Source organism: Lynx rufus, unplaced genomic scaffold (assembly GCF_022079265.1).
Source record: "Lynx rufus isolate CCGP_SWC_20201006 ecotype Redwood Valley unplaced genomic scaffold, mLynRuf1.p SCAF_4, whole genome shotgun sequence".
Lineage (NCBI taxonomy): Eukaryota > Metazoa > Chordata > Mammalia > Carnivora > Felidae > Lynx > Lynx rufus.
The window spans coordinates 76931509-77075687 of NW_025814856.1; the positions used below are offsets into that span (position 1 = coordinate 76931509).

General features: G+C 42.1%; 1 protein-coding gene across 1 annotated transcript; it reads left to right on the forward strand.

Moving 5' to 3' along the window:
* Window positions 1-5393: 5393 nt before the first annotated feature.
* On the forward strand, window positions 5394-51980 carry PNPLA8 (patatin like phospholipase domain containing 8). The gene is made up of 10 exons (XM_047095338.1): window positions 5394-5539; window positions 12674-13816; window positions 13967-14116; window positions 20892-21043; window positions 25473-25567; window positions 28484-28655; window positions 31459-31516; window positions 34323-34517; window positions 43636-43831; window positions 50937-51980. Exons 2-10 carry the CDS (start codon window positions 12764-12766, stop codon window positions 51209-51211), a joined length of 2346 nt encoding a protein of 781 aa, XP_046951294.1. The 5' UTR covers window positions 5394-5539; window positions 12674-12763; the 3' UTR covers window positions 51212-51980.
* Window positions 51981-144179: the final 92199 nt, after the last annotated feature.

The window sequence follows — 144179 nt, forward strand, 5'->3', positions numbered from 1 at the left end:
GATTTAGCTTTTTATAACATTTACAGCTTTACCTCCCATCCGTCACCTAAACCTTTGGCATACAACCCATTTTCTAAAATACAACATTCCTAGTTAAATTCACATTTCAGATAGATGACAAATATATATATATATATATATATATATATATATATATATATAGGCATAAGTATGTCCCAAGCAATATTTATTTTGCTAAACCTGGCAATCCTATTCCTAACTGGATTGGAATCCATTGCTCCCTCTGAATTCTCACATCACTTTGTTGGTTCTTTTGTTATAAAACATACTTCATCCTTCCTTGTTTTACAGTAAACTTAGAGATCTGCCTCTTCTATAACTCTAAAAACATTTTGAGGGCAAGAATTGCACCTAGCTCCCTTTTTTGCAAATAGTCAGTGCTCATAAATGTCATTTTTATTGAATAGAATTAGGCATTCTACTACATTGGTCCAGGCTAGCCTCAAACTTTAGATAATATCTCTAGAATCCTATGCACTTCTTTTCAGCCCTAAAATTTGGTATCGATATGCTAATAATAGCAACAAAATTTACTCAGGATATTCTCTGTGTGCATACTGCTGAAATGTTCAGTTCACAAGGACTGGGGCCACACTCTTTTATTGGCCAACATATATTCAAAGACTACCACAACGACCAGGTCATAAAAAGTGTACAATAAATATTTGTAGGTATGCATTTCACATGCATTATGCCTCTGTAAAACCCTACAAGGTCGGTATTATTGTACTCACTTTTGGCAGAGGATGAGAAAAGTAAGATTTAAAGAGGTCATCAGGGTTGCCTGGGTGACTCAGTTGGTTCAGGATCTGGCTTTTGATCTTGGCTCAAGTCACGATCTCATGGTTCATGAGTTCGAGCCCCGCATCAGGCTCTGTGCTGACGGCATGGAGTCTGCTTAAGATTCTCCCTCTCCCTCTCTGTTCCTCAAAATAAATAAATGAAATTTTAAAAAATTTTAGAAATCTAAAAATAAAGAGGTCACGAGACACAAAATAATAACTCTGGCTGCTATATCTCTGAAATCCATACTTTTAAGGATTTTATGATATGATACACGCAAGTATTGCTGCCTTTTAAAGATTGACATTCTATCTCAAACCGGACTCAAGCACCGTTGAAAAGGTCCTTGTGAACAGGAGACTGTGCTTTTCAAATGTTGGAACTGAGTCTTAGAAGTCAGGCAATTTGCTCAGGTAAGTGGCGAGGCTAGACCTGGAGTGATCTAAGTCTGCTTGACTTCAGAGTCCCTGCTTGCCACAAGCACAGAACTTCCCAGTGTTGGTCCCTGACAAACCCCTAAACTCTCAGAGACTATCTATACGAAACTACTGAAAGGAAAGAGCTACTTGCTGTCTTATGTCTGGGTGCCGATTCATCCATCCTTCCAACCGGTGTTCCTGTGCCTGCTGTATTGCCCGTAGCCTTTTCACTTTTCTTCCCCATGTTCCCCAGCTTCTGGAAAAATCTTTTCTCCAAGACAAATTCTGTGGTTCTGTGGGAGCTGCTGTCCTCTTGAAAGATGCAACAACCGAGGGGTCAGAGGGAGCCTGATCATGCTGTCTGGTCAAACTACCTCAGCCCCTGGCCACAGATCATAATGCCCTTAGGTGATTGAACTGAGATTCTGAGAACTTATACTGATGGGAAAAGGGAGGCTTGCACAGGTTAAATTTGCCCAAGGTCTCACAACCAGTGACTGATAAGGCTAGGACTCCGATCCTGTAGTAACTCTGAAGTTAAGCGACCCAAATACTGACATTTGACTACAAAAAATTGACAGTAAAACTCAATATCCTACAAATAAGTATTAAGGCAAGGAATAAGCTACAAAAGTATTAGGTAAAATGTAACTTATATTCAAAATCAAGTTAAAAAATGTAATTACGTGTGTCCTTAAGATTTTAATTTTGTGTTGTTACTCTTGTGCTAAAACCTGGGGTACAACTTGTGTGTTAATAATATGATGGGTGCCTGGGTGGCTCAGTCGGTTAAGCAGCCAACTTCAGCTCAGGTCACTATCTCATGGTTCGTGAGTTCAAGCCCCGCATCGGGCTCTGTGTTAGCTCAGGGCCTGGAACCTGCTTGGGATTCTGTGTCTCCTTCTCTCTCTGCACCTCCTCCACTGGGAATTTATGCTAGATCCTGAAGACACAAATATAGATGTTATACTCCCTGCTTACAGGAAATTCATAGGCATATAAATGAATAAATTACAAGACTGTGCTGTCAGGGCACTAGGAGAAGCAAGTACAACTAGAAGGAATGGCTTACTCTATGAAGTAATAAGAGCAGACTTTTCTGGTGTTTCTTTTTAAATTTTTAAAGAGTTAAATTTTTTAGAGAAGCTTTGGGTTCACAGAAAAATTGAGAGGAGGGTACGGAGATTTCCCATATGCCTTCCGACCCGACATATGCATCGCCTGCCCCCTTATCAACATCTACCAAAGTGGTACATTTGTTACATCAATGAACCTACATTGACACATCATAATAACCCCAAGTCCGTAGTTTGGGGTTCGCTCTTGGTGGTGTACATCCTATGGGTTTGGAAAAATGTATAATAACATGTAGCATCATCATAGTATCATACAGAGCATTTTCATTGCTTTAAAAATCCTCTGGGCTCTGCCTACTCATCCCTGCCTGCTCATCCCAACCCCTAGCAACCTCTGGTCTTTTTATAGTCTCCATACTTTTGCCTTTTCCAAAATGTTGTATGGTTGGACTCATATAGTATGTAGCCTTTCTAGATTGGCTTCTTTCACTTCGTCAGAAGCATTTAAGGTATCCTCCACACTTTTCTATGGCTTGAAGCTCACTTCTTTTTATCGCTGATTAATATTCCATTCTTGGGATGTATCACAGTTAATTTGTTCATTCATCTACTGAAGGACATCTTGGTTGTTTCCAGGTTTTGATAATTATTGATACAACTGCTATAAACCTCTGTGTGTAGGTTTATGTGTGGACATAAGCTTTCAACTCCTTTGGGTACATACCAAGGAGCACAATTGTTGGGTCATATGGTAATAGTATGTTTACGTTGTTTAGGTTTTGTAGGTTTTTCTGGTTTTGAAGGAGGTGTAAACAAAGGCACTGAAGTACAGAAAGGCACAGGTATTTGGAGAACTATCGGTATGGCTGGAAGGTAAACAGCAAGGGTCCTGTGGTGAAATTAAGGCTAGAAATTAAGGCTAGAAGGTTGGCAAGGGCCAGAGTCTATCATGCTATGTGTTTTTTCTATGGAGATGAAGTGCCAACAAAAACTTTGTACTCAAGGAAAACACCATTGGACTGCACTTTAGAAAGATTACTTTGGCTGCACAGAAGAGAATGGGTCTGGTTTAGAGGCCAGCTATAGGATGGAAAAGCAGTTTAGATTATATTGTGTCCCAATGATGAAAGCCTAAACCAATGCCATGGAAATGACAATGCAGAGCAGTGGCAAGAGTAGAGAGATTTGGCAGTAGGAATCATCATTCATTCATGGCTGTTAAAGCTATGGGGGTAGACAATGGAGGGACGGGAAGGGCAAAGAAGGACTTGAGAGTTATTTGAAAATTTCTGACGTGGGAGGAAAATCTGAAATCATGAAGTCTGACTAAATTGGGGAATAAAGTAAAACAAGGGGAGAATAGATGGTGACCAAGACTCTGTTTGGCCAAACTTTAATTAGGTGTCTGTGAGCCCTCCTCTCATCTAGGCTTCCTACCTGGGCCCCATCTTTGGCCTGCCAAGTCCAATTTTAGTCAGAATCCTAAGGCAGTTTGGAGAGAATCTCCCAGCCTTTATATCTTATCACCCTTGATATCTGATCAAATTCCTCATCCCTCACCTTTGCTCTATGACCTCACTGGTCTGTCTTCAGCAAGAATCCTGTGAAATCAGTTTAGCAAGAATCACCTCTAACCTTGATGTCCTTAGTAATTTTCTATCCACTGACCCCTCTCTCTGCTCCTTGGCTATACATCTTCAGCTGTCTTTGTTGTATTCATAGTTGAGCCCAATCTTTCTCCGCTATTGCAATAGTCTTGACACCTACAGCAATAGCCCTGAATAAAGTCCTCCTTACAGAGGAAGTGTAAGAATCATTGTTTTTTTAACAATGGGGAGAAACATCGCTCCAGAACTAAAGTTACTTCCAAACACCTCTAAAGTTTGATGTGTCACGTACATCTTTTAACTATTGTATAGCTAAATAACGTGGATTATGTGCTTCAGGGGTTTTACCACGCGTTGTGATGTAGGCAACCCAGCTAACTGTGCCCCAAGAGCCTAGCAAGATGGCTTCCTTGCCTCAACTAAAAAAAAAATTATTTTCGTGTGTGTGTGTGTGTGTGTATGTATATATATATATATATATATATATATATACATACACACACACCCACTATGTCTGACAGCTCATACAATTCTTTCCTTAAAGATTTTACAATAGCTTTACAGCAAGCTAAAACATGGTGAGCCAGAAGGGAAAAGTCTAAGTCTTTGTATCATTTTAAGGTTGGAGTCCAATACAGCCTACTTTCTGTGTTTCCTAACCTCAATTTAATTGCAAAATCAGTTCAAGAGAATAAAGGAAGCTGTTGTGACTACCCACACTCACTGCTGTAGCATGAAAGCTGCTTGACATACAAAGGAACGAGCACGACTGTGTTCTCCTAAAACTTTTTTTAAATGTACACTTCAATTTGAATTTCATGTTGTGGCCATGTGTTCCAAAATGTTTTTAATTTTTTAACCATCAAATGTAAAAGGCATTTCAGCTCACGGATGTACAAAAACAGCCAGGGGTCCGTATTTGCCCTAAGGGCTGCAGATTGCTCGCTCCCGTGGCAGGCATACAATGTCAGAATTCGAAAAACAGAAGCGTGAAGCGTGGGACCTTTTGTGGGATGCATATGCTAACGTCCCAGGCTAACTTCCAAAATGATAGTATTAGGTGGAAGCGTTTTCCAGTACTTCACGCGGTGGCCAAGCCCAGGAACGGCGAGTAGGAGGGGAAAGAATCGCGGCCCACGCCGCTCACCACCCTCCCGGCAGCTGGTAACGTAGCCCCCAGCTCCGCGGATTGGACAGGGCGCGGAAAGGACCCTCAGGGACTTGGAGATGGAAGCTTAGACCTGCACAGTAGCACACCGAGCACAGTGACAAACCCCAAGCCCACCACCCAGCTCCGCCTCCCCCAGCACACGCAGGCGCGTGCACGCACGCACGTCTCCCGCCCCACGCCCACTCTTGCTCCGTTGCGCATGCCTCGGAGAGGGGACCCGCGACTGACAGCGAGGCCGAGGCCCGAGCCCTGCGAAGGGGCTCCTCCCGGACCGGCGGGTAGACGCTGCCCGCGCGTGCGTCACTTCCTCAGGGGCGGGACGGAGCTATGGGGGTGGCGCCGCGGCCGCTGCTTTTCTGTTTGTGTTGGAAGCTCAGCTGATGCTGGCCGGCCGGAGTGGACGTCCTCGCCGGGAAGAGGCGCGTCGCCACTGCCGCCCAAATAGTTGCGGCCTGCATCCCGGTAAGTGGCGGCTGGGGGACGGAGGCGGGACGACCGGATAGGGAAGAGGGCAGTTTGGTAGCCCGGGGCACTTGTCCGGCCCTTCTCGGTCCTCAGAGGGTACTTGCAGAGTAAGACGGCGGGGAGACGCCCAGCTTCCCGGGAGTGAGGTTCCAAAAGGCGGCCGGGCTCCGGAAGGAGCCGCGGACGCCGGGCTGATTGGTGCGCGGTGCCTGCCCCTGCGGCCCCCGCGGTTTTTGCTGGCACGGACCCGCGAACTGTTTTGGTTTCCCTGGTCCCGCCCCTCGCTTCCTGTCCCACCCCCACCGCTCCCAGCCTGGTGACCCCGAGTGTGTTTCGGCTGCCCTGGACTGTAGGGTTGTCCATCAGTTCGGTGGGGACTGTCAAAACGGTTTCCCTATTCTGCACCGTTCTCGACTGTCGGTGCACCGGCTCATTCTCCTGCGTGATATTTTTATTTACCAGCGATTTCTTTTTAACCCCATCCGCATTTAACTCCCTCCCTCCACTGCCGTTGCTTCGGCACTTTCGGGTGTGTGCCCTTTAAAAGATGAAACTGTATGAATCATTGTGTTGCAGCGCTCCTCGTCATTGTCATTTCTGTCATTATGCTGGGAGAAACCTGGTTTCTACGCCTAGTACAGTGATAACTTTAAAGAAAAGTGGGGCCTTCTAGGAGAAACATAGAAGAAATGCCCGGAAGGGACTGTCTTATTGAAGGTGGTGTTTTTTTGGTTCTCTAGTCCTAGTTGCTGGGATTTCAGACTGACAAAAGTATGCTTCATTGTATCGGGGAAACTGGAAAGTTAAGAATTTTTAAATCCGACCGTTAAAAAAAAGTATTTTAAACTGTGAGAGTTTATGCTTCTTACGAGGCCGTTGTTTCAAGCCCATTGACGTTGTTTTGTTCAATTGTGTAATTTATGTGTGCTTTCAACATAAGAACATGTTCTTATTTCATAATTTTTATTGGTCAGACTTTTTATCAGTGTTGTCTTGCTTTTTTTTTTTTTTTTTGCATTTCTGCCGTCAATCTATATTAAAATCTTGGGAGAGTATCTTTTTATAGGGATGTTGAGGGAAAAGATCAGTTGACTATGTATTTATCGGGTTCACGTGCAAAGTTGGTAAAAGTACAGCTTGTCCTGAGTTGTTTTGCTCGGTAATGAGAAAGGAATTGTGCTGTAGGGTACATATTGCCTCCCTTGTGGGACACATAGTTGTAAAAAGGTCAGAGTTAGAACTCTTAGGCCTGGACACCTTCCTGCCATGTCTTAGTTATAATCTCTTACTCCTATGTTTTATATTTTACTTTGTGCATCATCCAGTTCTTTTTATGCCTTGATGTTGTATTGGTTTCCATTACCCTGGTTTTTTCAGGGTATCTTTTCTCCTGCGGTTTTTTTGTTTCCTGCAAGATTTCCTCACAGTCAAGGCTCTACCCTTGTTCTTCTCTCTAAAGAAACTACTAAAACCAGAGTTTTAAACTTTCAGGGTTTTTTTAGATGTTTATTTTTGAGAGAGAGAGAGAGAGAGAGAGAGCAAGCGCGAGCAGGGGAGGGACACAGAGAGAGAGGGAGACACAGAATCCGAAGCAGGCTCCGGGCTCCGAGCTGTCAGCACAGAGCCTGATGCGGGACTTGAACTCACTGCCACTTAACTGACTGAGCCACCCAGGTGCCCCGAGTTATAAAATTTCAAATCCAGGGAATTCTTTAGTAGGTTCATAAATATCCTGAATCATTATGGAGAATGTAGTATATATATATATATATATGTATATGTATATATTTATATATACATATATATGTATATATGTATATACATATATATGTATATATGTATATACATATATGTACATATATATGTATATATGTATATACATATATATGTACATATATATATATCTTTCCTTGAAAACTGGTTATTTGCATATATATATATATGCAAACTGGTTATTTGCATATATATATCTTTCCTTGCATGTATATGTATATATATGCAAATAACCAGTTTTCAAGGAAGAGGAAATTTAATCAGGCTCTGTGAATCCCAAATTCTCAAGTATTATTACTATAAACCTTTTTTTGGTAAATCCAGTCTTATGTTTTCAGCTTATGTTTTGTGCTGGTAACTCCAGCCTGTGTTCCTGTAGTACATTTCTGTTTGAATGTTCCACTGTTACTTCACCCTGTAAATCCCAGAGATTTTCCTCTCATATTAAATTGGCTCCCTTCCCAGTTATCTCGTATTCACTAATGGTATTCTGTCTGTGTTTCTGAATAAAAACACTTGAGTTGTCTTGACATCTTCTCTTTACCCCATTCTTCCCTGTTACCGAGTCCTTTCTCCAGGAACCCTTTGTCCAGTGCAGTGCCATTACCTTAATTCAATCCTTGTCCCTTTATGACTGCATTATTGCAATAACTAAGGGAAATCCTGTGTAGATTCATTCTTTCCATCCTCAGTCGAGCCTCCACCTAGCAATTCCCTTATTTCCTCTAGTTAAAATGCGGTTCCATATCCTAGAGGTTGGTCTAAACCTTTCTATTCTATTTATTCCTCCACTGAATTTATTCTACCCTATATATAGGTACTCAAGTCTTTCCCTCTCTTTTCTCAGTAAATGATGGCACTGCCCACTTGACATTCTTCTCTTTACCTTTTTCCAGTCTAACTTTTGTTCTGGCCAAATTTACTCTCAAAACTTTGATCTGCATTTACTAGTGTTGTGGTTTGGGAGCAGTTAAATGAAGCTTGTTGATTTTGTTGACAATTCTGTATGTTTATTAATTTTTGCTTGATATTTGTGGTATCTAGAGAGGTGTATTAAAATGTTATGATCATGAAATTGTCTTCCTGTAATTGTTCCTCTTTTTTTTTTTTTTTTAAGCTTCATATACTGTATTTTGGTGCCTTACTGTTAGGTGTATTCATAATTCATGAGAGTTAGAGCATTGGAAAGAAACAATGCAGACCCCTTACTGTGCTCTAGGCTTGTAGCTCTGCCTTCTGTTTGACTCTTGGGCCCATTTTTCCACCATTTTCCCTGTTTGTTTTGTTTTGTTTTTTGTTTTTGTTTTTTTGCTTCAGCCACCTGGTTCTTCTTGCTATTCTTTTTTTTTTTTTTTAATGTTTGTTTATTTTTGAGAGAAAGAGAGCATGCATGAGCAGGGGAGGGACAGAGAGAGAGGGAGTCACAGAACTCGAAGCAGGCTCCAGGCTCTGAGCTGTCAGTACAGAGCCTGACGTGGGGCTTGAAATCATGAATCATGAGATCATGACCTGAGCCCAAGTCGGATGCGTAACCAACTGAGCTACCCAGGTGCCCCTTCTTGCTTATTCTTGAGTAGACAGAACTTATTACTGTCTCCAAAATCTTGGTTACCTTTTCATTTGCCTCGAATGCTTTTTTCGCAGATACTCTTACTGATTTGCTTTTTTCCTTAATTCAGGTCTCCAGTAAAATGCCAGCTCAGTTCTCCTGATCACGTCAAGTAAAATAGCCCGTTTGCCCTGATTGTGGAAGTGTCCTTTCATGGTAGTTTTAGTTGACTCTGCTGAGGCCCCTTGGGGTTCACCTGCTCTGACTAGTTTTCATTTGCTTGGGGTCTGTGTACCTTTCAAGGCAATGTGACTGAAGAAGATCCAGGCTTGTGATTTCTCAATTATGGATTTACCACTATTGGGGTTGTTTTATGTTATCATAAAAACACATATTATAAAATCTGCCATCATAACCATTTTTAAGTGTATGGTCCAGTGGCATTAAGTACATTCATACTGTTGCAAAACAGATCTCCAGTACTTTTTTGTTTTGCAGAACTGAAACTCTGTACCCATTGAACATCCCCTTTTACCACATTCCCCCAAACCCTAGGGACCACCATTCTGCTTTTCATAGCTATGAATTTGAATAACTCTAGATACTTTGTATAAGTGGAATCATACAGTATTTGTCCTTTTGTGATGGCTTATTTTACTTTGAATGTCCTCAGGGTTCATGCCTATTACAGCATGTGATAGGATGTCCTTCTTTTTAAAGGCCGAATAATATTCCATTGTATGTAAAAACCACATTTTGTCTATCTCTTTATCTGTCCATAAACGTTTGAGTTGTTTCCACTTCTGCTGTTGTGTGCTGCTATGAACAGAGGTGTGCAAATACCTCTTTGAGACCCTGCTTGCAATTCTTTTGGGTATATACCAAGAAGTAGGTTTGCTGGATCAGAGGATACTTCTATTTTTAATATTTTGGGGAACCAGAGTACTGTTTTTCACAGCAGCTGCTCCGTTGTACGGTCCCACCAACAGTGCTCAAGGATTCTGAATTCTCCACGTCTCTGTCAACACTTGTTATTTTCTGTTTGTTTGTTTTTAATCCTAGCCATCCAAATGCGTCTGAAGTGATATCTCATTTGATTTACATTTCTCTGATGATCAGTGATGTTGAGCATCTTTTCCTATGCTTGTTGGCCATTTGTATATGGTCTTTAGAGAACTGTCTATTCGAGTTCTTTGCCCATTTTTTAATTGGGTTATTTGATTTTGTGTTGTTGAGTAGGAGGAGTCCATTATCGGTTTTGAGCATGGCGTTTTATTCACAACGACTTTAATTGCATTTTATCAAGTATTTTTCTGTGTTGGGGATTGTGGGGATTTTGTGTTAATTCAGCTTTCATTGACTGCAAGTCCTGAGGACTTCAGGAAAACCTGGGAGGCAGACAGGTTGGTTTCTTTTCTCTTTTCCTCTCTGTAAAATTGGGTATTTTAAAATAATATGTTCAGATGGGATTTAGAAAGTTCGCAGTTCAGACTGTAATCTGAACAGTCAACAGTAGGTTCTGGGTTTCTATCTTTCTCAGTCTTGTCTATTCCATTCTTTCAGAGATCTGCTGGAATCACCCTTCTAGTGTCCTTCCTTTGCTTAAAATACTTTATTGACAGTTTGATCTTTAATCTCTTTGGCAAGATTTGTAAGACTTTGCATAATCTGGCCCAAACTATCTTTGCAATGTCATGTTCTACCTCTCCCTCATTGTTCTCTGTAGGTCCTGAAGTGAAACTAGACTGCTTGCCATTTTTGCTTATACTGTGTTTTCTTCCTTTCTTCCTCTTTTCCTTCCTTCCTTCCTTCCTTCCTTCCTTCCTTCCTTCCTTCCTTCCTTCCTTCTTTTATTTTAGAGAGAGAGAGAGAGGGAGTGTGTGAACAGAAGAGAGGGGTAGAGAGAGAGAGAAAAAAAATCTTAAGCAGGCTCCAAGCTCAGCGGGGAGCCCAGCGTGGCTCAATCCCATACCCTGGGATCATGACCTGAGCCAAAATCTAGAGTCAGACGCCGAACCAACTAAACCACAAAGGAGCCCCTGTATATGCTTTCTTAAATGCTTTTTTTGTGTTTGTGTTTATTTTTTCACATTATCTAAAATTCTCTCTTTCTCAGCTTTCCACTTCATGTATTCCTTTTTACCTTTGTCCAGTTTTCAGTGTGTTTTTTTTTGTCGTCCCCCCCCCCCCCGCCCCTTACCTGGATATCTCTTCTCACCACTGACATGGTTACAAAAGTAACAATACATGCTTATTGTAAGAAAAATTCAGACAACACAAAAGGAAAAAGTAAAAGCGCTTCTCCTTGTTCTCTTTGGATCTCACAAATAAACTGGTGCCCAGGGCGCTTGGGTGGCTCAGTCGGTTAAGCCTGACTTTGGCTCAGGTCATGATCTTATGGTTTGTGGGTTCGAGCCCCACGTCGGGCTCTGTGCTGACAGCTCAAAGCCTGGATGGAGCCTGCTTCAGATTCTATGTTTTCCTCTCTCTCTGCTCCTCCCCCACTCATGCTCTGTCTCTCTCTCTCTCTCAAAATAAATAAATGTCAAAAAAAAAAATTAAACTGGTACCTATCCTTTCAGAATCTCTGTGCGTGTGTGTGTAGCCACAGATTTAAATGGCACATATAGGTTTTGTTTTCTTTCATTATGTAGTAGCTACGTACCTGCCTCCTTGTATCTCCACATATGCATAGCACGTGTATAGCAGCTTGCCTTTTTCACTGTAGTGCTTATGGAAGATATGCAGGTCACCTGGTTTCCTTTAACTGCTGCATCACGTTATATGGTACCCACTCTGTTGTATGTATGTGACTTAATTTATTTAACCATCCCTTGTTAGAAGACCTTTAGAGTTGTTTTTCATTGTTTTATTATTTCAAGCGATGCATTAGGGAAAGGGTTTACATACTTTGGCACTCTTAGGCAAGTATTTCTGTAGGATTCTAAATAGATTTTTAATATTGGAATTGCTGGTCAAGAAATTTGTGCCTTTAAAATTTCTATAGATAGTATTTAAAATTTCATTAGATACTCTCAAATAGCCCTATGTGTCCCATTTCTCCAGGCCACTATTGATGCTGGATATTATCAACCATTTACATTTTTACCAATTAAAAGAACAAAATAATCTGTTTAAAATTGGTATTTTTATTTGAGGTGGTGAGGATGTTTTTGTAATTTCACTGTTTGTATTTATTCTTCGGTGACCCCTGGTCTGTTAGATGTGGCACATAGCTTCTTCTAGTCAAACTTCTTTGATTTAATAAACATAACTAGAGAGTGAAGTGTTTTCTACATGGCTATCTGTATCTCTAGACCGAGAGTTCCGTCTTATCCTGTTTGTCTTTGTGGTCTCAGCATCTAGCACCATGTCTGGTGTAGATCAAATATTCTATAAATGTTTGCAATGAACGAGGTAGTAGAAGACTTGACTCTTTAAAAGAACTCAATGTCTAGTGTCACGTAAACCAGTCAAGACTTTAACAATAAGGAAGAAAAACAGCATAGTATCTAAACTGCATATTCAGTTATGTATTATAGGAAAACTTATCTATTGGGTAGCTTCCCTAAATTAGTTCTTATCAAACATCCTACTATTGACTTTCTTCTTTCTTTGATTGCTGCACTGACAAATGAATTGTTTTCGGTTAGCTTAAAAGTCAAATCTGCGCTATCTGTAATGGAAATGCATTACTCTGTCTTCTTTTGAGACAAGCTGCCGAGTTTAGTTCGAGCAGAAATGTATTTTATCTTACACCTGGTTTCCATTTTACCTTGAATCCTAATTTTTTTTTCTTGCCATTTCAGGTAAGACCATGAATTATGGCATTTCTTAAATGAAGCATTCAGGAATGAAGTGAAAATCATAACATATAGAAAATAAATGATTTGTAAATTATGTCTATTAATTTGACTACAGATATATATTATATTTACCTCCTTAGTAATGCAAGAAGTCTTTGTGGGAAGCAGAGAAGCAAGCAACTGCATTTCTTGTGCTCACCTAAACATTACTGGAGGATAAGCCACGTCAGTCTACAAAGAGGTTTTCATACAAGCAAAATAAGATGTAAATGGACCAAAAGTGAAATACATTCTTGCAGCAAGCACTGTTCCTCTCCAAGCCACCATGGTTTACACATTGGGATTTTGAAACTTAGCACTTCTGCCCCCAAGGGACTAACAAAAGTGAGCATTCGTATGTCCCGTATTAAAAGTACTTTGAACTCTGTTTCAAAGGCTGTTTTTGGCACTCAGAATGAAATGATCTCACGTTTAGCTCAATTTAAGCCAAGTTCTCGAATATTAAGAAAAGTATCGGATGGTGGCTGGTTAAAACAGAAAAACATTAAACAAGCCATCAAATCTCTGAAAAAGTATAGCAACAAATCAGAAGATACTTCTTTTTCAGAAAAGGAAAGTCGTGTTCTAGATGAAGATCTAGGTAAACAAAGCCTGTTTCGTTACACGCGTAGTATAACCACAAAATTTGGAGAGTCGTTCTACTTTTTATCAAGTCATATTAATTCATACTTCAAACGTGAGGAAAGAATGCCTCAAAAAAAAGAAAGTAAACATTTCCAGGACAAATCGGAACTTGAAGATACAAAGGTTGAAGAAGGGAAATCTAGCTCTCCAGATCCTGGCTCCCTGAGGGATAAGCTAGATTCAGAATCTTCCTTATGTTCTGAGGACAAGCCTGCAAGTCCCTGTGGAACACCCGAGGCACTTCCAGTTTCTACTAAACAAAGTATTGCTAACTTTCTTTCTCGTCCCACTGAAGGTGTACAAGCTTTAGTAGGTGGTTATATTGGTGGACTTGTCCCCAAATTGAAGTATGATTCGAAGAGTCAGCCGGAAGAACAGGAGGAGGCTGTTAAAGCCGAGCAACCTGTCAGCAAAGACAAAAATGCAGAGGAGAAAAAGCGGTTATCTCTTCAGCGAGAAAAGGCAAGTTGTTACCAGTGTCGCTTGAAGTTCTCATGTTTGTCCAATTCCTAAGTTTCGTTTCCCTATGGACCTAAGGAACTTCAGTCATTTGTTGATATTACTAGAGCAGTTTCATATTCTACTCATCTATATTTTAACATGTTTTTATAGATTATTGCAAGAGTGAGTATTGATAACAGAACCCGGGCATTAGTCCAAGCATTGAGAAGAACAGCTGACCCAAAGCTCTGCATTAACAGGGTTGAAGAACTGACTTTTCATCTCCTAGAATTTCCTGAGGGAAAAGGAGTGGCTGTCAAGGTAATTCTAATTTATTGAATCTGGTTTTGTCTCAGAATAAGAATACTAATACACTTTCTAAGATGGAGAAAGCAAAGCCTTTCATTTTTTTTTATTTAAATATTTTTGTGGTTTAAGGGGCGCCTGGGTGGCTCAGTCGGTTGAGCGTCCGACTTTGGCTCAGGTCATGATCTCGCGGTTTGTGGGTTCGAGCCCCGTGTCGGCCTCTGTTCTGACAGCTCGGAGCCCGGAGCCTGCTTTGGATTCTGTGTCTCCCTCTCTCTCTGCTCCTCCCCTGCTCATGCTCTCTCTGTCTCCATCAAAAATAAGTAATAAAAAAAAAAAAACATTAAAAAGTAAATATTTTTGTGGTTTTTATCATGCACATGTTGTGTTATAGATTAATTGTCCCAATTATTCAGTGATAAATATTACGCTAAATACTCTCTTACTCTGTGACGATGAATTATGCTATTGGTACTGCTATCTGTACTTTGAGATTAAACATTTTAAAATAGAAGCTATAACTCAGTGCATTCATTGAATTGCCTAATAGTTGCCAAATTTTTCTAAAATGCAATGTAGGTGTTTATACCAGATGTCTACTCTTTTAAGACAGGAGATGTAATTCATAAGTAACACCATTGCTAATTTTTATTTCATGATCTTTTTGTATTTGCAGATCTAAAAAATTTAATGATCAATGATAATTGAATTGGTAATTATTTTAATAAAAAGTTAGCTTTTCTCGGCCTCGGTTTTTTCAAATATAAAATAGTGAAGCTAAATTAGACCCATTTAAATAGACTGTTTCCAGAGAAATACTATAAAATATGAGTGATGTGGTTGAGTCTCTTTACATCTGTACTGCTAAGGTTATTTGTATTATCTAATGAACAATTTACAAATACATAATCAATAGATAATGTTAACATTTGATTAGAGATCTGACTTGCCATTCAGAAAATTTTAAGTTAACTAGTTCATATTTATTCCATTTTTTGACAGTTAACTTGTTGAAGAATGATCTAAGTCTTTAAATAAGTTGGCCTTCTGTAGTTGTATAATTCATACTTATGATGTATGTAAGCTAAACTTTAGAATTTCACGGTAATAAAATTGGGGATTGTCTTTCATAGATATTTAATCTCTTACCTAAAAGACAAATCTCCCAAATATAGGTATGCTTTTAAGTCCAATTAACATTTCAGTGATATACTGAAAGCTGAGATCTGAAGTAGAATTGCATACTTTAAAGAACTTTTAAAAAATGTTTTATTGAAGTATAGTACACATGCAGTTATTGGTATAAAGTTCAGTGACTTTTTCACAAACTAAATGCATCTGTGTAAGTGATGCCCAAGATGAAGAACAGAATTAACCAGCACTTCAGAAACCTGCCTTGTGCCCCTCTTCAGTCACAGTCTCCCCAAATTAGTTTAGATTAGATTAGTTTTGCTTGCTTTTGTACATTATATAAACCACTGTGATTGGTTTTTTTCACTCAGCATGTTGTTAATAGTCATTCACATTGTTAGGGGTAGTTGTAGAACAAGCTTTTTTGTTCCATGGTGTGAATGTATCACAATTTATTTACTTACATACCCCTGATGGATGTTTTCCAGTTTTGGTCTATTATGAATATTCATGCTAATAGAAATTTTGAGGGCTCTTTTATTTTGCATTACTGATCCCAAATCTGAGGACCTTTCAATACCAAGGGGTAGTGTGATGTAGGAGTGTATATTCAGATCAATTATGAATGAAAAGCTGGATGGTCTGAAAAAAGTTCTTATCGTGTATCATTTGGTATACATAATAAGTATCTCAAAAAGAATGACCTTGATAAATTAAGACATGTTCATACCTACACTTTCATGTGAACTTTCCCAATGAGATAAATAAAAAAGTAACCTTTTATTATTATTATTTTTTAACATGAAATTTATTGTCAAGTTAGGCCTTTTATTATTAAAAAAAAAAGACAGTGTAAACGTTGTAAAAAATAAGGAAAAAAGCACTAACAGTGGCAACAGTGTGAAGCCTGCTTAGGAATCTCTCTCACTCTTTCCTTATTTCTCCCCCACTCTCTTTCTCTTTCTCTTTCTCTTTCTCTTTCTCTTTCTCTTTCTCTTTCTCTCTCTCTCTCTCTCTCTCTCTCTCTCTCTCTCTCTCAAAATAAGTAAATTTCAGTCGGTTAAGTGGCCGACTTTGGCTCAGGTCATGATTTCGCGGTCCGTGAGTTCAAGCCCCGCGTCAGGCTCTGTGCTGACAGCTCGGAGCCCGGGACCTGTTTCAGATTCTGTGTCTCCCTCTCTCTCACCCTCCCCCATTCATGCTCTGTCTCTCTCTGTCTCAAAAATAAACAAACGTTAAAAAAAAAAAAAACCTGCAAAAAAAAAAGTAAATAAACTTAAAAAAAAAAAAGGCATTCCTTAACATTAAAAAAAAAAAAATGACATATTTCTGCTACCCAGAGATTACTGCTGTAAGTGTATTGATGTCACTTTGTATTAATCAGAGGAAGCTGAGTTAAACTTAATAACAAACAATACCAAAACCTAAGTGGTTTAACACAACAGAAACTTATTTGTCCCTTGTGCAACATCGCCTGGGGGTTTAGGTGACTCTCCAGGGCAGTGAACGTGCGGGTGGTGGCTACTTTGATCTTGTTCTCTGTCTCCATATGAGGCCTCCTCCATGATGACTCTAGTAGGTAAGAGAGTATTTCAGCAGAAAGTGCCACAGGCTTCTTCTACTCAGAACTTACTTATCCTGCTTTAGAAGTACTGCCTTTGTATGCCAGGAAGGAGGAGCAAACTGGATACTGGGGAGTGTTAGTAAGGCCTACCACAATATTTTTCTAGAAATTGTTCTGTGTATATTTAATATACCAAAATAAAGTCATTGTATATGTACTGTTGTATAGCCTTTTTTAAAATTAAATTTTTTTGGGGCGCCTGGGTGGCACAGTCGGTTAAGCGTCCGACTTCAGCCAGGTCACGATCTCGCGGTCCGTGAGTTCGAGCCCCGCGTCAGGCTCCGGGCTGATGGCTCAGAGCTTGGAGCCTGTTTCCGATTCTGTGTCTCCCTCTCTCTCTGCCCCTCCCCCGTTCATGCTCTGTCTCTCTCTGTCCCAAAAATTAAATTTTTTTTTCTGTTCATAGTGTACACCTTTCTGTATCAGTAAATTTTCATCTCATCCTATACCCAGGTTGAAAAGGTTCTTTATATAACTGATAGTGTCCAAACGAGGGTCCAGTCTAGACCATACATGCCATTTGGTTATTTCCCCCAGGTCACTTATAGCGCTATTCTTCCTTCCCTCATTTTCAAAACTAATTGAAGAGACCAGGCTGGTTATCTTGTAGAATGGCTCGCTTTCTGGATTTGCCTGGCTTCCTGCTCATTGGTGTTATTTGACGTATTCCTCCTTCCCTTTTATTTCCTGAACGCTGGAATTTAAATATAAAGAATTGATTGAGTTAAACAATTTTTTGTTATAGAACATTGTATGTGATGTCATGTGCCTCATCTTGTATCATATCAGAACATAATTCGTTGAAAAACCATTAGTAATGCTAATGTTGACCCCCGGATCAGAGAGATGACAGTCTGATCTTCTCATTGGACATTTAGGCTGGAACCATGATCCCATTACCCATTAACCTGCTTGTTCCCAGAACTAGTCAATTCATTAGGGTTGCAGAATGATAAATGTCTAATTCTGTCACTCTTTCTGCATTGTAATTGACATTCTTTTGTAAAAGTAGAGCTTTCCTTTACCAGTTAAAGCTATTTGGTCTCAAAGACCAATTTTACAGGATAAGCAAGAGAAATGCTTAATTTCTTTCTACTTAGTCACCAATTTTCAAAGTAAAGAGATGCTTTCAAAGCTGCCTCATTGGTGACATGAATGTTTTTTGGCATTTTTAAAAAGCTATCCTTATGAACTAGTTTTTCATAAATTGTGTTACTATAAATTTTTTTCTCCCCCTCCATTTTTTTGAATGCTGAATTCATCTCTGCTTTGACTGGTAGGGGCCCTAAGCTCATTCATGTGACCTTTTTTAACTTTTTATAAAAATAGCACGGACAGAAAACTGTATGTAAGCATACAGCTCCATAAATTTTCAAAAATTGAGAACATCCATATAACCCTCACCCAATATAAGAAACAGAATGGTAGCAGCACTCCCAAAAGCCCCTCTGTGCCCCCTTCCAGTCACCGTCTCCAAAAGGATTGACGAGTTTTCCTGAGTTTGAGCACTATCGATTAGTTGTGCCTTTTTTCTGCATGTTGTACAAATGGAAGGATACGGCATGTGCTTTTTAGGTATTTTTCACTTGACGTTATTTGTGAGAACCTTCTATGGTATGGTTGTGAAACACACTGTGCTGTGTTCTGTGGTATGAATATAGTGCAATGTATTTATCCATATTACTGATGATGGACATTTTTGGATAGTTTTCAGTCTGGGAATGTTTAGGAATAGTGCTTCTGGGACATATCTTTTGGAAAATATAGGTCTTTATTCTTTGGGAGTGTATACCCAAGAGGAGTTTCCTGGTCACGAAGTATGCCTCTTTTCATCTTTAGCAGGTACTGCCAAATGGTTTTGCAAAGTGCTTATAGCACTTTATACTTTTGCCAAAATTATATCAGCTTTCTGGTTGTTCTTTTAGCCATTTTGTTAGATGTTTAGCGATATTAAATTGTGGCTTTGGATTGTGTTTCTCCAGTAACTATGAAGTTTAGCACCATTTCCACTGTTTATTGGCCATTTGTATACCTCCTTTGTGAAGTGCCTCTTCCAGCTCTTTCTCGTTTTCCATTGGGTTGACTAGCTTTTTCTTATGATTTGGAGAATTTCTTTATATATTATGGATAGAAGTTTTTATATGTATAGTATATATTAAATATAATATAACATAGCATGTAATGTATATAATAGTAATATAGCTACATATATCTTTTTTGTAAGTGTATTTTCCCACTCTGAGTTACCTTTTAACTCAGCTAGTTTCTCTGTCTTCCATTTGTGGCCCTCTATCTGAACCAATCCCAGTTTTTCAGTCTTCTGTTTCTTTCCCCAATGATCAAATGCCTCTAGAGAAGAAAAGCTATAGTTTGTCAGCTCACGTTTTAAAATTTTATTTATTTAAATTCAAGTTAGTTAACATACAACATAGTATTCAGGATAGAACCCAGTGATTCATCACTTACATATAACACCCAGTGTTCAACCCAACAAATGCCCTCCTTAAAGCCCATCACCCATTTAGCCCATCCCCCTACTCAACTTCCCTCCAGCAACCCCCAGTTTGTTCTCTGCATTTAAGTCTCTTCTGGTTTGCCTCCTGCTCTGTTTTTATCTTATTTTTCCTTCCCTTCCCCTATGCTCATCTGTTGTGTTTCTTAAATTCCACATATGAGTGAAATCATATGATATTTGTCTTTTTCTGCCTGACTTGTTTCACTTACCATAATACATTGTAGTTTCATCGATGTTGTTGCAAATGGCAAGTTTTAATTCTTTTTTCCTCTCCAAAAATACAAGTAGTATTCCATTGTGTGTGTGTGTGTGTGTGTGTGTGTGTGTGTGTACCACATCTTATTCATCCATTAGTCAGTGGACATTTGGACACTTGCCATAATTTGGCTATTGTCGATAGCGCTGCTATAAACATTGGGGTGCATGTGCCCCTTTGAATCATGATCTCTTCTCCAGATTCTTAGCCTCCCTTGCCCTCATTGCTTCTGCAGCTTTTAAACATTTTTTTTTTTTGTATTTTATTAAACTTTTCTAGTTCTTGGAAAGAAACTGTCCTACCCTAACCAGAAATGGAAATTTACATTCCCATGCTCTACCATTGTTCAGGTTCTTCTAGTGGGGCCTTGAAGCCTGACATTAGCCAGGGCAGAAACACAACCGAAAAGAATTTAGAACAATAGTAGTTCAGATTTGACATATCATACAAAAGAAATAAAATGAGTGAAACATTGGGATTCCTTTTTTTTTTTAATTTACTGAAGGTTACGTAGCACTAGTGTAGCTGCTACTCAACTTTGCCCCAGTATCTGGGGTACTGACGAGGTGAGATCTTTCTCTGTACAGAACCTAGTGAATCTTTGCTAAACTCAATGTAGAACCCTACGATCTAGGCTCTTGGCCTCTGGTCAACACTATGAACATGTGGAATCTTGAAGTCCTAGTTTTGTTTAAATGGATTATTTACATATTATAATGAACTTAAATTTGAACTTATTGTAATGGGATAGAAGTTTCTGCCTTCTACCTTAGTTTGATTTATTAACTGACATTTATTTATATTTCACTATGACTTACCCTTATATCCCATGTACACAAGATGGTTTATGTTTTTCTTTTGATAACAAGTTTAATTTCCAGTAATTACTATGAAGCAGTTTCATCTTCTTTAGGATTTGGAGAAAATATTTTATGTAATTAGAATGTTATTAACCTTTGCGGTAACAATACTACATAAATTTGTGTTAAGCAAATTATATTTTTTTCTAATTATTAAGCATTGTATTTTTTAAAGAAAACATTTGGCTCGAGGTTAATTTTTAACCTAGATATTAGAAAAAATATGTCTTGAATATTAATTGACATTAATAATATGTTAAAAAGTCATTTAAGATTACTGAGAAATTAATAAACACCGGCACTGTGATTATATGTGCTGATCTATGTGTGTTGGTTAAAAATAAATCATACATTTTCACTCTTCATTTGACAAAAGCAATAAAGTATCTTTTCTCTCAATACAGGAAAAAATTATTCCATATTTATTACGATTGAGACAAATTAAGGATGAAACTCTTCAGGCTGCAGTTAGAGAAATTTTGGCCTTAATTGGCTACGTGGATCCAGTGAAAGGAAGAGGAATCCGAATTCTTACAATTGATGGTGGAGGGACAAGGTGAGGCTAGAAAAATGATTTTTCTTTTAAGTTTAATTTTGAGAGAGAGGGAGAGAGAGAATCCCAGGCCGGCTCTGTGCTGACAGCGCGGAGCCCAACACGGGACTTGAACCCACGAACTGTGAGATCATGACCTGAGCTGAAATCAAGAGTCGGATGTTTAACTGACTGAGTTACCCAGGCACCACAGAAAAATGATGTTTTAAATCTGCTGATCCAGTTCAGCCTTAGGAATTTTTTTAACCAATTCTGTGTAATTATAGTAACTACTTCGTTATAAAACCAAATTTTTGAAATAAAACAGTAAATAGTTTTTCTTAACTTATTACTTACCGTCTAAGAGAATATATACCTGGATTTTCTTTTAGTTTAATTTGATCCAGTATTTATTTCAGTTTGGTCTTTTCAGACCTTTTTGGTAATTTAGCACAATTTACCAACCATGATTCTCTTAAAATCTTGGCAATGTTTTATAATGTCGGCTTTCCTTCATTATATTTATCTTACCCATGTTTACCAGTCAGCTAGTCACTTAATTAAGTGATGGTTAGAAAAGGAGTCTGTATCAGTAACTTCCTGACTCCCTACATCTTCACTTGTAGATGCCAGTTCTGGTGCTACAGGGGCCATCTAAGCATTCTCAGCTCAGGAGGTCATTTCACCATCAAAGTCCATTCTTTCTGCTGGCAGTTCATCCATACTTCTTGTTCTTAGTTCCTACTACTTGTTGGTTAGATTCTTTGATGTTAGCCTTTCGCCCCAAATTTTCTAGCTTGGGTGCTAGTTTCCTGCCATCTCTGCTCTTACCTCTTAAATTCAAAGTACATGCCCTGCGCGTTGTTCTTAGCTTACTTTGCCTCTCTGATTTTGTTCTCTGATAGTCCTGCCTTGCCAGTTACTGTTTTGTATGTCCAAGTACTACCCTGACCTTTTTGTTAAATTCTAAAGTCCTGTGTGCAAGCCAGATTCTTTTAATTTTGACACAGTGTGAATGAAGGAGTGGATGATGAGAGAAGAGACTAATAATCTAGGCAGAGGACAATAAAATAATAACTTCAGATGATGGCAGTGGGAAGCAGGAGGAAGGAAAAATATGTAAGAAAACTTTGAAGAAAAAGGGGTTTGGATGTAGTTGAAAGAGGTCAAGGTCACTCTTAAGTGTAGACCCTATGGATGATTGGGACAGAATTGCAGGGAAATGGGAGGAGGTGGTTGCTATTGAGAAAGACAGTTCTGTTTTGCACATGTTGACTATAAGGCTTCACGCAGCAATATAGAAGTGCTAATTTGGCAAGTGAAGGTGGAATTGATTGAGGAGAGAAAAGTCTTAGAAGATCTTTTGGATGTTTCTTACACAAGTGAAATTCAAGAAAGTGAACGTTAGTCATATGATAAAGTGGTAATGAGTTAGAGAGAATCATTCTAGTGCATAGAATTGGTTCCAAGTAATGAGAAGTAAGGAGAATGGCAGTTGAATGAATAAGGAATTTCACCGAGGAGCAGGAAGAAGCCAGTCCTCTTCTGCCATTAAGTTCAGAGTATTTGGGAAGGATGGTATCATTTATCGAGTCAGCTAACATATTGAGTGCCTGCCATGCTCTACACGGTGATTTGGATCCTGAGGTCACTCAGTAAGCAAAATCCAAGTCTTCATGGTACTTGCATTCCAGGGGAGGAAAGAGAACAAATAGGGGGAAAAAAATGTACTTTTGAGTAGGAATGGGTGTTATGAAGAAAAACAAAGCAAAGTGATAAAGAGTAGCAGTGCTATTTTGTGCTGTCAACAGAAGCCAAATTATGGAAAGAGCCCAAATGTCCATCAACTGATGAATGGAAAAGAAGATGTGCTATAGGGGTGCCTGGGTGGCTGAGTTGGTGGCGAGTCCAACTCTTGGTGTGCTCAGGTCATGATCCCAGGATTGTGGGTTTGAGCCCAGTGCCAGGCTCCACACTGAACATGGAGTCTCCTTAGGATTCTCTTTCTCCCACTGCCCCTATCTGCTGCTCAATGCCCTTTGTCTCTAAAGAAAATTAAAAAAAAAAAAGATACATGTGTATGTGTGGGTATATGTGTGTATGTATATATATACATATATATATATACATGTCTATATATATGTATATGTCAGTGATGTGGATGGAACTAGAATGTATTATGCTAAGCGAATTAAGTCAAAGACAAATACCATGTGATTTCACTCGTGGAATTTAAGAAACAAAACAGATGAACATAGGGGAAGAAAAGGAAAAATGGGGAGGCAAACCAGAAGAGACTCTTAAGTACAAAGAACAAACAGGGTTGCTATAGGGGAGGTGGGTGGGGGGCATTGAGGAGGACACTTGTTGGGATGAGCACTGGGTGTTGTATGTAAGTGATGAATCACTGGATTCTACTCCTGAAACCAATACTACACTGTATGTTAACTAACTTGAATTTAAATAGAATCTTGGAACGAAAAAAAAAAGAGTAACAGTACTATTTTATTTTATTTTTTTTAATTTTTTTTTTTTCAACGTTTATTTATTTTTGGGACAGAGAGAGACAGAGCATGAACGGGGGAGGGGCAGAGAGAGAGGGAGACACAGAATCGGAAACAGGCTCCAGGCTCTGAGCCATCAGCCCAGAGCCCGATGCGGGGCTCGAACTCACGGACCGCGAGATCGTGACCTGGCTGAAGTCGGACGCTTAACCGACTGCGCCACCCAGGCGCCCCGTAACAGTACTATTTTAAAGAGTGATCATGACTATGACTTCTTTTTTTCCGGTTGAAAAAATTTATCGAGATATTAACTTACATTAGTTTCAGGTGTACAACACAATGATTTGCGGCACACAGGACAGCCCCCACAGCACAGTTGTCCGGCCCCAGGTGTCACTCGTGCTGCCGATGGGACACCTGGGTGTAGGGGAGCGTGAGAAAGCAGCCAGAATGGGAAGTGTATGTTGGAAGGAGGAAGGTGTGAGGGCTTGTGAGGAAAAGAACCCAGATCTTTTATTTCTTTTGTATATGAGAGCCCGGTAGGCTGTTAGGCTGATAGAATCAACCTGGCAGGTATACTTATTTTTAAATTTGTCCTGAAGTAGTTTATAAATAACAGCATTTTAAAATAGTTTTCTTCCTGATTATACAAGTAAACCTGGGAGGGAAAAAAAAGTAAAGAAAAGCAAACCAAAATTGTAGCTCACAATTCCTAGATTATTTTTAATATTTTGATTTTTTCAAATCTTTTTTTCTTGCACAAGTATATATATGTGCATGTTTATTTCTTTTTATATGATAGTGGTGGTCATATTGTTAAATATATTTATCCAGCATTATCTCTAATTCTTCATGTCCCCTCACTTTGATTTCATAATGTATCTCTTTAATAAGCCATCTTATCTTCTCTTACCTCTCTTTAAATCCACATTATTTCTTAAAATTAAAAAAAAAATCAGCATCTTTCATTTTCTATTTTATTTTTTAAAATGTTTTTTAAATTTTATTTATTTTTATTTTATTTATTTTTTATTTCTTTAATTTACATCCAAGTTAGTTAGCATATAGTGCAACAGTTATTTCAGGAGTAGATTCCTTAATGCCCCTTACCCATTTAGCCCACCTCCCCTCCCACTACCCCTCCAGTAACCCTCTGTTTGTTTGGTTTTCTATTTTAATCTTAGAATATTTTCTAGTGATTTCCTGTTAGTTTGACACTCTAAATTTTATTTGGTGGTCCCTGACTAACCACCACGATTCTCTGCCCCACATCTTGTATTGGGTTTAGACCATTTCACTGTGTCTGTATATTTTCCTAGTGTTAAGAATTGTCCACGTGTTACACACATCCTGAATTGGCCTACACCTTCTAGCCTGTTTCATTTTTCACATTTATCATCACGCATTTTGCTGCCTTGGCAAAGATCGAGAGATGAGCAAAGTCAGCAGCATAAATTATCTTAAATGTAGGGCATTACCTTAAAGTTGTTGAAAGTTTAAAAAAAATAATGAATAAAAGAAAACTTAAAAGTATGACTAGCAAAGTAGAGACAACGAAAATATACATAGAAGCATAGATAACCAACTTGTAGTGGAGGGAGAAGAAACCACCAGTATACGGCGTTCCAAAACTGGTGAATGGAGGTTTTAAGTATTTTCCACAGTTGGCGTGTTAAAAAAGTATATTTTACATTGGCATATCTTTGTAGTCTTACTCAAAGAGATACTAGCGTAAATTTTAAAATGCGTTGCTATGACACAGGTTTTATACCATTATTTAGTACTGGAGTTTTGAAAGTAATCTTAAAAACAGGCAGTTTTTACTGATGCTAATTTATGTTACTAATTTTTGTGTTTGCATCTAAGCTAGAAAAGCAACTTGTAGGCTTGTTTTATTCAATACTTAATTTCCTTGAAACAGGAATTTTTATCTTCCTTTTTGTCTGTAGGGGTGTGGTTGCTCTTCAGACACTGCGAAAATTGGTTGAACTTACTCAGAAGCCAGTTCATCAGCTCTTTGATTACATTTGTGGTGTGAGCACAGGTAATTATTGGCATATGGAAGCCGTGCCTCCCAGCAGTATGCATTTAAAATTCTGGTTATTCTCTGAAGTGGTGGGTATTAGTTTTATGTTTTAATGATGGATAATCCTTTGATTGGCTTAATGAACTTTATAAAATGCTTATTGGGAGTAAGGTAACATTCAGAAGTGGTTTTTAATGTGCTTTCCTAATACGTTTTAAATAAGCCACAGTGACGAATACAAATTACGAATTATTGCTTTATGGTGTAGTCACCTCAAGGAAAGTGATAAAGTGGAAGGAAGGTAGGGACCAAAATTGTACTTGAACCAATGGAGTGTTAAAGATGGATACAATTTCATTTTTTGGTGAGACGTGTCCCTCTGTGAGGAAATTGCTTTTTATAACATTTTTTTGTCTGGTTGTTTAAAACCTGAATTTAAGTTGATAAACGTGAGAATGCGTGTTTTTTAAAGCCTGCTTCTTAATATTGCTAGGTACATTTAAAGTTGTAGTTTCATATGTGTATAGAATAAGTTGGCAACTTAGGATATGATTGTTACTGAATAATTTCGTAGTTTTCCTTGAGTCACCATCAGATAAATTTTTGTTTTTTCTGTTGGTTTTTCTGTTTCCTTCCATGAGCTCTGTCACCCATACATCCACCCGTGCCCACCTCATGTATACATTAAGCCCCTCGGGATACACATAGCTATTGTTTACCCCTGAGGTAACACTCAAGAACTATTAGGATTGTGGATCCTTGCTGTGTATTTTACTGTTTGACCTGATAATTTCTCACTTCCTGTTAGTTGATCTTCATAGGCTTTTATTTCTATTTCTTTTTTCTCATTCTCTTGAATTAAGATAGTACTAAAGACTACTAGTAACAAAAGCAAATGACTTCTCCACATTACATGTGTCCAGTATGCTGACACATATATTTGAGCCCACATATTTGAGCTCACATATTTGAGCCCAATATGCTCAAAGGGCATGTTAATTAATGTTCAGTTTTGAAAGCTTAATGAGCAGTTAAAGGAATGATTCAAACACATAAGGAATCGGTGATTCTTATGATGTTCCATGAAATGAACACTAATTCCCCAAGATATTAGGTTACAGAAAGTTGTTGGGTTATAGGAAGTTATTACAGGTTTCTTTACAGAGGACTTCACGGATACTTTAGTATATTAAAAATGCATTGGGGACACCTGCGTGGCTCAGTCGGTTGAGTGTCCAACTCTTGGTTTTGGCTCAGGTCATGATCCCAGGGTTGTGGGATCGAGCTCCTCTGCAGGCTCTGCGTTGAGTGCAGTAAAAGTGCGTTGGGACTCTCAGAATAGGAAAATAATATTTATTTCCCAATTTGATTTAACTGTGGCAACTTTTCCTAAAGAGACATTTCCTAGGGCTAATGTTCTTTGACACTTGTTTTGCAGCTTTACCCTGACCATTTCTGTTAAATTTTGTAGTAGTTCTTAGCAATTCACACATTTAAACAAGCAAACTTCCTGCTTTGGCACCACTGTTAGTAGGTGGATGCTCAATAAAGAGAATTTTAAATCACAGAGATTCATCATCCATGAAGCAGGGTATCTGTTTATGTGATATACATACATTTCTGTATTTGTCATGATCTGTCTTTTCCATTCTCTTCTGGCTTACGTTAACCTTAACTTCGAATACAGTGCTTATAGTTTTCCTTTCTTCTTTCCATTTTGTGTATTCTAACGTAGAAATTTTCTTTGCACTTAGAATTTTTATAAACTTAATAAATATATTTAATTTAAAGGTAATATCCTTACTGGTTCAGTAAAATTTAGTTTTAAAATAATCTCATGTTTATAGTAGCTGTACTTGAAAGGAACTTAATTTTTGGCAGGTTATTTCTTGTGTTAGAGATTTTCTGCAAATTGAAAAAAATAGTTTCTATTATATAGTGATGCCATACAATTTAATTTAAAACATAAGCTGTTTTATCTTTTACTAGAATAACACTGAATATAATAAAATATTTAAAACTCATTATGATAATGAGTTGCTGTTTTTATTCTGTTTATAATGTCAAAATAAACTGTCATTCTGTATAGGTCTTTACCCCCAACCCCCCAAAGCTTTCTCGCCTATTTTTCTCCTGAATTCAGGTTTAGGCCAGTTAGATACACTAGGTGGCAGTGTGTCCTGCCACGTGCAGCTAGGATATGAAATCGGCTATTTAAAAGGATATCCCAGAGACCTAATCACTTTTTTTTTAATTTTTTAATGTTTATTTTTGAGAGAGAGAGAAAGAGAGAGCTAGCGGGGGAAGGGAAGAGAGAGAGGGAGACAGAGAATCCAGAGCAGGCTCCGTGCTATCAGTGCAAAGCCCGATGTGGGGCTCGAACTCATGAACCGTGAAATCGTCACCTGAGCTGAAGTGGGATGCCCAACCGACTGAGCAACCCAGGTGCCCCGAGACTTAATTTCTTTCCCCTGGACCAACTTGAAGGAGTAATTATTTTAATGAATTGTTAAGTTTTAAGGAATCTATGAAGGTTAGAAAGAACATCATCAACCACAACTTAATTGTGTGTTATTTGATTTAATGCAAAACAACCATTTTTTATATTTTAAAATTGATCCTCCTTATCATTGGTTGACATTTAGTCCTTACTGAGGCCGGGTAAAGACCTTTACCTGTGTTAATCCTGATATAAAAACATGTATACATTTTTAATTTTTTAATTTATTTTTTACTTATCATCTTTAGTTATTATACATTTTTTAGTTACCTTTATTTTGTAGATGAAGAAATCAGGGCTCTGGCAGGTTAAGTAGTTTGTCCCAGGTGACACAGGGAGTGTTGGAGCTAGAATTTTAACCAAATCTGTGAGTTGGGAAGTCTTATAAGTACTGTAACGTCAATGTCGGAAAAACCAAGCATTCTTTCTTCCAGGTGCTATATTAGCATTCATGTTGGGATTGTTTCATATGCCGTTGGATGAATGTGAAGAACTGTACCGAAAATTAGGATCCGATGTGTTTTCACAAAATGTCATTGTTGGAACAGTCAAAATGAGTTGGAGCCATGCATTTTATGACAGTCAAACCTGGGAAAATATTCTTAAGTAAGTTACAATTATTTTTTAATGTTTGATTATATAAATAACATGTGCACATAATTAAAAAAGAATATTAAATTATTGGTACCAGTTAATTAGAGATGACCACTGTTACTATTTTGGTGTGTAATTCCAGTCACCGTTTTTTTTGAGTTCATGTGTGAGATTTGCATGTAGAAGTTTCAATTCTTTCTAAGAATTGAGACCATCTTATAGATTGACATGTTTGCACCTTGTTTTTACTTAACATATTAATCTTTCTCAAGTCATTAACAAATATTCTTCTAAAGCATTAATAATTTTTAAACATTTTTTCCAGGGTACTACAAAGGCTTTCTACTCACTTTTCCAAAAATATAAGCATAAAATTGAAACCTTTAAAATCACCCACAATACCATTCAGAGCTGTGGACCTTATATTTTCCTCTAGTCTTTTTTTCTACACTGTATACATTCTCATACGTATTTTATATAGCAGAGATTATATTGTAGTTTCAATTTTATATCCTTTCCCTATTTCCAACTTTGTGAAAATCTCTTGACAAATTTTTAAAGACTATGCTCCACAGTGTGATGGTACCATATTTTCTGAACCATTTACGTTTAGGATATTTATATTCTTAATTTATTGTGATTATGAACAGTGCTTCAGTATGCATATCTATATAATAATACTATAAAATAGACTGTAAGCCAGTTTCTCTGTTATGAAGTGTTTTTTCCTTTTGTTACTCGTTAGGGTATCTTCATATATTTGCTTATTGCTATTTCAGTGAAGGTTCTTCAAAGCCTTCCTTATTTTTAATCACAGCATTAATGACCTTTCTAAGTGTGATTAGTTGCTTTTTTCTTTCCCTACTTTTTCACTTGGCTTGTGCTGCAAAGCATACCACTCCAAAACTTAATGACTTATTTAAAAAAAATTTTTTTTAATGTTTAGTTTTGAGAGAGAGAGAGAGAAACAGAGTGCAAGCAGTGGAGGGGCAGAGAGAGAGAGGGAGACACAGAATCCGAAGCAGGCTCCAGGCTCTGAGTGGTCAGCACAGAGCCTGACGCAGAGCTCGAGCTAACAAGCCAAGAGATCATGACCTGAGCCAAAGTAGGATGTCTAACTGACCGAGCCACCCAGGTGCCCCAAAACATGGTGGTTTAAAACAACCTGATTCTGTGGTGTGGTCATTTCTTCTGTTCTTGCCTGACTGAACTCACTCCCACTCACACCACAGCTGAGATGGCTCCCGTGCCGGTCTCTCTCTACGCGGTCACTCTCATTCTGGACTTCATCCCATTAGAGTGGTCTGAGTTTCAAAAGGGTAAGCCCCAGTGCATAAATACTTATCAAGCCTCACTTTAATGGCATGTTTGCTGATGTCCCCTTGACCACAGCCACTGAAACCTAAGGTCTCTGGGAAGGGACTGTATATGAGGATATGGACATCAAGAAGTACCATTCACTGGGGGGCCATTATTGTTACCTATCACATCTGCTCTCTGGCTTTTTTTTTTTTTTTTTGTCTTTTGTTTCTCTTATTTATTGAAAGCATATTTCTGCTTTTTTTTTTTTCTGAGATCATTTTGTGTTATTTTAGGGACACTTCAATTATACCATCAGTAGAATCTACGAATGGTGACTTTTTTTTTTTTGTATTTTCACATCCATCTGAAATAAGCAATTAGTGTTCCTGACTTTCTTTTTGAATTTATGTTCATGACTTCACTAAAGCATATTACCTCTGTTTATAAAATCAAGGTTCAAAAAAAAAAAAAAACAAATGTGAACTTTGCTTAAACTGTAAAAGCAGCATGTTCCCAGGAACTCTGTCCCAATTTTACAGCAAGATTTCTATGAAAAGATTATTAGAAGAATACAATTGAATTGGTCTTCATGCAGATGAAACCTATAGATCAGGTTCGGAAAGACAAAGATCTTGTCCGCTTTAGAAAGTATTTTACATCAATATTTATAAAAGATTATACAGGGTAGATCACCACCTAATTTGTGCATACTACCTACATGTGAAATTCACTAATACTGTATTTGAAAATTATGAATATTGTTTGAAAAAAAATGTCATCAGAAACATGTTTTTTCTTTTTGAGGCAAGTTGGCAGAGAACATAGTCCTTATATTCAATAGAGGGGAAAATTACCTATTTTTAAGCCAGGGAAAAAAATGTGCTCTGAAATAAAACTCCCTTATAATGGAATTGTGGGAATTGTTGCCCAAGGACAATATCTGTAATGTTGCAGTAATTCAGGTGCCAACTCAGATGATTTTCCAAAGCATTTTTTAGGAGTGACTTTGGCTCTGTATTGCTAAAACAGGTTTAAAGTCTAAATGCTCTGCTCTGGTTTTTAGATCACTCTGTAACTACGCTATATACTTAGGCAGCTTTATCTCAGCACAGTTCCTCTATATTGTCAGGAGGACCCTGAAGACAACAGGTTTATTCTGCCTCCGTGCCTTTACCCCTTCCACATCCTGGCATTGATGTGTTTCCTTGCCATCCCCTGCTGCCCTTCTCAAGCCACCCCTCCTTGCAGCCTGGGATGATTCCTCCCCATACTATAGATACCAGCAGTTGAAATCAGAGCTTAACAAATAACTATATATTGTTTTGTGTGCACTAATTGTACTATAAGGCACCTAGAGGTGCCTAATTTATTATATTTCTTATTTTTATATTTCTTGTTTGTCGCTCATAGTACTTTGACAAAGCCCTGAGCAAACAGTGTTTTCATATTGTATGTTCCTTGATGTTAGGAGATAAAATCATTTTGATATAATTTAATTTTCTCCTTTATAAAGGGATAGAATGGGATCCTCACTAATGATTGAAACAGCAAGAAACCCTACATGTCCTAAGGTAAGTTTAGAGTCTTAAATATAATACCAATTTGGAATTCAAGGTCAGGTTGAAAGCACTTATTCTGGAGGCTCTTTCTCTATTAAGGGAAACATTTCTTAGGAACCTCTTTTAATAGATTATATTAATTTCTTACATCTTGGGCCATTCTGTGAAGATACAGGATGTGTTCATTAGACCTCTTCTAAACAAAATTTTTTTTTAATGTTTACTTATTTTTGAGAGGGAGACAGAGTGTGAGCAGGGGAGGAACAGAGAGAGGGGAAGACGCAATATCCGAAGCAGGTTCCAGGCTCTGGGCTGTTAGCACAGGGCCCAACATGAGGCTCGAACCCCACAGACCATGAGATCATGACCTGACCCAAAGTCAGACGCTTAACCAACTGAGCCACCCAGGCGCCCCAATAGACCTCTTCTATATCCAGTAAGAGTACAACAGAAGAACATGAAAGACTAGGACTAAAAATAAGGAAGAATTATTTTATAAGGTTAATCAAATCTAGTGATTTAAGAAAGTCTGGCATTTCCTCCTCTAAGATTTTTAAAAGAAATTTTATATGCCTGTAGATATAGGTTAACATCCGAATGGAACCTAAATTTTAAAAGTGTTAATGCCACTAGGATATGTCTCAGTGTGGCTGCTCTTTTTATTTGTTTTGTTTGAAACCCAGTGGTCTGAGTATTGCTTGAGTTCTGTGTTCTTTAATAATACTTGTTATTTGAAGAAGGAATAGGATTTATGTATTTCAGAATCCCTTGCAGCTTGTATTTATTCTTTGGATAATAATCTGTAACCATGAAAAATCAAATACAGCTCCCTTTATTTCTCTTATTTATTTAAAAAAAAATTTTTTTTTTAACGTTTATTCATTTTTGACACAGAGAGAGACAGAGCATGAACGGGGGAGGGTCAGAGAGAGGGAGACATAGAATTGAAACAGGCTCCAGGCTCTGAGCTGTCAGCACAGAGCCCGACGCGGGGCTTGAACTCACAGACCGCGAGATCATGACCTAAGCCGAAGTCGGCCGCTTAACCGACTGAGCCACCCAGGCGCCCCTCTCTTGCTTATTTAAATTTTGTTCATACCTTTTTCTTTTTTGAAATTTATTTCTGAGAGAGAGAGAGGGCACGCCAGAGAGAGAGAGGGAGAGAGAGAATCCCAAGCAGCACAGCCCAGAGGCTGTCACGGGGCTTGATCTCATGAAACTTGAGATCATGACCTGAGCCAAAATCGAGAGTCGGATGCTTAACAACTGAGCCACCAGGTCCCCCTCATTCATTCTTTAGATATTAACTATAAGCCCAATGTGTCAACACTGTGCTAGGCACTTTGGAGACCTTAATCAGTAAATGCAGACATGGAGTTTATGGTCCAGTAGGGCAAGTAGGCATTAATCAGGTAATCACACAAATGACATATAGTTTCCCTGAAATAAATGCTATGGACAACAAAAACAGTTCTCTGAACGCATGTATTTACAGGGACACGAGGGAAGGCTATTCTAAGGACATGAGGTTTGAGATCTTAGTGTGGAGGCTGATGAGTAGGAGCATTGCTGGCAAGGGAAGGACCTGTGCGGGAGGAGGCATGGAGAAGTGCAGGAACTGAGAGTTCCAGAAGGCTGGAGCCTGAGGATTCAAGGGCATCGTGCAAGTTGAGACTGAAGTGGCAGGTGAATCAGACCAGCCGGGCCTTGGAGGCCATGTCATAACGAGACGAACACGGCTCTTTTGGAGGAGACCCCCGGGTGTGCCCTACACCTCTCGTTGGTTCCCCTGTATGTCTTCAGAGCTTTCTGCTTGTTTGTTTTTAAGTCTTAGGACTTGCCAACTTTAAATAAAAGAGTAGGTGTAAGGGACTTAAGCCACCTCGAAAAGTAATTCACTTGTGATAAAAGGGTTTATCGTGTTTCCCACATGATTCTTAATTCAGCCTGTCTATCGACCAATCCATAGACCCCCCTGGATTTTGGTGTATGATGACTCTTACCCATGGTGGCCTAGAGACACACTCAGATCACTCGTGGGATCTAGGAATATCCCGTTTGGTTTATAAAATAACAAAGCACACAGGCCCCTGACAGGGCTTGGCACAGAATCCTAATAACTTTGGCCTCCTCAATACCTTTCACCTTCTTCAGTTTATATTATAAGTCATTAACAAGTACAACACATTTTACATAAATTCAACTGATATCAATGAAATCCGAGACCCAAGATGGTCATTGTTAGTTATTTCAATAAAAATTTACCCAGCTACCAGTTATTAACTATAAGAAAGCCCTGAGAGTTTGTATAGTGTTAGTTTCAGTTACTAAAGTCATAGTGCCTTCAAAGAGAACAGAAACAAAGACTAATCCGTAAATACTGTGAAAATAATGTGTTTATTCTTCTTCAAGTAGTTTGTGTTCATTGCTACTACTGCTGTGTTGATTATTATCCAAAGATTTGCAAGTTTATGTCTTCTTAATGTCTTTTTACATAGCTAATCAAATCATGTAGTCAAAAATATCTTATTCTTGCCTTACAAGACCTGGGCTCTAACCCCTGAGCTACAGGACCTCACTATTATTGTCTTATAATACATTTCTCAAAATTATCTCAGTCCTTGTATCTATTTTCCCGTAAAGAACTACCTAGTTAGAAACATCTGGTTCCCTTTGCTGAACATCATATTTATGTTATACATTTATCTTGATGGGTAGAATTGTAGGTGGTTCATACACTACTAAATAATACTTAATTTTTCACAGATCCCCAATACGACTGTTTACAGTGGGTATTGTTCACTTTTTAATTTACTAGGTAGCTGCAGTAAGTACCATAGTGAACAGAGGGATAACGCCGAAGGCTTTTGTGTTCAGAAACTATGGTCACTTCCCTGGCATCAACTCTCACTACCTGGGAGGCTGTCAGTACAAAATGTGGCAGGCCATCAGAGCCTCGTCTGCTGCGCCCGGCTACTTTGCTGAGTACGCACTGGGAAACGATCTTCACCAAGTAAGTTGACCGTGGCTTACCTTTGAAACATTCATGTAATTATAGAATCGGCACTTATCAAATGTCACATTTGTTTCCGTGTGGTAAAAGATGTGCCACACGGAATGTTTTTATTTATTGTTTGTTTTCCTAAATCAACAGGCCTTCTGGCTTGAGAACACATTTTAGGAAAGATTTGTGTGTGTGTGTGAATTTTACATAATGTGATTCATAACTAATTATCACTTATTGATGGAAAAATGTGTGGCTTTTCAAATGTAATAAAAATTAAAAAGAAAACATTCAAATGTAATAAAATGAAATAAAAATTCAAAGTGAAACATGGTCCCTGGGCACGCGGAGCCCAATCTGTTTGACAGTTTTGGTGGACATATTTTGAAGGAGATGATATAAAATAATAAGTTAGCTATGTGCTGGACACTTACATAGTCCTTGGCATGCATTGTGTCACTTAATTATCACTGCCTATGAGGTGGACAGAGTTATTCCCCTTTTACAGATGAGATATTGGAGTCTTGAGAAATGTTCACTAACAAGTAGGATCACAGCTAGCAAGCGGCAGGATCAGGAAGCTGTCTATAGTTACACTATTTCGAAGTTTATGGCTAAATGATGTATAACATTGACTATTATTTCTGGTAATTTATTCTTTTTCTGTAATGTAGACTTATTTATCATGAATCTTTCCTCTGTCAAGTTTTTCCCATTATTCATGGAAATCTTAACTCCTAACTACACTAAATGATAAAAAAGTGACGAAAACTCTTCAGCTGATACTACCAAAATATGTTTTATATATCCTTAATTTTTTAGATGATATCCCACTTAAAGTCAATCTCATTCCATAGAGCTACTAACCTTAACTTTACTCTCTAGCAGTGAAGTATTTGTTGTGCTCTATGTATTTGGTATTTGGATAAATGTTGAGAGGAAAACTATTTTGATAAAGATTTTCAGATGTCATTCAGAAGCTCCTACATACATCGTTTGTCTATATGAACTACACATCAACTATATAATTTCAGTTTACATGTGTCAATGTTATAATAACAAATACTTTTATCAGTTTTATTTTCTCTTATGTTTTTATAGTACCTTACACATATTTTAAAATATTATGGTCAACTATCCCATTTTCCTCTGTCTTTCTAGAAGTAGTGTCACAATCTTTGTAGTCATGAATTTAACATAGGATTCCTTTTGTCTTTGGAGCCACTTCAGACTGTTTCTTACTTTGTCAAATCAGTCATTGTTGAATTATGTAAGGCACTTCCCCTGCTCGCCTTTCTTCTTTCTTCCACCCACTCAGGGCAGAAAGTGCTAGCTGGAGAGTCCTTCTGACATTGGTTTCAAGACTTATTGGTCAAAATAAAATTCTTACTTTAATATGTACCTTGCTGTTCTAACAATGATTTCTGCATATTCTTCTCACCATGTCACAAACGGAGATAAATTTAGACCGTGTATTCAAAACGTAGTAATTAAGGTTTATAACATAACTTTAAGATGATTGTCATGCTACAAAGTCACAGTTATGCCAAATATTAGTAGAAGTCTCAAATGATAAGTTACTGCATTTCAGGACCATGTGTTCCCGACTTCCAAAGAAGTTATCTCATTTTCTCTTTATTTTTTTCATCTGAGAGGAGGTAGCTCTAAAGTTTAATTCAGTCCTGGAGAATACATAATAACAAACCAAAGTAATCCAAGTGGTTCTCTTTCCATTTCATTTAGACTGGTGATATTTCTTTTCATGCTTAGCCATTTTTATATTGATGACCATAATCTTTGAATTTAGGTTGAGCTACAGATTAAAATAACTTATTGTACAAAATTTATGTAAAGCATGTAATCACGTGTACAGAGAATATACTTGGATGTAAATCAGTGACTTGACTCGGGAAGATTTGCACATCTAATTAATCATATTTTAATGAAATCTGGATTCTAAGCAAGCCCTATTGTTAAGAATATTTTTCTTATTCTCTTCCAAACATGAGGAAGAAATGGGATATTTTTCTACTGAAAGGACACCGTGAAAGATTGATTAGAACATTCTAAGATGTGAATGATCTTGATTGTTTAAACAAAGAAAACATTCAAGTGAAGTTCCTTTCCAACCCTTCAGAACTTGTTACGAAGTTTAAAACTAAAATATGGTGCTTACTTATTACAGTCCTCTTATCCCAAGCTCTTTGAATAATTGAGTTATTTCCAGACTCATCTTTAAAATCTCTTTTAACTGTCATGTCTGACATATGTTTTAATGTAAGTTACTTCATATCCTTTTGGAACCACGTAGAGTATAAATTATAGACTAACATTCTGTTTGAGCAGTTATTGAAAGCAGTGCTATAATTAAGAGGTGCGAGTAGGTAGATGTATGGATTACATTTGCCTTTGCCTATAAAGAAAAGAATATGGTAATATTTACAAGGTTTATTACATGTCTTGGAAAATTATAAAGTGAGAGGAATTCTTTTTGAGTAGTTTTCTAATCTATTATTTCTCTCCCCCCTGCCCAAGTAGCATCATATCTATCTTGAAATAGTGCGTTTTACATAAAATTATCCCTTCTCTCTCTTTTTAACTTTCATTGGTGTACAATTGATATACCCCAAAGTGAACATATTTGATGTATACAGTTTGATGAGTTTGGACATATGCATGTCCCTTCTCTCTTACCTTTTCCCATCTCCACCTCCAGAATTGAATCATTAATTCTCTCCCTTTGGAGAAAGACCCTGATAAATTCATTTGCTCTAAAGGTTTTCATGACAGATTTTCATATATTATTTGTCTTAGGCCTAATTTACATTGTGAAAGGTTATGTCCAGAACTCAGAATACATTAACCTAAAGGGGATTGTGATATTTCATGTAAATGTTCCAGGTAAATAGTATCTTCAGCAGAAAGAACCGGCCGGCACCTGGCAGATTGTGCCTGCGCCAGGCCACAACTATTAATTTTCAGTATAACTGGTCAAAAATGTAGTGACTGCTTGCTCAGTGCCAGAAACTGTGTTAACCTTGAAGACCCTAAAGGTTTTAATAAGTGCCAGTTTATTGCTTGCGTTTCCTGGGTTCTACCCTCGAATAGCTCAAGCTAGGGGAATGTAAGCACAGGAAAATAATAACAGGATAAATTCAATAATGAAAATATGTACAGGGGTAAGAAGTAGCATAGAAGATGTGGTTTATTCTATCAGGACTGGCTTTACAAAGATGTTTCCACTGCAGTTGAGAGGTAAAGAATGAGTAGTTGGGCAGGATAGAAATGGGATTGGGAGGGAAATAAGAAGAGCTTAATGCTTTTAGAGTTTCTCTTGAGGGTGATAAAAACATTTTGGAAATAGACGGTGGTGATGGTTGTAAAACATTCTGAATGTAATTAATGCCACTGAATTGTTACCTTAAAAATGCTTAAAAGGACCAATTTTATGTTTGGTGAATTTTACCATAATAAGAAACAAAGTTTTTTTTAACTCAGAATAAGCTGAGATGAGATGATTAGGAGACATTCACATTGTGCAATGGTTATTTCCTGGATGGGATTCCGTATGATTTGAAATGATTAAATGTACATTAAAATCAATCAAAAGTATTTAAATTTTAGGCTGTTAAGTGCATGTATGATGTACTGCTATTAAAACACAATCCTGTGTGTATCTCTGAGAGATAAGTAGCAAATTATTCAACCAGTTCATTTTTTTTAATTTTTTATTTTAGAGAGAGAGAGAGAAAGCGCGCGCGTGCGCGCACGTGCATGAGTGGGGGAGGGGGCAGAGAGAGAGGGAGTCACGGAATCTAAAGCAGGCTCCAGGCTCTGAGCTGAGATCATGACTTGAGCCGAAGTCGGAGGCTTAACCAACTGAGCCACCCAGGCGCCCTGCAATCAGTTCATTTTTTAAGTCTTTTTTACGTGAGCATCTAGCAGTGGGCCTGGCAAATACACAATAAATAAATAACTGTAAATATGAATACTTAAATGAATGGAAAGGTTAAAGGAAATACCACAGTCGTAACATTAGCCTGATGACTTCCTGATAGAAGAGGCATTTGACAGGAGTGGGCTAAGTATAACAGGGCTCAAGGGACGGTGTGCCTCTCCATGGACTAGAGTGAACACAAAAATCTTAACTTCTGCATGTATTTGATGGAAAATAGGTAAAGGTAAAGGAATGGGAATTTAAAGCATGACTATTAAAACCGTTAGAAACCTGGCAGCTCTTTATTTGGGGAGTGGTTTTGTTATTATCAATTTTTGCTACACCTTGCTTGCCCCTTCTTATCTTTTCTCCCTTTTTTGTCTTTTATGACCCTTCTTTATGGGCTTTTATAATAGTGAAGTATTCCATCTAAAATACTGAGATGATTAGAAGTTACAGACAGTATAACCAGAATTTAAAATAAAATTTTTAAAAGAGGTAACTTACTTGCTGAATTAGAAGTGAAATGTTCTGTTCTGAAATGTCTCTGTTATGTGATAGGTATTGTTCTAATGTCCTATTAATTGAAAACAAAGGAAAAAGTTGAAAGTCTTAAAATTTATATTTGAGAAGCCTTTACGAAATAATTAATGCTACCTACATTCAAGGAATCCTAGTAGGCTTTCACAAAGTTAAACAGTACAAATTGCCGATGTAAAACTGTCAACAGATGTATAAAAATAGCTAATTTTTAAAAATTCTTTTAGAGAGGGAGAGAGCGTGAGCAGTGGAGAGGGACAGAGGGAGAAAGAGAATCTTAAGCAGGCTCTGCACTCAGCACAGAGCCTCATATGGGGTTTGATCCCACGACCCTGGGATCATGACCTGAGCCAAAATCAAGAGTCAGATGCTCAACCAACCGAGCCACCCAGGCACCCTAAAGATAGCTAAATTTAAAAATAGTTCCTTTCAACTGGTGAATGATAAACTATGATACATCCAAATAATTAAATACAACTCAGCAATAAAAAGGAATGCATTATGGACATGTGCAGTGACATAGATGAATCTCAGAAGCATTATTCTAGGTGAAAGAAGCCAGACTCAAAACACTGAATACCATATGATTCCATCTATCTTGATAACAAGAGCTAATGTGTGACCTTGGAGAGTAGATGGAAGAATGGATTTTGAAGATAAGAGGATTGAGCATCTGAGAGTCTAGGGTGTTAGAAAGTTGTGAAGTCACGTGGGGTGTGATAAAGAATTTCTACCCCTTCCTACATGGGATAGTAAGGAAGCCTGTGAACCAGGTGCTCACCAGTTTGTTGAATGGGGAGGTGACAGGTGACAACAGTGGTGGTGGCTGGGGGGAATAGCAGAACCGTCAAAGCACATGAATTTTCCAAGTCGATTGAGACTAATAATGGTCTAGAAGGAACACTAAAGAATAAATAGGACACCATCCTCCTAACCACTAAAGTATAGGAGATATGAAAGAATCAACAGCTACCTGGGAAACAGTATTGGGGAAGAGCCACATTTCTGTTAAAGAGAGCACTTTCAGAAGAAGGTGAGATGACCTTGGCGGTTTCAACTGTGGAGCAGTTCCGTACAGCACAGTGGGAGACGTCCGGGAGGAGTGAAAGACTGTGTCCCTGGCAAGCAAGCTCAGGGACTTGAGTGGCAATGTTGAATGGTGCAAAGACGCTGGAGTTTAGAATAACATGTGAATTTAGCCCCTATCGGGTCTGAGGAAAGTGAGCCTAGTAGCTCTAAAAACCGTAAAAGCCATCCCACCCTCCGCGGTGATCATTTCCAGGAGACACAGTGTCGGTTCACCTGCTTCAGGCTCGGCACACTCGAGGCTGGCACGCCTTTCGGCCTGGCATGGCGTAGACGGACATCCGAGTTTCTGCTGGATGAACCAAGGCGGCCTACTCGGTGGCACAGAAGGTTTACTTCTCCCGGTCTTACTGGCACTTTGATCCGTTTAAGATTCTCATCGTTTGTGTGTATTCTCTGCCATGCTGTTTTGGGTTTCGGAATGACTTAACTGTTTTCCTAACACGCATGCTGAAAATTAGGCCTGTGGGATCTGTAATAAAGGTAAGCACGATGCTCGCGAGTGTGCTTCAGTCACACATGTCCCTCTTCCTTAGTCTAGATGAGGGAGGGAAGCTTCCCCCTCCTTAGGACACCTCCTGCCAGTCGGGTGACAAATGACAGAACCCAGTCTCCCCCTTTTTTGTGTCCCAGACCTGAGGCCGTCCACAGGCCAGCTTTCTACAGTCTGTAGGTTTCAGCGACAGTCCAAACTCGAGCCTTTATCAGCCACAAAGGGACTTTCTGAAAACAGCCAAAGAGCTGAAATGTGGTGGGCCTGCGAATAAACGGGCCCCTGTTGACTGAAGATGTCTTTTGAAAGAATAGCCTTTTCTCGTGAAAGTCAACACGTGTGGATACCTAAAACACATTCTTTTGAAGAGATGACGCTAGAGAGTGATGGAGATGAGCGCCTCGGGGGAAGGTAGAGATCAGATCCGAAGTGGTAGCAAACAACCCATCCTGAAATGGAGACCAAAACGAGCAGTGAAAACACGTGACCCAACGGTTTTTCTGCGAATCCACACAGCCCCGCGTATGCCTGTTACCCCAGGGGAATCCTGAGGCTACACCCTGGGGATGAATGACGTGGGCCGTAATAAAGGACCGTTAGGCTCGCATCGGCTGTTCCATAACTAAAGAGCCAGTTACCTCTGGGACATTTCTGTGCTGCTGCCTTCTAGTGTAATCTCACCGACGCAGGGTGTTACTTGAGATACGTGTTTTTGAAAAGTTGTTTTGGCAACGCTTAAAATAATGAAGAGTTGTCATTATCTGTGATCTATGAAATAAATCCTCCCCCTCCCCCTAAGATAATGGAACATAAATTCACAAAAAGGTAAGGTGCGTTTCTCTTTTGTTGTGGTCCGTGAGAAATTTTAGTGACACTGGTTACTTCATTACCAAGGCAAAATGCTGCATGTTTTTAATGGGGCCTTGAAGCTAGAGAACACTAGTGTTGGCAGTGGGGGAGGAGGGGGAGGTGATTTTCCACAAGGAAAGGAAGCCACTTGGCAGAAGTCTCTGATCCTTTGAGTCCCCAGTTTTGTAAAAAGACAGTCAAATCACTACCTCACTGGAGCTTGGATCGCCGCATGTACTGCTTTTTACCTTTGTCAGAAACTTGCAGATTACTGGGGGAAAGGCTGTTGGCAAACACTTCTTGAAGTTCTAGGGCCGGTACTAAAATAAGTTGCCATTGAGCCTATACACTCAGTGTAGTACCTAATCCTAAAATTTTAGAAATTATCAAGTCACATCTTATTTTTAAAAGTCGTGATGCCTCTGCCAAAGAGCTAGGAAGTAGAAGCTAAGCTGAGATTGGAATTAGAAGCAGCAATATTTCTGATCTGTGTTTTCCCCCACAATTCTGAATCATCAAGAGAAAATTGAAGCACCATCATTATATTCTTTTTTGAAAAGCATATGGCTTATTGCAGAAAGGGTTTTTATTAAATGCACACCCCTGTTCACACACTCTGTCCTAAGGAGAACTTAGCCATGCAAAGTGGCTCATTTGCCTAAGATCCTAGTTTGCCATAATTTTGCTGTAGTACACTAAAAAAGAATTTTGAGGGGCTCCGACTTTGGCTCAGGTCATGGTCTCACGGTCCTTCGGTTTGAGCGCTGCGTTGGGCTCTGTGCTGACAGCTCAGAGCCTAGAGCCTGCTTTGAAAGCTGCGTCTCCCTCTCTGTCTGCCCCTCCCTTGCTCTCTCTCTCGTGCTCTCTCTCTCAAAAATAAATAAAACGTCAAAAAAATAAAAAATAAAAACGAAAAAGAATTCTGAAAATACAGGTCTTAAGGAAAAATATTACTTCTTTATACATCTTTATCCCGTAATATTTGTGTCACTGTAATCTCAGTGCCTGTATTTCACGTGTGTACTGCCTTAGGACATGCCAATTTAAGCTTGTATCTCCTCTTCCTATTCTTGAGGAAAACCTGTTTTTTCAAAATTCTTTTTCAGTGTACTAGTACAGAATTAGGCAGTCTCTTATCTTCCAGTAGAGACGGACTGTTTTCAGCTCAACATGTTAGGATTATTTCACTTAGGTTCTTGCTGGATCGATTACTCTTGGCCCATGTTTTGAAGAGTAAATGGGAGTTAGTTGAGCTAAGAAGGGGGCTGGAGAAAGTGTTCTGAGTGAGATAGCATGTCCAAAGGCACAAAGGCAAGGGGATGTGGGTTATCAAAAACCTGCAAATAATTAATGAATGACTGGACTGTAGGCTTAGAAGCTGACCAAATCTGTGTGGCACTATCTGGAATTAATGGGAGACAGTTACAGAGAGGGCGATATGGGTGTATTCGAAGGAGTAACTTTTCCAACAGTTTATAGTTTTTCAGGATTGAAGGGATACACTAATACCAAGAGAGGTTTATCCCAGTAATGCAAGGCTGGCTATATACTTTTATTCTACAGTTTTACAGTATTTTTTGGCATGTTTAATCCTCCTTCTGAATTCTTCAAAATAATAGTTATGATTGATAAATGCTTACCATTACAAGGTTTGCCTACTTTGTTTAGATGATATGTGTGTTTTAATGAATGTGATACTTTGAAATTGTATTGTTCACAGAGTTGCAGTGAAATTAGTTGAATTAATTTGTTTCTATTTGACTTATGAACAAAAAGCTAGTTTTAATCGATTGGTAGAACCGCAATTTTTTTGTTTGTTTTTATGTAGACTCTATAGTGACCACTGAACAAGGATAATATCTTTAAAGGTTAATTCTGTTTAAATTACCTTTTAAATTACCTTTAAAAGGTAATTCTATTAGTTTTAGTAGTTTTGAGAAAAATATGCAAAGCGATCAAGGAAGAAGTTAAAAGAACTTTCATAATAGGAAGGGAAAGTGTGATAAGGCCAGTGAATTTTCCCAATGTCTTTTTTGAAGCTGTGGTAGACAAAATAAATACTCTAAGGGAACTTCTTGTCTTTAAGTAATTTGTTCCATTCACTACTCTCCTTGTGAGTAAATTTCAAACTGTTTAAAATACAGCTTTTGTTTTCATGTTTGTAAAATGGAATTTCACTTTTCAGAGTTCTGCACTATATTTTCTTGACTCCTGTTTTGCAGGATGGAGGCTTGCTTCTGAATAACCCCTCAGCGCTCGCCATGCACGAGTGTAAATGTCTTTGGCCGGACGTGCCCTTGGAGTGCATCGTGTCTCTGGGCACCGGGCGGTACGAGAGTGATGTGAGAAACTCTGTGACGTACACGAGCTTGAAAACCAAGCTGTCGAATGTTATCAACAGTGCTACGGATACAGAAGGTTAGTCTGTTTGCCACCTTAAAGCACCGTAACGTCTCAAGTTCACTTTTGGGTAGCATATGCCGCTGCCGACTATGAAAGAGTGTGTTGTGTCTACACGGGAGGCTCACGAATGTAGGGGAGCAAATCTTATGTTTCCATTTCTCCTCACTCATTTCTTCTCAGTGACCCCAGAAGAGAGACTGTTCTTCACCTGGGCCCTGGTGTGTTACCTTTGCCTGGGTACAGTTGGAGAAGTATCTGAAGCAGGATTAGCACAAAGGTTTGGTTGGAGACTCTTAAAATGTGAATTAAATCCTGTCTTTAGCCTGCTCCGAACCCTCTAGGCTTCCCATCACACTTAGACCAAAATCCCAAAGCCTCAATCACTGAGATATACCAGGTCCTTTAAGAACTGCGTCCCTCCCCCTCTCCTTGCATGGCCCCCCTCTGTCAAGTCGTCCAGCCACACTTTAGTTCTTGCTGTCCTCAGACTCGCTAGGAAGTCTCTTGCCTCGGGACCTCTATAGTTGCTGTGCTCTCTCTGTGAGGTCTTCTCCCACATTTATTCTTGATTAACTTCCCTGTTTCATTCAGGTCTCTGCTCAGATGTCACTTCCTCGGAGAGACTGTTCCTGATTCCTTTCCACCCCCTCACCATGTCATTCTAACCTCTTTACCCTGCTTCTTTCTCTCTCTCTTTTTTTCCAACTTAGAGCGTTCTCTCATTGTGTGGATGTGGATTACATATTTGCTTGTGTGGTTGCTTATAGTCTCTCTATCCTGCAAGAATACAAGGTGGAAACTTCTCCAGTTGACTATGTTGACTGCAATGCCCACCACATAGTAGGCAGTCAGTGAGTATATGTTGAGTGTCCAGTTTTGGCCTAGAGGTGTAGATCTTCTTATTTTACTATTTTATTTTAAGTCTTTTATAAATCCGTTATTCAGTTCTTAAAAAGAATTGTCACCATTTAACAGCACCTTGCTTCTGAATCTCATTCTTTCCATATCATCAAGTCATTAGCCTACATGAGGATCTTAAACTCCCCACTAAGGACTTTTATCTATTAATGACAGCCCAAGAGAAGCTTATATACTGGATTTTTCACTATCTGAAATTTTGTCATCAAATCAATAAAATACTCTTTTCTCTCTTTTTTTTTTTCCCCATTACATTTTTACTGTATTCGATCACAGCACAAATGCATTTGACTTACACCCGGAATACTAAACTTCCGAATGTTTACATTGAAATAAGTGCCTGTGGTGGCATAAAACAACTTTCTTAAGGATGGCATGACACTGCTTCTGTGATACGATACGTGTGGCATATTTTTATGGACATGCAAGTGAGAAGTTAAAACAGAATGGTGCTTGATCTGTGATTTAAAAATAGTAAAAGAAAATTTCTTACTATTTTTCATCAGACTCTGAAATTACCACCATTCTTATCAAGAAGCATATATCTAGGTCTATACAATATTGTGATTGTATAATCTGCTGAGAAAAAGAAGCCCTAATCAGCCAGTCTCAAAATATTTCTGTGTATCTGTTGCAAACCATGTGATGGACTAATTGGAATTTTCAAGAAACAAGTAATGCTGCTTCCACTCTAGTGTGCTTACACTCTAGTTAATGAAAAAATTGAGTGAAACGTATGTAATTGCTGGTACTAGATGGTTCTTGAACTATAAAAACTGCAGTTTCTGGGAATGCAAACTGGTGCAGCCACTCTGGAAACAGTATGGAGGTTCCTCAGAAAATTAAAAATAGAACTACCCTACGACCCAGCAATTCACTACTAGGCATTTATTCAAGGGATACAGGTGTGCTGTTTCAAAGGGACACATGCGCCCCAATGCTTATAGCAGCACTATCAACAAGAGCCAAAGTATGGAAAGAGCCCAAATGCCCATCGATGGATGAATGGATAAAGAAGATGTGGTATATGTATACAATGAAGTATTACTCAGCAATCAAAAAGAATGAAATCTTGCCATTTGCAACTACGTGGATGGAACTAGAGGGTATTATGCTAAGCGAAATTAGAGAAAGACAAATATCATATGACTTCTCTCATAGGAGGACTTAAGATACAAAACAGATGAACATAAGGGAAGGGAAGCAAAAATAGTATAAAAACAGGGAGGGGGACAAAACATTAGAGACTCTTAAATATGGAGAACAAACAGGGTTGCTGGAGGGGTTGTGGGAGGGGGGATGGGCTAAATGGGTAAGGGGCACTAAGGAATCTACTCCTGAAATCCTTGTTGCACCAAATGCTAACTAACTTGGATGTAAATTAAAATAAACAAAATGGTAAAAAGGAAAGAAAAACAAGGTATTATAGAAGTATGTGAAACATTTATTAATAAAAATATTTCCAGGTTTAAAAGAAATGCAATTCCATTTAGCTCATTCTAATATATTATCAATTAATAAATGGTGAATAGTTGTAAATGATTAAAACTATGAATTAAGAAGGGGAGGGGCGCCTGGGTGGCGCATTCGGTTAAGCGTCCGACTTCAGCCAGGTCACGATCTCGCGGTCCGGGAGTTCGAGCCCCGCGTCAGGCTCTGGGCTGATGGCTCGGAGCCTGGAGCCTGTTTCCAATTCTGTGTCTCCCTCTCTCTCTGCCCCTCCCCCGTTCATGCTCTGTCTCTCTCTGTCCCAAAAATAAATAAACGTTGGAAAAAAAAAAATTAAAAAAAAAAAAAAGAAGGGGAATAAGAAAACTAAAATAGGTTATTGTGGAGATTTTACAATAAGTAAATTAGACTAGGGTCGCCTGGGTGGCTCAGTCAGTTAAGTGTCGGACTTCGGCTCAGGTCATGATCTCAGGGTTTACGAGTTTGGGCCCTGTATTGGGCTCAGTGCTGACAGCTCAGAGCCTGGAACCTGCTTCAGATTCTGTGTCGGCCCCTGCCCCACTCGCCCTCTCTCAAAAATAAATCATTTAAACAAAATTTTTTAAAAAGAAGTGAATTAGACTTGATACAGGTCTTAATAAGGTTAAGACTTCCACTGCTGGCCATGATAAAATAATAGAAACCATACATTTCCTCTCACCTTAAACCATTAGCAAACTGAACCAAACCGACATTAGATGTCTGAAATGAATGATACAAAAGGGACCCAAATCAAACTTCTAGAGGTGTCATGGGTCAGTCATCCCTGAGAGAAGGAAAATAAATGAAGTAATTTTTGCAGTTGTGCAGCTTGCTACCTAAAAAGCATTTCTAGATTACAGCACAGTGAGGGGTGAACCTGAAAAAGCAGAATAAGATACAGAACTATAGCTCATGGAGGCCAAGGAAACTAGAATTTTTGGGCTAAATATAACAGGAGGAAGCTTCATAGAGAGAGTGCTCCAGACATACAGGGGAGTCCCCTTGAGTACTGATCGGTGCATACCTGTGAGGAAACTACCGAAGGCAGGGGAAGAACCACCAGGAAGGTTAGACAGAACAGTTCTTGGAGCTCACATAGGACCCAGAGTAGCTCAGATTTTTATCAATAGAATAGAAGGAACTTGTGTTACAGGAGATCATGCAGTGGGGTTCTCAGAAGAGCGTTGTTTCTGTAGTGGCATCAGATTAGTTCTAGACTGAGGGCTGCTCTGGATCCACTCTAACACTGCTTAAAAGCAATCCTCAAAAAGATCAAATTGAATCCAGTTAACAGCATCCGTTGTTAGAATAAAATCAAACACTGTTAAAGGAATACAATAAATTCCAGTACAGAAAAAAACCAAAAATTCACAGTGTTTGGTATCCAATAAAAAATTACCAGGCATACAATGAACCAAGAAAAGACACCCTTCACCAAGAAGAGCAAATCCAATCAATGAGAACAGACCTAGATATGAATCAGATGATAGATAGGCAATTAGCAGACAAGGACATTACAGTAGCTATTAAAAGCAGGCTTTACATGTATAGTGGGCTGGAGGAAGACTTGAACAGGATAAGGAGAGTAATGAATGATACAAAATGGACCCAAATCAAACTTCTAGAGATGAAAAATACACTATCTGAAGTGAGAAAGATGCAGCTGACGAGATGAATAGCAATTCTACATAAATACTTGCAAGAAATAGAAGAAGGGTAAATACTTCCCAACTCATTCTATAAGGCCAGCATTACCCTGACTCCAAAACCAGGCAAAAAAAAAAAAAATTGTAAAGTACATAAAAATACCAATTCCTGATTAGTTTCCTCATGCTGAAATTCTTAAAATATTCTAACAAATTGAATTCCGAAATACGTAAAAAGGAGAATACAGCATAACCAAGTAGGATTCAACCAAGAATACAGAGTTGGTTTAACATTTAAAAACATCAATATAATTCACCATATTAATAGACTAAAACATGAAAAATTTGTGGTAGTTTCAATAGATGTGGAAGACTCTGACAAAATTTGACATCCATTCATGATAAAAACTCATAGTAAATTAGGAACGGAAGGAAACTTCCTCAGCCTGACAAAGGACATTTATAAAGAATGAAAAAAAAAAAAACCAAGAAACCTAGAGCTAGCATTATATTTAATGGTGAAAGACTGAATACTTTCTTTTTAAGATCAGGAGCAGAGTAAGATGTCTCTCATCACTTCCAGTTGGCATTGTCCTGGAGGTCCTTTCCAGTACTACAAGGCAATAAAAGGATATAAAAAGCAGATAGATTAGATGTGAAGTAAATATTTATAGATAACACCATGGTCTATGTTGACAATCCCAAGGAATCTATTAAAAATCTCCTAGAATCAACAAGTTGGAGAACACAAGGTCAGTAAAAATCAATTATGTTTCTGCATACTCACAACTGGAAGTTGAAATTAAATATATACAAAGATAGATGTCATTTATAATAGCATGAGAATATTAAACACTGAAGGAATTATTTAACAAATAATGTGCAAGACCTGAACACTAAAAACTATATTACTGGAAGAAATTAAAGAAATACTGAGTAAATCAGTAGATATACCGTATTCATGAATTGGAAAATCTCAGTGTTGTTTCAGTGGCACACCACAAATAGATCTATAGACACCATGCCATTGCTATGAGAACGCAGACAGCCTTTTTCTGGGGTGGAGATTTAACAAGATGACTGTAAAATTTACATGGGTGTGCAAAGGACTTAGAAGAGCCAAAACAATTTTGAAAAAGAACAAAGTTGGAGGACTTCTGCCCTCTGATCTCAAGACCATAAAACTCCAGTAAGCAAAGGACTGTGTATTTGCATAAGGTTAGACCTTTAGATAAATGAATGGTACATAATAGTACAGAAATTGATCCATACATGTAAGCTCAAAAGATTTTTAATAAGGAAACTAAATGGGGAAAGGATGGTCTTTTTAACCAATAGTATAGGGACAGTTAGGTAGCTGTAGTCAAAAAAGTGAATCTTGACCCTTCACAGTATATACAAAAATTAATCTGAAATGGATCATAGATTTCAATATAAGAGTTAAAACTATAAAACTTCTAGAAGAATACCCTGGAGAAAATCTAAATGACTTTAGTTTAGGTAAAGATTGTTTAGATAGGACACAAAAAACATGAACCAAAAAAAAAATAAAGTAGACTTTATCAAATTACAGATTTTGCTCTTCAGAAGACAGTCTTAGTAAAATGAAAAGATAGTCTGTAGACTGAAATAAAATACTAGCAAAACATGTATCTGATCCATTATCAGAACCAAATACATAAACAGATCTAAACTGTATAGAGAATTATATATATACATACATACATATATAAATATAACGTATAAAAGAAAACATTCAGAAAATATTTGAACACTTTATTGAAGAACATACGCAGATGACTAAAAAGTACATAAAAGACTTTACATCATTAGTCATTAGAGAAATGAAAAGTAAAACCACAAAATACCACCACACATTCTCTAGAATGGCTAAAATTAAGGCTGACAATACCAAGTTTTGGCAGATGTGAACAGTGGGAACTCTGATATATTAATGGTTGGAATGCAAAATGCTGTGGCCATTTGGAAAACGGTGTTGCAGTTCTTAAAAAGGTAAACATGTAACATTGTCTACTGTGCTTCATATAAAAAAAAAAGATAAACACACTTTTCCCATATGATCGAGCAGTTTCATCCCAGAGTATTCCCTCAAGAGAGATGGAATCATATATCCACAAGAAGACTTATATGTAAATTCTTACTGTAGGATTGTTCCAACTAGCTAAAAACCGGAGAGAACCAGAACTGGAAAGAACAAACTGTGGTGTATATCTGTGCAATGGAATTCTACTCACCAGTGAAAAGGAAGGAACTATCGATACATACATACTATGACAGGGATGAATTTCCAAAGCGTGTTGCTATGTAAAAGAAGCTAGACACAGAACTATGTATTTCTGATTCTATTTGTATGAAATTCTAGAAGAGCCAAAGAGTAAGGAGAGGAGGAACTATAAAAAAGGCATTAAGGACTTTGGGGGGTGATAGAAATGTTTTATGTCTTGATTGTTGTGATTACACAAAAGTATACATTTGTCAAAACTTCTCAAATTATATACTTAAAACTGGTGAATTTTATCGTAGATAGATTATACCTCCATAAAGATGATACCCAAAATTAAAAACAAAAAGAGGGGCACCTGGGTGGCTCAGTCAGTTAAGCATCTGACTCTTCATATCGGCCCGGGTTATGATCTCAAGGTTTGTGAAATGGAGCCTCGCTTTTGACTCTGTGCTGAGAGTGTGGAGCCTGCTTGGGATTCTCTCTCTCCTCTCTCTCTGCCCCTCCCTCCCTCCCTCTCTCTCTCAACACAAAATAAATAAACATTAAAAACAAAACAAGTTGGAAAGGCATTTCAGCGGTGGCTAACAGTATGACCAAAAACAGCGACAAGAGCGTAAAGGAGCAAGTAGCAGAATTACAGGAGGAAGTATCTTGGGAGATGAATTTCCTTAGATTCATTATTATGGATTCCTTAAACCTACTTTTAATGGGCTGGAGTGATGAAATAAGTAAGGCTTTGTAATTTGCCTTAAAAGAAGATAATTTTAAATAAGGATAAAATTAGATCATTGCAGAGTAAGTCAATTTTCTCATCTACCCTGTTCTCTCTTTGTTTTAACAGAGGTCCATGTGATGCTTGATGGTCTGTTACCTCCTGACACCTATTTTAGATTTAATCCTGTAATGTGTGAAAACATACCTCTAGACGAAAGCCGAAATGAAAAGCTCAATCAGCTGCAGCTGGAAGGGTTGAAGTACATCGAAAGAAACGAAGAAAAAATGAAAAAACTTGCAAAAATACTAAGTCAAGAAAAAACAACTCTGCAGAAAATTAACGATTGGATAAAACTAAAAACTGACATGTATGAAGGCCTTCCATTTTTTTCAAAATTGTGAGAAGTGTGTGTGTGTCCATCTCCCTAAGTGAGGGCCTGTTCAGAAGATGCAGTGAATTCAGTAAGGAATTGGGGGCTTCGGCCCGAGTTTGCTTTGAGATGCCAGAGAATTCCTGAAGAAAGACGTGCTCGGACCAGCTTGTGCAGCACAGAGGGTGTGCTTGGTTACAGAATTCATATGGGATTCAGTTTTTATGATGTTCATAATTAACAGTGCTTTAGGAATCTTTCTGTGCTAGTTGGTTTTAGTAGATCTTGGTGTTATATTGTTTGATATTTGAAAATTTATTAATATATGTGCCAAGCAAGAGCTGTGACACCACTACACGTGATGTTTTTGCTTTAGTCACCATAATCATGTTGAATTTGTTTGATGACTGGTTTTCTGTTAGTGGAAAAGCCAATTTCTTAAATTTCCATCACTGATGTTTTGACCAGCTGCATTCTAGGATTCAAATGTTGCCTTTGACTGTAATGACATCAAAACAGGTGCAGAAACGTGGAATTTTCTCTATCAGAGGACTTTCACATTTGAAATATGAAAGAACCAGATACACAGTTCTATTCAAAATTTGTTTCTTTCAACACTGTTTGGCTCATAAAGAGAGGAGAAGTTCCAATCAACCACTTTTCCACCTGAAATTTAAAGATAGTGCTGGGTGTTAACTTTTCTAGCTCTAGCTTATCCATTCACTGTTATAAAATTAACTATTTGAATTTACTGAGAAAATATCCCTATCTTAACAAAAATAAACTATTGAAATAATGTATTGTTGAAAGGCTAATGTCATTTGTAAAGTTTTTATTGTTCGTAACGTAGCTTCTTCCCACCTTTTGTAAGCATTTGAATATACCTGTCCACAGTGTGCTTAAAAAATTATGTTTTGGGGCGCCTGGGTGGCGCAGTCGGTTAAGCGTCCGACTTCAGCCAGGTCACGATCTCGCGGTCCGGGAGTTCGAGCCCCGCGTCGGGCTCTGGGCTGATGGCTCAGAGCCTGGAGCCTGTTTCCGATTCTGTGTCTCCCTCTCTCTCTGCCCCTCCCCCGTTCATGCTCTGTCTCTCTCTGTCCCAAAAATAAGTAAAACGTTGAAAAAAAAAATTTTTAATTAAAAAAAAAATTATGTTTTGTTTTACCTGATTAACTCCTTTAACCATCGGATTTCACGGAGGTTGTAGGTGTATCGATCCGAATCATTGTTTATGCCAACCAAATTCATCTTTGCTTTGTTGTCTCTCCATCTGCCATGTAAAGCCTTCCATCATGTTTAGATGGAAACATGTTTAGATTGTCCAGAAAAATGAAAAAAGGTAAATGCCTTTTGCTTTGTGTACACATCAACTAAAGCTAAACCCCATTGCCTGGACATGGCTCTTGCTTCTTTGTAACGTGAATTCACAGAGGCAGTGAGGCATGGTTCAGAGTGCTGGGGGGAGCTGAGAGTCTGGATGTTAATCCCACCTCTGATGCAAAGTCCTGTTTGTGACCTGGAGGAGGGGGGACAGGCGCTCTGGGCTTCGGATATTTTACTGATCGAATGAGAAGAGCTGGCTCTAAGATGTTACGTCCTCTTTCACGGCAATCCAAATTCTGCAAATATACAAGCAAACCATGGGAAGAGATGTGAAAATGAGCTTTCAGTCTTAATGCTTGGTAGAATTACCTGCTCTTTTCAAAGCAGCAAAGAGGAAAAATCGTCGATTTTAGAAATGTAGTTAATTCTCCAGCACATCATATAAAAAACACAGAGAATAGAAGTGGTTTTGACGCCCGGGTCTCTCTGAGTGTCTCAACATTCTTATTTCTGTAATAAAAGGTATGCTGGCCATGTTTCAGTTCTGTTCTTGCTACAGATACTAATCTTTATTAAAAATAGTAGCTCAGGTAGAGCTGTCTCTAGAGGCAAATGGGCTGCGTGGGATTTCCCCTAGAGGCAGGAGAGAGCCCGGCCTGGGTTAACTTGACACTGTGAGCCTTCGCTCCTCCCACATCCCATTTTATCCAGGAGAAAGTAGATTCCCAAGGAATCTTCCTAGAGGGAAGGAAGTCACAAACAGTATACAGTCTGGGGGGACAGAGGGGAGGCTTATGACTTTGTTCTGGTGATAGAACAGATGGGCTTCCTCTGAGCTTCCCCGCCCCTGCCAGCAGCTGACCGCTCACCCTGTATGGAGCTGCTACTTACTGAAGCAGCAAGGATCCCGAAAGTTCGAAGCTCAAAACTTTACTTAATCTGCTATGTTCTAGCAATAATTCTTGTCACAGTTTTGAATATATCACAAGTGTCAGTGCTAGTAATGTGACTAAAATGATAGGTTTGTGAGATGCAGATTACACAGTTTTTAGACCCAGTGTAAGTAAGTATGAAAATACCAATGGTTTCTTTTCTTTCTTTTTTTTAAGTGAGCAGCAGGCAAAAGTTTATCAGCGTATGAGATCGGGAAGTTAAAATAGCATGAAAGCTCGCTTTACAGAGAGGGAGCATTCGAAAGGGCGCAAGGACTATAGGCAAGGGACTTGGCTTTCCAGGGTTTTGGTCTGCCCAAATACCAATGATCTCTAAAATGTAAAGTCGTCCTTTCAGACCACAAATAATTGCGTATTGCTATGCAACTGAAGCAACTCATAAGAAAAATGCAAACAATTGGGAGTCAGAAGGAGTCCCCAGAAATACTTTGTTTCTAATAAAACATTTCAAGCCCAGTAAAGTAATACTTAATGCAGTTGACCTATTCACACCTTCTCCTAAGGTCACTATTAATCAATGTGAAGACAGAGCATGTTAATGCAGCCCACCTCTTTTCCAGCTGAAGTTAACTCTCTGTCCTTGTTTTTGCTTCGCTGATTATTTCCCTCTTGAACACTACAAAATAGACAAGTGTCCTCTGGCCATAGCTTCTCTCTTACGCTACGTGGCACGGCACCTAAGTATGTCCCCATGTCCCTGTCCCTGTTTCTTGAGCTCTTTTCGCTCTCCAACAGGAGGCACACCCAGGTGTGCGGTGTACCAATTCTCAGTCATTCTTGTCCCCATTTGTCCTTGAAACTGGTTATCTGAGCAACTGTGTAATTCACCTGAGATAACCCTCATCTTATAATGAAGCCAGTGCTTTGCATTCTCCAAAAGCAAAGTGGATTTCTTTTCAGGAAAGAACAGAAGTAAAGAACACTCTTCGGAAAGATAAGCGCTTGCTACCAAGTAGGTTATGGATTCTTCACTATTTTTAAAGTAGGATAGGTTCTTTATGAGAGAAAATTCTTACAAAGAGATCATTGGCCTAGTTGGATTCCTTAAATCCTGTAATTCTGTGATAACTTATAAACAATAGGTAAGTTGCAAAAAAACAAGAAGTTAGGATATTACATTTTTTTTCCTATTTACTGCGTAAGATTTAACTGATGTCTTTAGCAAACCATTATGCTTCTTTTTTTTATATATGAAATTTATTGTCAAATTGGTTTCCATAAAACCATTATGCTTCTTGATAAACATGTATTTAAATCAGCTACTTTTTGTGCATGCCAATGGATATGTCTCATTTTGTGTTTTTAAAATATGTCACTGTTGTCCTTGCAAATGGATTTATCTTTTAAAATCTGATTGAAAAACCAAAATTTCTCCAGTGTCAATAATTTTACTACAACTGAGGTTGACAAAGTTCATTGTGGTTCTGTTTTTACTTTTAGGGAAATTCCATAGCCGTGGAAGTAGAGCAATATCAATGTGTTTTGTTAAGTATCTTAACATCTAGAGAGGCAATCTGAATATTTTTATGATTGCTGAGAGTTAATATTTAATTTTTTTAACATTTATTTATTATTGAGAGACAGAGACAGAGCATGAGCAGGGGAGGGGCTGAGACACGGGGAGATGGGGAGACACAGAATCCAAAGCAGGCTCCAGGCTCTGAGCTTGTCAGCACAGAGCCCGACGTGGGGCTTGAACTCACAAACCGCAAGATCATGACCTGAGCCCAAGTCGGACACTTAACCGACTGAGCCACCCAGGAACCCCGACTAATATTTAATATTTAGCACTTACATGCCAGGCATTATACTGAAAACGCTGTGTCCATCATCTCATTAGGCCTCATTCTATCCCTGTGAAGGAGGTACTATTATTATTCTTATTTTCCAGCAAAGGAAACCAAGGCGGTTAGAAAGTTAAATAATAGTGAAATGAAGAAAATCATGAATATTGTAAAGTTTTTTTTATCTCTCCCAGTTAGCCAAGTTCAGAAGCTCATTATTCATGGTACAAATGTTTTTCGACTGTCATCTTTATGCCAGAATGGACTTCACCCTTTCCATCACCCATATTTGAAGATCAATGCCTCTTTCTCTTTTCCCCCCTAAAGTTTTATTTATTTAAGTAATCTCCACACCCTATATGGGGCTTGAAGTCGTGACCCCAAGATGAAGAATCGCACGCTCCTCCGACGGAACTAACCAGGTGCCCCAACTCCCACTTCAACGTGAAGTGTCTTTTTTTCCCATTATTTTTTTACAGTGTATTGAAGTAGAATTTTCATACCAAAAAGCCACCCTTTGTAACTATACAATTCAGTCACTTTTAGCACATTTATATAGTTACATAACCATCACCATAATCCAATCTTAGAGCAATTCCGTTAGCCCTCAAAAGTTCCCTCATGCGCGTTTGTAGTCATTCCCGGCTCCTGTCCCCAGCCCCAGACAACCACTGATCTTTCTGTCAGCACAGATTTACCATTTCTGGATATTTCATGTACATATCATCATACGGTATGTAATCTCTTGCATCTGGCTTCTTTCCTTAGCATGCTTTTGAGATTCATCCACGTTGTGGCATGTGTCCGTGGTTGACTTCTTTTTATTGTTGTGTGGTATTCTATTGTATGGATATACCACATTCGTTTATCCATTCAAAGTTGATGACCATTTGAGTTGTCTTCAGTGTTTACCTATGAGGAGTGATGCTGCTGTGAAATTCGCGTACAAGCCTCCTTGAGGACCTATGTTGTCATTTTTCTTGAATAGATATCTGGAAGTTAATTGTTGCAGTTGTGTGGTAAGTGTATGTGTAACTTTTCAGGAAACAGCTGTGCAGTTTTCCAAAGTGTCTATACCATTTTACGTCCCTGTCAGCAGTGTGTGTGTTCCAGTCTGCACATCTTTATCAGACATGGGTAATGTTTGTCATTTTGATGATAGCCATGCAAGGGCACATGTAATGGCATTTTATTGTGGTTTTAATTTGTGGCCTTCCAATGACTATTGATGTTGAGCATCTTTTCAGGTGCCTATTAGCTATTTGTGTATCTTCTTTGGTTAAAATGTTCAAATGTTTTGCCCATTTCCCAGTTGATTTATCTGACTTCCTTTTGAGTTGTAAGAGTTCTTTATATTCTGGATACAAGTCTCCTGCCAGATACATGATCTGCAGCTCTATTCTCCTAGTCTGTGGCTTGTCTTTTCACTTTCTCAATGGTGTCTTTGAAAGCAAGCATACGAGTTTTTAATTTTGATGAGCGTCAATTTATCATTTTGCCAATTTGAGTTAATTTTGTTTATGATATGAATAATGGTCAAAGTGTGTGTGTGTGTGTGTGTGTGTGTGTGTGTGTGTATAGGGATATCCAGTTGCCCCGACATCATTTGTTGAAAAAAATATCCTCTCGCCATTGAATTGCATCTGTACTTCTGTCAAAAATCTGTTGTCTTTAAATTTGTGAGTCTCTTTCTGGACCCTACTCTGTCCCATTGGCCTGTATGGTATTCCTGTATCAGTAACTCACTGTCCTTGTTACTATAGCTATATAAGAAGTTTTGAAAGCAATGTATAATTCTTCCAACTTGTTCTTTTTAAAAATTATTATAGCGCTTGTTGTTCCTTTGTTTCCATATATATTTTAGATACATGCACACACGCACACACACATACACACACACAACTGCTAGAATGTGATAGGGATTGCATTGAATGTATAGGTAATGTTGAGAGAACTGACATTTTAACAACATTGCATCTCAGTAGTATCTGTCTTTCAAAGCATGCAATGAATATGGACTATCTCTCCATTTATTTGGATATTTAAAAAATTTGAGCTCAGCCATGTTTTGTAGTTTGCAGCGTACAACTCTTGCCCTCCTTTTGGAAAATTTATTTCTAAGTATTTTATTCATTTTGATATCATTGTGAACAGAATGTCTTTTTAATTGCATTTTGTAATTGATGCTGGCCTGTAGAAATACATACATATGGTGATCGCACCTCTGGTGATGGCGTGATTTTCCAGTTTGTGAATTACCAACCTAGTAATGTCACAGTAGCCTGGCCCATGAAGTCCGGGCAGGGTGTTACAGATCGTGAAAAATCATCCCAGTATTCTCATAGTGGTCTTACTGGTAACGCATGACTGTGATAGTTCTGGGTTATTTTTATCTTTGGGCAGTGAACACATATTTTAAAGTGTTTGGTATTCATTGTGCAACAGCATGTGTATGTATTAAATATCACATTTACATTACTGCATTACTTTGGCATAAAGGGATTTAAATCTCTTGGAATTTTATTCATTTAGAAAAAGTCAGATCCTGGATTCTGGGTCACATGATATTTTATTGTTGCAGGCACTGAGTAATTCACCAGCTACGGAGTCACATTTTAGCATTCTATGTTATTCTTATCTAAGATGTTTTGAATTTATATCTGATTAAATGTGTTAATTGGATTAGAGTTCAGTCTCAATCAGTAAAAATATGAATTACAGGCTAATTTAGAGAACAGCATGTTAGGTGCTCCATCCATTTATTTGTTAGGTTACGAATTTAGGAATTAGAGTGCCTGTTCTCTTTGTTTTCATGTGTTCATTGTGGATTCCTACACCAAATTCATAATGAACGAATGAAACAAAACATTTTGACATAGGCTGAGCAATTGTGAGCCATTGAGTGTAGAGTTCCTGAATTCTACAAATTTGAACAGGAGTCCATGATGAATTTAAAATATGGCACAAAATAATAAACACAAAAGCTCATCTCATGCCTTGTGAATTTATGAAAATACACACTTTCTTATTTTTTCTTTACCAGTTAACAGGGCAACAGATAAGACATGCTTCTAACAGTAGAAAATTGCCATTTGCCTTATTTTTTTAGTTTTATTTTTAATGTCTTTAATGTTTATCTTTAAGAGAGAGAGAGAGTGTGAGTGGGAGAGGGAGACACAAGATCCGAACTGTCAGCACAGAACCTGATGCGGGGCTTGAACTCACGGACCATGAGATCATGGCTTGAGCCGAAGTCGGATGCTTCACCGACTGAGCCACCCAGGTGCCACTTTTTAGGTTTTTCTGTGAGGCTGTCGTAATTGACCTTTGTTCCTTCGGGTGTATGTTATTCTGACAAATTCTTGCTCCTTTAAATGCATGAACTCCCAGTTTGTTACCTTTATGCCTCACAGCTGTAACATTTGAGTGCTTGCCGTGTACCCGGAATGGAGCTAAGCAAGCTACACGTGTTAGCACCTTTAATCCTCACAGAAAGCCTGTGAGGTGCGTATTATCATCATCCCTTCCTTGGTAAGAAAAAGTTGCACAACATACCACAGGCAGGACATGGGAAAGCTAAGAGGAATCCATTTTCTAAAATTTTTTTAATGTTTATTTATTTTTGAGCGAGAGGAAGAGAGTGCGAGCAAGGGAGGTGCAGAGAGAGAGGGAGACACAGAATCCGAAGCGGGCTCCAGACTCCAAGCTGTCAGCACAGAGCCCGACGTGGGGCTCAAACTCACCACGAGATCGTGACCTGAGCTGAAGTCAGATGCTTTTTCTTTTTTAATATGAAAGTTATTGTCAAATTGGTCTCCATACAACACCCCCGTGGTCATCCCAACAGGTGCCTTCCTCAATGCCCATCAGATGCTTAACCAACTGAGCCACCCAGGTGCCCCAGGAATCCATTTTCTTAACCACAACTTTTTCTAACCCTCTTTCCTAGAATGTCCTTTCCTGAAAAGTTGCAAAGTGACTTCATACCTCTGTTTGCTAAACTGAATCTCCCCTCTTGGGTTTAGTCAGTGAGGGAGTGTAATTCCAACATCAGATCGGGTCAATAGTGCTTACACCCTTGTCTACCACACTGGGTCTCTACTAGGCGTGGTGTTACCCACATCCCCGAAAATCTAGGGGAGTAGGGAGTGATTGTCTGGGGGAACTAGCAGCATTTAGTACTCGGGGAGTCGGATATGGTTACTGTTCTACTACAGACCGGGCGGAGGAGAGCCCTTCGTTGTGAAGAATTCCCCCACCCCAAAAACCGACACTGCTCCCTTTCAGAAAGTATGAGCTGCTTATCCACAAAACGCAAGTAACGAATTTCTTCCACAAGAAATTGAGGGTATACTTAGACCCAGAGTTAGGGTGCACCCACCGTGTGCAAAATTCCATTCCCGTTTCATCCCAATAGGAATTCTTGCTGCATTCATTGCTTCTTGTTCTTTTTTTTTTTTTTTTTTTAATGCCAAGTTGAAAAACAACTGAGCTGTTCACTTCATCTCACTTTTTTTTTTGGACCACATCTATGGCAATTGCTCTTTTCATGACTAGGAAATAGGAAGGAGGGAGATCACATTAAAAAACAGTTTGTTCTGTTCCTGGCAGGAGCTATCTACCCTCCAAAAAAGATTCACAGAGTACAGATGTCCCTGGACTGAACTGTTTGCATGCGCTGGTCCAAGGGTTTGATAAATGTGTCTGTCTCAGAAGTCACACTGATTGCCTTGTTCATTATAACCTTTATTCAGACCGATGCATGTGGTTTGAAATTCATCACATTCCACAGGTAGGAACTATTAGTTTCTGTAATTGGTTAAAATATTGACCGAAACGTTGACTTACCTTCATGATAAGACTCTTTTAACTTGATGCAGATTCATTCCTCGCCTCTAGACCATATATAGTTGAGATATAATTTAAAGATTTCAGTCTGATTAATATGAACAGGTTACATGTTCCAAAATGATTGGAGGTTCTGGTAATAGCTGTGGCTAACATTTATCGCCATTTAACCTTGTGAGGTAGGTGCTAGCATTATCTCTGCTTTATACTAGCATGAGATGATGATGACGGTGAGTAAGGGCTTCTCTTTCCTGAGCGCTGCTGAGGCTCTATGTCCTTCGCCAAAGAAAAACAAATAACCTTCTCATTATCAATGGGAAATTAAAGATCACAGTGTGAACACGAATGACACCACTCTGTTAAAAATTATACACCTAAAATAAATACTGTAATATCCTTTCACATACTTTAATCTAAGGTTTATCACATGTAAATGCCAGATTGGTATTGTTTAGACAATTTTCAAGGATCAACCCAAGATAAATGTACTCTTTTAATTTTTTTTTAACGTTTTATTTTTTTTTTTTTTAATTTTTGAGACAGAGAGAGACAGAGTATGAACAGGGGAGGGGCAGAGAGAGAGGGAGACACAGAATCTGAAATGGGCTCCAGGCTCTGAGCTGTCAGCACAGAGCCCGATGCGGGGCTCGAACTCACGGACCATGAGATCATGACCTGAGCCGAAGTCAGATGCTTAACCGACTGAGCCACCCAGGCGCCCCTAAATGTACTCTTTTATAGAACAAAATAGTCTAACAATTACTAGTTGGAAACACTCTCTTATAGCATATCCCTCTACTGGCGGTGTTTGTAAACAAACAAAGTGATTAACAGCAATCCAAAAGTCCATCCAGTTATCTGAGAAAGGAAAGCTATGTCATCTTATATTAATCACATTACGTTGTATTCCAAGCATACCTTGCTCCAACATAGTATTTAATGTACATTTGAATTAAATTACCTCTGCAAATAATGTAGAAAGAAGTGTGACAGCAATTGAAAATAACCCATACCTGCACCAAACAGAACAGAATATTAAAAAGAAAAAAACCAAAAAGTCACCAAATACGCTATGTTCTATATTCAACACAGTCCTTGGGATTCACTCTATAGGAATCTTGCAAAAGAAAGTGCCTTATCATTCTTGTTATGTTTCGTACAATTGGACCACACTGTTAAAAACAAATGTTCTGGGGTAACAAACATTAGGCATTGTGCTTTTGTGTTTGTGGTAACATACATCAACCATCTAAGAGATTTTTTAAAGACTCAGATTGAAAAGGCTCTTGTAACTCAACCTCTCTCTCTGCCTTTCAAATTTGTTCTTAAAACACTCAAATTTTCAAAATAATACTAGAACTAAGAACCATTTCAAAATCACATGGGGTGTGTGTGTGTGTGTGTGTGTGTCTCAATCCTTAAAGCCACATTCTTTGTAAATCACAGGTGCTGTTATTTTGCTAATTTTGAATGCACCCTTGGTATCAGGATACAAATAATCCATACATATCTAAACATGCCCTTAGGCATCCACTTCCCATGTTGAATTACGTGAAACGTATCCAGTCTGATCCTCAGAAACTGTAGAGGCATTGGATTTTAGGCCATGTTTGCTGAGTGTATATAGTGAAAATATCTGTTTATATATGCATACAGAAGAAGGAAACATGCACTTCAAAGGTTTTGATGAAGTTTAGAGAGCAGAGAATTTTGTGATACGGGCTTATACCATTTTTACGTGGTGAACCTGATCTTCAGACGCAGTGTCCTGAATGTGGGCAATAGTGTGTGGAAAAATACTGCCACGCCCAACTCAACAAGCGTGATCTACCCACTCAACTCCACATCTCTTTAGGGTGATTTTCACAACCAGAGTCACTCTTTTAAAAACAAGCGTCTTGTAGGCACTGCAGTCATCTGCAAATATCTGTGAGCCACAATTGCGATTTTAAAACCCGTAAATGAAACTATCATACGTGCTTCTGTTTGAAGCACGAAAGAGAAAGGAAGGAACATTCTCACGGGGTCCCATAATTGAAGTAACGTAACTTTCTTTCTTTTTAACTAATTACATTATGTATTCCCAACTCAGCTTATCATACGCTTCTCTTGCGAATACCTCATGGTTTCCGGCCCCCTGCTCGATACATTAGAGGTCCTTAATATTTTTCTTAAATGAGGCTAACCTGACTGATCTCCCTGAAACCATTATGGGGAGGTGGGGGAAAGGCAACTGCTTTCAAAAGTACTGTCTGAAACCCTTGACCTTTGAAATCTGAACACGGGGCCGTTCCCTGTCTGGTAGGTAGGCTCTTGGCGGGTACCATTTTCCTCAGGGTGAGTGGGACCCTTTACAGATCATAGAAATGATCTGTCATACAGATGACAAAGCCTGGCATTTCCTGTCGCCTGGTGCCTGGGGTAAACGCTGCTGCATCGCTCTGTGTGCCTCTCATCTTGACAGGGGCTCAAATACAGCCCTTCTGGGCACAGAAGACAGGTTTCTTTTGTTTGAAACGTGAGCTTTTATCTACCTCTATCTCACCAGTATCTGCTCATTCTAAAACCATGTTCCTGTTCATCCTAGCTGCTCCCCTCGCTTGGGGTCTCAGTCTTTTTTTTTTTTTTTTTTTTTTTTTTTTGCAGATGGAGTCTTTTTATTGGGCCGTCTACATCCTTGAAGATGCACCTTGTTTTAGTAAATTTATGGGTGGAGAGCTCTGTGTCTTCAATGGACAGTAACTATAGTCACACATCCGTATACATTTATTCGTGGTTGCAGACAGCATTTCTAGCCTTTCCCAAACACTTGCAAATATACTTCTTCTTTTTATTCTAACGACCATCTTGTGGGTTTGGCCGGGCCAGCACGTGTACCCCACAAGGAATATATGAAAAGCACATCACCAGCAAATCCAAAGGCTTGCGTGACCTCACCCTGTTCAATATGATGGCTTGAGCCAGTGGCCTCCCAGTCCAGGACTCTTTCCACCGCTTCGCCAATAATAGCTGGGGGGGTGGAGTGAGGGGGGGGGGATGGGATGCAATTAATAGGTTTTGGTCGTGGTAGTGACTTGTATTCTTGCCCGGTATCGCGCAAGAGCTGTGTTTCTGTGACATTTGCTTTTATTTTTCTAAAAGGGGAAGGCTTCATCGTCTAAATGACATTTATTAAGGGCCCTTTTGTATCATTGCCTTTAACTCTTAATGCCGTTTCGGTACATTGAGAAACTTGTCCTAAAAGATCTGGATGTGAAAGATCTGGATGTCAGAAAAATAAGACAGGGGGTGATAGCCTACGTGCTTTGGAAGTACACAAACGGTGTTGTGTTGTCCAGTTGTCTGTCTAGTCTCCCCACAGTCCCCTGTCATAGCCCGCGGGAGGTGATAGGTTTTGTGTTAAGATGAAGGTCTTTGTTGTGGTTCCAAGTGAGACTTGAGCCAAGTTCCTTCACCTCCCCGACAGTTTCCTCACCCGAAAAGTGCCGTGTTGTGAGCAGGAAGAATAATAGAAGTCAAAGTGCCTGGAATATAGTCGGCACTCAATCGGTAATTGCTATTATTTTTGTGTTCTGGGAAATTAAGGTACTGAGGGAAAGCACATTCAGTTAATATTATTTTTCCCGGAAATACATTAGTTCCAACATCTAAGTGTGTGTTTCTCAAACACAATATCTTAGCCCGAAGTTGCGCAACAGTCTTCCCCTCCAAACCTTGTAAGGATCATAGAATCATTTGACAGGGCAGGGCGTCTTTTTAGTTTTCTGCATTATCTTTTATTATTGTTAAATCGTACTACTGTTGCATTGCTAAACACATTAATGCTATTATACTTAGTATTGTACTTTGGGATAAAAATCGAGGATACAAATGCTCTTGTTGCACGTGAATTATTACATCTCTGTTATTTGCTTCCAAATGGTTTTAAAACAATTTCCTGAAATTGGTTTTAAAATAACACAACCACAACAACAAAAAAATAAAATAAAACAGAATAACAAGCATGAGAACTGTAGACCCTACATGTCTTATATATGCCTAAAAAGATGCTTTAAGATATTTAGCAAATTACATTTCCAGCAGGTTGCAATAGTTACTAACTGTGCAAATGAAACCAGGTAGCTGTGAAGAAATCCATCGTGGAGCCCACCAGGTACCACAGTCTGGTCTATGGCATGATGTAGAGAAGGGATGGGGGGGAAAAATGAGAAAAGAGACTTTTCGTTGACTTACATTTTTAAAAAATTTTATTTCCAGCAGAGCTATCATACGGTGTTATGTTAGTTCAGTTGTACAACATAGTGATTCAACACTTTCATCTATTACTTGGTGCTCATCAAGATAATTTTATTTAGTTTAATTAATTATAAGTTTAATTAATCCCCCTCACCAATTGGACCCATCACCCCACCCAACTCCCCTCTGGTAACTACGTGTTTGTTCTCTATAGTTAAGAGTCTGTTTTTTGGTTTGTCATTCTCTTTTTCTTCGCTTTGTTCATTTTGTTTGCTTCTTTTTAAAAATGTTTTTATTTATTTATTTTGAGAGAGAGAGCGAGCAGGGGAGGGGCAGAGAGAGGGGGAGAGAGAGCACCAAGGAGGCTCCACGCCATTGGCGCAGAGCCCGATGGGGGGGCTTGATCCCACGAAGTGTGAGATCATGACTTAAGCCGAAATCAAGAGTAGGATGCCTAACCAACTGTGCCACCCGGGGACCCCTTTTTTTGTTTCTCGAATACCACATATGAATGAAATCATATGGCGTTTTTCTCTCTCTGTCTGACCTATTTCAGTTAGCGTTACACCCTCTAAATCCATCCATATTGTTGCAAATGGCAAGATTCCATTCTTTTTTGTGGCTGAATAATATTCCACTGTGTTTATACACACGCGCACACGTGCACACACACACACATCATCATCATCATCCTCCTCCTCATCATCATCTTCTTTATTCATCTATCAATGGACACTTAGGCTCTTTCCACAGTTCGGCTATTGTAAATAATGCTACAATCAGTATAGGTGTGCTTGTATCCCTTTGAATTAGTGTTTTCATATTCTTTGGGTAAATACGGAGTGATGCAATTCCTGGATTATAGGTCGTTCTATTTTTAACTTTTTGAGGAAGCTCCATACTGTTTTCCAGAGTGGCTGCACCAGTTTGCATTCCCACCAGCAGTGCACTGGGTTTCCTTTCTCTCCACATCCTTGCTAACACTTGTTGTTTCTTGTGTTTTTGTTTTTAGCCATTCAGACAGGTGTGAGGTGATACCTCATTGCAGTTTTGATATTCATTTCCCTGATGGTAAGTGGTGATGATGAACATCTTTTCATTTGTCTGTTGGCCACCTGTATGTCTTCTCTGGAGAAATGTCTGTTCATATCTTTTGCCCATTTTTTAAATTGGATTATTTAGGTGTTCAGTGTTGAGTTGTATAAGTTCTTTACATATTTTGAACACTAACCCTTTATCAGAGATGTCATTTGCAAATATCTTCTCCCATTTTGTAGTTTGCCTTATAATTTCATTGATTGTTTCCTTCACTGTGCAGAAGCTTTTTATTTTGATGTAATCCCGATAGTTTATTTTTGCTTTGTTTCCCTCGCCTCAGGAGACATATGTAGAAAGATGTTGCTATGACCAATGTCAGAGAAATTACTGCCTGTGCTCTCTTCTCAGATTTTTATGGTTTCAGGTCTCACATCGAGATCCTTAATCCATTTTGAGGATAAATCCATTTATTTTTGTGTATGGTGTAAGAAAGTGGTTCCATTTCTTTCTTCTTTTTTTTTTTTTAACGTTTATTTATTTTTGAAAGACAGAGAATGACTGGGGAAGGGACAGAGAGAGAGAGAGAGAGACAGAATTTGAAGCAGGCTCCAGGCTCCGAGTTGTCAAGACAGAGGTTGACACGAGGTTCAAACCCATGAACCATGAGATCATGACCTGAGCCGAAGTCAGATGCTTAACCGACTGAACCACCCAGGCACTCCTCCATTTCTTTTTTCTACATGTTGCTTGTCCAGTTTTTCCAACACCATTTGTTGAAGAGACTGTCTTTTTCCCATTGTGTATTCTTTCCTGCTTTGTTGAAGACTAATGGACCATATAGCTGTGGGTTTATTTCTGGGTTTTCTATTCTGTTCCATTGATCTATGTGTCTGTTTTTGGGCCAGTACCATACTGTTTTGATGACTATAGCTTTGTAATACAACTTGAAGTCTGGAATTGTGGTATCTGCAGTTTTATTTTTCTTTTTCGAGATTGCTTTGGCTATTTGAGGTCTTTTGTGGTTCCATACCAATTTTAGGATCGTTTGTATGGAATGTCTTTTCATTTCTTTGTGTCGTATTCAATTTCTTTCATCAGTGTTTTCTAGTTTTCAGAGCACAGATCTTTCGCCTCTTTGGTCAAATGTATTCCTAGATATTTTGTTATCTTTGGTGCAATTCGATGGGATTTTTTTTTTAATTTCTCTTTATGCTGCTTCATTGTTAGTGTATAGAAATGCAATGGCTTTCTGTATATTCATTTTGTGTCCTGTGACCTTACTGAATTCATTTATCAGTTCTAATAGCTTTTTGGTGGAATCTTTAGGGTTTTATATATATATATATATATATATATATATATATATGTACATATACATATATATATACATATGTATATGTATATATGTATTCATATATATACGTGTATACACACACACACACACACACACACACATATATATATAGTATCATGTCATCTGCTGATAGTGAAAGTTTTACTCTATCCTTACCAATTCCGATGAAGAGTCCGAGATTTTAAATAAAAATATTTTTTTGGAAAGATATGTCTGGTCAAACTTTACATGCACAATTTAAAAATCTCCCATAATTCTGTCACCTTAATAGAACTTTTTATTTGCATATGATCTTTCTCTTTTATGCCTTTTAGAGTTGCAATAATAGCACACATATCATTTTCTGTTCCACTCTTCCATATTGCATATAAATATTTTCCTCATTTCTCAGTCTTCTCCTTATTTTAACCTATAGCATGATATTTTCATGTTGTGTTATACCATAAGTCGTTAAATTATTAATATAAACATCCTCTAATTTTAGCAGGTGGAATCAAGCAGGAAGTGATGTGATTTGATTTTTGCCACCCCTTCCATTATCAAAGAAATTCTTGGTAAATGAAAACAGCTCAAATAAAACAACAAATGGCAACAACGAGAAGAAACCAACAATGCTGAACAATGAACGAACTGAATAATCAAAACACTGAAGGACAAAAACACATTTATCTCCAAATGTAGGTTTTGAATGAAAATCCAGTAAGTTTTTCAAACTAGGGGAGAACGGTAGGAAAGCACTTTCTGTACCAATATCAAATTAGACAATTCAAGACAATTTTATTACACTAATAACCCTGCTTCTCTTCTCCCCTCCCCTACCAAAAAAAAAAAAAAAATTAAGATGAGATCCATTTATGTACGAACTATTACAAACCAAAATCACTTAAATCCAGACGTAACCTTATTATTCTAACAGTATGTTTTAATACATCAGTATATTCATCATAGTAAGAAACGGATTCTTTTAGGATCTTCCATAATAAATGGGGGAGAGGGGAAGCTTGGGGAAAGAATACAATTGGATGTCCACACCACATGTGTAAATATTTAAAAGTTTTAAGATATGTTCTGCCTTCCTATTTTGACAAAGATACCTTCATAAAGATCTTGACGTCCACGTTTGAACTTTAGAGTTCTTGTAGTTGCGTGTCAGAATATGGTGATGAAAACAGCCCCACACCCCAGCCCATGGCCCATCCCTGGTGTAGTCATAAAGCTTCAAGGGCCTCGAGCCAACTTGGGTGAACACCCCAATCCATGTGTCCATATCCTGTCCACACTGCTGCATCAGCCACTTACCAGACTTCCAGGGTTATTTGTTGGTTTGTTTCTTTGTTTTTGTTCCTGTTTTCCAGGTTTCCTAAGATATATTTGGCCCATAATATTGTGTCTGCTTCAGGTGTACAAGGAGATGATTTTCTATATGTATCTGTGGTGACACGATTACCACCTGCTTGTCACACGATCACATGATGGTTCACCCGTCCATCGCTTCACTTAGTTACTTTTTTTTTTTATATATATGAAATTTATTGACAAATTGGTTTCCATACAACACCCAGTGCTCATCCCAAAAGGTGCCCTCCTCAATACCCATCACCCACCCTCCCCTCCCTCCCACCCCCATCAACCCTCAGTTTGTTCTCAGTTTTTAACAGTCTCTTATGCTTTGGCTCTCTCCCACTCTAACCTCTTTTTTTTTTTTCCTTCCCCTCCCCCATGGGTTCCTGTTAAGTTTCTCAGGATCCACATAAGAGTGAAACCATATGGTATCTGTCTTTCTCTGTATGGCTTATTTCACTTAGCATCACACTCTCCAGTTCCATCCACGTTGCTACAAAAGGCCATATTTCATTTTTTCTCATTGCCACGTAGTATTCCATTGTGTATATAAACCACAATTTCTTTATCCATTCATCAGTTGATGGACATTTAGGCTCTTTCCATAATTTGGCTATTGTTGAGAGTGCTGCTATGAACATTGGGGTACAAGTGCCCCTATGCATCAGTACTCCTGGATCCCTTGGGTAGATTCCTAGCAGTGCTATTGCTGGGTCATAGGGTAGGTCTATTTTTAATTTTCTGAGGAACCTCCACACTGCTTTCCAGAGCGGCTGCACCAATTTGCTTTCCCACCAACAGTGCAAGAGGGTTCCCGTTTCTCCACATCCTCTCCAGCATCTATAGTCTCCTGATTTGTTCATTTTGGCCACTCTGACTGGCGTGAGGTGATACCTGAGTCTGGTTTTGATTTGTATTTCCCTGATAAGGAGCGACGCTGAACATCTTTTCATGTGCCTGTTGGCCATCTGGATGTCTTCTTTTTTTTTTTTTTTTTTTTTTTTAAGATTTTTTTTTTTTTTTGGGGATAGAGAGAGACAGAGCATGAACGGGGGAGGGGCAGAGAGAGAGGGAGACACAGAATCGGAAACAGGCTCCAGGCTCCAGGCTCTGAGCCATCAGCCCAGAGCCTGACGCGGGGCTCGAACTCACGGACCGCGAGATCGTGACCTGGCTAAAGTCGGGCGCTTAACCGACTGCGCCACCCAGGCGCCCCTGGATGTCTTCTTTAGAGAAGTGTCTATTCATGTTTTCTGCCCATTTCTTCACTGGGTTATTTGTTTTTCGGGTGTGGAGTTTGGTGAGCTCTTTATAGATTTTAGATACTAGCCCTTTGTCCGATATGTCATTTGCAAATATCGTTTCCCATTCCGTTGGTTGCCTTTTAGTTTTGTTGGTTGTTTCCTTTGCTGTGCAGAAGCTTTTTATCTTCATAAGGTCCCAGTAATTCACTTTTGCTTTTAATTCCCTTGCCTTTGGGGATGTGTCGAGTAAGAGATTGCTACGGCTGAGGTCAGAGAGGTCTTTTCCTGCTTTCTCCTCTAAGGTTTTGATGGTTTCCTGTCTCACATTCAGGTCCTTTATCCATTTTGAGTTTATTTTTGTAAATGGTGTGAGAAAGTGGTCTAGTTTCAACCTTCTGCATGTTGCTGTTCTCCCAGCACCATTTGTTAAAGAGGCTGTCTTTTTTCCATTGGATGTTCTTTCCTGCTTTGTCAAAGATGAGTTGGCCATACGTTTGTGGGTCTAGTTCTGGGGTTTCTGTTCTATTCCATTGGTCTGTGTGTCTGTTTTTGTGCCAATACCATGCTGTCTTGATGATTACAGCTTTGTAGTAGAGGCTAAAGTCTGGGATTGTGATGCCTCCTGCTTTGGTCTTCTTCTTCAAAATTCCTTTGGCTATTCGGGGCCTTTTGTGGTTCCATATGAATTTTAGGATTGCTTGTTCTAGTTTCGAGAAGAATGCTGGTACAATTTTGATTGGGATTGCATTGAATGTGTAGATAGCTTTGGGTAGTATTGACATTTTGACAATATTTATTTTTCCAATCCATGAGCAGGGAATGTCTTTCCATTTCTTTAAATCTTCTTCAATTACCTTCATAAGTTTTCTATAGTTTTCAGCATACAGATCCTTTACATCTTTGGTTAGATTTATTCCTAGGTATTTTATGCTTCTTGGTGCAATTGTGAATGGGATCAGTTTCTTTATTTGTCTTTCTGTTGCTTCATTGTTAGTGTATAAGAATGCAACTGATTTCTGTACATTGATTTTGTATCCTGCAACTTTGCTGAATTCATGTATCAGTTCTAGCAGACTTTTGGTGGAGTCTATCGGATTTTCCATGTATATCATGTCATCTGCAAAAAGCGAAAGCTTGACTTCATCTTTGCCAATTTTGATGCCTTTGATTTCCTTTTGTTGTCTGATTGCTGATGCTAGAACTTCCAGCACTATGTTAAACAACAGCGGCGAGAGTGGGCATCCCTGTCGTGTTCCTGATCTCAGGGAAAAAGCTCTCAGTTTTTCCCCGTTGAGGATGATGTTAGCTGTGGGCCTTTCATAAATGGCTTTTATGATCTTTAAGTATGTTCCTTCTATCCCGACTTTCTCAAGGGTTTTTATTAAGAAAGGGTGCTGGATTTTGTCAAAGGCCTTTTCTGCATCGATTGACAGGATCATATGGTTCTTCTCTTTTTTTTTGTTAATGTGATGTATCACGTTGATTGATTTACAAATGTTGAACCAGCCCTGCATCCCAGGAATGAATCCCACTTGATCATGGTGAATAATTCTTTTTATATGCCATTGAATTCGATTTGCTAGTATCTTATTGAGAATTTTTGCATCCATATTCATCAGGGATATTGGCCTGTAGTTCTCCTTTTTTACTGGGTCTCTGTCTGGTTTAGGAATCAAAGTAATACTGGCTTCATAGAATGAGTCTGGAAGTTTTCCTTCCCTTTCTATTTCTTGGAATAGCTTGAGAAGGATAGGTATTATCTCTGCTTTAAACGTCTGGTAGAACTCCCCTGGGAAGCCATCTGGTCCTGGACTCTTATTTGTTGGGAGATTTTTGATAACCGATTCAATTTCTTCGCTGGTTATGGGTCTGTTCAAGCTTTCTCTTTCCTCCTGATTGAGTTTTGGAAGAGTGTGGGTGTTCAGGAATTTGTCCATTTCTTCCAGGTTGTCCAATTTGTTGGCATATAATTTTTCATAGTATTCCCTGATAATTGTTTGTATCTCTGAGGGATTGGTTGTAATAATTCCATTTTCATTCATGATTTTATCTATTTGGGTCATCTCCCTTTTCTTTTTGAGAAGCCTGGCTAGAGGTTTGTCAATTTTGTTTATTTTTTCAAGAAACCAACTCTTGGTTTCATTGATCTGCTCTACAGTTTTTTTAGATTCTCTGTTGTTTATTTCTGCTCTGATCTTTATTATTTCTCTTCTTCTGCTGGGTTTAGGCTGCCTTTGCTGTTCTGCTTCTGTTTCCTTTAGGTGTGCTGTTAGATTTTGTATTTGGGATTTTTCTTGTTTCTTGAGATAGGCCTGGATTGCAATGTATTTTCCTCTCAGGACTGCCTTTGCTGCGTCCCAAAGCGTTTGGATTGTTGTATTTTCATTTTCGTTTGTTTCCATATATTTTTTAATTTCTTCTCTAATTGCCTGGTTGACCCACTCATTCGTTAGTAGGGTGTTCTTTAACCTCCATGCTTTTGGAGGTTTTCCAGACTTTTTCCTGTGGTTGATTTCAAGCTTCATAGAATTGTGGTCTGAAAGTATGCATGGTATAATTTCAATTCTTGTAAACTTATGAAGGGCTGTTTTGTGACCCAGTATATGATCTATCTTGGAGAATGTTCCATGTGCACTCGAGAAGAAAGTATATTCTGTTGCTTTGGGATGCAGAGTTCTAAATATATCTGTCAAGTCCATCTGATCCAATGTCTCATTCAGGGCCCTTGTTTCTTTATTGACCGTGTGTCTAGATGATCTATTCATTTCTGTAAGTGGGGTGTTAAAGTCCCCTGCAATTACCACATTCTTATCGATAAGGTTGTTTATGTTTATGAGTAATTGTTTTATATATTTGGGGGCTCCGGTATTCGGCGCATAGACATTTATAATTGTTAGCTCTTCCTGATGGATAGACCCTGTAACTATTATATAATGTCCTTCTTCATCTCTTGTTACAGCCTTTAATTTAAAGTCTAGTTTGTCTGATATAAGTATGGCTACTCCAGCTTTCTTTTGGCTTCCAGTAGCATGATAAATAGTTCTCCATCCCCTCACTCTCAATCTAAAGGTGTCTTCAGGTCTAAAATGAGTCTCTTGTAGACAGCAAATAGATGGGTCTTGTTTTTTTATCCATTCTGATACCCTATGTCTTTTGGTTGGCGCATTTAATCCATTTACATTCAGTGTTATTATAGAAAGATACGGGTTTAGAGTCATTGTGATGTCTGTCTGTTTTATGCTTGTAGTGATGTCTCTGGTACTTTGTCTCACAGGGTCCCCCTTAGGATCTCTTGTAGGGCTGGTTTAGTGGTGACAAATTCCTTCAGTTTCTGTTTGTTTGGGAAGACCTTTATCTCTCCTTCTATTCTAAATGACAGACTTGCTGGATAAAGGATTCTCGGCTGCATATTTTTTCTGTCTAGCACACTGAAAATCTCGTGCCAATTCTTTCTGGCCTGCCAAGTTTCAAAAGAGAGATCAGTCACGAGTCTTATAGGTCTCCCTTTATATGTGAGGGCACGTTTACCCCTTGCTGCTTTCAGAATTTTCTCTTTATCCTTGTATTTTGCCAGTTTCACTATGATATGTCGTGCAGAAGATCGATTCAAGTTACGTCTGAAGGGAGTTCTCTGTGCCTCTTGGATTTCAATGCCTTCTTCCTTCCCCAGTTCAGGGAAGTTCTCAGCTATTATTTCTTCAAGTACCCCTTCAGCACCTTTCCCTCTCTCTTCCTCCTCTGGGATACCAATTATGCGTATATTATTTCTTTTTAGTGTATCACTTAGTTCTCTAATTTTCCCCTCATACTCCTGGATTTTTTTATCTCTCTTTTTCTCAGCTTCCTCTTTTTCCATAACTTTATCTTCTAGTTCACCTATTCTCTCCTCTGCCTCTTCCATCTGAGCCATGGTGGTTTCCATTTTGTTTTGCATTTCATTTAAAGCGTTTTTCAGCTCCTCGTGACTGTTCCTTAGTCCCTTGATCTCTGTAGCAAGAGATTCTCTGCTGTCCTGTATACTGTTTTCAAGCCCAGCGATTAATTTTATGACTATTATTCTAAATTCACTTTCTGTTATATTATTTAAATCCTTTTTGATCAGCTCATTAGCTGTTGTTATTTCCTGGAGATTCTTCTGAGGGGAATTCTTCCGCTTGGTCATTTTGGATAGTCCCTTGAGTGGTGAGGACCTGCAGGGCACTTCCCCTGTGCTGTGGTGTATAACTGGAGTTGGTGGGCGGAGCCGCAGTCAGTCCTGATGTCTGCCCCCAGCCCACCGCTGGGGCCACAGTCAGACTGGTGTGTGCCTTCTCTTCCCCTCTCCTAGGGGCGGGATTCACTGTGGGGTGGCGTGGCCCGTCTGGGCTACTTGCACACTGCCAGGCTTGTGATGCTGGGGATCTGGCGTATTAGCTGGGGTGGGTAGGCAAGGTGCACGGCGGCAGGGGGGGCAGGCTTAGCTCGCTTCTCCTTAGGTGATCCACTTCAGGAGGGGCCCTGTGGCAGCCGGAGGGAGTCAGATCCGCTGCCGGAGGTTTGGCTCCGCAGAAGCACAGAGTTGGGTGTTTGCGCGGAGCGAGCAATTTCCTTGGCCGGAACCGGTTCCCTTTGGGATTTTGGCTGGGGGATGGGCGGGGGAGATGGCGCTGGCGAGCGCCTTTGTTCCCCGCCAAACTGAGCTCTGTCGTCCGGGGGCTCCGCAGCTCACCCTCCCTTTGTCCTCCAGCCTTCCCGCTTTCCGAGCAGAGCTGTTAACTTATGACCTCCCAGACGCTAAGTCGCGCTTGCTGTCGGAACACAGAACACAGTCTGTCTGGCCCCTCCGCTTTTGCCAGCCAGACTCGGGGGCTCTGCTTGGCCGGCGAGCCGCCCCTCCGCCCCGGCTCCCTCCTGCCAGTCCGTGGAGCGCGCACCGCCTCGCCGCCCTTCCTACCCTCTTCCGTGGGCCTCTCGTCTGCGCTTGGGTCTGGTGACTCCGTTCTGCTAATCCTCTGGCGGTTTTCTGGGTTATTTAGGCAGGTGTAGGTGGAATCTAAGTGATCAGCAGGACGCGAGGTGAGCCCAGCGTCCTCCTACGCCGCCATCTTCCCTCCAATCCCACTTAGTTACTTTTTTCCACTGAGACATAATTGACACCTATTAGTTTCAGGTGGATGGCACAATGACTCAACATCTGTATATCTTGTGAAATGGTCACCACAATACAGCTGCTTATCATCCACCACCATGCGCAGTTACAGCTTTGTTTCGCTTCGTTTCTTCTTGTGATGAGAACTTTTAAGATCTCTATGCGTCAGGCCTGCAGTTTTGCCCACCCCCAGAAAGTCCTCTGTTAGGAGCATGAGGAGCAGACGCTTTGCAAGTCCTGATGAGATTCAGGGATCCTCTGTACCCAGATGTGGTCCAGGAGGAGGAAGGGGTGACAGGGGGCTCTGTGGACCAGAGCAGGGCCTTCAAAAGCACAAGGCCCAGGGCACGGCGGTACTGAACTTGCTTGTCTCCTGTCGCTATCTGGCATTTAAAAATATTGGAAGGTTTTAAAGTAAAATTTTTAAAAAAAATTTTTTTTTTCAACGTTTATTTATTTTTGGGACAGAGAGAGACAGAGCATGAACGGGGAGGGGCAGAGAGAGAGGGAGACACAGAGTCGGAAACAGGCTCCAGGCTCTGAGCCATCAGCCCAGAGCCTGACGCGGGACTCGAACTCACGGACCGCGAGATCGTGACCTGGCTGAAGTCGGACGCTTAACCTACTGCGCCACCCAGGCGCCCTTAAAGTAAAATTTAAATCGAGGCTTAAAAGAAAAATATAAAAGGAAATACAACATGCCCATCAACCTAACACCATTTTTTCTTCTTAAATAAATTCAACGAAACACCAAGAGGGCATCTGTTCCCTCTTAAGCCAGCAATGAAGGGCACATATCAAGAGTGTTTCTCAGCATCTCTATTTTCCAGAGCAACAGTTCGCTGTCGCTAATGACCCCATCTACAGTGGCTGATTGCACGCTGACCTTGGCTAGTCTGAAATCCAATCCGCAGAACCTATGTACGTTCCTATGGATAGAAACTGTAGGAACAGATGGAGAAGTTGGCTATAAGGAACATACTTATTACCACTGAAAATGTTCTCCTCTTTCCAAGCCGGTTTCCCAACCATGGGGGTGGGTTGAGCCAAGCAGAAGGTCCTAGTGACTCACAAGCTTCCGGAGAAGAAATCCACAGATGGCAACCACTAAGGTCACATTTTCCTCCAATTGCTTAAGCAGTACACTCTTTAGATAGGTGCAGGGATACTGTGTTGCTAAGCACCAGGCAATGACTGGGTTGCACATTTCTGGTTTCTGTTGTGGTGCCACACGGCACCAGGCAGGGACAGTGAATTCTGTGGTCGTGCGGCAGATGGCATGAGAGCTATTGGTGTTTTGCATCTGTGGAGACTTTCTACTGCTTACTGGTTAGGTGATGCATGAAACTACACAGCCTGTGATTATTTATATTTCATCCATAACTGCACATCTTATTATTATCCATGGTGGGTAATAAGCACCCACTGTGAGGCTGCAAGGGGTGTGGTCCAGCTGAGGCTGTGGCTAACATCCAAGAGGAGAGAGTAGCACAGCCTGGGGGGGTGGGGGGCACGGTTCATGTCCAAGCCCGGGCTCGGCTATAGGAGCGAAGTGTGGCTCTGGGGTGTGGCACTGGTGGGTTGACCTTTGGACAAGGCACACTGTTGTCTAACGCGTTTTCCACACTTGCTTCTTTGCCCAGATGGTATCTGCATCTTATCCCAACCACCAGCTGACCCAGTTTCCCCTCTCCCATCCAGAAAACAGATATGATATGCATGGTCAGATGTGAATTCAGAGTTCTGAAATGCGCTGAAACAATCGTCTTAGTGATGAAATTATAGCTATAACTAGAAACACCTATTGTCTCCCAGTTCCTGTGGGTTGAGAAACCAGGGGCAGATGACTTGGGTCCTCTGACTCAACATCTCTCCCAACACCTGGGCTGGAGTCACCCTGAAGCTCCCTAGGGGCGACCTGCCTCCAAGCACGCTCAGATGGCTGAGGCAAGACTCCGCTCTTCACAAGCTATTGGCCAGAAGCCTCCCTCAGGTCCCTGCTGTGTGGAGGGCTCACGACATGGCAGCTGGCTTCCCTCCCAGCAAGCAAGGGAAAAAGCAAAATGGCAAGAGAGAAGGAGCCTCAGTCTTTTTGTGACATCCCACTACTTTTGCCATATTACGTTCATTAGAAGTGAGTCTCAGCGCGCCTGGGTGGCACAGTCGATTAAGCATCCAACTCTCGATTCCTGCTCAGGTCACGATCTCATGGTTTGTGAGCTCGGGCCCTGCTCCAGGCTCGGCATTGACAGCGTGGGCCTGCTTGGCATCCTCTGTCTCCCTCTCACGCATGCGTGCACACTCACTCTCTCTTTCTCTCTCAAAATAAATTAATAAACATTAAAAAAAAAAAGAAGTGAGTCTCTAGTTCAGTTTATGCTCAAGGGGAGGGGACTACACAGGACATATAGACGAGGAAGAGAGGATCACTGGATGCCATCTAAGAAGCTGCCCACAATAACGACTCTGCTGTTTGACCATATTGGATTAGAATACCCCGATTCACGTTGCACAGCCACAGGCTATTAAGACAGAGATGATACCGGTGCGAGGCACTCGTGTAGGAAACAGTGTTATTATATTGCTGCCAGTGTTCCACTCTTTCCTACCTAGAGTTCCACCCGCTTTCCTGCGCGTTTGGCCACCAGACTCAAAGAAATGCTCTTGGTCACCACCAGAATCACAGAATGACAGACTTAAAAAAAAAGAGTATCTGTCCTCACCTAGCCTGGCTCCTTCATTTCTCAGTGTGGAGCCAGACTGAGAGGAAGTAACTCACTCCCAGATGCACGGCCGGGTCCTGGCATAGCCGGGTCCATGTTAGGTTTCAGTGTACGTGGCCTTGGCTTTAGGGCAGGGCCATCGCACTGCCTCCTGCGGGAAGCCGGAGGCATGGATGGACAATTAGGACGGAAAATGAAATGAGAGACGGTAGCAGGGGAAGAGGAAAGGAGAGCGAGGGTTCTGAGGAAGAGAAGCAGGACTATGGAGAAGGAAATGGGAGGAAACGGGAAAGGCTGATCACATATTCACTGCTGGTACCACTGGGGGGCTCCATGGCTTTCTGATGTCGCTGCTTGGAGGCAGAGAAATTCTGAAGCACCCACCAAAACAAACTTTGAGTGCACTGTCACTGAAAGGGGGGCAGAGAGCTGTGGTTAAGAGCGTGGACAGAATGCCCCGGCCGGAATCCCAGTGGTTTGTGACCTCTGCAGGTTACTTAACCTCCCATTTCCCCCAGAGCTGTTATCCTCTTCTGTCTTTGCTTGTTTCCTGAATAGTATGCACTCACTTAGCAAACACCTGATCAAACAATTGCTTTTCCAACTAGAATCTGCTGAGTACCTGCTGAGTCCCAGACTCTACTGTGCTATATAGGTTGACCCTTAAAATAACTGTGTATGAAGTATTGCTATTCTACCTGTCGAGATAAGGAAAAGTCAAGAAGCTGCCACTTGCTTGAGACTCCCTTCCAGAACCTCAGTACCTCTGCATTGCAGGCCGCCTGGATGGCATCGGGACCGACCTGGACCTCACTGGGACCACTTAGTGTCTACCTCGACCTGATGTTGCCTGCAGGGCTGAGGCCTGAAGGAAAGGAACGGTTCCACGCAGAAGTTGGAATTGTTGTTTCAGGATGGTCCTTATGAGGTTGTCACACTAGAGGATACAGATAGTCCTGCTTCAGTGCCCACTGGGACAAACTGCTACACAAAACAAGGGCAAGAACTGGAGACGGCAGAGTGCCATCTTCCCACCTCATCCTTGCCCTGGAAAGGAGAACGTTGACAGTGGCTGGGGTGAAGGGGCACCCTTGGGGCAGGTGGGCACAAGGCAGAGGACACGTGGGAAACCCCAGGACTCTCAGCAATGACCGGGGTGAGGAGGGGGTTGATGGGTCTTGAAGTCCTTCACACGGGTGGGAATGAGGAGGTGGTGAGATTGGAGTATTGTGATTATCTGTGGGTCCATTTGTGTTGGGTAGGAAATAAGGTCACACAATAATAAATGACAAATTGTCCTCCAAGAAGGGACATTTTGTATAGTCAGACATGCAATCGTAACGATGCGACAGGTACTATTACAGCTAAACACATAGGGACTCAGGAAAGACTTCACGGAGGAAGTAACAACTGAGCAAGTCTGAGAGATGAACAAGTTTACCAGATGGAAAAAAAAAATGGAGGAATATTCTAGGTAAGAGGAGTCTCCCGTGCAAAGGCTTAGAATGAAAGCAATTCTTCTCACTAGAGGATGGAGACAGAAGTTAGAGCAGATCGTGAAGGAGCCTGCCAGGAGTTCTGGAATTTATTTTATAGGCAACAGAGAACCAGGCCAAACTTTGAAATAAAGGTATCATGAAAGCACATTCTTCTTTCTTCTTCTTCTTCTTCTTCTTCTTCTTCTTCTTCTTCTTCTTTTTGAAAGGTCATTCTGAAGGAAATTTGGACAATTCATTGAGAGGTGAGAGGTAGTGGGTAAAGATCAGGGCCAGAAGAGGGATGAAACTAAGCAAAGACCCCATAGTCAGCGATGAGAACACGGGTTCAGGAACTGTGGTTTCAGGAACAGGAGGTTCTGGGTGCCTGGAGCATATCAGGCGGTGGGAGGAGGAGAGGGTGGTATTAGCAGAAGAAAAAGAAGGCTGCTCCCCTGTGTGTGTGGGTGGGTTGAAGTGGCAAGTTCAAACTCAGAGTAGAGCAGAGGAGTAGTCAGGGCCTGGAACATGGCCCTTGCGCCTTTTTTATTCCTGAATCCCTGCCCTAGTTTTGGGGCCCAGGAGAGGAGCCTGGGGGTGGAGAGAGGAGAGGAGGGGCTTCACAAATGTTTTCCTGAGTGACACTAGAGAAGGAAAAAAACTCCATTCTCCAGCTAAGCCTTAGTGAGAGTTCAAGAACGCAGTACCTGGTCAACCGGTCAAGCTGTGTGATGCCTGGCGGTTGGGAGGGAAGCTCTCAGAGGTCAGGCTGCAGACCTGAGATGACTGATGACCTTGAGTGCCAGGCTAAGAAATCCTGGACCCCATCTAGGGTATAGTGGAGAAGGGCCTCCCGAACATACTACACATTTAGAAAACCCTCTTTTTTTCTTTTTCCTTCCTTCCTTCCTTCCTTCCTTCCTTCCTTCCTTCCTTCCTTCCTTCCTTCTTCCCTCCCTCCCTCCCTCCCTTCCTTCCTTTTTTTTTTTTTTTTCCTTGTAAATGGTTCTCCATAAAGCTTCCAAATCTGAAACTAAGCAACTGTGAACTAATCCTATTGCCTGGAACCAGAAGACCCAATTCCTACCGCGAATAGACAGCACCTACCTTACACTGAATGCTCGCTCCCCTTTCTGGGGGCTGTTTGGAAAGAACGGTTGCAAAAAAATAAATAAATAGAAGTAAACAAATAAAAATACCCCCCCCCCCAATTCACCAATCTCACCCATCCAACTGGTGAGTTTCGAAGAAATTCAATGCTTCCCAAGGAGAAAATGAAAAGGCCATAGACCTCAGACAGAAACCCACACCCATGAGAGCGGCATTTAAAGACGGTCCGTTTTCTGGAACGTCTCCTGTAGCCAAATCCCTGCCGCCCCTCCGTGCCCCCCCTCCCCCGACCCCGACAACCACCGCCACACACGCTTGGCGGGGTGAGGGCGCGGCATCCCAGGTGAGGGGGCCACCCGGTCCCCAAGGCGCCGGCGGCCTGAGCCCATTCGTCGCCGCCGCAGCCGCAGGGGAGGGAGGGGCCGGGCCAGCCGGGGAAGGGCGGGGGACGCCGGGGAGGCGAGCGCGGCGGGGGTAGGACGCTAAAGCGAGCGACCGGGAGGCAGAGCGCGGCGCGGGGCGGGCGCGCAGGGGCGGGAGCGGCGGGGGCGCGCGCCGACGCGGGGCCAGCCCTGCTTCGCCCGGGTCGCGGGCGGACGCGCGCCGCAGTCGGAGCCTCAGACGCGCGGCGCAGGGGACACCGCGGGGCCGCCGGAGGCCACAGCTCCGTCGGGAACGGACAACGTCCGCGCTCCGGGGAGCCGGGCGGCCGCGCCGGGGCTGAGCGGTGGGCGCGGCGGAAGAACGTGAGTAGCTCCGTGCGCGTCCGGCGGTGACACTCGGTCCTGCTCCGGGGCGACGGCTGGAGCGGAGGAGGGCACCGGGGGGGCTGCTGTGTTGTCACTCGGACGCCGGCCCGGGGTTCAGCAGAGCGCCCTCCCGGCTGGCAGCGCCGCGCCGCTCTCTGCGGCGGGGCGAACCTGGTGGCCAACTCCCTTCCAACCCTCAGGCCTCGGACGCGCCCGCGGGCGCCGAGCGGGGTGGAGGGGGACGGGCACCCGGGCGGGGACTCGCCGAAATGCGGCAGCCCTGGCTGGCTCGGACGGGCCCTTCACCTCCTCCAGTCTGTGGACAACTTCTGCATCCGCGCCCCGCGCTTTCCGGGAAGCCCTGCCTGGGGTCCCTGGGTGGCCAGTTGGGCCTGGGGAGGCTGCTGGGGCCCGGCACGGCGGCTTCCCCGCCATGCACGCGGGGGGCGTAGGGTGTCACGCCAAGGTGCCGGCGGGGCGTGGAGCGCAGGTGCCGGGCCGGCGCGCACCGGCGGGTGCGCGTCCGGGTCCCCGCGGACACATCTGGGCGTGGGCTTTGTTCGGCTGTGCTCACACCTGCGCCGATCGCCGGGCTCCAGGCCGAGCCGACCTCCACTCTCGCCGCCCCAGGGGAGAACTCGGGGAATCTGGGGGAAAGGGAGAGACCGCAAAGGCAGCAGGGTGGGGGCTTTCCGGGGGTTTGTTGGCCCTACAGGTGCGAGTCCTCGGGGTCCCGGCGCTCCGCCCAGCCTCCGGGGGCTGGGACTGTTGGGGCTGGCCCACCGGGGTTTGGAGCTGGCCCAGAAAAGCCCCTTCCCTGCCCGGGCTCCCGGTAGTGGGCTCTGGCAGCCGTTTGGCCCGGGATGCTGTGTTGAGCCGGGAGTGACTGCCGGCTCTGGAGCATCCATCTCGCCGCCAGCGCCATCTGCGCCGTGCGCCGCCCCCGGCCCCCTCCTGGCCGCGCGAGTGGGCGCCGCCGAGTGCTGGTCCCCGGCTGCTCGCCGGCTCGGGGGTTCCCGGCCCGCAACTCCCCGCGCCCAGAGGGGACCGGGGGTGCCGCGGTCGAGTGAGCCGGGGACTCGTCATCACTCCTGGAGCGGTGTACCCTGGGCAGCAGGCGCCGCCAGAGGGGTCCTCGGGCCCCGCGGGGCCGGTGAGCCGGCCGCTGGCCTTCCCTCCGGATCCCCTCCCCTGTCGTCCGCTCCGGGCCCTCGGCCGCATCCTCGGTCCCCGGCACGCTCGGGGGGCCGCCCTTGCGCAGCTGCCGACGCCGAGGGAGGGCGCCGAGCGGGGGCGTCTCCTTCCACCCAGCCTCTCTCTTGCTCTCCGCGGAGCTGTTTGTCCTAACAGGGAAATGTTCTTTTCCTTCTCGGTCCCGCATGGTTAACGCGCAGAGATGCAGGTCTGAGAGGCTGGGCCCTTCCTCGCCGAGGCTCTTGCAGAGAAGTGATGGAGGCGAGTGTAATGGGGCAGGAGGCTTGCGTTCTGCACCAGGAGCTCCCCCTGGGGCTGTCAGCAACGCGGCAGCTACTGAAGGCAGACCTTTGGAGGCTGGGCTGCTTTGGTTTGGGACTGCTTGAGGCTAACCATGCCCTGTTATTAAAATATTGTAATAATAGCTGAAGAGTAAAGGAGACTTTCCGGAAGTACTGAAATGGATTTAGACCACTGGATACTTTCCACTTTAGTGGTAATGAGAGTCCACGTTGTTTTGAGAGCTTCAGATGTACCAGGCACTGTGCATGGTACACGTATCATCTTCTTTAATTTCCACAACATATGACTACCCTTTTCTTAAAATTAGGAGACGGAGACTTGAGAGGTCAGTTAACTTTCCCAAGGCCGCATAGCTAGGAAACAGGGGAGGGGAGTGGGGGGCAGGAGCAAGGGTGAGTTTTGCCCCTACACTTTACCATCATCCCAGACTGTGAAAATGGGGACTTTTTGGAGGCTTACCGCATTAGTTTAGGGGAAGCCTAAAACCACCAAGTGATCAGGGACATTATAAGGCCATTCAGTTCTGACTCCCACAGACCTCACAGTAGCAGGCGCTACTGTAAATCAGCAGATTGTATTGTGGAATAGCCTTTTATTGCCTCGTATTGCCCTGGAATTCCTTTACATGTTCTTTTATTCCTGTTAGCTTTTAAGTGCCCTGCTGTTTGCCTAGCCAGTTACAGTCACCGGACTGTTCTTAGTGACGAGATGCCTCTATGATTACAGAGAGGCTGAGAGGTTCCTGCAACATTGCAATTTTTCAGAAAACTTTTTTCTTTTTTTAATTTTAAGAAAAGGCAAACATTTCCATTTGGCAAACGTTTCTAGTAGGCTCCCCAGTCCCGAATCTCCTTTGTACACTCCTTTGACTGCAGATTTACTCCTCAAATTGGATGTTGAATTTGAATAAGACCCTACTATGACATCTTAGGAAAGTATCCGATATCCTGAGTATTTGACTGTGTGGTGCCTTTACAAAGATGCTGCATATTAACTCGTAGAAACAAGAATTTGACCTAAAGTGAGATCAGCTGTTCCTGGAATAGCCTTCAGCATGTTTGTAATTGTGAATTCATTGTGCATTCTTTAAAAATTTTTTTAATGTTTTTATTTATTTTTGAAGGAGAGAGAGAGAGAGGCAAAGCATGAATGGGGGAGGAGCAGAGAAAGAGGGAGACACAGAATCCGAAGCAGGATCCAGGGTCTGAGCTGTCAGCACAGAGCCCGATGTGGGGCTCGAACCCACAAACTGTGAGATCATGACCTGAGCCAAAGCCAGACGCTCAACCGACTGAGCCACCCAGGCGCCCCTCATTGTGCATTCTTAATCCTACTGACTCATGGTCTTCTTTCAGCCTGCTTTGTACTTTATTGCAGGAAAGTTGCAAAACATTTCACATCATCCAGGAATTTGAGAGCTGTAAGAGAACACTGTATCCAAATGTTTTGGTTTCTGAATGAGTACAATGGGGTGCTGAGAGGTCACCCAGCCACCTAATGCCGGGTAGTGATGAGGTCTTTGGACTGAAGGCCAGTCTCCCCACATGGTATCATTTCGTTATTGCAGCAGTGATGGTAAATGAAAAGCAAACTCATCTTTGGAAACGGTACTTCCTGTGAGGCTGATGTGACCACGACAAGGGTAGCTGGGGGTATAAGTGCTTCCGAAGCAGGAGAGGGTACTGTACCTGGGCTACAGAAAACTTCCTAAAGGATCATTTCGAATAACGTTTTCATGTAGGTGTAGTTTTCCTTGTACAACTGGCTGGATAGAAACAGAAATGGCAGATAATGTATTTGCATGTACGAAGGAGCTATTTAATGGAACCCCACAGGATGCTTTTCTGATGAAGAAATACTTTAAGTCATTCATTCATTCACTCATTCATTCATAAATATTTACTGAATGGATAGTCTAGTGTCCTAGACACTGCAGGTCCTGCCTTCAGAGATATTAATTAAGTTTCATTTTTATTTTGAGAGAGAGAGAGAGAGAGAGGGAGGGAGGGAGGGAGGGAGAGAAAGGGCACATGCATGGGCAAGGGGCTGAGAGAGGAGAGAGAGAGAATCCCAAGCAGACTCCGTGCTGCTGTAGAGTCTGAAGCGGGACTCGATCCCACAAACTGAGATGAAATCAAGAGTTAGTGCTCAACTGACTGAGCCACCCAGGTGCCCCCAGGGAGATTAGTTCCAATGATAACATTAGAAGTATGGCTGCATACTTCTGCACACAGACTCTTTTTTCACATATCATAAATGTACAGCTTGATGAACTTGCTCAAACTGAACACACGGGTGTAACGAGTGCCCAAATCAAGGAATAGAACATTGTGAACATCTGAGAAAGTCCTCTTGTGGCTCCTACCAGTCATCGCTCGCTCCCTTAAGGGTAAGCACTGAGCCTTATCTGAAGGGTAAGCTGTTTCCCTGAGATTCTCACCAGGAAATCAGAAGGTCTTTGTTCTAGTCAGCTGGGGCTGCCATAACCAAATACCATAGACTGAGTGGTGTAAGGAACAGAACTTTGCTTTCTTCAAGTTCTGGAGTTGGGAATTCTGGGATCAGGGCACCAACATGGGCAGGCTCTAGTGAGGGCTGTTTCCCTGGCTTGCAGATGACCATCTTCCTGCTGTGTGCTCACACATGCTTTCCTCGGTGGATGTGCACTGAGATCTCTGTCTTCCTCTTCTTCTAAGGCCACTGATGCTATTGGATTAGGACCACATCCTTATTACCTCAGTGAACCTTAATTACCTCCCCAGAGCCTTATCTCCAAATACGGTCACATTGGGGGTTAGGTCTTTCACATACGAATTTTGGGGCTCACAGTCCAATCCATAGCAGTCCTGATTTGCTCGCCTCCATCAGCAGCCTGCGGAGTCTCATCCCCACTTCCAAAGACCAGTTTCCAGCTGACGAGTATGGTAGCTGAAAACAAGGTGAACTAGAATATAGAGTTTATGTAGTCTTCTCTAGAAGTTTTATGTGTTTGCATCCAAATGCTGCTTTAGGTCAGCCCTGAACTGCTGAGGTGATTGGCGAAAAGGAAGTAATTTGAAAATGATTAAAAAATTATTAAATGCTTTTTAGGTGTGTTTTCCTTCCCCCGCTGAAGGAGCCCTGAACCTTTCTGCCGGGTGAGGACAGAGGACACCTGGGGATCTAGGGGCAAGAACAGAGTGGCTAACTTTATCCTTTGTCCGCCGAGGCAAATGAAAAGCCCCTTTAGTTTTGAAGAGTCTCTCTTACCATCAGGACTGAAGTTCCTAAGAATAGGAAAATGTGCCAAAACGAACTGACGAACGGTTCGTTTTTCCGCTTAAAATGTGAAGGAGGAGGCTACGTGAAGAAGCTACAGGAACAGCTCTACCTCCAATATCAGGTTGTCTTTAAATTGGGGATCGGGGTGCCTGGGTGGCTCAGTCGGTTAAGGGTCTGACTTCAGCTCAGCTCATGACCTCGCAGTCTGTAAGTTTGAGCCCCGTGTCAGGCTCTGGGGTGACAGCTCAGAGCCTGGAGCTGCTTCAGATTCTGTGTCTCCCCCTCTAGGCCCCTCCCCCGCTTGTGCTTTGTCTCTCTCACTCTCAAAAATAAATACACATTAAAAAAAAAAAAAAGATTTAAATGGGGGAGCAAATGTCATGTGTTTATTGAAAATGTGATGGTTTCGCCAAGCCACTCTTTTATTGTGATAACAGCTCTAACCATTTTTAACTATGTAATTTAGTGGCATTAAGTACTTCAAGATGTTTCACAACCATCACCGCTGTCCATCTCCAGAACTTTTCTCACCTTCCCCAGCTATAACTCAATCCCCATGAAGCAATAACTACCCATTCCTCCTCCTCCCAGGCCCTGGCAAGGATCATTCTATTTTCTTGTCTGTGAATTTGACCGTCCTCAGTACCTCGTACGAGTGGGATCCTACAGTCTGTGTCCCTTTTGTGACTGGCTTATTTCACTTAGCATGATGTTTTCAAGGCTCCTCCACGTGTCAGAATTTCCTTCCATTTGAAAGCTGAATAATATTCCGTTGTATGTAATACCACGTGAAAAAAATTTCATTCGTCTGTCAATCGTTTTTTTAAAAAATTCATTCGTCTGTTGGGCTGTTTCCAGTTTGGGGCTATCGTGAAGAGTGCTGCTATGAACATGGGTGCACAAATACCTTTTTGAGTCATTGCTTTCAGTTCTTTTGGATATATGCCCAGAAGTGGGATTTCTGGATCGTAAGGTCAAGGCATTGTTTCAATTTTTTGAGGAACCACCGTACTGTTTTCCACCGCAGATTTACCATTTACATTCCCACCAAGAGAGCACAGGGTTCCGGTTTCTCCACGTATTCACCAACCCTTATTTTCTGTTTCTTTAAAATTTTTTTTTTGGGGCGCCTGGGTGGCGCAGTCGGTTAAGCGTCCGACTTCAGCCAGGTCACGATCTCGCGGTCCGTGAGTTTGAGCCCCGCGTCGGGCTCTGGGCTGATGGCTCAGAGCCTGGAGCCTGCTTCTGATTCTGTGTCTCCCTCTCTCTCTGCCCCTCCCCCGTTCATGCTCTGTCTCTCTCTGTCCCAAAAATAAATAAAAAACGTTGAAAAAAAAAAAAAAATTAAAAAAAAAAAAAAAAAAATTTTTTTTAATATTTATTTATTTCTGAGAGAGAGACAGAGACACACAGAGCATGAGCGGGAAGGGGCAGAGAGTGGGAGACACAGAATCTGAAGCAGGCTCCAGGCTCTGAGCTGTCAGCACAGAGCCCAACGTGGGGCTCGAACTTATGGACCACGAGATCATGACCTGCGCTGAAGTCCGACACTTAACCAACGGAGCCACCCAGGCGCCCCGATTTTCTGTTTTCTTGACAATAGCCATCCTAATGGGTGGAAAGAACTATAGCTGTTACTCTTTAAAGTTATAAATTAATATACTAATTAATTTACTAATATACTATTAATATACCAATTAATATACTAATATACTATGTGTCATGAACAAGGGTTTCACGACATTTTCTAACTTATTGTTTTAATTTTTTTAATAAGGAGATGCATGGTTTTTTAAAAATTTTTTTTGAAAGAGAGAGAGAGAGATAGGGTGCAAGTAGGGGCTCGAACCCACAAACTGTGAGATCATGACCTGAGCCAAAGTCAGATACCTAACCGACTGAGCCACCCAGGCGCCCCAGGAGATGTATGGTTTTTAACGAGTAAGGATTGACCCCGTACTTTGCATAGAGCATGAAATAGATGCTACGGAACACGTGTGTCATCACCCAGGCTAAGCCAGCACTGGTGAAGGACATTCATGTTATTTTTTTTTAATGTTGAATTAGAGCATACATGTCTGTAGCACATCTGGGTGAAGTGGCCTTGCTCTGAGGCTAGATGAAATACTAGTATGATTTTATTTTACAGAGAAAAATAACATTCGCATCTAACCCAGATCAGGAGCAAATTCGCCTCATATCTGCAAACAGATAGGAATATCCTATTTAGGGATGTGCTGGACTTGTGAACTGTAGGTCTGCACTGGGCATTTCTCCCTACCATTGAATCTTCAAAGATGACAGTATAAACCCTCACTACCCAATTATCATTGCTTAGCTGAGCTAATAAAAAAGATGCGGTGTCAACTTAATTGACCTATTTTACTGGCCTACAAGATTGGAATTTCAAATTAGAAAAAGGTAGTTTTGAAAAGTCTGATGGAGGGCTTCCCGCAAGTAACTGAAAAGCTAGTGAATCTAAGAAATGCTGGTGGTAAAGGGAACAAATTTACAAAGGCTAGTGCTCGTCTGCCGCACATACTGTCCAAATGGCTTATTCAGTTCAGAAACAGGAGTGATGAATGCAGCTTGTCTTGTGAGCTCTCTGATCTGCTTCCACAATGCCGTGCCTTAAAAGCACTGTTGAACTCACACGAGAGTGGAAAAGGTAGTTATTATCAGACGAAAGGATCCTTTCTAAAATTCTTTTTTTTAATTGACCTGTAATCAACATACAACATTTTATTAGTTTCATGTGTACAACATAGCGATTTGATGTTTGGAGACATCTGAAATCCTTATTAAGTGGTGATAGGGCTGGAAAGAATCGTTTGAACATTATCTATCTATCTATCTATCTATCTATCTATCTATCTATGCATCTATCTGTTCATGTGTATATTTAAATTTTATGATGTGTGTCACATATTGGTTCGAAACCCACTGTAACCACAAACACATATTCCCAAGGCAATCTGAGGGAATCCTGTAGGAGGTCTTCTACTGTGTAATATGCAATGAATTCGATTTATCTTTCTCAAGTGGGCTGAGAGCATTCAAAAAATTCAGTATATGTATTCAGTATGTAGTGATCTTTTCTCCAAATTTCAACTTTAAAGCAATTTCATGCCACTTTTAGATGACCTTGACATTTGAACGGCATGATTTACAAGCATACATTTTTGCCAAACACGACAAGCTCATGTTGAACGCCATTAGCAGATTCTCTCCAAGGGGAGGGGAAAGGAAAAAAAAGGACTAATCTCCCATTAATTATGCCGTAAGGTAGAAGCGGACTGTCGAAAAAGAGTTTCATCCTAGAGTTTTCTTGGGCCCTGAGGAAGGATGGCTTGCAAGTAAAAGCTGCTGCCTTCCAAAGCCTGTGCGGCCTTTTAGTCCCTCACCTCAATAGAGAGCTGAAGGGACAAAAGTGAACAAAAGAGGCCTGTTTTGCCTGCCCCACTTGCTGGGCTGTTGTCTTGGCCCTTTTCAGCGAAGGAAGAGGAGGGGGAGCCGGGTCAAAGTTGAAGAACAGTGAAAAGGAATTCAAGCTTCATGTCGAAATTTGAATTATAGCTTCAGTTTGAGTGCCGAGTAGATGAGTGTGAATTGAAATTTCTGAATCTGTGCAAGCTTAAGTGACAGATGGTGTTGGAACAAGGTCCGTAGGGGCTGGATGGCGTATCCACAAAAGTGGCATGCCCGAGCGAGGCACTCGGTAAACATCTAGTTAACCGACGAAAGTTTGAAAACTGTAGGAAGTGCAGTTCGGTGCCGTTCGCTGCATTAAGACATTGGCCTGTGTGAATCCGGGGAGGCCCCTGCGTCTGGCGTGCACTCGGATGCACTTGTCCCCCCTAATTGCATTGCAAATAGTCTTCTTTCCCCTGGAGTATCTACTGGAATAAATACAGAAATGCCCAGTCAGCTCCGCATGTAAAATCTCATTACAGGGTTTTGGTATTGACCACAGATTGTTTTGATACATGACAAGGTAGATGAGTCTGCCCTACATATTGGCGAAGCCGTGTTTTTTCCCACGTGAGTATATCTGGGAAGCGTGATTTCACCTTTCTGCTTCCGGTGGGGGTCCATCACGGTTCCACTTGCTACTGAAGTTTTTAATACGGCACATGGTACCCCATTCAGTTCGCTAGGCCAGCATCTGATTTAAAGCATTTCTGAAAGAGAAGTTGGCTGTGGGTATAGCCAGAATAATAAAACAGCTCCTGGCAAGGTCGAGCTTACTGAAATGTAAGCGAAATCAAAAATAATTTGGGATACTTTGAAATGCTTCCTGGCGTTCCATGAAACCATAATTGGAAAAATTTTGCTTTGGTATCTTTGACCATTCAGATGACTTGATGACATAGTTTTTTGTCCCGATGTTGGTAGCATGATGGGCAAAAGCCACTTTTTATGTCATTCAATACATTCAAATATTTCTGTTTTTAGAGAAAGAACATTGACATGGCAACAACATAAAAAATTAGTAGATATTCAGAGATAATTAAAACTGTAATTTAAACAAAAGCAAGTTCACTTCAGAATTGACTGTCTTAATTTATAGTATGTGTTGTAGTTTACATAAATTGTGATACATCATATGTCTCACAAATTGTAATAGCTGGAATACTTTATTTTTTAAATGTTTATTTATTTTGAGAGAGAGAGAGAAAGAGAGAGTGAGCAGGGGAGGGGCAGAGAGAGAGAGGGAGCCAAGCAGGCTCCACGGCCATCAGTGCAGAGCCCAATGCAGGGCTCGAACTTAAGAACCATGAGACCATGACCTGACCCAAAACCAAGAGCTCGACGCTTAACCGACTGAGCCACCCAGGCACCCCGGTATAGGGTTTTTAAAACTCCATGGCTATTTGTTTCTAGTAACAGTTACCCTGACGCCAATTTAGAGTGGAAGGTAAAATATATCAAGGGTTGATTGCTGTCCTAGGACCATAAAGGGACCCATTAAGCAGCAGGGAGTCGGTGAGTTCATGGTCGGTTTCGTTTGCTGGGACTGGGGCTGGAGGAGCAGAGATCAGCGAGGGTGAGAGGGATTCAGAGGGCGGGAAGGCTCAGGTGGGTAATGAGACATCCTGGAGAAGTGTCCTACAGCACAAGGTCCAAGAGAGATTATAAATAATGAGGAGAGAGGAACGAGCCCCCCTGTAAAGGTAGTAACTTAAAATCTGAAAGAAAGAGAAAGGGATGAGGATAAAAATGTTTGCGGTGACGTCTTGACAAACAGAGAATAGTCTCCATTTCATAGCATCCAATAGGAAATACTTTAAAGAGATATTTTCTTGTGGTACTTCAGGTCATTGAAATCATTTGACATCATGAAATAGAAATAGCTTATAAATCACCCTGCAAAGATGAAATATGATAATACCCATGCACTGAAAAGAAATGCATTGAGAAGACCTTACTAAGAGTCAAAGCTAGTATTTTTTCAGAATAACAGGAAAATTCTTAGATCATCTCACCTCTCCAGCTATTTTGTGCTTTTATATACAGATGGCCCCAGCTTGAGAAAATTAGAGATATAAAAATGTGAACTTGCCAAACACATTTGGGATGATATTCATGTTAAACAAGATTCTTTGCTTTGCACAAGGTTTATATGAACTTGTAACTCAGCAAAGTTCATTTCAGGAGCAGCTTTTCGGGGATCTCAGAGTAGACAGATTATTCTGTCTCCTCAAAGAGCGTAGTGTAATTGACACCAAGTGAAACCCAATCAAATGTGTCTAAATACAAATCCGGAAAGAGGGGGACAGGTGGTAAATGAAGAAAAGTACCTTGCTTGTATGAAAATACTTGATATTTGCGGCAGATAACATTGAGAGACCAAGTCTCTTTTGGTAAAAGGAAGCAGAAAACAAAATACTCATCCAGGCAAGAAAGGCATTTTTGGCCTTGCTCATAATAGAATTCTGTAAGCTTTCCCCAGGTTCGTGACTGTGGAAATCCAGACCCCTTGTGTTCCATGAGGAGCCTGAGCTGTGTTTCCTGTTGTGCATGGTGGTGTGTCTGGAAGGGTCCCGACATTTGATGAATGAGTGAATGCAAGAATGAATGACAGAGTACACGAATATTGCAAAATGTCAAGAGGATTTTTTTTTGTCAGAGGGAATTGGGGAGTTTTGTCCTCGGACCTGGTTCGAAGATACAGACGCCGTCTAGACCACGGGAAATCAAACATTCATAATTTCAGGCCTGGATTTTGTATGATTGTAATTTGCTTCCTGGTTCTAAATTAGGCAGTCGAGCAGGCAGGTGAAATCATTCAATCCAGAAGGGTACCATTTTTTAAATTGCCGCCGTGGAGCCCTAAGTGACATCTTTGTGACCCCGAAGAGTTGCTCTGTAATTTTCTACCTTGGCTCACGGCAGATGATTCCGGATTTGCACAGGCCTTTCCTTTCCCTTCAGAGTCTGAGGCTGGTGCTTGTCACCTCCCCCTGGAGGTCTCTGGGTGGCTGCACACTGATTGAGTGAAGCACTTTCTAAGATTGCTTTCTGCCACCTGAATGTGAAGAAATCAGAAGCGGGGCACACAGGACAGAGATGAAAAGTGGTAAGGCCGGGGTGTGGACCAGACCAGAGAAGCACGCAGGCTGCGGCTTTGGAAGCCAACCTTCTCTCCTTCTGGGTTGGCCGCAGACTGCTCCTACCTGCCGAGTTCTCTATATTCCTGCATGTGCACTGACTTACAGCATGGTCTCCCCCAACCAGTTAGTGGATTGTACAGGGACTGGGTTCAAGGCAATGGGGCCATGTTTGAGAGACACGTAGGGAAAAATTGTATAGGTGTGAAATTCGTAATTAATTCAAGTTTGAGAAGTACCAGGCTACTCTGCAAAGACTAAGGAACCTCAGTGTCCTGTACGGCTTTGGAAACGAGGCTCGAGGACGTTTCCTTCTTCAGCTAGAAACTGACGATGAAACACAGACTTTGTCATCGTCCAACGCTACCGCACAAGAGGGTGTAACTATGGCGAATCAAGATAAAAACGAAAGTACTGACAGAAGGTTGGCATCAGTCCGTGTTCTCTTTAGGTAGAAGGCACCTGTCTCGTGTTCACCAGAGTATTCTGACAAGATCGCTTCAGAGATCTGTGTGTCTCTGACATCCTTAGCAATAACTCTGTCTGCTGGATTTTGAACAGACGTAAGGGTCTCACACTGCGATCTGAGAGATTGATACCCTTTCTAATGCACGGTGAGACTGTTTCCAAAAACCACAAACTACATTCTTAACCGTCAACAAACCATAATAACATATATGCGAACATCAGACTGTGGCAATGCGATAAAAAAAGGGTGTAAGTTCAGTGAGTACTTTTTTCCAGTTGTATTCAGTAGTCTTTTGAAATCTGATTGTGTTTTATTTCAAGCCATGGCCTCTTCATAATTTTCAAGAGGACGATCAGTAATCTTTTGTGTCAGCCATGACTAACTAGCAACCCCACAAGTCAATAAAGCATGAAACCATTTTAATATATTAAATTCATCCAGCTCGCAGACAGCATATGCTTAGGGGCTCGATACAGAGAAACACACATCGTGATGCTTGCAAGCAGGCTTGGATATATACCATTGTTTGTATTTATTCTGTTCCCTTGTGCCCCAGAGGAGAGGTAGGTACTTAAAGATAGCAGCCACACAGGCGCTATGGAAAACAGTATGGAAGTTCCTCAAAAAATTAAGAATAAAACTGCCATTTGGTCCAGCAACCTCCTCTTTTCAGTCACACAGGTGCCATTTAGGGCTCCACCTTGCCAGTTTTAAAAAATGGCACTTTTCTGGATTGAATGATTTCACCTGCCTGCTCAAGTCCCTAATTTAAAACCAGGAAGCGGGGCGTCTGGGTGGCTCAGTCGGTTAGGTTAAGCATCTGACTCTTTTTTTTTTTTTTTTTTAAAGCATCTGACTCGATTTCGGCTCAGGTCATGATCTCAGGGTCGTTGACATTGAGCCCCTCATCCAGCTCTATGCTGAGTGTGGAGCCGGCTTAAGATTCTCTCTCTCTCTCTCTCTCTCTCTCTCTGCCCCTCCCCCACTCTCTCATTCTCTCTCTCTCTCTCTCTCTCTCTCTCTCTCTCTCTCTCTCTCCCTGCACTTCCATGTCCACTGCAGCATTATTCGCAGTAGCCAAGATATGGGGACAATCCAAGTGTCCATCAACAGATGAGCGGATAAAGAAGGTGTGGTATATTTATACAACGGAGTATTATTCAGCCATGAGAAAGAAGGAAATTTGTGACAACATGGAAGAACCCGGAGGGCATTATGCCAAGTGAAATAGGCCAGACAGAGAAAGACAAATACTTCATGGCATCACTTATATGTGAAATTTAAAATAAAGTCAGACTCCGAGAAACAGAGAGTAGAAGGTGGTTGCCCAGAGCTGGGGGTGGGGGAGGTAGGAAGAGGTTGGTAAAAGGGTGCAAATTTTCAGCAATTAGGTAAATAATGTCTGAGAATTCAATGCATAATAACATTGGTGACTATTGTTGATAACACTGTTTTGTATAATTAAAATTTGTTAAGACAGAACTTAAGTGTTCTCAACAACAACAACAACAACAACAACAAAAAGTGAGGTGACGGATGTGTTAAGTAGATAGGGGGATCCTTCCACAGTGTATATGTGTACCAGATATGTGTACTTAAATATCTTACACTTTCGTTTGTCAATTATACCTCAATAAAGCTAAAAAAAATAATAGTTACCTTTGACCTGAGTGTAGGTAGACACAGAGCTTTAGAAATGGGGGTATGTCATGGATTGAATTGTGTCACCAAATTCAGATGTTGAAGTCCTAACACAGGACCTAAGAGTTTGACCTTATATAGAGATAGGCTCTTTACAGCTAAAATGAGGTCATTGCAGTGGGCCGTAATTCAATATGCCTCGTGTCTTTATAAAAAGAGAAAAGTTGGACACAGGCACAGTGGGGGAACACCATGTGGAGATCAAGTAGAGATCTCCAAGCCAAGAAACTCCCAAGATGGCCAGCCAACCACCGGAAGCCGGGGGAGAGGCATGGAACAGATTCTCCCTCATGGCCCTCAGTAGGAACTAACTCTGCCGACACCTTGCCCTTGGACTTCTAGCCTCCAAACCTGTGAGATGATACAGTCCTGTTGTTTGAGCCACCCAGTCTGTGATGCTTTGTTATGGCAGCCGTAGAAAACCAATGCAATTAAAGGTCTTCCGTTTGTTTCTAAGCCTGTCCCTTACAAAAAAAGGAAGGGTGAAAATAGAGCTCCCCACCACATCTCTATGTTTGGATGTCTGTGTCTCTGTCTATATATCAATATATTTATATCTATCAATGCCTACTTTGTGTACCAGAGAAGTATGTGTGTGTAAATCGGTTACTTAGAAAGTCTCTGTACCTTGAATTAAAGCACAGAAATACTGGGAGTAGGTAGGGAGAGTATTTGTTTTATTAACTGGACAGATGTAGGAAGTTGGTAGTGTAAACAGTTGATTACTCTTTTTGATTGTAATCAAGTCGACTCCAACTTTGACGCCTTTCTCATGTGTAGATTGTCATCACTTGGGATCTTAACGGGGTGTATTTTGTTAAAGGCTCTGCTGCTCCTGGCAGATCAGAAGATGTCTTTTGACTTGGAAAATGATACGGTTGCTGATCTTTCCTGGTGCTGAGGGAAGTGAAAGCTTGGATGAGTGAAAAGCCTGACTAGTTGGTGTGGATGCGGGTTTAGTGGGACAGGGTGAAGGAGGGTACCGAAGGGGGGTTTGCAGCTATCATCAGGCAGCACCACTGCCTGTTCGGAGATGCAGGGTTGCCAAGTGCTTTTAATCAACTCAAATGTTGGTTTGAATTAATTGGAAACTCTAAAACCATTTTAGTTGGTCCTTAATGATGTCCGCCCACTTAGTGTGAGTTTCTGTTCAATTTCATTGGCGACAGCCTTGCCTGTCTTAGACCGTCAGCTCCTTCCAGGCAGTGTCCTATCAAGGTCACGTGTGGGGCGTTTAATGAGCCGTCACACCCAAAGAAGGGCCCGACTGTTGTAAATAAGAGCAAGGAGATGATTTGGTAGCACTTTTCTGACTCTGACATTGCGTGACTCATTGATTCCATTTTAATGTATAAACCATTTTCCCGTTTGGGCTTTCCCCGGGTGATAATGTTCTTCCTTTGCTGCGGACTCGACTTTATTTATGATCCCGTCAGGAGGGACTAATGAAAACCCACCAGTATCTAGCAGGAAATAACTTGGAATCATGACTGTTTCAATTTTGCGGATCCTCACAGCTTCCCTCACTGCAAGGCAGTGAGGCACGAACTGATGGGGTGAAATGTCCAAGACCCTAGACAGGAGCAGGGATCAGGCAGTGGTTTCTTTCTGAAAAACCACTCTCAGGGCAAATCCTATAGATGTTTTAAATATCTGCCTTCAGGGCACCTGGGCGTCTCAGGCACTTAAGCTTCTGATTTCGGCTCAGGTCACACGATCTCGATCTCGTGCTCCGTAAGTTTGAGCCCCGCGCCGGGCTCTGTGCCGACAGCTCAGATCCTAGAGCCTGCTTCTGATTCTGTGTGTGTCTCTCTCTCTGCCCCTCTCCCGCTCATGCTGTGTCTCTCTCAAAAGTAAATAAACATTTTAAGAAATTAGAAAAAATATCTATAGTAAGACAATTTTGTGACGATTGTCTGTGAGGTGTGTGGGACCCATTGTAACATTAGGTGTGGACCCACGTTTGTTTGCAAACGTACTCCTATGGAGGTAGCAACGCCAGTGCCAGGATAAATGACCGGCTTTAGATCCATTATATGAGTTTTGACTTGTGAGCCTGGGTTGTCTTACGTCACGCTCACGCTGAAAATTTTCCAACTCTGGTCAAGCCGAGTCCGTCTCGGGAAAGCAGTCACTGCTGCGGACAATGGAAGGGGGCTGCGCTGGGGTCGTGGTCGAAGCATACGTTTGAGCCCAGCCCCACCCCTCCTCCCATCTCGTTGGCACAGTCAGGAGAGGGGCCAGTGATGAATATGCATGTGTCCCACACCTGTGACCGAGAGCTCCTCCGTCAGGGAATAGCAGGGGATCAGTTACTTGAAATGGACGGCTCGCGGCAGCTGCTGTCTGTGGCCCTGCGGGCTCTCTGCCCTGCGCTGACAGCTGCACGGCACATCCTGCCGTCACACCACCTCAGCCACCTCCATCCCAGAGAAGGGCCGAGCCCCCTCATCCCCGGGCATTTCTTCCTGGGCAGTCTGCTCCTGAGGTGGTGCAGACCGAGAGGCCTCTCCGAATTTTAGGCAACGAGGTCCCAGTGATTTTACAACTTTTCTACCAATCGGTAACACGAATTCACAACACTCGTGGGTTGCTTAACTGTAGAGAACACCTTCATGAAGTATCTCTTCTCATCCTTACAACAACCCTTGATGTTCCAGGGCAGCACTTTTTTTTCTTTTTTTTCTGTAAAGGGCAGGGAATAGATATTCTAGATTTTGTAGGTCATGTCACCCCCTCCCCAGTCATAGACGCTATGTAAATGAATGGGCATTTCCGTGTTTTCATAAAACTCTCCTTACAAAATAGGTAGTGGCCGGCTTTGGCTGGTGGGGCATAGTTGGCCAACCCCTACTTTATGTTATTATACCCATTTTATCGATAAGGAAACTGAGGCTTAGGGAATTTAAGGAATGGGTCAGAATAGCACAGCTGTTAAGTTGCACAACTGGGATTCTAACCCAAGGGGTCTGAGCCCCCTATCCCTTAGTCTTGACCCCAATGAGCTACTATTATCCTGCCATGAGAAATGACAAGGAGTGGAATTTTAGTTTCCACATGCTGTGAGTTAGAGATTATGACCCAGACATCTACGAGAGACATTTGCTTCCCTTAGAAATGATGTATAGGATGCGGCACCTGGGTGGCTCTGTCAGTTGAGTGTCTGACTCCAGCTCAGGTCATGATCTCATGGCTCGTGAGTTCGAGCCCGGCATCGGGCTCTGTGCTGACGGCTCAGAGCCTGAGCCTGCTTCAGATTCTGTGTCTCCCTGTCTCTCTGCCCCTCCCCCACTCATGCTCTGTCTCTCTCCCTCTCTGTCTCAAAAATAAACATACAAAAAAATGATGTATGGGGGGTGCCTGGGTGGCTCAGTCGGCTAAGCATTCTACTTCGGCTCAGGTCATGATCTCATCGTGCCCCACATTGGGCTTTACGGAGCCTGCTTGGGATTCTCTCCCTCCCTCTCTCTCTGCCCCTCCCCAGCTCTCACTCCCTCTCTCAAAATAAATAAACTTCAAAAAAAAATTGTGTGTAGGGGAGAACATCAAACCATGTCCTCAAGATGCTATTTAGGTAAATGTAGATTGTTTAATCTATAGCACATTCAAGTAATGGGACCACATCCTTGAATAATGAATAAAGCTTTTAAGATTCTCCAAGTGACCTGATGTTGTGGCCATTGTCATCAATAGGATTGCAGAAGGAAAAGTACTCTAATTTAAAAAAAATGAAAATTATTACTTTTTAAAATTTGCTTACACATTGATGGCCCATGTGTTGTGTAGTAAGATAACTTTGGCAAAGTCCCAAGAAGGATTTTTTTTTTTTTGAGAGAGTGTTCATGTGAGTGAGGGAGGAGGGTAGAGGGAGAGTGGGAGAGAGAATCTTAAGCAGGCTCCACGCTGATTATCCCACAATCCTGGAATCATGACCTGAGCCGAAATCAAGAGTCGGTGACTCAACTGACTGAGCCACCCAGGCGCCCCATGATTTTTATTTTCACAAAAACTAATTATGCAGAAGAGTTCCTTCCACATTTAATATGAAACCTTTGAGAATTTTAAGCAGTTTTCCTTTTTTTTAACTTGTTTTATATATATATATATTTTTAATTTACATCCAAATTAGCATATAGTGCAACAATGATTTCAGGAGTAGATTCCTTAGTGCCCCTTACCCATTTAGCCCATCCCCCCGTCCCACAGCCCCTCCTGTAACTTACCCTCAGTTTGGTCTCCATATTTATGAGTTTCTTCTGTTTTGTCCCCCTTCCTGTTTTTATATTATTTTTGTTTCCCTTCCCTTATGTTCATCGGTTTTGTTTCTTAAAGTCCTCATATGAGTGAAGTCATATGATATTTGTCTTTCTCTGAGTGACTCATTTCACTTAGCATAATACCCTCCATTTCCATCCACGTAGTTGCAAATGGCAAGATTTCATTCTTTTTGATTGCCAAGTAATACTCCATTCATATATATATATATATACACCACATCTTCTTTATCCATTCATCCATCGATGGACATTTGGGCTCTTTCCATACTTTGGCTATTGTCGATAATGCGGCTATAAACATGGAGGGGCATGTGTCCCTTCCAGACAGCACACCTGTATCCCGTGGATAAATGCCTAGAAGTGCAATTTCTGGGTCGCAGGGCAGTTCTATTTTTAGTTTTTGGAGGAACCTCCATGCTGTTTTCCAGAGTGGCTGCACCAGCTTGCATTCCCAAACAGTTTTTATTTTCTGAGATGGACAGCTCCTTTTGTGTTTTATTTCCATGGTAACAGTTACGTTTCTACTTGAGAACAACACCTACCAGATAACCATCCAGTTGACATTGTTGGGCACGCCCTTAGGGACTCTGCAGGGCGTCGTTGTGTCGAAATAGCCTCTGAAGCAGAATTACACAGGCTTGCCGTGTTGTTTTATACAGCCAGCTCTATTTAAGGCTGAAGGTTCTTAGAATAAAGGACCAAAGTTAGGAAACATTTAGTTTTAGGCTTCAGCACACAGAAAATACCATGACCTGCCAGACTTCAAAGACGTTCCCAGGACATCCTAAAGAGCTCCAGAACTCACAGTTCCTGACCTCTGGGTGAGTGAAATTTTAGGAAATATGCGGCTGGCAAAATGGAGGCTTCATGTGACTCAACATTGTTGCTGGTACTTTGTTTGAGGGCAACTCAAAATGGAGCCACTCCCTGGTGGAGAAATCAGAGAAAGGAAACCGTCCCGGGGAGGTAACCCTAGTCTGTCTTTGGAAATCCGAAGTCTTTGAATTTAAGTGAGCCTCTATTCATCACTAACAAAGCTGAGGGAGGAATAAAACCCAACTAGGGAAAAGTTGACTGCGTGTTCATGGGACGTGGTTACTGTGAATTAATTGGCATAACAAATTACAAAGGGCATGGTCGATAAATGTGGAAAAAAACTTTCTGTTGAATCATTTCCTAGAAACGATGGTCCTAGGCTTCATTCATTTAGTTGAAAAACAAAAATGTAGCCCAAATTAAAAAAATGGAATTATGGTGCTATAGACAACTTTTTATTTTTCGTGGCATTTGATTTTTTACAGCGGTCTTGAGGTATAACTTAGACATGGTAAAGTCTGTCCAGGGTAAGTGTACTATTCAGTGATTTTGTGAACATAAATTTATAAATGGTGCAGTTGTAGTAAGCAGATTTGTAAGATCACCTCTAAGAGTCTTTCTCCTGGATGCATACCCTGTGTGATACCCTCTTTAAATGTGCATGGTACCCGTGAAGATGGTGAAATGTTACTCCCATGATCAGGGAGTAACGTATTACACGGCAAAGGTGAAGGGCTTTTGCAGATGTAATTAAGGTTCCCAAACCACTCGATTATGAGTGAATGGAAAGGGAGACTAACTTGGCTGGCCTGACTTAATCATGCATAGGCCCTTAAAAGGGGACAGTTAGGGCGCCTGGGTGGCGCAGTCGGTTAAGCGTCCGACTTCAGCCAGGTCACGATCTCGCGGTCCGTGAGTTCGAGCCCCGCGTCAGGCTCTGGGCTGATGGCTCGGAGCCTGGAGCCTGTTTCCCATTCTGTGTCTCCCTCTCTCTCTGCCCCTCCCCCGTTCATGCTCTGTTTCTCTCTGTCCCAAAAATAAATAAACGTTGAAAAAAAAAATTTTTAAAAGGGGACAGTTATACGAGAGACACTCTCCTGTCCTCCCGCTGTCCTGGAAGAAGCTTCCATCCATGCTGTGAATTACTTATGGTAAAGGGTAGCCGTAGTCCTTCAACCACAAGGAACTGAGTTCAGCCAACAACCTGAATGACCTTGGAGGAGGACCCCAGGCGCCAGATGAGAAGCAGCTTGACCAACACCTTGATAAACTCAGTTCGGCCATAATCAGACTTCTGACCTGTGAGAAACCGTGAGATCATTAATATGTGTTGTCGTAAGCATCTGAGTCTGTGGTAGCTTGTTGTGTAGCGTAAGCAGCCAATACAGCATCTGTTACCAGAAGCCAGTTTTGAGTATTTCCATCACTGCCCCCAAATTTCCTTGAGACCCTGTGGCTTCAGACTATTCTTCCACTCTAAGGCAACCACTAATCAGCTTTCTGTTGCTACAGATGCACCTTTTCTGGACATTTCACATTAGTGGAATCCTACAATATGGGACCTTTTGAGCCTGGCTTCTTTCATTTAGTAGAATGCTAAGACATTCTGCTGCCCGCAGGAACATCCACTGTTTGTGATGAGAAAGTCGTAGATCATTTGAATTGTTTCACTGTAGGTAGTGAGTCGTTTTCTCTTGCTGTGTTCAAGATTGTTTTCTTTGCCTTTGATTTTCAAAGGTTTGACCACGCTATGCCTAGTTGCGGATCTCTTTGTGTTTATTTTACTTATGGTTCATCGAACGTGTTGACATGTGCATTAACGTTTCATCAAAGTTGGGACGTTTGGGGTTATTATTTCTTCAGATATTTTTTCCTGCCTCTTTTGTTCCTCCTCTTCTCTCCTTTTGGGACCATCTTTGTACTTGGATTGGTATGCATGATGTTGTCCCACAAATCTGTGAGACTCTACTTAATTTTCTTCATCCTTTTTTTCTGTTCTTCAGATTGAATCATATATTTTGATTCAGTTTAGTTCACCGATTCCCGTCTGCCTTCTCAACTTGGCTATGAGGGCCTCTACAGAAGTTTTCATTTCAGATATTGAACTTTTCAAATCGCAAATTTCCCATTTGATTTATTTTTGTAATTCCAGTCATTTTATTGAGGTTCTCTATTGGTGGATTAATTGTCATCATGTTTTCCTTTAACTTTTTAAATACGCTTTTCTTTCGTTTTCAAACATATTTACAATAGCCGCTTTTGAAGTCTTTGCTAAATCCAACTTTTAGGACCACTCAGTGACATTTTCTATTGCCGGTCCCCCCACCCCACCCCACCATGTGTGGATCATACTTTCTTTCTCTTTTTTTCTCTGATTTTGTTGTTGTTGTTGAATAGTGACATTGTAGATATGTGGTAGCAACCATGGATTCTGCCTTTTTCTCCAGGAGGGATGCATAGTTATTGTTTATCTGCTCGGTGACATATTTGTGCTAAATCTGTGGAATGTGCCACCAGCAACGTGCAACTGCTGATGTCTCCACTCAGTTTTATTTTATTTTTAAAGAATTTTTTTAGCCTGGCTTCTTGGGGTTCGCTCATATGTCTGCATAGCTTAGTAGTCAGCCAATGATTGATCAGAAAATGTGCTTAATATCTCCAGATAATAAGAAGCTACTGCTTGCTGGGTTTACATGTGCCTGGGGAATGCATTCAAACTTCAGACCTTTTTTCAGCTCTTCCCCAGCTTTTACATTCTGCTGGACTCTCGCGTGTCTGCTGTGTGGGTGTGCGCACTGCACTGGCCACGGTTGTGTGGGTGGTTTGGGCCCCTCCGGCCCCTCCTGTGCATTTATTTGCACAGCCCTCATCGACCCAGTCGACGGGAAGAACTTTTTCTAGCCCCCACTATGTCTGGTTCACCTACTGAACTCTCTGTTAAATCCCTGATTGGTCCACCAGTTCTGTGCGCTAAATGGGACTTAAACGTCAGGCCATCCAAACTGCCAGCATGGCTGTTTGTGTTCCAGTAAGAACTTCCACTTTAATTGTGAATGTTCCCATCAATGAGTCCACTCTGGTGGGTGCTGTGAAGCTGGTGGGTTTTGCAGTCTTTTCTGCCCTGGCTGAATGAGTTACCATGATGGCAGAGCCAGGGTAGGGAGTGGGGGGCATGTGATGGGGACAGGTTCAGGCAAAAACACTGCCACACACTCACTGTTTTGACCCTGAGTTCAGTAGGTTGTTAGGAATAAATGCTCGGATTGTTGTATGCCTTTGGTGAATTTCCAGAGCACTTGACTTGTTGTGGTTCTTGGATAGTTTTGTCCAGTTCGATGGTTGCTTTTTGGGGGAGAGAATTTGTCAACCTCCTTAACTGTCTTCATCATAATTGCTTGTTTGTTTGTTTGTTTTTTTGAAGGCTCGTTCATCAGAGTGAATGCACCAAAGAATAAATTTGTGACATGTACATGGTCCCATTATTGAAAGGATAGATTTGTTTCTAAAGTGCACTTATAAGCATGGCATATATAGAATAGAGAAAAAAAAAAGAATTTAAGTGTAGATAAACGTGGGTTCAAGCCCATCTCTGCTGCTTGCTACAACTCTTATAACCTTAGACTAGTTGTTTAACTTCTAAGAGCCTCAGCTTCTCCATCAATAAAATAGAGATTATAATACCTACCTTATAATAAGGTTGTGATGCTTCATTGAGATCATTAAAACTACTTAGGACATGGCTTAGAACATAGGTCAAAGCCCAATATATACTACTTGCTCTTATATAGGGTTGGCAAGTGCTTAACATTGACCTTTATAGAACATATTTTTTGTTCTTTAAAGAGTAACACTCCAGCACCAATTTTTTTTTTTTTACAACTGGAAAATTAGACTATTAGAAGAAAGGTTTAAAATAATTGGAACTGGAGCACCTGCATGGCTTAGCTGGTGAAGTGCCCGATGCATCTCAGTTTGTGATCTCATGGATTGTGGGATCGAGCCCTGCGTAAGGTTCTGGGCTGATGGCATGGAGCCTGCTTGGGAATCTGTCTCTCCCTCTCCGTCTGCCCCTGCCCTGCTCATGCTGTCTCTCTCTCTCTCTCTCTCTCTCTCTCTCTCTCTCTGTCTCTCTCAAAATAAATAAATGAACATTGAAAAAAAAGAAGAATTGGGAGCAGAATGCAGGGAGAGATGTAATATTGAAGGACATTGACTAAGAGATGTAGAAATGTATGGAAATGCTAGAGGTGGACATTGGGTTGTAAAGAAAACCAGAGAATTGACACAAAGAGGAAAGACCAATAACACCCTGTCTGCCAACAGGTCTTTAGCTCTGTCTAGTATGGAGATCCTCTGGTAACGAGGACTGTCTTCCATGTTTTGTCTCCTCAGAACTGCCTCGTCCAGTGCTGTGCTCAGGGCAGGTGCTCTGACACGACCACCCTAGGAGGCGGCTTCTGCCCTGCGCCTTCCTTCCTCATTCCTTAGGCACTTTTCCCAGTCTAGGGTGGATCTGTGGGTGTAGGCTCTCCATAAAGTTGTCACCCAAGCTGATGTCTGCATGAGCCCCATGGATGAAGAGTGACACTCTGTTCTGAGGCCAGGCTTGTCACCTCCCAGCCTCTTTCCCCACAGAGAAAGGATTCATTGGCCAACTCTAGTGTCGCCATGGGAGTACTGATACTGAGATACAGGAAAGATGGCCAGTGGGCCACCTGACTCTGGTGATGAGAACTGAGGCCCAAAAAGGGTACTGCCCAAGCTCACAGAGCAGTTATGTGGTGGAGCAAGTCATCTGCCTTACGATCAGGCTGACGGCTTGGGCAGTATTTTCACAATCTTTATCAAGCAGGTCCAAACACCGATGATAGGTGTTCAGAATGATGAGTTCAAGCCTCTGTAAGATCTTTCCTCCCCACAAAGAGCACATTCAGGGCAGGCTGCCTATTTTTTTTTTTCCCCCAGGAAAGTGGACTAATGAATTTTAGAAGGATTTTCAACAAAGATTGGAACTGTCTAGTTCCCTGGGTAGTCTAATTTAGAAAAGAATTATAGTGTCTCTGACACACTGACTAGACAGTCAATAAACGTGGCTGACTGAGGTTGCTCAGATGCTAATGCAATAACCCCCCCCCCCCAGCAATTGAATGCGGATTAGAACAGCAGGTCAAGGATCAAGTGCCAACATACAACTACACATCTGCCCACCCCCAAATGATAAATAACGTTGAACTTACCAGTTATCCCATTTCCTGAGCAGTCTGTTGTATTTCTAAAGCCTAAGAAATGGCATGTATAGGTTACCAGTGTATATCCTGAGAGAATCCTCCATGGGCATTATGGCTCTTAGGCTTAGGCAGCTGGCACTCATGTCCTGAGCCTATGGTTGTTGGGCTCTGTTCGGCTACTCGTTGAGTCTGGTTGTTCTGTAAGGGTTGGGGGATCCATAGGCCAACTGAATATCTACTTTGCTTCTCCAACTTTACCCCAAATCACCCAGAGATCTTATGGAAATCCTTCTGATTTCAGTAGGTCTAGGGTGGGACCTAAGATTCTTCATTTGTAATAAGCTCCTGGAGGACAGGAATGCTGCTGATCCCCAGGCCACACTTTGAGTAGCTTAGTGCCAGAGAGACCCTAGGATTCCCTGTCTAAAGAGCTGTAGCCCATATCCAAGACCTGTAAGGGTCTCTGGGGACTGATTGCTGTAGGTATGCACACCCACAGGCCCCCCAGGGTAGCTAGGGGGTGGCGCTGGGTGTATATGAGTGTGGTGCAGTGGGTGGGTTATAAGACAAAGCTTGGACCTTCAGGCTGGAACTCTATGCACAGGAGTATAAAGGCCTTCATGGTGCAGGGCTGAGATGGGATGGGAAGGAAAGGGAGCCTCCGTTTTTCTTCATGCTCCAGACTAAGAGTGGGCCTGCTTGTGGGTACCTCAGGGAGGCTTTGGTTAAAACTTCGTTATTATTATTTTTTATTATTTGATCTCTGGACCTAAACACAAAAAGAGCAGATTCCATTTTTTTTTTTCATGCCACTCTTGCAGTCCGAGAGAACACTTTTATTTTCTCTTCACTGTGTACATGAATACTTGAAGTCGGCCAACAGATTTCCAACAGGTTTGTTCACTGTGTTTTGATGAATCTGAGAATCTTCCATTTTTCTAAGTAGCTGGTGCGATGATATGTCATGTGCTTGCTGTTTGGTGGAAATCGATAGTCTTGTTACTTCAATTCTTTGAACACGAAGAAGCACGTCGTTTGGCGTTACTTAAAGCATTCTAACGTTATCTCTGAAGATTTGGTGGAAACAGCCAATAATTGCCCTTTAAGTGATCCATATGGAGGAGATCAATACCATCAATCTTTTCTTCATTCCTTATTTTTTCCAGAGGCTTTTTTTTTTCTTCTTACAGTTTTAGGTTTACAACAACATCGAGAGGAAAGTACAGAGCTTTGCCATATACCCAGTGGCCCACACATGAAACCATAATCAACATCACTTACCAGAGTGGTACTTTTGTTACCACGGATGAACTTACGTGGACACATCCATGGTTGGTTACCTTAGAGTTCATTCTGGGTGTCGTACATTCTGTGGGCTTGGATACATGTGTAATAACAGATCTGTCATTATAATATCATACAGAGCATTTTCACTGCCCTGAAAATCCCCTGTGCTCTGCCTGTTCATCCCCAGCGCTGGCAATCACTGATCATTTTATTGTCTCCATAGTCTTGTCTTTTCCAGAATGTCATATGCTTGGCATCCCATCATTCACAGCTCTTTCAGATTGGTTTCTTTCACTTAGTAATACGCATTTAAGCCTCCCCCATGTCTCATGGTTGAAGCTCATTCAGTTCAGTGCTGAATAATATTCCATTGTCGGGATGTAGCACAGTTTCTTTATCCCTTCACTGAAGGACATCTTGGTTGCTTTCCAAGTTTTGCAAATTAGGAATAAAACTGCTCTAAACATCCACGCGTAGGTTTTTGTGTGCACATGAGTTTCCAGCTCCTTGAGATAAATACCAAGGAGTGCGATTGCTAGAATGTATGGTAAGAGTATGTCTCATACTCTTTTAGAAAACTTAGGGAAAAGCCGACCGTAGACACGAGATGAAGGTTAGCGGCTGAGATGGTGAACATTCTATAAAGACAACATGTGCAGAACAGTGTTGCAAACAAATGTGGCAACTGAGACCAGCGGCTATCCACTAGAATTCTGAATACCTTTGTGAGCGGGGCCTCCTCTTGCCTGTCTCCTTGCCTCCCTGGCATATCATCTGCCAAAACTTGGAGCTTAATCTCTGCCAAAACTTGGTGCTTAACATCTGCCAAAAGCTGGAGCTGGCAGCTAACTCCAAAACTGCCAGTTGAGTCAAAGAAGTGCCAGGTGCATAAATCAGCTTGACTCACTAAAGCCAGGTGACCTTCGCCTCCACCTTGACCTGGCTGGCATGGCCCTGCGGAACTCTCGGGAATCTAACCTTTGGCATATTACCTTGCCCAGGTTTTGGCTATGCATTTTGTGAAAAATCCTGCGAGCTTGATGCTACTCTTGCACACTGCTCTTTTGACAGGAATTATGAGTCATGATCAAAACTAAAGACAGTAGTCAATTGTTGAGTCACTGGAGCCTTTGGCCGCAGTGCCGTGCAGGATCTGAGTTTGCCCAACACAACGTGCGTGTAACAAAGGGGGCGCTTATGTTGGCAGCCCGATCGGACCCTGTAGCAGCGGAAGTAGCACAAGCTGGTGGAAGGAGCACTGGGCGAAGAGTCAGGAGGCTTTGGCTGGCATTTAGTGCGCCACGAATAACATGACCTTGGGCAAGTCAAGCATTTTCCCCATTGACAGAAACAATGCTACCCTCGCTTCTCGGGATTATGACCGAGATAAAATGAGATAATAAGTCAAAGTGCCTTGGAAAAGTGGAACACGCTGGCAAATACTCGCACTGCTTATCTATTCATTTAGCAAACGTGTATGTGCCGGGCACGCATTATCCCCAGTCGCACCTCGGGGGATGCTTAGATGACCCGTGAGCTGGATCTTGTGGGTTCTCGGTGTGGTGGAGATGTGAGCCAACAGCCACATCCTTATGGTGCATCATGTTTGTACTTAGAGCTTCGGAGGCTCTGAGATGCTGCTGGAGGATAGAGGTGGCCCTGGATGGGGTGCCGGGGTGGCTCAGTTAGTTAAGCGCCCGACTCTTGATTTCAACTCTGGCCATGATCTCGCGGTGTGTGAGTTCAAGCCCAACGTTGGACTCGCACTGCTGACAGTGCAGAGCCTGCTTGGGATTCTCTCTCTCCCTCTGTTTCTGCCCTTCCCCCACTCTCTATCTCTTAAAATAATGAACTTAAAAAAAAAAGTGGCCTGGGCTAAGTCTGCCTGGTGGGGCTGTTATATTCATTACACAGACAGTGGGTTTTGATCTGGCTCTTGCCAGAAGTTTGCCCGACTGAAAGTGGGGGGTGGGGGTGGGGGGTAAGAGGGCATTCTGGGCTTAAGGACCAGCATGTTCAAAGGCACAGAGGTATGATTGTGCATAAAATGTTATCATCAAATTAAAATCGGCCCAACAGATACTCACTGAGTACTTACTCCCTGAAGACGCTGCTAAGAGCTGGGGGAAATAGCAGTGAATAAAATGTCCCGAGTCCCTACGCGCTCTTGGATTTGTTGGTTCAGCATGTTAGTTCCCTACGGCCGCTGTAACAAATCGTCACAACTTGGTGGCCTAACAGCGACACAGATGTACTACCGTCTAGTTCTGGAGTTCAGAAGTCCTAAAATCAAGGCATCGTCCGGGTCTGCCTCCTTCTGGAGGTGTTAGAAGAGAATCATTTTCCTTGCCTTTTCCAACCTTGCCTTTTCCAACCTTGCCTTTTGCAATGTCTAGAGGGTTCCCGCATCCCTTGGCTCATGGCCCTTCCTTCATCTTCAAAGCCACCAGTGGAGCATCATCACATCTGTCTCTCTGATTCTCCTGCCTGGTGATTACGTTGACACCACCTGGATAATCCAGGCTAATCTCCCCAGATCAAGGTCTTCCACTTAATCATAGCTGCAACATTCTTTTTGGCACGTAGGGTGACATAGTTACGGGTTCCAGGGATTAGGCCAGGGACATAGTCTGAGGGCCATTAGTGAGCCTATCAGTTCCCTCCGCAAATGTTTTTTTAGTTTCCCGCTAGGGAGTAAGTGAGCGTCTCGCTCTCACGGACTTACTTACAATTGTCTTAGCTATTCAGACGATGGTATTCGTTTGTGTCCTAGGCACCAAAGAGATTACCAACAAGGTTTCATACCCAGTACAGCTCGCTTCTTCTCCCCACCCCAGACTTGCTTCATCTCCGTCGATCGTTCTAGTTGCTTAAATCAAATCCTTGAAGTGATGCTTCAGTCCTTGCTTTCTTTCATACCCCATGTCTAATCTGTCAGGAAACCCTGTTTGTTCTACCTTCTAAATAGATCCAGAATCCAACCACTTCTTAGCACTACTGGCCCTGCCCGGGACCGAGCTGCTATCTGCATTACCACAAGAGCCCCCTCCTGCTCTTTTCTTTTTTGAAAAGCTTATTTATTTTGAGAGAGAGAGAGGGAGGAAGGGACAGAGAGAGAGAGGGAGACAGAGAATCCCAAGCGGGCTCTGCACATTGTCAGTGTGTAGCCCGATGAGGGGCTCAAACTCACGAACTGGGAGATCATGACCTGAGCCGACGTCAGATGCTGAACCCATTGAGCCACCCAGGCGCCCCCGAGCCTCCTCCCCCTGTTCTGTTTCCATCTTGCCCATTACATTTTATTCCCAACACAGTAAACGTAAGGATCTTCTTAAAATCAAAGTGAGGGCATGTTACCTCTAATCACAACCCACTCCTCTCCGTGTCCAAGCAGGACTCTCCAGGCATCGCTTGGTCGTGGGCCTGGACCTCCCTTCCCTGGAAGGCACTCCCTCACCCCTCTTGTGTCTTTGTTCAAAAGTCCCCTTTTAATGAAGCTAATCCGGTCACCTTATTTAAGTTGCAGCTCCCCACCCCTTGCTTCTGGTTCTCTTTAAATCGCTGTAGTTTTTTTTTTTTCCTTTTCCATGGTACTTACTACCTCCTAAATACTACACAATCTGCATTCCCAATCTGTCTTCCCCCAATAGAAATTTAAGCTTCCCAAGACCAGCAATTTCGCATCCCAAGAGCATACATAGTACCCAGTCCATATGAGGGTCCTAGTAAATATTTGTTGAACGGGTAAAGGAAAAAAGTCACCGCGCATGTCGTTGAGGGACTTATCTATGTGAGGAAACGTGGGGGCCTCCTCTGAAACAATCCTGCACGATCTTGGGTCATTTGCAGTTAAATATTGTACCGTCGTTAGTTGGAAGTCATCAAAGGTCTCCACTGAGGGGAAGTAAAAATGCACTCAGGTCTTTTTTCTGTGTGGGGAGTGTGTATTTGAAAACTAAACATCAGGTTTGGGGCGCCTGGGTGGCTGAGTCAATTAAGCATCCGACTCTTGATTTCAGCTCAGGTCATGCTCTCTCAGTTCGTGAGTTCAAGCCCTGTATCGGGCTCCATGATGTAGGCCTGGAGCCTGCTTGGGATTCTCTCTCCCTGTCTCTCTGCCCCTCCCCTACTCTCTCTCTCTCTCTCTCTCTTTCAAAATAAATAAACTTAAAAAAAACCACACACACATCAGGTTCAACAGGAGCCTCCTTCACATCGACTCCATGGTCTCGTTTTGCAATTCAAAATTTAAAAAATTAAATGTGATTAATTGAGCATCTGTAACATAACGCATATTTCGCTAGGCCCTCTGAACAAAAAAAGCTTACATGAGACCACCAAGTCTCCTCTTTTCAGCCTGGGCTGCTTGATAATCCTTGCAGCCCCTTTTCAAAAGCAGAAGAAAATACAATTTAGGTCAAAACAGCATGTCAGAATTCCCATTTTCCTTCTTACTCTTGGTCTTTGCCAAGAATTTTTATAAGGGAGAGCAAAAAAAAAAAAAAAAAAAAAGCAATGTCTCTACTCCTCTGCCAACCAAGAAAGGAGCTGAAAAACAGGTACAGATGAAGTGAGGCGAACCAGAAAGAAAGAGTACGAAATGTTTCAAAGTCCAAGAGGAAAGCAGTGCTGTCCTATTTTCAACATGCTTATGGAGACCACATAAAGTCATTTCCGTCGACGTTTAGAACAATTCCTGTAAAAGCGGCTTATCCTTGGTGTGTGTTGCGTTTACCCACAGTGGGGGAGCCCTGTCTGTTGAGCCTGTCATAGTGCGTAATGATCATTGCTCAGTTCTGTTTCTGTCTCCCTTGCCCTCTCCTCCTCTGCCTTCCTTTTGCCCAAGGATCCCAGCTCTATTGATGCACAGCCTTTGTGAGTTTGTTGGCAGGACTGCGTAGCCCTTTTGCAAGCCAAAATGTCACATGTGCACCCCTTAGGACAGCAGGTTGGCCCACATGCTTTTCCTCCTCATTAGGACATTAAAATATGTGTCATGGGGAAAACAAAGAGGTCAACAGTGCAAACATTTATAGACTTTTATTAATGTATTGAGGCAGAGCTCACGTGGGCTCTTTCATCAGTGAATTCTTAGAGTCCTAGGAATTTTTACAATTTAGCAAAAATAGATGTAAAGGCCACTTCTCCTTTTCCACCTATGTGCAGCAAAGCCGTGAATGTGTATTTTTGTATGTAGAATAGATGGAGTTATTACTAATATCGCCAAGATACCTAGAGATTTTGTATTCTTTCTATTTTTGTGAAATTGTAGAATGTTTTTCTTCTTGCCCTTTCTCTGGTTGGAGCCATCCATCACAACACGCATTTGTCATTAATGACCCATGACCCCCTTTTATTAGATATACTTAAGAAGGTCATGGATCTTAATTCAGTGGCAAAGGAGACATATTATTATCCTAATTTGTGGTTGTGAGACCACAGGGGAATCTTAAAATTTTATTAATGATTAATCACGCCAGTAAATGAGACATGGCAGTAAAAGAGTTAAGAACAACAAACCTAGAGTAAGATCAGATTACGTTTGGCAGGATTTCTCAGGCTTGTTGTCTGTTTTTTAAAAAATTGCTTTCACTGCCAGCTAATAATTTCTATCCAGACAAAGAATTAGCAGGCTTTTTGTAAAAGTGGCCATCTCTTGCTGTTTGAGTAATGGATTCTAAGGTTCTGATCTCTTTTTTTTGAAAAGTATATATATATATATATATATATATACACACATACACACACATATGTATATTAAATATATATAAATATATAAAGTATATACATATACTTTATATACTTATATATACTTTATAATATATATTAAAGTATATACATATAATACAAATATATGTATACAAATATACATATAATGTATGTATAATGAATGTACATACATACAATATATGTATACAAATATACATATAATATATTTGTATATATATACAAATTTATATATTTATATTATATATATTATATATTTATATACAATTTGTATATTTATAAATATATTTGTATATATGTATACAAATATACATATAATGTATGTATAATGAATGTACTTACATACAATTATGTATACAAATATACATATATTTTAAAGTATATACATATACTTTATATACGTATATATATTTTATATATGTATTTATATGTATTTATATATGATATATGTATTTATATTTATATATATTTTTATATACTTATATATTTACATATTTTTATATATATATACACACACATATACACATGTGTATATATATATATATATGCAGAAAATATGGTACAGTTCAGATACTTTGAGTAAAATGAACACGGTAATCATAAATTTCTCTTTCTCTCAAAGCTAAAATTGGTGGTACTTATAAGGAGCAGTTCTCATATAAAATATATCTGCAACCAGTGAAATTGCACTGAAGAACAAAAATCAGCCCATACCTCAAGAACTTGATTTAGAATTGAAATGTCAGGCCAAACACTAGTTAAGTGCCACACATATTTCCTGAATGTCAGTTACGTGCCGGCTCCACTTGTAAAGTAACTTACTTTTACAACCTGCTGTTGCTCCTCATTATCCTCCACTGATCGTATCTGATCCTCGTGACAATTTCAAGCAATAGGGTAGAACAGTATCATCCCAACTTGACAGATGGGAGAGGAAACTAAAACCATGAACTTGCCAAGGCCAGATAGTGGCTAGTCAAACAGAAGGAGCCAAGACGCCAGTTCTCCTGGCTTCCTGTCCTGTGCCTTTCCCAGTCTTTTTAGGCTGCATTCCTTCTCTTGCCGATCAGAGTCTGCAGCAAACCAGAGGGGTCATTCTCAAAGTGTGGTCACAGAACTAGAATCATCAGCACCATCGGGGACTTATTAGACACGCAGATTCTCCGGCTCCCTCTCAGACGTACTGACTCAGAACCTGGTGTGTGTGTGGTGGAGGGGGGCGGGGAGGGGGGTTGGGGGAAGCCATCTACGCTGCACAAACTTTCCAGGTACACTCAAGCGTGAGAACCACTGACCTCAACAATACATTTCTTTGCCGGTAAAAACACGGGGGAGGCAGCGTATCCATTATTTATTCATTACAGCTGCCTTGTGGGAGGCACAGGGCGTGTTTGCCTTCTAGGAACTCATCTGGGTGAGGAGAGAGAGAGAGCCAGCTCACCTGAAACAATTACCTGTGCCTGCATGGCTGGTTAATTACGTGCTGGCCATGGGGTAGGGCCACACAGGCTGTCGTCTTCAGGGAAGGGAGTAACCCCTGGAGGTGGCGATGATTGGGGAAGCCTTCCTGGAAGAAAAAGAAATGTGGATGGGCCGTGAGGTGCCCTAGGGTTTGGAGTGAAAGAGCTAGAGAGCGGGAATTCTAGAAGGAAGGAGAGTTTGTGAAACAGTAAGGAATATGTTGGCTTGAGTTGAACTGAGCTTTTTAAAAATTTTCTAATGTTTATTTGTGTGTGAGAGAGAGACAGAGTGGAGCTGGGGACGGGGGAGGGGGTGGGCAGAGAGAGAGGGAGACACAGAATCTGAAGCAGGCTCCAGGCTCCAAGCTGTCAGCACAGAGCCTGATGCGGGGCTTGAACTCACAAACTACGAGATCATGACCTGAACTGAAGTTGGCCGCTTGACCAACTGAACCCCCCAGGCACCCCAAAACTCTGTCTTTTAATGCTTCATTTGTCTGAGTTATTTTTACCATAAACATCGTATTTTCTTGTAATCTTGCTAATATTCTGGTATAGTGGTTCTTAATTTTTTGGGTCATGATCATTTTTAGAATCTAGTAAAAACTATGACCCTTCGCCCCAGACCATTGCTCACCTGCCCATTCTTACAAAATATTTCCATAAAATTTGGAGGTGGTTTATAGACTTCATCAAACCCTAATGTCTTAAGGCATTAACAGAATGGAATGTACTGTCCTTGAGAGAACTGAGACAGAATCACACAAATCATTTTCTATACAGTGTAATTCTCTCAGAATTAAATTAAATGGAACCCTGATTGAGAAAGGCTGTGGGTGAAACCAAACAAAAACCTTAACGTAGTGTATGTGCTAAATTGACGGTCTTCCTACTGCTCAAAATAATGCACAAGTTTGAGATTTAATAATTATACATTTCAGAGGAGGATCAGTTTCCAGTATGTCCTCTTCCCCCTGATATTTTCATGTTAGAATAAATTATGTTCAATTTCACTGAAATGACTATTTACTTTGGCACTTTTGAGAACCATTGCACGCTAGCTATAGATAATACTACCCTACATCTGATTTTTCAGAATCCGGAATAATAGTGTAAATCCCGCTGACAAAAGCTAAGAAGTTTGAAAATGATGTGTTTCACGTACTAAGTAAAGGACCCCTTTCTGCTTCCCCACATCCTTGTTTTCTTGCCTGACAGGCTACACATCCCTTTATTCAAATGATTAGTAGACATGCTGTAATTGTCAGTTTGCGATGCCAACGGTACATCTGACTGACTTCATTCTCTCCAGAGCTTCTAGAAAGCCACGGCCCAGGCAGATTTTCCAATACTTCATTTTTCTCAGTGGACAGAATGGTTTCCTCTTTGGGTATTTTGCGGGAAAGCCCATGTGGAGCTGAAGCAGCAGTTTCCAGCTCATTCCCTCCTCACCGACTCGGTTTAAAGCTCCATTCCTGGTAGGAAACACAATATGCCTTTACCCCCGTTGGTCAACACTGGGCTAAATTGGGAGTCCTAAGATTTGTAGCTGTGATGGGGTGGGCTGCTTTTCTTTAAATGAGCACTCGAATGGTAGGCTGACGGGCTTACAGAGGCACGTGATTGCTAGTCAGAGCCACTGCCTGGGGCACCTTTGGGGTTTGTGTGCCGGCTGATCCTCTTGGAGGGAGGGACAAGCTTGTGGATAAGAGGAGGTGACGGTGGCACATCAGGTGTGAGACTTGTCACTCCATTTAGGAAACTGACGGGAAACTGACTTGAAAGTCAGTTTCCAGGAAAGGGATTTCTACACTCTGACCTCAACACGTATCAATTATGTGGCTTCCCTGTAGCCAGTGTGTTCCGTTCTCTGGTATGTCACACACCCTTGCCCACCAGAAGGAGGGGGCTCCAGCCCCCCAACATTAGTAGCCTCTGCACGTATTCCCCCGTGTTCTTGGGGATAACCTTGAGTGATAGAGAAAAGGTTACACTCTGTTTAAGAAGGCTGCAGCGTAGGGCGCCTACGTGGCTCAGTTGGTTAAGTATCTGACTCTCGATTTCAGCTCAGGTCATGATCTCACGGTTCATGAGTTCCAGCCCCTCATTGGGCTCTGTGTGGGCAGTGCAGAGCCTGCTTGGGATTCTCTCTGTCTCTCTCTGCCCCTCCCCTGTTTGCAGGTACTCTCTCTCTCTTTCTTTTTTTTCAACGTTGTTTTTTTTGTTTTTTTTTTTTTTTTTAATTTTATTTTTGGGACAGAGAGAGACAGAGCATGAACGGGGGAGGGGCAGAGAGAGAGGGAGACACAGAATCGGAAACAGGCTCCAGGCTCTGAGCCATCAGCCCAGAGCCTGACGTGGGGCTCGAACTCACAGACCGCGAGATCGTGACCTGGCTGAAGTCGGACGCTTAACCGACTGCGCCACCCAGGCGCCCCTCTCTCTCTTTCTTCTTTTTTTTTTTTTCAACGTTTATTTATTTTTGGGACAGAGAGAGACAGAGCATGAACGGGAGAGGGGCAGAGAGAGAGGGAGACACAGAATCGGAAACAGGCTCCAGGCTCTGAGCCATCAGCCCAGAGCCCGATGCGGGGCTCGAACTCCCGGACCGCGAGATCGTGACCTGGCTGAAGTCGGACGCTTAACCGACTGCGCCACCCAGGCGCCCCTCTCTCTTTCTTAAAATAAATAAATTAATTAAAAGAAAATAAGAAGGCTGCAGAGTGTAGTGTGTTAAGCTTTCCACCAAAAACAAGGTCCAGAGCTTAAAGTGAAAAATCTGTTATCAGAAATATTGACTCTTATGCAATGGCTGAGGTACCACCAGATTTTGTTTGGGAGCATCATCAATCAAAATGTTCACGTTTGCACTTTTGAAGTTCCCTTTTAAAGCAAAATCGAAGCACATAATCCCAGTTGGAAATTTTATTTTCACCCCATTTTAATTTATTTTATTTTTATTTTTATCCCATCATTTGTTCATAATTTCCTCACTTAAAAAAAAAAGTTTATTTATTTTTGAGAGAGAGAGAGAGACAGAGCGTGAGCAGGGGAGGGGCAGAGAGAGAGTGAGACCCAGAATCGGAAGCAGGCTCCAGGCTCCGAGCTGTCAGCACAGAACCCAATGTGAGGCTTGAACTCACGAACCGCGAGATCCTGACTTGAGCCAAGGTTGGACACTTAACCAACTGAACCATCCAGGCGCCCCAATAATTTCCTCACTTTCATGTCTTTATATCTTTCTTGCCTCTCTGACCTTGCTGATTTTTTTCTCCTACTTTTAAGAGATCCTTGCTGAGGCTTGTGATCTTGCCTCAGACTCCCTCCCTATCCTGTCCACCTTGATTTCTCACTTTCTCTTCCTTTTTACCTTTTATCTTTTTTGTGCTTTCATTTACTTCCCCCTCTAACCCACTATACATTCCTTTCTCCCCTTACCTACTTCTGCTTTTTGTATTACGTATTACAAGTCATTATTTCATATATAGGGGAGCATTGCTGTCCTCTCCGCCAATTATGAAACAGAACATCACCAATTTAATTGAATCCCTATCCCCAACTCTATTCCCCCATTTCTACCTAGAAGTAACTACTGTCTTATCTCTTATTTTGCATCCTCTTCCAGTGCCAGAGGCAGGAGGCAGGACCCTGTCCCCAGCACTCAGCCTCTCCAGTGGCATCCCTCTTGGCTGCTGGAGGCTAAGCCCAGGGGGTCGGGCACGAGGGGGCTGGAATGACCCCCACTGAAGCCAGGGGAGGGGAGTGGGGCAGATGGAAAGGGTCACTCCTTCGCTGCAGAATGTGGCTGAATGTGACCCCTTTGAGAACCATGTTTATATTCAGATGAAATGTCCCCACCTCTTTGACATATTTGAATAAGAAAGGACTGTTGCATTCAATGAACTTTCAGTAAGCACCTTCTCAATGATCAGCACTATTCCTAATAGGACTTTATTTATGGGGCCCTGGATTCACTTCCCTATTCACTTTCCTGTTGCCCCTTTCTTTTGGATAGAGAAACTCAATTATACTTCAAAATATATTTTTGTGTCGAGGATTGTCTGTATCTTTCAATTTGCGTGTATTTGTGTTCAGAGCTGGGTAATGTGTACCACTCTACCTTTTAGTAGGTTTGAAATATTTCACAGACACAAAAGAGCTTGGACTGGAGGCATACACCCACGGGGCTAGAACCCTAGCTCAGCCACTTCCTGGTCGGATGACCTTGAGTACATCACTTAGTTTCCCTTAGCCTTGGTATTTTTGTAATATGTAAAACTGGGTATAAGGAGAGGACCAGGTCTCAAAGCAGTTTATGAAATGAGATAGCGTACGTAAAGGGCTCGTTGTGGAGCCTGGCGTATAGCACTAAATAGATGTTAGCGGTAGTAACATAGGTTTTGAGCTTAGAACATTAAGTTGAGATGTAATGTATCTGAAGCACTTATTTGGGGATAGAACATAGCATTTGAAGGCTGTGTGGTTGCTATGGCAGCTCAGAAACGATAGGAGGCATAGGAGAAAAGAGAGACATGCTCTCAACCTGCAGGCGTAGAAACAACATTTTTCTGACCTGAGAACTTGTGAAGTGGCCCCTGGAGGAGGCTGTATCTGTGAAATGTCATCTTGCTGCAGAGGAAGTCGGACCCTCGCTTCCCATACACCTGTTCTTACTGCCGGTGCACTCCATATGACATGACATAAACATGCCTCGTTTTCTGGGGAGGTCGGCCACCATCTATCTGTCAGATCTTTGCCCTCCTGTTAGAAAGAATGTGATTCCCTATGTCATTCGTTATCACAGGGCAGGTCAGAAGGCCCTGTAAAACTCTTAGATCCTAACGGTAGCTCAAACCGCGGAGTTCTCAAAATCAGCTGTGCAGATTGATTGGAAAGCAAGCTGACTGAAGAGCAAAATGATTTATTCTGTCAGGGGTTACTACCCCATTGATTTTCCTCCAGTTGTGGATTGAATAGCTTCAGTGCCCAATCTGGAATGCCGAGGGAATGATGCCCAAGTATTACTGAGAAACACAACAAAACCAGAATTGGGGTCAGATTGTATATTGACTTTGTGTGCTGCTTTTTTTCAAGCAATTTTATAACTAAAATGGCCATGATGATTTAACACCTACTTTGTGATAAATGGTTTTCTATTTGCAAAATGCTTTCAGGGCACCTGAGTGTCTCAGTATCTGTGAAATGTCATATTGCTGCACAGGAGGTCGGAATCCTTGCATCCAACTCTTGATTTCGTCTCAGGTCATGATCTCACAGTCATGGGATCAAGACCCACGTTGGGCTCCATGCTGGGTGTGGAGCCTTCCTAAGATTCTCTCTTTCCCTCTCTCTCTCCCTCTGCACCTCCCCCGCTCTCTCTCATGTGCACACGCTCTCTCTCTCAAAAAAATGCTTTCCTACTCTTTCTCAGTTCATCTTCAGAAACCCAGTGTTGATAGGCTTTAATTACATTTCTCTTAATGAGAAATGTAATTTTCTAATAAATTTCATAAATGTGTTCTTCCTTTCTATAGTCATTATGCAGAATCTGTAGAGTGTTAGAAATCCACCAGGCAGATAATGGTGAAATTGTTTTTTTTTTTTTTTAACCTATTTCCTTGCTTTTCAATGCTGTTACAGTGACGGAAACAACTCACGAGAAAGTACTAACATGTTTTGCTGCTGACTGATGAATACTTGCTCACAACCTTGGAAATTCTATTACAAAGTTTAATAATATTTATTTTTGAACCCTTTAAAAGGTAACATTTGTGTATTATAATTTTTTTAATGTTTATTTACTTTTGAGAGAAAGAGAGAGACAGAGCATGAGCAGAGGAGGGGCAGCAAGAGGGAGACACAGAATCCGAAGCAGGCTCCAGGCTCTGAGCTGTCAGCACAGAGCCCAATGTGAGGCTCGAACTCACAGACCGTGAGATCATGACCTGAGCTGAAGTCGGCACTTAACTGACTAAGCCACCCAGGCGCCCCAACATTTGTGTGTTACAAATAAAGTTGCAGTGGTCTATAATATGGCATACTTTCAAGTATTTGACTATATGATCATGAAACACATAAACATTAATAAATGGCATATGATATTGTAGGCAGTATCTTAGTATGATATGTCAAGGATGAATTTCTGTTATTTAAACCAGAGCATGCTAATATCTAGCTCACGCTAACTTCTCTCATAATGTTTTAGACATTCCACTCCGTATCACACAAGTTTATGATTCTTTTATGTTGTTTAACACACACACACACACACACACACACGCACGCACACACAGAGTTTTGTTTTCCTGGCACCTACCGTGATGTTGAAATCATAGTATAGTGAATCCTTCTTCTCTGTCTGTGTGTGGATTCCCTTCTGTATGTGCTATTTTAGGGTATGTTGGGGACTTGAGTTAGGTCGTCACTTTCAAACAGTTGTGATTTTCATTAACCCTTAGTTAACAGACACTTTTCTTTTACCAAAATGCTCTTTCCAAATTAAGAAGATATTTACCATGAATAGTTTCTTCTCGTTGTGTCCCCCCAAAAGGCTCCCCGCTCAAGTCTTGGAGAGCTGCAAGAGAGCGTCATGTAATGGAAAGTGTGAGACTAAGGGTATGGAGATGTCTGTGTTACCCAGGTGTTCCTTGTGTTTCTACTCTGGGCTGTGGGAGATTCCATGAGACTAAAGAAAGGAGACCCCAACACCAGTTGGGGAGTGGAACCCTGGATACCTTAACAAGTCAAGCCACCGTATAAATTCACACAGAATAAGTGTAAAATGAGTAGTTAGGTGTAGGCACTGTGGGAGGTAGGAAGTATTTTGTGAATTGAGGAAGTGTTCTCACTTTTTTTAGATAGTTTTTTTTTTTTTAGATAGTTTTAGAGAAACTCCTCCTGTGTAGGACTTAAGGAAACCCTTAAAATATATGGCCACAAGAAACGTGGGTCTAACTTGTACACTTTTATACTTTAAAAATGGGCAGTTCATCTATTGCTAAGAAGTTTGCATTCATTCAACACACGCAGACTGTTTCTTCTTTTGGCAAAGCATTGCTCACTATCTGGGGATGCAGAAATGCATAAAGAAGTAGCAGGTGCATGGAGAGGATGCTCACCGGCCATTAAGTGTCTGCAAAATTTGTTTTGTGTGTGTTCAGAAAGCAAAATCTCTGTCATGGTATCTACTGAGAACAGGTGTTGTTAATGATTGATGGAGGAAGTAAATATTGACCAAAGCCCAAGAAAGATACGATCGATACGTTTCAGGGAGTTTCTGTTCTTTTTTCCCAGATTCCTCAATTTTGCACAGATGTTATAAAAGAATATACCTGCTGTAGATGCAAGTGCCTGAAAATTTAAACATATATTATTATGAAATGGAAGCATTATATAAATACTTAAGTACCTTATCTGTTAGCGAATTACTGGAAGATGGTACATACAAATGAAAAACGAAGTGAAGTTCATTCACGGGCCCCCCACTTCCCCCGTCTTCACTCAGTTCTCTTCCTGTGCCGTGCTACTGAAGGGACTTCGTGCCCACTGGACATGCCCCTCAGTTTCAAACCCATTCTCAAGAAAGGGCCCAACTTTAATCCATTAGCACAAAGTTCAGTCATTATACGTGCCCTGTTTTAAACTATATCTCTAGTTGGGGCGCAAAAAGTTTCTGTCTTATCCAGAGAAGTTGTCAATGTTGACATAGGAATGGCACATATAACTTTTCTGGGGGGCAGGGGAAGGGTGTGTTTGAAGTGAGCTCTCAATTCTCTGGGTCTTAGCCATGTTTTATTTATCAGGATCATATTCAATCTAGATCTCAGAGTTACCTTTTCAAACCATAAAAAGAGAGACTGAATGCTGAGTGACTGAGCTTAGCTGGAAAGAGCAACATTTGAAAGACCCGATGTTCTGTTTTATTTTATTTGGATTTTGAGCATTAAAATCTAAAATCTCTTGTAAGTACGTGAGCGAGCAAATAGTGAGGTAGAATGATAAACCATGTAAATCATCCATCTTCCTCTTTAAGAGGAGGAGAAATACGTGAAGAGGAGGAACAAGAGGTACAGGAGAAAATTATGAATGTGAGCTGAGCAGGATTATGGAGAGAAGCAGCTAATTGGAGATTATCTGAAAATAAAACATCTCCAGCACTCCCTGGGGAAATTAACTGCCAGATGAGAAGCATATTGTGAGAAGACAATGACTAACGTTATCTTGTAAGAACAGTTATGGGATGACAGCAGTTCTTTTACTTAAAAAGAAAAAAAAAACCAACAAAAACCAAAAACCCATAAATCAGAGAAGGATGAAAGAAAAATCCATGTGATGAGCACTAACCAGGATAGACACACTGCAGTTCCTTTGATGAAACTAATTAAGCCCCTGTGTATTATCTCAAGGGCTGGGAGATATTTTTAGAGGTGATGGGTAGGAAAGAATCACTTCTGGAAAACTCAAAGTAATTTTCAAAATTCAGAGCAGAAGTTTAAAAAAATTTTTTTAATGTTTATTTATTTTTGGGTGTGAGCAGGGAAGGAGCAGAGAGAGAGGGAGACACAGACTCCAAAGCAAGCTCCAGGCTCTGAGCTGTCAGCACAGAGCCCTCCGCGGGCGGGGCTTGAACTCACGGAACCTCGAGATCACGACCTGAGCCGAAGTCGGATACTTAACCGACTGAGCCACCCAGGTGCCCCCAGAGCAGAATTTTTCAGCTGATTGTTGTTTGCTACTGAGCTGCTGGAAAGTATTTGTGTCACAATTTGACTGATGGTCAAATAAATCTTCAGAAGACCCAAGAAGTGAGGTGCAGACCTGTGGGTACCACGACTGTCAAGGAGGTGAATGCCTGCACCTCTCCCAATCACTGGAGGTTGTTTCTTGTTCTGGGTGTCCCAGGGGTAGCTTCTCTGGATGTGGCTTTGGAGGACCGTGCTTTTGTTTCTCTGCTGAAATGGGCGTGGAGCCCACTGGCCCGGCGTGAGCGACGCCGGTCCCTTATGGTGCTGCTGTGGTTGTAGTCCGGTGTGAGACATTGAGAATTGCTGCTTGCGTTATGTACACACTGTTGGAAAGTCAGCTTGGCTTAAGGGCCGTCACCATATCAGAAGGATGAGCAGTGAGTAGCTGCCAGCTGGTGGTGTTTAACCAGGTACATACAGAAGTGTGTCCTCTGCGAGTTGTAAAAGAAGGAAAGTAAAGACCAAAGGAAAAGGAAAGGAGAGGAGAGGGGAGGGGAGGGGAGGGGAGGGGAGGGAAGGGAAGGGAAGGGAAAGGAAAGGAAAGGAAAGGAAAGGAAAGGAAAGGAAAGGAAAGGAAAGGAAAAAAAAAAAAGAAAAAGGAAAAAGAAAAAGAAAAAAAAGAAAAAAAGAAGGTGCCCAGAGGTTTTGAGGTTAAAGTCTGGATGCCTGAGAAAAAACAAACAAACAAAAATTCTGTAAGTGATCATGACATGAACTCCCAAATTCACTGCATTGTTAGAATATTTATTTAAGTTGACAGAAAATTATTTCCTTTCTCCATAGCGATTGTAATAGGCTACCGTTGGCCGTAATCTTGACCTATCCCTAGAAGCACCAGTGTTATTTGATCAAATTGTGGGAAACATGTTGTGTGGCAAAGAAATCACGAGGCATCCAGTCATTCTTTTTTTTTTTAATGCCTATTTTTGAGAGAGAGAGAGAGCGAGAGCGAGCGAGCGTGAACAAGGGAGAGGCAGATGGGATCCAGCGCTGGCTCTGTGCTGATGGCAGAGCCTGATGCAGGGCTCGAACTCATGAACCGCAAGATCATGACCCAAGCCGGCGTTGAACGCTCGACCGACTGAGCCACCCAGGCACCCCCAGTCAGTTACTCTTCAGGGAAGATGCGAAACTGAAATAACTGGCCAGTGGAGACAGTAGACTCCCCTGAAAAGGGATGTCCCCACACTAGGAATCTTCTCTGGAGGAGGAGTATAAGTAATGTTGTCAGTTAATTGAGCAGAGGAGTGAACAGCATGGAGATGAAATGAGAGGGGACTGTCACAAACCACAGCCTTTTTCAAGAGTTCATAAAAGGAGGTGCCATGTGACAGCAGGTCTAGTAGGATCCATGGGGAACCTCCCTTAATAATGAGTGGCAATAGTGATTAACAGGATGCATGAACTGCTCTGCAGTGCCTGAAATTTCATTCAAGTTTCCTTCCCCCTTTTACTGCTTTTTCATTCTGCTTTGTGGGAGGAGGTCCCAGGCCTTAAACTACGTGCACTTAACATTCAAATTTTGAAAAGCATTTATAAAAACCCAAGGTTTTCCTTTGATTATTAGTCTATCCAGTTAAGAAAGGCTTTTATTATTATTATTATTATTATTATTATTATTATTATTATTATTTGTTTCCTTCCCAGAGAAGAAGGCAATGAGATACAAAATGAAAGGGGGAAAAAAAAAATCCCTCCACGACTGCCTTCTGGCCAGAATGTGTAACCTGCTGCCATAGAAACATCTCCCTGATCAGAGAAATGATGACAGAGCGGAGTTCTGGTAAAGCAGGTTTCTGCGCCTAAGGGTTAACGTTTTCTTTTCTTCTCCCCAAGGCAGTTCCATCTAGCGTGGTCACCCATGTCAATTTTACCGGAAGGTCTCCAAACATCTGTAAAATACTGATTAAAATAGACACTATGGTACTATCACAGGAATGTGTTGTCTTTTCTGTGTCTCCGTCTTACTCCTAGAATTGCATTGGCAGTTTTACTTAAAGCAAATATGTCATGTAAATCTCCTGGAGTGATCCTGGCCAGATGGAGACGAATATGTTGGTCGAGCTGGGCTGGAGGGATGGGCTCCCGTGAGCGGTCAGGGAAGAGCCATTCTTCAGGGGTGCGGAAAACAAATGGAACGTCTCTGAAATGCCCTTGTGGTGTCTCTCGGAGGAAAAAAGAAAGTCCGTGGCGGAAATTCAGGCAGCCAGAGAAGGCCGCTGTAAAAAAAAAAACACTCGAGGGTAAGAAGAACCACATGAGGGAAACCACATGGAAGCCGAAGAGCCCGCTCATTTCCTTTTGGCGGGTGGAAATTAGGATGTGGGACGACCACGTCATTAAGAAGCATTTATTATCTCTTTTATCACCTTTCTTATTGCATCATGCTTCAAAGGTCAAAGTCGTTTAAGGAGTCCTTAAATAATGGTCCTGTTCCCTGCCCCACCCCCTAAGTTTGCGCCAGCGGGGAAGCAGGACACAAAACCAGAGAGATGGAGGTCGAAATGCCAGCTCTGTGACAGTCCCAGCTGATGGGGAGTGTGGTTAGAGGGACAGCCACCAAGGGCTTCCCAGGCGCCTCCCTCCTTGGGGCATTGCCTCCCGCCCCGAGCCCCCAGCAGGCACAGCCCGCCCAGTACAGGCACCTTCTTAGCCAGCTGGGAGAGCCGAAAGGGAGGCAGGAGGTTATCTCGAAGACTCTTCTTGCGGCTGGCTCAGGTGTGAGGGAGGGGGCGGGAGAAGCTGGAGAGGGGGCGAGCACTTGACCCTCCAGAGACAAGGAATGGAAACGTCATCTCTTCCATGGGATGAGGCACAGTGGGAAAGGTCCTTCACCCTCTAGACCCCTGTACTGTGCTTCCATAGCCCTCGGCTGTGAACCTGGGGCTTGTCCCGCTACTGCCCACCAAGCCACTCTGCTCTGCCGGACCTTGTCCTTGTCCTGGCCCTTTGGCACAGCACATGTCCTGCAGGTGCGCGGCCCTCACCAGGGAACACCCTGTCCACGTCGCCTCCCCCTCTTCCCTAGGACGGGCTGTCGGTGAGAGCTCATGCTTTTCCTCTTTTCCGAGAATGCCTTTCGTATTGACTGTGCCCTGTTCAAAGACTGCTCTCCAACCATTCCCGTTTTCCAAACGTCTGCACCGTTTATCCCTTTATTCCATTCGCTCTGGTTTTTCCCAGCCTGCGTCTCGTCTTCTTCACTTAGGGTTGCGGGTGTAGATGTCTTGCCTCTCCAGTTAGATTGTAGGGTTGCTGGGGACAGAATCGGTGTCGTCTGTCTTCTGTGCCCCTTCCTGGGGCTAGTCTGATGGGTGGTGCAGTGCTTCTGTGGGTGCTAGGCATGTCTTATCTTGAGCTCTCTAGAAAACAGACTTTGTGGCAGAACCCACATGGGAGGGTTTTAGGAGGAGGGACAATTCCAGAACAGCGGTGCCGAGGGAATAGGGGGGGCCAGACAAATACAGGATGATTAGCCACCACACTGCTCAGAGCTTCTCAGAAAAACATGGCTAGTTAAGCCCTGGGACATGCACTGTCCTGCAGACAGGTCTTTGGAACCCCTCCCCTCACAACAGTCTGTCACAGGGCAAGGGGTTCTTGTCTCCTGTCTCTCATTGGCCAAGGTTACCCCATTGGGCTTTAAGTCCCTGCTTCCAGGTGACCCAGTGCCTGTGGTTAGCCTGTGGGGTGGCCAGATCCTTTACCCCAGAGCCCGGTGCTCCACAAGAATCCCCAGGTGGCGGGAGGAGACAGAGCCCCCACAATAGCAGTTAAGGTGGACCAGGATTCCCCCGCTGCTATAGCTCTTGCCACACTAACCATGACAGAGGCTGAGCCAGAGTCATCACCCCAGGGAGACCGAGGCAGCAGGCGATGTTAGGAGACAAGGGGACGGACGGCAAGGGCAGGGACCTTACATAGAGCAAGCAGCCAGAGGAACAGTGTGGGTAGGGGCAAGCACAGGTGTGAAAGCACATAAAGTGGGTCTAATACAGCAGCCAATAGATAGATATTAGCCTAATAACTAAATAGAATAAATGCTTAATAAATCTTTATTCATTTCTGTTGGCTTTCTGTGTTTCTACCTTACGGGTGTTATTGGGATAGACGAAGAGGGATTTAAGAGTTAACACAAACTAAATACATAAGTCTTGAGGGATCAGAGTACAGGAAGGATTTAAAAAAAGTGAGATCAAGGGAATTAATCGAAGAAGGCTTCCTGGAGGAGGTGAGTTTTGAGTTGTCTTTGAGGGCTGTGATGGTAAGGATTTGTAAAGAGGAGGCAGTTGTCTGCAAAGGTCTATTGGAATCTTAGGATCTAAGCAAAATGCTAGGTTTTAGGGTAGATGTTAGACATCTGCTATGATAGTTGAGCTGTGTCGTTTTTAAAAATGTTTGTTTGTTTGTTTTGTTTATTTTTGAGAGAGAAGGAGACAGAGAATCTGAAGCAGGCTGCCCGCTATCTGGGCAGAACCAACGCGGGGCTCGAACTCCTGAACCACGAGATGATGACCTGAGCCGAGGTCAGGCTGACTGAGCCACCCAGGCGCCACTAGCTTCATCATTTTTTTTTTTTTTTCAACGTTTATTTATTTTTGGGACAGAGAGAGACAGAGCATGAACGGGGGAGGGGCAGAGAGAGAGGGAGACACAGAATCGGAAACAGGCTCCAGGCTCTGAGCCATCAGCCCAGAGCCCGACGCGGGGCTTGAACTCACGGACCGCGAGATCGTGACCTGGCTGAAGTCGGACGCTTAACCGACTGCGCCACCCAGGCGCCCCTCATTTTTTAAATAATTGTAACAACAAGCTAGAAAGTTGCTACCTCTACTTTGGCTCATGATCCGAATTTTGGCAAAACATAAAAGGTGGTTTTTGCCTTTCACATGAACAAAATTAACGTTGATGGTATCTAAGTTGGCAAAGAAGTGGACAATTTTCTTATACATTCTTGGAAGCATTTAAATAATCACAGCCCTCTGGGAGGCAGTTTGATGTTTTTATCAAATTTGAAATGCAAATTATTGACCTAGAAATTCCTTTTTTTGGAGTTTATATGGACGTAAATATATTTATAAGCTTATTCATTGCAATTTTGTTTCTAGTAGCTAAAACGGGTTCAAATTAAATATCGGTCAGCAGTGGGATGGATAACGAACAAAGGCATATCAGGCATATCATGTTATGTGTCTGGTAAAAGAGACCCTATGTACTGGTGTGGATGGATCTTAAGACACACTGAAAATGCAAGTTGTAAGAGATCGTGCATTTATCAGCCCAGAGATATAAGAAACAACACGGAGCAAAACTAAAAAAAATTAAGGAGCGCCTGGGTGGTTCAGTCAGTTGAGCGGCCGACTTCAGCTCAGGTCAGGTTTGTGAGTTCGAGCCCCGCAACGGGCTCTGTGCTGACAGCTCAGAGCCTGGAGCCTCTTTCGGATTCTGTGTCTCCCTCTCCTTGCCCCTTCCCCCCTCATGCTCTGTCTCTCTCTCTCTGTCTCTCAAAAATGAATAAATGTTAAAAACATTTAAAAAAAACTAAAAAAAATTAAAATCTCAACCTAAGGATTGGGACATTTATTGTGTTTCTTTCTGCATGTTTTCCCTTGCCTAATTTAAGGCAGAAAAACCCCTCGAAGGTATCATCCTTTAAAGAAGAACCAAAGTCCACGTCCCAGAAAGGGTCAGAGAAAATGTCCATGTCAATGCTTAAGAATAAAGAAGAAGGAAACAGAAAGATAATTGGGAAGGAAGCCATAGGTAGTTCTGTAGCAATGATGTTTCACAGAACATTTAGGATGAGGAGTTCTTTTTTATGAATTGAAGAAAAACAAATGCCAACTGATTTTAAGGACCTTTTTTTTTTTTTATGTTTATTTATTTTTGAAAGAGAGAGAGAGGGAAACACAGAATCCTAAGCAGGCTTCAGGCTCCCAGCTGTCAGCACAGAGCCCAATGTGGGGTTCGAATTCGGGAACCGTGAGACCATGACCTGAGCCAAAGTCAGGCACTCAACCAACTGAGCCACCCAGGTGCCCCTAAAAAAGCCTTTTAGTAGAAAGTCAGAAAAGAGTATAAAAAAATCGAAATGTAATAATGTAACTCATTGTGCAAAGACAGATTTTTTTTTTAAATAGGTTAATACTGGAAACAAAAACATTTTGATTTTATGGTGCAGATTAACAAGTTTTCTGTGGACACGATGAAAGATTTTTATACAAACTGCTTTGTTGTAAGCATGACATTGCAAATGAGACATTTTTCTTTTCTTGTTGTAATTCAAATACTGACCTAGGTGGACCGAGTATGTAGAAAAAATCGGTTTCAAAGCGCCGAGGACCCTTTTCTGCCCCATCCCTGATCGGGGCTCAGACACATAACCCCTCCTTCTACATACGCTGTGTAAGGCAGGACTCACCCCCCCGCCCCCGCCCCATGAGGTAACTTGTTCTTTCCTTGGACTGCTCTGCTCCTTACAAAGTTCTTAGTACTCTATGGAAGTAAAATTTACCTCGGGGGAAGGTTTACCTCTAATACACATTAGAAGGAGCTTTAAAAATTGATCAAGGCCCAGTCCCCACCCTGGACCAATTAAGTCCCTGGGAATGGGGCCCAAGCATCAGCTCGTTTCTCTAAGTGCCCCGGGGAGTTGTCTGTACTGTGAGGGTTGCCAACCACTCTACTCCTGGAAGCCCGTCAGATTTTTAAAGAGCACTCTCCTGTTTGAATTTCGTATCTTCTCCAAGAAAATGACCTGCCAGTCTTCTTGTGAAATGGCTTGTAATGTTGTAAAAGTCTGTATGGTGAGTATCCACATACACTGAAATCACTGTACGAAGGCTTTTTGCTTGGCGGGGCGCCTGGGTGGCTCAGTCGGTTGAGCGTCGGACTTGAGCTCAGGTCATGATCTCGCGGTTGTGAGTTCGAGCCCCGCATCAGGCTCTGTGCTGACAGCCGAAAGCCTGCAACCTGCTTTAGATGCTGTGTCTCCCTCTCCCTCTGCCCCTCCCCTGTTTTTGCTCTGTTTCCCTCTCTCTCAAAAATAAATAATCATTTTTAAAAAATTTAAAAAGGGGGCTTTTCTTTATAAGACATTTGGTTGACATACAGTTAGAGCCACATACATCATATTACGAGAAAACAGACCAAAATTTGATCATGGGCTGTTTAGTATGTACACATCGGCTTGTATTTGTGTGTCTATACTTTAATAAAGTTTGTTAACTTGAAATTCGGGGTCTACTTGGTTGTAGCAGGTAGACTAAAATGCAACGTAGGACTACACAGATTTGGGGGTTTTTGGAGTCAAAAATCTATGTGTTGAGCAGGTGCTTGTGAGTCTGCCTTTACTTTTAAATTTTTTTAAAGAATTCTGCTTTTTGTAATGATTTAAAAACCAACCCAGGCGGTGCCTGAGTGGCTTAGTTGTCCAATTCTTGATTTCATCTCAAGTCATGATCCAGGGTCATGGGATCGAGCCTCACATCAGGCTCCACACTAACAGAGGGTTCTCTCTTCCTCTGTCCTTCTCCCTCCGTCTCTCTCTCTCTCTCTCTCAAAATAAGAATAAAAACAAAAACCAATCCAGGGTAGTGGTAGAAATAAGCCAAAGGTAGGACACATACTTGCCTTGGTTTAGTGGGAACGCAATCAACCAAATACTGCATTTTAAAAAGAAGGATATAACAGACAGCATGTGTGTGTGTGTGTGTGTGTGTGTGTGTACACATATATATATATATACACACATATATATATACACACACATACACATATATATACACACACACAGACACACACACACACACACACACACACACACACACACACACATTTGGTTTTGAGTTTGGTGGTGAGAACCAGGAATTATGATATGGAGAGTGTAGAATCTAGGTTTCCTCCAGAAATCTGTGCATATTATTTTACACGGCAAGTTAAGATAAACCTACCCTTGTATTCACCATTTCTGTGATTTGTGAGGATTGTTTTTGCCTGGGGGAAATTATGTTAAAATTGATTTTCTCATCTTCACGGTCTCTCATAAGAGAGAGACTTAGAACATCGTGTGCGTGTGTGTGTGTGTGTGTGTGTGTGTTTGTGTCTACGGCATTGTGCCCCCTTCCAGAAAATGCCCTGTTCCTGGACCCCTAGCTGGGTACGGGGACGAAGATGGGCTGATCTGGTCCTTAAACATGGCACCTGGAGACTGGCATAATGTGAGAGATGGTGTCAGAGGAGAAGCGTAATTGAAGTGTGATCCAGGCACGGATGTAAAGAGGCCCAAAGTGGGTGTCGGAGAGATGGCAAATCTGGGGAGGAAGCGTTGGAGGGGATCCCCAGGTTTTAGGAAGAGTGTAGCTGTCACAGGCTGTTAGGAGGAGGGAGCTGTGAAAGGCTGGTTTTGCGAGTAAGTTGCAAGTTGATCTTACCTTTTTCCCCCATAAAGGATGTAAACTATCTCATCCATTTCTACTGAGGCAAAAACAAGTCCAGTATCACTTCACTTTAGCTGATGTGTTGATAGTGGTTAGCAGTCCGGAAGTCATACCTCAGCCCAGGTTACATTTCTTGCACTGCTCTGCACTTACCGACGCTAGCCCTACTCCTGATTTCCTGCCCGGTGTTCACACACTCATCCCTGATGAAACGGGTTGCGTCTGTCGGAAAATCCTGGTGCTCTTCATTCTCCTTTTTCACCTGGCCAGGTGTTCCGCATCCTGCCTCACCATGAGCTGCTCTCTGGACATGTCACACCAACCGTGTGTGACGTCCCTGACCCAGAGGCTTCATTTCTCACATTTCATTTTGCAGTGCATCATGGAGGCCGGCGGGGGTGGGGGGCGGGAGGGGGGGGGGACAAGGGACTGGGAAGGGCCATGTCGCTGACAGCCGCAGTCCTGTCCCCACTGCCACACACCGTCATCTCAGGTAACTCAAGGAGACCATTTCTTCCTGAACGGTCCCATTTCTTTTTCTTCTAATCCCTTCGAGGGAGTGTTCAGCCTTGGAGAGTAATGAAACCCTATCCTCCATGGCCCCTTTCCAGCTGGGTGCAGTTCTAAAGTGCGCTCAAAGCCAATACTAATTATGCTCAAAGTTTCTTATTAATAACAGAGTAAAGACATTTGTGAGTGAATATTGAATATTAATTTTCGCTAATGAAAGGCCTTGGCTATTTTATTATGGATGTGAAGCTATCTTGGTATCTCTGGGTGGGGCATTGGCATAGAGCCTCAAATGTCAGGAGGGGATGCCGGTGCCCTCTGGCAGGAAGCTTCCAATTTTCTGGGACGGCTTTTCCCACATTCTTGCTAAAAGCCTGTGGGTAGCTCAGCGGCTTGGCAAATACAGCAAAACCTCCTGGATTGGAGCTGCTCTCACCGAGAATCTGTGGTTGTGCCGTGGGCCATAACAGGTTCATTTTTACATTTCCCATGCTTAGCTTTTATTAGATAAATGTTTAAACTAGTTTGTGAATTTAGTTTAAATCCACTTAAGAGAATGTTGGGCTCATAGAAAGTTACCAGTTTCACGCATACGCATGATTTATGCTCTGCCTAGAGTCGTACCTAGTATACAGTAGGCTTTTAAAAGTTTGGTTAAGAAACTACTGAACGTTATTAAAGCCTCTGAGTTTCTTTGCTGGGTAGCACTTTAAAAAAAACAGATTTGTTATTGTTTGCACTCGAACGTGACAAAATTAGGTCTCTAAAAAGATGCTTATCAATTTCGGATGAATCACATCAATGTATCCATTTTTTCTTTTTGCATTTGTAAAGTATAATGAATCACTTTTTTTTTTTTTTTACTTTTTTAATTGAATTGTGTGACATACAGTGTTATATTAGTTTCGGGTGTACAAGATAATGATTCGACAATTCTGTACATTACTCAGCGCTCACCACGATAAGTGCTGTCTTCGTCCCCAGTATATAATTAGAGCAATCGCTCTTGGCTTCACATTAAGAGCCTCACTCAAGACCAATTAAATCAGAATTCCAGATGCGGGTTTTGGGCGCTTGTGGGGGCGGGGGGGGACGGTCTTAATTCTTTAACAGTTTTATTGAGGTGTAATTAACATACAACAAACTGCATCCATTTAAAATGGACAGTCCGAGGAGTTTTGACTTACATATTCCCCTGTGCATCCATCACCGTAATCAAGGCAACCACGGCACTGTCTGTGGATTCCCAAGAACCAGGAGGGCTGAGAACGACCACCATAAAGGCTCAAAATCATGAGCTGCTTAAGGCACGTAACTTGTAGTGTCTTCTCATCTAACAGTTAATAATAACAGCATCAATGAGACTAGTTACTTATAATTTCCCAGTCTAGCCCATTGTCTCTTTTGAGACAAGATACAGTCACATTAACAAGACAGTGAGAAACATTATTATTTTTTTATGTCAGGCTAACAGTGTTTCCCTCAAAAATCTCTTTCTGCCCCGGAAGGACGGTCTCCACACATAGCCTGGGGTTGGGGACCGTTTGTCCATGGGTCCTGCTCTGATACGTTCATTGGAAAAGGCAAGCTTTTCCTAGTAATCTGAGCTAACGTGATGGAGCAGACTACTCCTTGCCGAGCCACAGATGTACAGCAAGGGGCGGGGGCAGGGCTGTGAAGGAGCCAGGGGGAACCGGCTCTCTAAGGCACCGGGAATGTGTGCCGGCTCTCTAAGGCACCGGGACTGCAGTCAGGGGATCACAGATCCCAGTGAGGCAGATGGAACTTTGTAATCGACTAATGCTCTGTGTATCAACTGGGTAAGAACTTTGCTGACTGCTGTTCAGCCAGTGCTAGTAAAATGATACATGTTTAGAAAGTGATGTAAAAAAAAAACAACAACAAAAAACCAGCCAAATGGAATAGCATTAATGGCCAAAACTAGGAAATTGATTAAATGAATATGACTTATTTATATGGTAGACTATTACCCAGACACCAAAATTGATCTTGTATGATATTTAATGACTTGGGGAAATGTTCATTTTGTTAGGTGGGTACAGCAGGTTACTAAATCAGTGCATAATGTATTACACTACTTCTGTATTGAAAAATGTATACACAGACACACATACATACAGACAAAAACAACACTCATAAGACATAAAGGCCAGTTTTTATTTTTTTAATGTTTGTTTGTTTGTTTATTTATTTATTTTGAGAAAGAGCGTGAGCAGGGGAGGGGCAGAGAGAGAGGGAGACACAGAGTCTGAAGCATCTCCAGGCTCTGAGCTGCCAGCACAGAGTCTGACATGGGACTCGAACTCATGAACCTGCAAGATCATGACCTGAGCCAAAGTCGGATACTCAACCGACTGAGCCACCCAGGCGTCCTGACAATTTTTATTTCTGGTGGTGGAAGACAACATACCATTTTAATTTCTTTCCTTTAATTTTCTTGTACTTTCCATATGTCGAAAAGCGAAACCACCTTAATAAATGCCGCTAAAAATCAGCTGTCAAAGTTTCCCCCAGATAAAAATCAAATACTGCCTAAAACAATCCAGTTAAAATGAAGTACAAAAATAAAAACCATTAGCATTCCTGCTTCGAACTCCTGTGCGTTACCCTGTAGGCACCCGCTAAGTGCTTCTTGAGCGATCTGAATAATGACAGGAGCGACACAAAATAAATAAACCCCCTGCTCAAGTTGGAACTCGCTCAGTTGCTTTTCAGAGTCATCAAAGCAGATTTGTTTTGTATGTTCTATTAAATTCAAGTTCGAGGTTGCAAAGCATTTGTGTTACTGTTGAAGGGTGTTGGCATTTCATTTCATTTTGACTTGACTCCAACTGTTATTTAGCAAGAGGACTGGGCGATATGCAAATAAGTGGGTTTCTGCCCAAGGGCTGTGGCATCGGTTCCTGAAAACTGATTTCGAAGGAGTGTTCTCTCCAACGTGGGGGAAGACCTGACATGGGTCCGCGCACCCCTCATGTTGAGGTTAAGTGGCTGAAGTACAGCAGGGACTCCCCGAGGCCCCGTGCGCGTCCCTTGCACCCGACCCTCTGCACGGCGCCTGCGCTCTGGCCACCGCTCTGGCCACCGGCGGTTGGCCGCCATCTTGGTCTCCCTTATCCATCCCTCTGTCCTCATGGTGCACAAACGTCCTCACATCTCCACTGCTCCCTGGAGTTCCGATTCAGGGAGGTGGGCCGTGTTTATGGCCCATCCCAGCCAGAGGTGCTTTTTCCCACCTCCAGACTCCCCTGCACGTTGTTGGCACTTCACAGCATGTGTGTCAGTCCCACGCTTCACGCGATGTGAGGCCAGACACGTTCCTCTCTTTGACCCATTTCTTCCTTGGCCTCTGAATTTGCGGGAGCACAGCAGGCCTTATGGGGACTGATTTCTACGACCTCGGGTCATCTCTCAATCCAAGAATATGGAAAGTTTGTAAGGTGCTTGGCTTTTCCCGTGGGGCATACTTCCACTAAACGTACTGTGGCCTTATTTTTATTTTTTATTTTTTTGGCATATATGGATCTTCCTGGACTTATAGTGGGGTTCCGTCCTGATGAACCCGTCACAAATTGAGAATATCCTAAGTCTAAAATGCATCTAATACACCTGATCTCCCAAACAGCACAGTTTAGCCTGTAGCCTACCTTGTGTGTGCTCAGAACACTTACATCAGCTGATAGTAAAATCATCTAACACACAGCCTGTTTGGTGATCGGGTAGTGAATATCTCATGTAATTTAGTGAATACGGTACTTAAAGTGACCAACAGAATGGGCATGTGGGTACAGAATGGTTACAAGTGTGGGGCTTGTTGACTCTGGTGATCCCACGGCCCACAGAGCTGCTATGCGCTGCCCAGCATCGCGAGAGGAGCGTCCCACGTATTGCTAGCCCAGGAAAAGATCCAGATTCAAAATTTGAAGTTCAGTTTCTACTGAACGCATATTGCTTTCATACCATCGTAAAATCAAAAAATGGTACGTTGGGGGCGCCTGGGTGGCGCAGTCGGTTAAGCGTCCGACTTCAGCCAGGTCACAATCTCGCGGTCCGTGAGTTCGAGCCCCGCGTCGGGCTCTGGGCTGATGGCTCAGAGCCTGGAGCCTGTTTCCGATTCTGTGTCTCCCTCTCTCTCTGCCCCTCCCCCGTTCATGCTCTGTCTCTCTCTGTCCCAAAAATAAATAAACGTTGAAAAAAAAAATTAAAAAAAAAAAAATGGTACGTTGAACCATCGTAAGTCAGGGACTGTCTGCCCTCATGTCTGAAGTTAACTGGCTTTCCAACATTAACTGAGGTTTTATGTCTCAGCTAATGTCTTCCCCTCCTCACAAAGGTTTTGTGTATTTGTTTGCTTGTTCAATGACATCAGCAGAAATAGAAGAGGGATGCCATAGCACAGAGTTAGGCAGACCGCATTCAAATCCCACCTCAGACATGGACAAGCTCTCTGACTTCGGGATGCATCACTGGGCTTTTCTGTGCCTCAGTGTGCCCGTGTAGAAAATCTGTACAGGGGCGCCTGGGTGGCGCAGTCGGTTAAGCGTCCGACTTCAGCCAGGTCACGATCTCGCGGTCCGGGAGTTCGAGCCCCGCGTCAGGCTCTGGGCGGATGGCTCGGAGCCTGGAGCCTGTTTCCCATTCTGTGTCTCCCTCTCTCTCTGCCCCTCCCCCGTTCATGCTCTGTCTCTCTCTGTCCCAAAAATAAATAAAAAAAAAACAAAAAAAAAAAACGTTGAAAATCTGTACAATAATGGCCACATTGTGGGATTATTGTAGGATTAACGAGTTTGTGTAGGAACCTCTTAGCCCCTCCTGTGGGCCATGAAAGTTTCTCACTGAATACTGGAGCGCGCATCCTTTCTTCCTGGCTCCCTCCTTTCAAACCTGAAATCAGGCTCAGTATAAGGAAACTGCACTGAGGTGTGAGTACGGAGCAGCTAGCGAGTTTGCGTGTTTCAAACTGGTGTCCCGGCAAACTGCTAAGTCACATCCCATGAGCCTCCCAGGAGGTCACTGTAAAATCACCAACCACACACATGAGGCCGTGAATGCCAAGGGTCTCTTCTCTCTGCTTTGCTTAACCAACGTGATCTGTCCAAAGACTTTAAAATAATAGAAAATATACATCGCAGGCATGAAAGTGGCGAATGGTATTCACGGGTTGGCAGTTCTCTGTCCCATCAGGTGACTCTGGTCGGGCTGTGCCCGTGGCCACAGCAGAGGGAAAGGGAAGCGCCACATTTCCTTCTTTTCTTGGAACTGCCATCTTTTTCTCGTCTCCCATGCCAGTGTCTTCTCACAGGACTCACAAGAGAAGAAAAGTCTCACTGTTCTGGAAACGCTAGAAAACGTTCCAAAACTTTCTCAGCGTCCTTCCTAGCAACAGATCCAGTGACTTCCTCCACATTTCTTCCGGGTGGCACTGCTCTCTTGGTGTTTATTACTCTTTGCCACCCACTAGCCATGCGACGCTGGGCCATGAGTTCTCATTCTGTGCCTCATTCTCATTTTTCCCTCCTATTAGGTGGGACACTAAAATGCCCACCTCAGAAAGTTGTTATTGAATATATGGATCAAATACATGCCCAAAGTACCCAGTATGGAGTAAGCTTTCAAGGTATGTTGGTGGGTAGTCATTCGATCTGCGTGAACAATGAATGCACCTGTGAGGTTGTGCGAGTAACATAGACTAGGAATCCCAAAGCTCGTCTCTGTGAAGTCCTGGCTTTGCTGCTCACTAGCTGTAATGAATGATCGATAACTTGCCCAACCTTGCTCAACCTTTATTTTTATCCATAAGATGGCAAGAAAAATACCTATTTTTCCGTGTCAAGTTAGATTACTTTTGTGAAAACTAAACCACAAAATGCCATACGGCCCAAGATGGTATTATTATCTCTCATCTCTGCCTGTCTTTGAGCAGAAGCTGCTTAGTTGTCTTTGTGTTTCTTGTGGCTTGCAGGGCAGTGCCTTGACCCCAGTGGATCAGACGGTAATTGTTGAAAGAACAGTGTCACAATTCGATACAGCTGAGAAAAAAGAAGCAAGGCAAGAAGGCCTCTGCGTCTTCAACAGAGATGGCGGGAAATCTACACACACACTCGTGTGTTTGCTTTGTAGACAGGCCCAAGGAGCCCTCCCTTTGAAGATTTCCAGTCTTATTTACACAGTCAGTCCTGGGACGACCAGGGGTACCCAGGTAGAGCAGTGAGGACGGGTTGGGTTGTTCCAGGAGGGCACACTGACCACCATGAGAGACTGGAGCTTGACAGTCTGACCGTAAGGGTATAGACAGAAAAACTAAGAAAAGCAGACACAAGAACTTAAAAAGCTCTTCGGTGTGGGGCTTTTTACTCTAAGGAGAGATCCCATGAGGCTTCCTGAAAGCTAAATTAGACAAAGCAGTTGAGATCTTTGGAGAACAATTTCACTTTGGCAGGGGTATACCAGATGACCTAAAACGACAGACTGCTAATTTCCATGATTGCCTCTGGGAAGGATGAAACTAACGTGGCTCTGGTTTTGCAATATGTTTCTCAAACATAACTTCTTGGTCTGCTGCACAGGTAATTATTCTAACTACAAAGTTCATGTTGCCAATTATCGCAACTATGGCCTAATTTTCTCTAATGATGCTGAAATCTAATCCTTCTGGGTTTTGCGGTTTTTTACCAAGGAAAAGGTAAAACCTTTATCCGTCAGTTTACATAGCTATTTATATCTTACAGATGATTTTCAGTCAATTTGGCGAATTGGGAATTATTAATTTTAAGTAATGACCTCAACGCTAAACTACATTCATTTTTATTTCTTGACCGGTCTGGTTTTTGCTGTTTTCCATACCACTGTTTGCTCTGTGAAGTAGTGTCTTATTCAGTGTTCTTATCATAGCATGAACATCATTCTGGATGGCATGCTTGTCTAATTTGCAGGTGGCATGAAGGTGAAAGGCAGAACAAATATTTTGGAGGGGCGGAATTGAGAGGTCACGAATTTTTGGCAAGCTGGAATAATGAGCTCCATTTTTAAAGGTGCGATATTAATGGGGTAAAAATAAAGCCTTTAGTTGGTCCTAACAACAATACCTACAGAACGATAAGGGAGATCTTCATTGTCAAGCTGATAAACAGCCGTAAGAACGGCCAGGAAATGAGGTGCTATAATTTTATTCCATACGTACTGCCCATTTGGACTTGTGGAGAACAGAGACTCAGGGCGCCCTAAGGAGCAGGGACTTGCCACCCAGCCCCCCTGCCTGGGTCTGGAAAGGGGGAAGCTGTCAGGGTCAGGCAACTTCAGGGATGACTCTTCTCTCTCACGGTTTCTCTTTTGGCCTTTCTGCTTACCTTTGCATATTCGGGAGGTCCTCCTCTGACACCTGATGTCCACTCCAGATCCCAGAGAGAGCTAGTTTGATGGACTTGGCTGATCATCGTCTCCCTTCTGGGGCGAGACCCTTGCACAGAGCCACCTCATGGGCCCTCCGCCAGCCTCTGTGGGTTACTCAGGGGTATCCAGTCAGCGGCCACCTTGCTAAAACCACAACTTATCCCTGCTTTTCAGAACAGCGGGCTGTGGTTGGGCAGTTGACATCAGAATGCAAATCTGGATATGTCTCCAAAGGCCAGCATTGAGACCAATGAGTGAAAGCTGCAGGAAGCAACGTTCGTCTCCATACGGAGTCCCTTAAAATGGATCGGGCCATAAGCAGATGGGTGGTTGGATACAGTGACCGTCGAGGCCCCCTCCAATTCCCAAAATTTTGTGCTTGTATTTTGACCATCATTCTTTCATGTCTTCCCAGACGTGTCTAATGAAAACCCTCTTTTTGCATTGTCATTAAACTTAAGGTAATTCTGCCACCGTACAATTGGAATATGCCTGAGGTGTCAGAAACAGTAGTATTTTTGCCTCAGCCTCTTAAATAAAATATTTAAACGTTTGGTAACGTTTCGGTGAATTGTAAATGGTGGTCCAGATACCCCTCGGGTAGGCTTTGAACTCATATTCGTGAGGGCCTGAGGCGGTTAGGGCAGATTTCAGTGGTGACTCTTCAGATAGTTGCCCAAGCTGACATCCCTCAAAATAGTGTCATTAAATCTTCGGGAGTGTGTGCACGTGAACGTATGGTATAGTCGTGTGTGTGTGTGGGTCTGCGTAGATGTGTGTGTGTGTGTGGTGTGTGTGTGTGTGTGTGTTGTGCGGGGAGAATGGAAATCCTTCCGTACCATGTTACTCCTGGCAGGAACAGCGGAAGTAGGATTTCATCAGAGGAGCTCTGCCGCCACCAGGAAGCCCGCGGGATGCTTCGGCGCCACTGCCCAGGGTGCAACTGCGCATGCGCGGGGGCAAGCGCCGCCTAGGTAGACCCAGAGCAGAGGAGCCTCGCCTCCGGCTTGCGGGTCCCTGTGTTCCCCGCCCGCCGGCCCACGGTTAGGAGAGAGACTAGCTTTGTGAACTCTCGACTTCCTCCATCCTGGGGCTGAGCCTGACCTCGCTGGGCTTCAATTGCCTCACTTAGAAATTATAAATAAACTGTTCCGGTACCAGTAGTGAGGTCCGAGAAGTTTGTTTGGATTAAAGCACTTCTTAGAAGCACGATGTCCAGCTCATATGAAGGACTGTAATTTAGCGAGTAAGATTAGCTTTGATCTCTATTGTTCTGTAAGGGGTGGGGGCCCAGAGAGCCCGTGGCCTCGATCCCCGGTCGAGCATGTGACTCCATGTCTCCCGGTCATACCGCCCGACCTGGGAGAGATCGAGTCCAGCCCCAGCTCAGGATCCAACTTTACCTCCCCTAAAGACTTGATTCTGTCCTAGTGTTGTTCTTTTGCTTGGACCCTACCTACATCACCGTATTTCTCAGGGCATCAGCTTCTTCTTCTTGAAAATTGGGCAATGATGTGATTTTATAGGGTCTTAAACTTTGGATACTATTAATTTAAATTGTATTTGTTTCATTTTATTTTTTAATGTTTATTTATTTATTTTGAGAGAGAGGAGAGAGAGAGAGAGAGAGCGAACAGGGAGGGGTAGAGAGAGAGGGAGAGAGAGAATCCCAAGCAGGCTCTGCAGTGTCAGTGCAGAGCCCCTATGCTGGACCCGACCCCACAAACTGGGAGACCATTACCTGAGCTGAAATGCAGAGTCAGACACTTAACTGACTGAGCTACCCAGACGCCCCTGAATTGTATTCGTTTTAAAACAAACTTGAGGGGCACATGGGTGGTTCAGTCAGTGGTTCTGGTCAAGACTTGGCCGTTTCTGAGTTCGAGCCCCACATCGGGCTCTGTGCTGACAGCTCAGAGCCTGGAGGCTGCTTCAGGCTCTTTCTCTCTGCCCCTCCCCTACTCACACTCCCTCTTTCTCTTTCTCTCTCTCTCTCTCTCTCTCTCTCAAAAATTAATAAACATTAAAAATAATGTTTTAAGCAAACTTGAATTATCAGGTGCAAACTATGGGGGCGAGGCAGAATGTCAGAGCTAGATAAGCCATCTTCTCAGACTTTGTCTCTTTGGAAAAAATGCCTGTGCTCGGGCTCCATCCCACCTGAGATTCTGATTTCATGTCGAAGATTTATTTGGCCTGGGTGAGGCAAGCCAGAGATACTTTCTACAAGCTCTTCGAGTATCGTTAAAAGTGCCCGCAGGGTAGAGAAGCACTTAGCAAGTCCAAGGTCAGACCATTAGTGCTGGGAGCAGGTGTAGCGCTCTTGGCTTCTGCTCTCCTCCTTACACACTGACCCCCAAGTTCTGGTTTAAAGAGGTTTTCTGAATGCTCCCTTCTGCGATTTTTACCCTTTCTCATAAAAGTGAGGCATTAAACAAACACAGTAGTTGAGTACTTCTGTTAGTTGGTTTCCGATTAACGAAGGCTTCATTATGTGTAGCTCTACCTTAACCTCACACTTGTTTTCTTAGTGTGTTTAGCAACTCTCTTTATTCCCAGATGCCTTCTTTTCTTACCGCCTTCAAAGCCACCTCTAAAATGTAATTGCATTGCTGAGTTCTTCTCTGACATCGTCAACCTTGATCAAATACTTCATTCTTCATTGTTTGTTCTTTTCTGTCAGTGTTAGATTCTTCCTGGCCACAGCCTGTGTGTCGATGTGATTATAAAGCACATGGTGTTCTCATGAAGTATAAGAATAGAATAAGATCAAGTGCCTTCTCCCCCCCCCCTCTAATTTGTGTGCACAGTTGTTTCCTGCTGTTTAGGGGTCACTCGGGCTTTCATCCTACACTAAGATGTAATTGGAATTATGTTACCTGTTTTTATTGCCTGTTGCCATTAAATTGCTTAAAGTCTTTTTTTTTTAAATTTTTTTTCTCCGTTTTTATTTATTTTTGGGACAGAGAGAGACAGAGCATGAACGGGGGAGGGGCAGAGAGAGAGGGAGACACAGAATCGGAAACAGGCTCCAGGCTCCGAGCCATCAGCCCAGAGCCCGACGCGGGGCTCGAACTCACGGACCGCGAGATCGTGACCTGGCTGAAGTCGGACGCTTAACCGACTGCGCCACCCAGGCGCCCCTAAATTGCTTAAAGTCTTAAGACATTGATGGTCTTAAGTGCAGAACTGTGTGGTTAAAATGAATCACGGAATTTAAGATGTATTAAGTTCCCCTTGTCGATGTTAGGGTGGTAGGTAGAGTGAAATATCAGCTTAATAGAATTAACTAACCCAAAACAATTTACACTGTTCTATGTTTTTTCTTTTCTTTTCTTTTCTTTCTCAGGAATCCTTGTGGTGTTCTTCCTTAGCGCCCACTACCCCTGTTTGCTGAAGACTTTGGCCAAAGCTGCTCTCAGCTGTTGGCATCATCCTGAGGAAAGGACAGCTTTCACACATCAGGGAAACTTTCAGGAGACTGTGGGCCCCAGTGGATCTTCTGAAGGTGAGAGTTAATCAGTCCTCTCTTTGTCTTTAGAAATCTAAATTAGCTGTTCTGTCTTCCAAAATCTACTTCTTGGAAAAGAGTGAATAAGAGACCAGGTTATTGAAAACTCTCTGCATAGAATTGAGAGTTTTTCTTTTTCAGGAGACTTTTTCAGTACTTACGAAGGAAATCACTTGGTTATTTTGACAGAACAGGAATTTATTTGATGTTGTGGCTCTGATCTAAGAAGACTTATTTGAACACACACACACACACACACACACACACACACACACGCACACCTTGAGAAATCAATAACATTTCTTTTCTCAAAAGACTTTCTTACGTATTTAGCGTCTCTCAGAGCCTTCATAATAGCCTTACCTTGCCTTTTAGGAATGTTTTAAGGACAAAACAAAACAACTTCAGTGAAAGCACTTTGTAAACCATGAAGATTTATTTGCATAAGTAAGAAAGACAATGACTATGTGGAATCCTCCAAAATACCCTTATATCCTCCAATCTGTTTTTCTTTATATGGTTTGATTCATTTTTAATATGGTTCTGTAAACTTTGCAAGGATCTCAAGGAGCAGAGGTGGTGAGTCCTTACCTTCAAGGAATATCTGTCATGTGCAAGAGACAGACACATGAATAGATAACCAATTCCAATATGATGAAAGTATATTGAGACTGCATTAAGGAGTGCAGCAGAAGCTGAGGCAGCCTGAGGCCAGAGACTGTGTGTGTAAAAAGCAGGCTGCTTACAGGAGGTAACCCCTGAAGTGGCCCTTGAAAGATGAATAGGAGTTGGCCTAGTGGAGTGGCCTAGGGTCTTGTAGACAGGAGCAGCGGGATGCGGGTGTGAAATCTGCATGCGGAATAATAAGTTGTTAGGGTTATTGAACCACAGGGTATGAAAGGTGTGTGTGTGTGTGTGTGTGTGTGTGTGTGTGTGTGTGTGTAAGCACTGAGGGGTTTTAAGATGGCAGTCATTGGAGGGAGCCTGGGTGACTTAGTTGGTTAAGCGTCCGACATCAGCTCAGGTCATGATCTCGCCATTCATGGGTTCGAGCCCCACTTCGGGCTCCATGCTGACAGCTCAGAGCCTGGAGCCTGCTTCGGATTCTGTGTCTCCTTCTCCCTCTCTGTCCCTCTCTTGTTCGCGCTCTGTCTTTCTCTCTCTCAACAATAAATAAACTTAAAAAAAAATCTTTTTAAAGATGGCATTCATGGGTATTTAAAAATTTTTAATGCTTATTTTTGAGAGAAAGAGACAGAGTGCAAGCAGAGGAGGGGCAGAGAGAGAGAGACACACACAGAATCTGAAGCAGGCTCCAGGCTCCGAGCTGTCAGCACAGAGCCCAGTGTGGGGCTCGAACCCACAGACCGCGAGATCAGGACCTGACCTGAAGTCAGCTGCTTGACTGAACCACCAGGTACCCCAGTCATTGGTATTTGAGGTATGTTGCCTTGGAGAGAGTGTAGGGACAGCTGGAGGTGAGCAAGATTGAAGAAAGGTTTGTTTTGCACTGACCTGGCAAAGATATGGGAGGGCTGACATTGGGGAGGAAGCAGTGAGGAACAGAGCGGAAGAGAGCTTTGAAAGAGCTAGACTGTGCTGGATTTGGTGATAGTTTGGGCCTTGGAAGTGAGAAATGTTAGGGCCTGGGATTCTCAGGTTTCTGACTCTGGTGACATTTTTAGGAATTTAGGGGAGGGAAGCAGACCTGTTCTTGGGGAGGAAAGGACTTTGAGGTATACATGGGACATGTAGATAGACAAGGCCACTGGGCAGCTGGAAGTTACTAAGTGTGGTGGTTAGGGGAGGGTTCCAGGCTAGAAACATTGATTTGGGAGCTAGAGGCGATCGTTACAAATCTTTTGTGAACTATCAATTTGATTTGGTACTTAAGCTGTCAAAAGAAGTCTGACAGAAAATGGCAAACATCATATGGTTTCCCTTAGATTTGGACTCTAACACACAAAACGAATGAGCAAAGAAACATAAAAAAGACAGAAAGAGTCTCACAGATACAGAGAATAAATTGGCGGTTGCCAGATGGGGGAATGTGGGGAGGTGGGTGACCTAGGGGAAGGGGATTGACAGGTACAGGCTTCCAGTTATAAAATAAATAGATCATGAAAATTACAGCATAAGGAATACAGCCAATAATATTGTGATAACGTTGTACGGTGAGAGATGGTAACACACAGATTTTGGTGAGCGTCTCGTACCGTATGTAATTGTTGCATCACGATGTTGTACATCTGATGCCGGGAGAACATTATATGTCCACCGTCCTTCAGCAAAAAAATTACTCATTCAGATACTTAAAACACAACTCGCTGCATTCTCAAAGTCCATTTCATTTTGACATTGCCTACAATTTCATTTGTATCTCTGCTTGTTGGTCTTCTTAGTGGAATAAATGGGGATTTTTTTCCTAGGGACAAATGTGGGGGCTTTGTCAGTTTGATGAAAGGAAATTGAAACCAGTATTTAAAAAACAATGAAAACTCCAAAATTTGGGATGCCTGGGTGGCTCAGTCGGTTAAGAGTCCGGCTCCTGATTTCAGCTCAGGGCATGAGCTCACAGTTGGTGAGATCGAGCCTTGTGTCGGGCTCTGCACTGACAGAGTGGGCCTGCTTGGGATTCTCTCTCTCTCCCTCTGCCCCTACCCTGCTCATGCTCTCTCTCTCTCTCTCTCTCTCAAAATAAATAAAAAATCAATTTAAAAGAAACCCATAAAATTTAGGAGTTACA

Excerpts from the sequence above, each read along its gene's own strand:
- PNPLA8 (XM_047095338.1), top strand. The coding sequence starts at position 12,764 with ATGTCTATTAATTTGACTACAGATATATATTATATTTACCTCCTTAGT. Across the intron at positions 13,817-13,966 it reads TATCTCTTCAGCGAGAAAAG|ATTATTGCAAGAGTGAGTAT; the intron begins GCAAGTTGTTAC and ends ATGTTTTTATAG. Across the intron at positions 21,044-25,472 it reads ATTGATGGTGGAGGGACAAG|GGGTGTGGTTGCTCTTCAGA; the intron begins GTGAGGCTAGAA and ends TTTTGTCTGTAG.